This window comes from Haliotis rufescens, unplaced genomic scaffold (genome assembly GCF_023055435.1).
Source record: "Haliotis rufescens isolate VD_foot unplaced genomic scaffold, xgHalRufe1.0.p SCAF_21, whole genome shotgun sequence".
In the NCBI taxonomy this organism is placed as follows: Eukaryota; Metazoa; Mollusca; class Gastropoda; order Lepetellida; family Haliotidae; genus Haliotis; species Haliotis rufescens.
Genome location: NW_025963902.1, coordinates 1,689,192 through 1,817,760, shown reverse-complemented (window position 1 = coordinate 1,817,760; position 128,569 = coordinate 1,689,192). Strand labels below are relative to the sequence as shown.

At 41.5% G+C, this 128,569-nt stretch overlaps 10 protein-coding genes across 17 annotated transcripts; 6 read left to right on the top strand and 4 right to left on the bottom strand.

Annotated features, from left to right (window-relative positions):
• The first annotated feature begins 6,144 nt into the window (after positions 1–6,144).
• Positions 6,145–7,257, top strand: LOC124116449 (embryogenesis-associated protein EMB8-like). Its single transcript, XM_046477787.2, has one exon. It carries the CDS (start codon positions 6,145–6,147, stop codon positions 7,255–7,257), a length of 1,113 nt encoding a protein of 370 aa, XP_046333743.2.
• Positions 7,258–13,112: 5,855 nt separating this feature from the next.
• LOC125382934 (phospholipase ABHD3-like) lies at positions 13,113–14,225 on the top strand. Its single transcript, XM_048401301.1, has one exon. It carries the CDS (start codon positions 13,113–13,115, stop codon positions 14,223–14,225), a length of 1,113 nt encoding a protein of 370 aa, XP_048257258.1.
• Positions 14,226–20,610: 6,385 nt separating this feature from the next.
• LOC125382933 (phospholipase ABHD3-like) lies at positions 20,611–21,874 on the top strand. Its single transcript, XM_048401300.1, has 2 exons — positions 20,611–21,179; positions 21,254–21,874. The coding sequence occupies exons 1-2, from the start codon at positions 20,611–20,613 to the stop codon at positions 21,435–21,437; spliced, it is 753 nt and encodes a 250-aa protein (XP_048257257.1). The 3' UTR covers positions 21,438–21,874.
• A 6,536-nt stretch (positions 21,875–28,410) lies between these two features.
• LOC125382932 (phospholipase ABHD3-like) lies at positions 28,411–29,523 on the top strand. The gene has a single exon (XM_048401299.1). It carries the CDS (start codon positions 28,411–28,413, stop codon positions 29,521–29,523), a length of 1,113 nt encoding a protein of 370 aa, XP_048257256.1.
• Positions 29,524–35,028: 5,505 nt separating this feature from the next.
• LOC124116450 (phospholipase ABHD3-like) lies at positions 35,029–36,141 on the top strand. The gene has a single exon (XM_046477788.2). It carries the CDS (start codon positions 35,029–35,031, stop codon positions 36,139–36,141), a length of 1,113 nt encoding a protein of 370 aa, XP_046333744.2.
• Positions 36,142–38,804: 2,663 nt separating this feature from the next.
• On the bottom strand, positions 38,805–55,383 carry LOC124116431 (sulfotransferase 1C4-like). Of its 4 annotated transcripts, XM_048401085.1 has the most exons (7): positions 55,058–55,198; positions 51,444–51,652; positions 44,543–44,866; positions 43,591–43,694; positions 42,680–42,857; positions 39,356–39,499; positions 38,805–39,035 (listed from the first exon to the last, which is right to left on the bottom strand). In XM_048401085.1, exons 2-6 carry the CDS (start codon positions 51,622–51,624, stop codon positions 39,387–39,389), a joined length of 900 nt encoding a protein of 299 aa, XP_048257042.1. In that variant the 5' UTR covers positions 51,625–51,652; positions 55,058–55,198; the 3' UTR covers positions 38,805–39,035; positions 39,356–39,386. The 4 variants fall into 4 exon arrangements, with proteins under 4 accessions (XP_048257042.1, XP_046333718.2, XP_046333717.2 ...); XM_046477762.2 differs by lacking the exons at positions 38,805–39,035; positions 55,058–55,198 and adding an exon at positions 55,265–55,383 and having other exon boundaries at positions 39,169–39,499; XM_046477761.2 differs by lacking the exon at positions 38,805–39,035 and having other exon boundaries at positions 39,169–39,499.
• Positions 55,384–57,731: 2,348 nt separating this feature from the next.
• LOC124116459 (matrix metalloproteinase-9-like) lies at positions 57,732–80,770 on the top strand. Of its 2 annotated transcripts, none has more exons than XM_048401050.1 (10): positions 57,732–57,817; positions 62,917–63,025; positions 64,435–64,545; positions 69,218–69,324; positions 70,896–71,121; positions 71,238–71,393; positions 77,193–77,336; positions 78,333–78,496; positions 79,039–79,195; positions 80,030–80,770. In XM_048401050.1, the coding sequence occupies exons 1-10, from the start codon at positions 57,809–57,811 to the stop codon at positions 80,302–80,304; spliced, it is 1,458 nt and encodes a 485-aa protein (XP_048257007.1). In that variant the 5' UTR covers positions 57,732–57,808; the 3' UTR covers positions 80,305–80,770. The 2 variants fall into 2 exon arrangements, with proteins under 2 accessions (XP_048257007.1, XP_048257006.1); XM_048401049.1 differs by lacking the exon at positions 57,732–57,817 and adding an exon at positions 61,999–62,113.
• A 2,000-nt stretch (positions 80,771–82,770) lies between these two features.
• On the bottom strand, positions 82,771–86,870 carry LOC124116461 (phospholipase ABHD3-like). Its single transcript, XM_046477801.2, has 2 exons — positions 86,350–86,870; positions 82,771–84,399 (listed from the first exon to the last, which is right to left on the bottom strand). The coding sequence occupies exons 1-2, from the start codon at positions 86,634–86,636 to the stop codon at positions 83,241–83,243; spliced, it is 1,446 nt and encodes a 481-aa protein (XP_046333757.2). The 5' UTR covers positions 86,637–86,870; the 3' UTR covers positions 82,771–83,240.
• Positions 86,871–91,673: 4,803 nt separating this feature from the next.
• LOC124116434 (protein ABHD15-like) lies at positions 91,674–102,405 on the bottom strand. 4 transcript variants are annotated; one of them, XM_048401083.1, is made up of 3 exons: positions 102,353–102,393; positions 97,516–98,683; positions 91,674–92,362 (listed from the first exon to the last, which is right to left on the bottom strand). In XM_048401083.1, exons 1-3 carry the CDS (start codon positions 102,390–102,392, stop codon positions 92,359–92,361), a joined length of 1,212 nt encoding a protein of 403 aa, XP_048257040.1. In that variant the 5' UTR covers position 102,393; the 3' UTR covers positions 91,674–92,358. The 4 variants fall into 4 exon arrangements, with proteins under 4 accessions (XP_048257040.1, XP_046333722.1, XP_046333721.1 ...); XM_046477766.2 differs by lacking the exon at positions 91,674–92,362 and having other exon boundaries at positions 96,900–98,683; positions 102,340–102,405; XM_046477765.2 differs by lacking the exon at positions 91,674–92,362 and having other exon boundaries at positions 96,900–98,683.
• Positions 102,406–102,792: 387 nt separating this feature from the next.
• On the bottom strand, positions 102,793–109,978 carry LOC124116435 (protein ABHD15-like). Its single transcript, XM_046477768.2, has 2 exons — positions 109,859–109,978; positions 102,793–104,711 (listed from the first exon to the last, which is right to left on the bottom strand). Exon 2 carries the CDS (start codon positions 104,658–104,660, stop codon positions 103,527–103,529), a length of 1,134 nt encoding a protein of 377 aa, XP_046333724.2. The 5' UTR covers positions 104,661–104,711; positions 109,859–109,978; the 3' UTR covers positions 102,793–103,526.
• Positions 109,979–128,569: the final 18,591 nt, after the last annotated feature.

Sequence of the window (128,569 nt, the reverse complement as noted above, 5' to 3'; positions counted from 1 at the left end):
ACTCTGACGTTGGCGTTTTGTATTTGGGGCAAATTCTTGATATTACTGAGAAATATCAAATGTAGATTTTAGAAATGTCACCATAATGACATGTTGATTGATTGATATACGTATGGCTGACTGAGAAGGTTATCAGGGGTCCCATCCCTTTGATCTGCTGTGTCGTGGGTTTGAATCCTAGATTCACGGAATTTGGGGCTCTATTTAGAGCGTATTCGCGTCTCACTACTGTTTGTTACCAATGACGCAAACAATAGCTTATTTCTTACGCAGTTTTAACATTTTAAAGAAATAATGGTATATATAAACGCGACAAAACCCTTTCTATATCCATAAGAAATCTCTGCAGAATCGATTTAGGATTCCGCCTAAATCATGATATCATGAATCACTATCAAATAGTGATTATACCAGGTGATCGCGAGAAGGGGAGGTTATACTGCCCAAACGATGGCACCAGTCACAAAAACATGTAAAGGCAAGTCAAAAATATTTCCCTAAAAAAACACGGGAACATATGGTACAAGTAAAGATAGGGAATAACATTCCTCGAGATAATTTTTGTCATCTGTGCGTCGAATGTCCTCCACTTGTCTATCTCAAAACTTTTCAAAAGTTTTACAGAGGGCTTTTATGATGTAACTTTGATCAAACAACTTCCTTGAAATCCTAGTAGAAAGATCATACTCGATTGTACCTCAAAAGTGAAATGTAAAGACTGGGGCTGCAGGAATATTGCTTGACATAATGGGAAAAGGTGAAATCATCCCTCTTGCCATACAGTCTTGTGGATAGTGTTTTCTCACTCTGAACGTTTATGCATAGATCTAAATAGGAAACATATGAGGCGGTATCCTTTATTTCTAGTTCAGGTGGGTAAATCAGTGGAAGGGACGTGGCTATTTGAAGGAAATTGAATGATATCAGATCATCGATATACCTGAAGCTGAAGATACACTTCTTGTTTTGTAACAAAAGCCCCATGGATCAAAGAATGGATTATTTCCTAAAGTTTGCCGTGTGAGATAATGGTGTACAAAGTTGAAAAATCAAATGTTTTGACAGAACTGAAGTTGGTTCTTTTCTGAGAAAGTCATGCTAATAATTTGAGGTTTTGGTACTAATTCCACTTGTCTCAAATACTTTATTTGAAAATACAGGAAGCCCTTCCTTGATGGTATTAAGGATTATGGTTAATCTTTGAGACCAGGATTTGTCGGTACATTTGCTGGACCCAGTAATATATCTTTTTGTATGGATCCTGTTTTTGTATGGAGCATTCGAATCCAGTCTAAAGGTTTAAGAGTCATGCGAAAAGTTGAACCAACTTAAGAAGATGTGTGAAGGAAACATATCTTTGTAGTTCCTACTAGATACTTAAGGCAATAATATGTAAATTATGGCATAATTTATGACATATGGGAAAACAAAGACCATTGAAGACCAACAACACTACACTGACAAGGGCACTGGATGTGTGGACGAACGTTTCGAAAGAAGTCATTCCAAGGAATCCCAAGCTTTACATGCCTTTTCCCACCAATAATGTCATCTGAATTTGTTTCGAATCTAATTTTCAATACGGCCGACGTTGCAGCCATGATGAAGAGAATTGTGGCCAATCCTAGTCTTTTTTTTTTTAAAAATGTAATGACCGGACCTTTGCACTTCGACCATATTTGGCGCCCATAAAGTAAAGTTTTTGGACAGGAAGAACCAGTGTGTATGTTAATAGAGGAAATCTGGATGAAGAACGGGGATAACAAATATATCGAGCAATAATTTACCTTAGATAGCATAACATGCATAGCTTGACTCCCACATACATAATGTTCTTAAGACCGATTCTGATTTCGCATAGGGTTTCACAAACGCCCTTAAAGTGCACATTGAAGAATATTGTGGATATTATTACTGCAGACCCCAAGTTCCCAACACCACCAAGCCAAGAAGATCGCACATCACATGTGTATTTCAGGGTTAGTAAGTATTCCTCAACGTTGTGTTCCTCATAATAAAGTAGTTGACATCAATAAATTCTTTTCCTTATTTTTAACCATTTATTCACTTATTTCATTAATTTCTCACGTGTAAGCGCGCAGAATGTCTCGAACACATTTGTCATTATTCACTTCCATACTTTATATACTTCAAAGCCACCACACACATTGCCCTGATTGAGGCGTCAGTATTGGGATGTGGGTATTTAGGGGCTTGTGTACGGAGCACGTACATTTTCCAATGAAGTAGGAAGCGGAAAATTGATACAAGAACAATTTTCTGTTTTCTTTTTCGACTCAAATACAAATTCTCCTATTTCTAACCAAACATCCACTTAATTCGCAAATTTCCCCCGTGTAAGTACGCAGAATGTCTCAATACTCAGCGAAAACATATTTGACATTACCCACCTCCACATTTTATATAGTTTCATGTAGATCACCTACGTGTACCAACCTCTAGTGGTAGAGCGTCAGCCCGGGTGAAGGGAAGGTCCGGGATCGATCCCCGGCCGCGTCATACAAAAAAAAGTTAAAAGATGGTGCTTGTTGTTACCCTGTCTGGCGCTCGGCATTAAGGGGCTAAAACAAGGACTGGTCGGCTCGGAGTCAGTACACTCTGTCTGAGTTGGGTATTCATGTTAAACTGCTGCATGGTATCTCAGTAAGCTAGCACTATAAATCGGCATCAGTCCGGACTAGAACAATCAGACACACACACACACACACGCGCGCGCGCGCGCGCACGCACACACACACACACACACACACACACGTGCATGCATGTCGCTCTATAAGTGTAATAATCTTGGACGCGACGTTAAACCCCATTTCATCTCACCCACCTATATTATGTCCAATGATACATATACCTACCAGTGTTACATAATGTTAAAAATACATCTGATAGAAGCCGTCCGAATTGGGCCACTCATGTTAAAAATCTTCTTTCCAAATAGGTTTGTGTTTATATTTAGTTGTGGCAAGAAGTAGGAAGTTGTAATATGTTTGTTGTGTTATTTCGGCAACATATTGTAGACTTGCTGAACAAGATGCCGCGATGTGTGACCGAAAATCTCTTGAATCTACTCTTTCTGTATATCTATATCTGAATGTGAACTGTATTTAACAGATATTAGCGTTGTGTGTTATAAGAAAAGGCTTTGTTAAAATTCAAATCATGTATGAATCCCCTTGGAATATATGATCTTGAAGTTGTTTTTGTAAAACCTGTTTCTTAATAGAAGATGAAAGTCATGTTTTATTTTATTGCACATGTTATGCAGTAGAACGTAATTTGGAATTTGCAAGACATTGCAGCTAATTCTAATTTCATATTGGCTGCAGCAAACCTATGTACATATTTAAATTCACAAAATTTCTTTAATTGTCAAAATTTTGGTACAAGGTTCTTTGTATCAAAAGAGATATTAAGATACATCTATACATGTTAGATATATGAATGTACTGTTGGTCGGATGGCCTTGAATTCTGAATAAACTGAATGTGAATCTAAATACTTTCGTGTCACCACGTTGCCTTCCTTGGGGCAATTGTATTGGGCTGTGGGTATTTAGATACACGTGTGCGTAGCACGTATATACCAATAAAGTATTGATTAACTAACATGTTGTGTGGGTCTGGGAAGCGGAAACTTTAAACAAGACCAGTCACTTCCATGTTGTTTCCAGTACGGTGTACATTATGGTTTTTGAAAAAGTAGACAAAATATTTATGGATAACAACTTCTTTATTATATTGCAACAGCGACATTCGTTAAAAATCCTTATACCATTCTCAAGTAAGACTGTACTCGTTTTACTACGGTGTAAGGATCTATACCGAAACGTTGTTGTGACAGTATGATAAAGAAAAAAATCGCTACTTTATCATTCGTCAACTTCAAAGTTCCTGACCTATTCATGCAAATGTAGATAAGATCTGACATCTATGCGTGATTCGGTTACACACACCTTTATGTACATTGCTGTCATTCCACTGTTTACTTTGTTTGTAATTCTTTTGATATTGAAATGATTGCGTCTAATCAGGTTGTAGCTATGAATTAGATCTAACGGTAACCCAGTAGTTACTGTATCTTGTATTAATCCCTGGAACAACTGTATGTTACAGTGCATGTGTAAAATCAGTCAAAGTTTAAGATAACTGAAATTTTCACTTCACAAAATGCCAAATTATTTTGGTCATTCTACAATTATTGTTCCGTCAGAAAGACAAAAAGTTCTTGAGGACTTCAAAATGGCCTAAAAACATCACAATGGACTCATTACGTACGCCTGGATTGAGTGAGTGAGTATGGTATTACGCTGCTTTAAGTAATATTCGGGGGGGGGGGGGGGGGGGGGGGCACACCAGAAATGGGCTTCACACTTTGTACTCATGTCGCGAATCGAATGCAGGGGCAGTCGATTCACGGAGCTCGGGACACACGGTCAAATTCTATGGTCCATGTCTTCCAGCGTCTGCTCAATAAAGGTCCTATCTTCAATAAGACTTATGCATTGACCACTATGGTCAGTTCATGATCTTGGTACGCTAACCAAAGCAAAGTAGCGTTATTTGTCTTTTGCTTGTTGTTAAAGGTCCCACTAAGCAATATCAAACTCTTTGACCGCGGCCTCTGAATAATCGAGCCTGGACCAGACAATCTTGCGATCAATATTATTAGTAACGATCTACACAATGGCGTATGGTGACGTGCACTAACCAGGTGTGGTGGCTACCTAATCCATTATATCACGTCTTTCGATCAGCATAGCTACCTATATGTTTCTGGGGATCTATTCTAGCCAGGTTTCCCAACGGGGCGAATTATGTTTCCAGACAGAGCAGCAAGCGGTCTCAAAAACCACAACTCGCAGTTTGGTTTTTCAGACCCAGATCCATGCGCAGCGATTGGTAAACGACTGGGACCCATCTCCGTTGTATAATTTCTCATGAAGCCAACAAGTCATGATGTTGCCAAAATACGATTTTAAATAACACACTCACTCACCCACTCACCCATATACAGATCATTATTAATAGAAATAAATCAAATCTATATTTGTGCAGAGCATCAAACTCAAGCCGCATCTAATCAGTGTCCAAAACTTTAATATTTGGACCACATTGCTAAAACCGAAATAGTTCCTTCATTTTTGATGACAGGTGTGGCGAAATGTTACGTAAAACAAACCTGTTCAAGCATCTGGTTAGCATTCATTTCCTTCTCGAAACCGGTTAAGTTTGAGAGTTGATACGGAAGGTCATTACTATACTCGAAATAAATACTTTTCCATCATTCATCAGATGTGTAATTGGCAATGTTCAATATCATTTGCTTTAAGTGGAATCTATCGATTGACATGTACATGGTCGTAAGTCTGTGTTAAAAGTTATGATCACGTTAGAGCTACGATTGTTGTGTTGAACGGACCCCAGGACTCTTACAACAAGCATACAATCGAGGTTCAAATTACATTTTTTCTTTTACTGTCATAATTTACAGTTAATTACAAAGTTACTGGCAAATTGTTACTGAAATTGGATCCGCACAATACAATGACTTTGCGCAGGCGTGCAACAATTGCTCAAGTTAACATTGTCTTCACAGGTACATATCAATTAACACCAAGCCCACCTTTCTCCATCTGTTTTTCATAGTGGAGACTTATCAATTACCATTTAATTAGTATTGACACCGACGCCGCTGAAGCGTTACTATATAAGCAATGGGAAGTGTCATCAATTACCATTTAATTAGTATTGACACCGACGCCGCTGAAGCGTTACTATATAAGCAATGGGAAGTGTCATCAATTACCATTTAATTAGTATTGACACCGACGCCGCTGAAGCGTTACTATATAAGCAATGGGAAGTGTCATCAATTACCATTAAATTAGTATTGACACCGACGCCGCTGAAGCGTTACTATATAAGCAATGGGAAGCGTCATCAATTACCATTAAATTAGTATTGACACCGACGCCACTGAAGCGTTACTATATAAGCAATGGGAAGCGTCATCAATTACTATTAAATTAGTATTGACGCCGACGCCGCTGAAGCGTTACTATATATATTCAACAGTCGGCAATATATATTCCACATCGGGTCTGTTTCTCTCGCAAGGGTCGAGATGATATTTGTAGTTATTTGCGTCAGTTCTATTGCCATCTTCATCCATCACAGTTGGTTCCGACGAAGGAAGTCTACACCGAAGCTGTTCTATGGTGATTCCAAACTCCACGAGTACATTATAAATAAAGTACCACGGCTGAAAGAACCTTACACCCCGCCGTTGGGACTCGGCAATAGACATGTACATACAATTATCTGTTGCCTGGACTTCTCGCCTCTGAACTACAAGCGAGAAAACGTACATTTACCGGACGGTGGTCTCGCTTCTCTAGACTGGTTGGACAACGAGGCGTGTCTGACGGACACAAGTCCCGTGTTGGTTGTAATTCCGGGGGTGGGGGGAGGGAAGGTGGGTATTAACAAAGTGTGCAAGCTGGCGGCCGGGAGATTCAGAGTTGTAGTGTTTAACAGACGTGGTCATTGTGGTTCCTTACTCACAACACCGCGTCTCCAGTGCTTTGGGGAAACAAGTGACTTTCGATACTGTGTGGAGCATATTCACCGGAAGTTCCCTAAGGCCGCAATGGCTGGCGTTGCTTACTCCGCAGGAACGGCTATACTGAGTAGGTATTTGGGTGAGTACGCTGGGAGGTCGTACATCGGCCCCTCTGTATTCATAGGATCGGGATTCGATCTATCTGAAATCGAGGGCATGAGTACCATATATGAGAAATTGATACTACATATGCTGAAAACGTCTTTGGTTAAACCGAACGAACTTATTCTGAAGCCAGTTGTGGACATCCAAGCTGTTTACAATTCAAAGTCTATAGAGGAATTTGAGGGTCACCTTTACTTCAAGATGCATGGGTTCAAGGACGTTGATGACATGTGGCTGCACAACGACCCAATGGCTAACGTGGATTCAGTTGTCTCCCCTGTGTTGTGTATCAACAGTCTGGACGATCCGATCTGTGTTGCTGGCAACATACCCTATGATCATTTCCAGCGGCCTAACTGGATGTTGGTGACGACAGAGAAAGGTGGTCACTGTGGATTCATAGAGAACTACAAGCTTGAATCCTGGGCAGGGAAACTGGCTGTGGACTACATCGATGCAGTGTTGGAGTACCAAGACGCAAGAGAGGAGGACATTACACTTAAATGTTGAGATATCGTGTGACAAAACTTTCTGATATAATCACAAATACATTTTAGTGATTCTCAATGTTGAATCGTCATTTGATGAAGCCACAGTGCTTAATTATTAAAACATACACCTTGACGTCATCCATTGTTCATGTCGTAACAAATTGATAATATTACGTCATCTGAGCAATTTGCTTGCTTCAGTTAAGATTTTCTCAGTAACCTTGACATTTGATACGATTTACCTTCATTTTCTTTTTTAAACTGATACTGAGTTATTCGGAATTACAGATTACCTGTCCATGCTGTAACTCGCCATGAGCGCCAAGGATAGATGATGTGTAATTCTTCATTGTTGATTCTCAAATTATGTTACACCCATCACCCATCGTTGACGTATGTTTTAATTGAACTGCGGAAATATTAAATCCCTGAGTTTCATAATAATATTTAATTTTGTGTTTCTTTCTTTGTAAGCAGAAGGATCTTTGCACTTGTACATTTATTACTTTTAGTTTCAATAACATCAGTAAACGCACTATCGTGTCGCTGAATTGTCTAGTCTACTATCTCTGGACTGACTGGTCCAGACTCGATTGTTTACAAGCCACCTTAGTATAGCGGGCGTACTTCTATACATGTAAAAGAAATAATGGTATCTATAAACGCGATAAAACCCTTTCCATATCTATAAGAAATCTCTGCAGAATCAATTTAGGATTCCGACCATATCATGATATCATGAATCACTATCAAATAGTGATTGTACCAGGTGATCACAAGAAGGTGAGGTTATACTGCCCAAACGGTGGCACCAGTCATAAAAACATGCAAAGGCAAGTCAATTGTGTCCCTGAAAAAAACCCGGTAACATATGGTACAAGTGAAGATAGGGAATAACATTTAAGATCATTTTTGTTGTCTATGCGTCGAATGTCCTCAACTTGTCTACCTCAAAACTTTTCAAAAGTTGTACTGAGGTCTTTTATGATGTAACTTTGATCAAACAACTTCTGAGCAAGCGTCGTATGCCGCTCCTTGAAATCCTAGTAGACGGAGCATGCCCGATTGTACCTCAAAAGTTGTGAAATGTAAACACCAAACACTGGAGCTGCAGGAATTTTGCTTGACATAATGGGAAAAATTGAAGTCATCCCTCTTGTCATCCTGTGGATAGTGTATTGTCACTCTGAACATTTATGCATAGATCTAAAAATGAAACATATGAGCTGTATCCTTTGCTTCAGGTGGGTAAATCAGTGGAAGGGAAGCTATTTGAAGGAAATTGAATGATATCAGATCATCGGTACACCTGAAGCTGAAGATACACTTCTTGTTTTGTAACCAAAAAAACATGGATCAAGGAAAGAATTATTTCCTAAAGTTTGCCATGTGAGATAATGGTGTACAAAGTTGAAAAATCAAATGTTTTGACAGAACTGAAGTTGGTTCTTTTTTTAGAAAGTCAAGCTTTTCTTTGGAGGTTTTGGTACTAATTCCACTTGTCTCAAATACTTTATTTGAAAATGCAGGAAGCCTTTCCTTGATTGTATTAAGGATTATGGTTTATCTTTGAGACCAGGATTTGGTGGTACATTTGCTGGACCCAGTAACATATCTTTTTGTATGGAATTATTTTTTTGTATGGAGCATTCAAATCCAGTCTAAAGCTTTAGGAGTCATTTTAAAAGTTGAACCAACTTAAGAAGATGTGTGAAGGAAACATATCTTTAAAGTTCCCACAAGATACGTAAGGCAGTAATATCTAAAATATGGCATAATTTATAACATATGGGAAGACGAAGACCATTGAAGACCAACAACACTAACACTGACAAGGGCACCGGATGTGTGGACGAATGTTTAGAAACAAGTCATTCCAAGTAATCCCAAGCTTTACATGCCTTTTCCCACCAATCATGTCATCTGAATTTATTTCGAATCTAATTTTCAATATGGCCGACATTGCAGCCATGATGAAAAAAATTGTGGCCAATCCGAGTCCTTTTTGTTAAAAATGTGATGACCGGACCTTTGCACTTCGACCATATTTGGCGCCCATAAAGTAAGGTTTTTGGACAGGAAGAACCAGTGTGAATGTTAATAGAGGAAATCTGGATGAAGAACGGGGATAACAATATATCGTGCAATAGTTTAACTTAGATAGCATAATATGCATAGTTTGACTCCCACAATGATGATAGATTAATGTTTCATTGCCTCGTTAAAGTGAATTTTAGTAAAAAATATTACTTTGAAATGGTAATTATAATTAATACCGATAAAGTCAAGTTTGCATCATCTCTTTAGGTTTTACACTCAAATATATAGTCTATTTCTACCCAAGCCTTTGAAAGGCATTTAAAAGTGATACCCATGAGGAAGAGAATTTATAAATGTCAACTTCTGTATTGTGAGGAAAACCTGACGAAGGAGTAAGTATATACTCCTCAACGTTGTGTTCCTCATAATAAAGTAGTTGACATCAATATATTCTTTTCCTTATTTTTAACCATTTAATCACTTATTTCATTAATTTCTCACGTGTAAGCACGCAGAATGTCTCAATCACACTTGTCAATATTCACTTCCATACTGTATATATTTTCATGCCGTCACACACATTGCCCTGATAGTATTAGGATGTGTGTATTTAGGTACTTGTGTACGGACCACGTATATTTTCCAATGAAGTGGGAAGCGTAAAATTGATACAAGAACAATTATCTACTTTCATTTTCGACTCAAATACAAATTCTCCTATTTCTAACCACACACCCACTCATTTCGCAAATTTCCCCCGTGGAAGCACGCAGAATGTCTCAATATTCAGCGAAAGCATATTTGACATTACTCACCTCAACATTTTATATAGTTTAATGTAGACCACCTACGTGTACCTACCTCTAGGGGTAGAGCGGAAGTTCCGGGATCGATCCTCCGCCGCGTCATGCCAAAAGACGTTTAATATGGTACTTGTTGTTACCCTGTTTGGCGCTCGGCATTAAGGGGCTAAAACAAGGACTGGTCGGCTCGGAGTCGGTATACTTAGTCTGAGTGGGGTGGTCAGGCTCGCTGACTTGAATTGATGCACGTCATCGTATCCCAATTGATTGGATCCATGCTCATGATGTCAATCACCGGATTGTCTGTTTCAGACTCGATTATTTACGGACTGCAGTCTTATAGCTAGATATTGCTGAGTGCGGCGTAAAACAACAAACAAAACATCATCCGAAGATGGCACGGGACATTGCTCATAATATCAATCACGCTTTCGTCTTTGCTGGAAACTGTGTCAAACTAAACTGAAACTATTTTTGTTCGAGTGTACAATGCGTATATACAGCTCCTCTCCTGGTGCCGTGTGTATGAATACTTGTATTGTTAATTATTTTAGGTTTATGATATTTACTTTGTATGTTTCTTTGCATGTTGGCTTATGAATATCACAATGGACTCATTACGTACGCCTAGACTGAGTGAGTTAGTATGGTCTTACACCGCTTTTAGTAATTTTCCAGCAATATCACGGCGGGGGACACCAGAAATGGGCTTCACACTTTGTACCCATGTCGGGAACCGAACCCGGGTCTTCGGTGTGACGAGCGAACGCTTTAACCACAAAGCTACCCGACCGCCCAACGCTCAGATTGAAGTAAAAAATTCAAAAATATACATTACTTTCGTTTAATTTCTTTTAATCCTATCATTTTCAGCGACAGGGTGATGAATTAGAGAATAAGAACGTTTTTTGTTCGTTACCATAGTATAAGAAATAGAACAATAATTGTAAAAAGACACTTAAGTGCAAATTTCAGTCATTTTACACATTGACTGTTACATGTTCTTGTATTTGTATAGCTGACGCGGTGGGAGTCGCAGGGGGCAGTCGATTCACGGAGTTCGGGACACACGGTCCAACTCTATGGTCCATGTCTTCCAGTGTCCGCTCAATAAAGGTCCTATCTTCAATAAGACTTATGCATTGTCCACTACGGTCAGTTCATGACCTTGGTACGTTAATCAAAGCAAAGTGACGTCGTTTGTCTTTTGCTTGTTGTTTAGGCCCCACTAAGCAATACTAAACTCTATGGCCGCGGCCTCTGAATAATCGAGCCTGGACCAGACAATCTTGCGATCAATATTATTAAGTAACGATCGACACTGTCGGCGTATGATGACGTGCACAAACCAGGTGTGACTACCTAATCCATTATGTCGCGTCTTTCGATCAGCATAGCTACCTATATGTTTCTGGGGATCTATTCTAGCCAGGTTTTCCAATGGGGCAAATAAGTTTCCCAGACAGAGCAGCAAGCGGTCTCAAAAACCACAACTCTGCCCCAGATCCATGCGCTGCGACTGGTAAACGACTGGGACCCATCTCCGTTGTATGATTTCTCATGAAGCCAACAAGTCATGATGTTGCCAAAATACGATTGTAAATAACACACTCACTCACCCACTCACCCATATACAGATCATTATTAATAGAAATAAATCAAATCTATATTTGTGCAGAGCATCAAACTCCAGCCGCATCTAATCAGTATCAAAAACTTTAATATTTGGGCCACATTGCTAAAACCGAAATAGTTCCTTCATTTTGGAAGACAGATGTGGCAAAATGTTACATAAAACTAACCCGCTGAAACATCTGGTTAGCATTCATTTCTCGAAACCGGTTCAGTTTGAGAGTTGATACGGAATGTCATTACTATACTCGAAATAAATACTTTTCCATCATTCATCAGATGTGTAATTGGCAATGTTCAACATCATTTGCTTTAAGTGGAATCTATCGATTGTCATGTACATGGTCGTAAGTCTTTGTTAAAAATGGAAGTTATGGTCACGTTAGAGCTACGATTGTTGTGTTGAACGGACCCCAGAACTTTTCCAACCAGCATAAAATTGAGGTTCAAATTACATTTTTCTTTTACTGTCATAATTTACAGTTAATTAAAAAGTAACTGGCAAATTGTTACTGAAATTGGATCCGCACAATACAATGACTTTGCGCAGGCGTGCAACAATTGCTCAAGTTAACATTGTCTTCACAGGTACATATCAATTAACACCAAGCCCACCTTTCTCCATCTGTTTTGATAGTGGAGACTTATCAATTACCATTTAATTAGTATTGACACCGACGCCACTGAAGCGTTACTATATAAGCAATGGGAAGCGTCATCAATTACCATTAAATTAGTATTGACACCGACGCCACTGAAGCGTTATTATATAAGCAATGGGAAGCGTCATCAATTACCATTTAATTAGTATTGACACCGACGCCGCTGAAGCGTTACTATATAAGCAATGGGAAGCGTCATCAATTACCATTAAATTAGTATTGACACCGACGCCACTGAAGCGTTATTATATAAGCAATGGGAAGCGTCATCAATTACCATTAAATTAGTATTGACACCGACGCCACTGAAGCGTTATTATATAAGCAATGGGAAGCGCCATCAATTACCATTAAATTAGTATTGACGCCGACGCCGCTGAAGCGTTACTATATAAGCAATGGGAAGCGTCATCAATTACCATTAAATTAGTATTGACACCGACGCCGCTGAAGCGTTACTATATAAGCAATGGGAAGCGTCATCAATTACCATTTAATTAGTATTGACACCGACGCCGCTGAAGCGTTACTATATAAGCATTGGGAAGCGTCATCAATTACTATTAAATTTGTATTGACGCCGACGCCGCTGAAGCGTTACTATATAAGCATTGGGAAGCGTCATCAATTACTATTAAATTAGTATTGACGCCGACGCCGCTGAAGCGTTACTATATATATTCAACAGTCGGCAATATATATTCCACATCGGGTCTGTTTCTCTCGCAAGGGTCGAGATGATATTTGTGGTTATTTGCGTCAGTTGTATTGCCATCTTCATCCATCACAGTTGGTTCCGACGAAGGAAGTCTACACCGAAGCTGTTCTATGGTGATTCAAAATTCCACGAGTACATTATAAATAAAGTACCACGGCTGAAAGAACCTTACACCCCGCCGTTGGGATTAGGCAATAGACATGTACATACAATTATCTGTTGCCTGGAGTTCTCGCCTCTGAACTACAAGCGAGAAAACGTACATTTACCGGACGGTGGTCTCGCTTCTCTAGACTGGTTGGACAACGAGGCGTGTCTGACGGACACAAGTCCCGTGTTGGTCGTAATTCCGGGGGTGGGGGGAGGGAAGGAGGGTATCAACAAAGTGTGCAAGATGGCGGCCGGGAGATTCAGAGTTGTAGTGTTCAACAGACGCGGTCATTGTGGTTCCTTACTCACAACACCGCGTCTCCAGTGCTTTGGGGAAACAAGTGACTTTCGATACTGTGTGGAGCATATTCACCGGAAGTTCCCTAAGGCCGCAATGGCTGGCGTTGCTTACTCCGCAGGAACGGCTATACTGAGTAGGTATATGGGTGAGTACGCTGGGAGGTCGTACATCGGCCCCTCTGTATTCATTGGGTCGGGATTCGATCTATCAGAAATCGAGGGCATGAGTACCATATATGAGAAATTTATACTACATATGCTGAAAACGTCTTTGGTTAAACCGAACGAACTTATTCTGAAGCCAGTTGTGGACATCCAAGCTGTTTACAATTCAAAGTCTATAGAGGAATTTGAGGGTCACCTTTACTTCAAGATGCATGGGTTCAAGGACGTTGATGACATGTGGCTGCACAACGACCCAATGGCTAACGTGGATTCAGTTGTCTCCCCTGTGTTGTGTATCAACAGTCTGGACGATCCGATCTGTGTTGCTGGCAACATACCCTATGATCATTTCCAGCGGCCTAACTGGATGTTGGTGACGACAGAGAAAGGTGGTCACTGTGGATTCATAGAGAACTACAAGCTTGAATCCTGGGCAGGGAAACTGGCTGTGGACTACATCGATGCAGTGTTGGAGTACCAAGACGCAAGAGAGGAGGACATTACACTTAAATGTTGAGATATCGTGTGACAAAACTTTCTGATATAATCACAAATACATTTTAGTGATTCTCAATGTTGAATCGTCAGTTGATGAAGCCACAGTGCTTAATTATTAAAACATACACCTTGACGTCATCCATTGTTCATGTCGTAACAAATTGATAATATTACGTCATGTGAGCAATTTGCTTGCTTCAGTTAAGATTTTCTCAGTAACCTTGACATTTGATACGATTTACCTTCATTTTCTTTTTTAAACTGATACTGAGTTATTCGGAATTACAGATTACCTGTCCATGCTGTAACTCGCCATGAGCGCCAAGGATAGATGATGTGTAATTCTTCATTGTTGATTCTCAAATTATGTTACACCCATCACCCATCGTTGACGTATGTTTTAATTGAACTGCGGAAATATTAAATCCCTGAGTTTCATAATAATATTTAATTTTGTGTTTCTTTCTTTGTAAGCAGAAGGATCTTTGCACTTGTACATTTATTACTTTTAGTTTCAATAACATCAGTAAACGCACTATCGTGTCGCTGAATTGTCTAGTCTACTATCTCTGGACTGACTGGTCCAGACTCGATTGTTTACAAGCCACCTTAGTATAGCGGGCGTACTTCTATACATGTAAAAGAAATAATGGTATCTATAAACGCGATAAAACCCTTTCCATATCTATAAGCAATCTCTGCAGAATCAATTTAGGATTCCGACCATATCATGATATCATGAATCACTATCAAATAGTGATTGTACCAGGTGATTACAAGAAGGTGAGGTTATACTGCCCAAACGGTGGCACCAGTCATAAAAACATGCAAAGGCAAGTCAATTGTGTCCTTGAAAAAAACCCCGGTAACATATGGTACAAGTGAAGATAGGGAATAACATTTGAGATCATTTTTGTTGTCTATGCGTCGAATGTCCTCAACTTGTCTACCTCAAAACTTTTCAAAAGTTGTACTGAGGTCTTTTATGATGTAACTCTGATCAAACAACTTCTGAGCAAGCGTCGTATGCCGCTCCTTGAAATCCTAGTAGACGGAGCATGCCCGATTGTACCTCAAAAGTTGTGAAATGTAAACACCAAACACTGGCGCTGCAGGAATTTTGCTTGACATAATGGGAAAAATTGAAGTCATCCTTCTTGTCATCCTGTGGATAGTGTATTGTCACTCTGAACATTTATGCATAGATCTAAAAATGAAACATATGAGCTGTATCCTTTGCTTCAGGTGGGTAAATCAGTGGAAGGGAAGCTATTTGAAGGAAATTGAATGATATCAGATCATCGGTACACCTGAAGCTGAAGATACACTTCTTGTTTTGTAACCAAAAAAACATGGATCAAGGAAAGAATTATTTCCTAAAGTTTGCCATGTGAGATAATGGTGTACAAAGTTGAAAAATCAAATGTTTTGACAGAACTGAAGTTGGTTCTTTTTTTAGAAAGTCAAGCTTTTCTTTGGAGGTTTTGGTACTAATTCCACTTGTCTCAAATACTTTATTTGAAAATGCAGGAAGCCTTTCCTTGATTGTATTAAGGATTATGGTTTATCTTTGAGACCAGGATTTGGTGGTACATTTGCTGGACCCAGTAACATATCTTTTTGTATGGAATTATTCTTTTGTATGGAGCATTCAAATCCAGTCTAAAGCTTTAGGAGTCATTTTAAAAGTTGAACCAACTTAAGAAGATGTGTGAAGGAAACATATCTTTAAAGTTCCCACAAGATACGTAAGGCAGTAATATCTAAAATATGGCATAATTTATAACATATGGGAAGACGAAGACCATTGAAGACCAACAACACTAACACTGACAAGGGCACCGGATGTGTGGACGAATGTTTAGAAACAAGTCATTCCAAGTAATCCCAAGCTTTACATGCCTTTTCCCACCAATCATGTCATCTGAATTTATTTCGAATCTAATTTTCAATATGGCCGACATTGCAGCCATGATGAAAAAAATTGTGGCCAATCCGAGTCCTTTTTGTTAAAAATATGATGACCGGACCTTTGCTCTTCGACCATATTTGGCGCCCATAAAGTAAGGTTTTTGGACAGGAAGAACCAGTGTGAATGTTAATAAAGGAAATCTGGATGAAGAACGGGGATAACAATATATCGTGCAATAGTTTAACTTAGATAGCATAATATGCATAGTTTGACTCCCACATACATAATGTTCTTCTGATTTCGCATAGGGTTTCATAAACGCCCTTAACGTGCACATTGAAGAATATCGTGGATAATATTACTGCAGACCCCAAGTTCCCAACACCACCAAGCCAAGAAGATCGCACATCTGTATTTCACATAGAAGATTGCACATGTTTTCGCAGCACCTGGTATCATCACTATTTGATAGGGATTCATAAACACATGCTCACCATATAGTCGGAATCGTACTATTGACAGTTTAGACAGAGAAATCCTGTAAATAAAGGGTGTTGTCGCGTTTATTTATACAAAAGTTCGCTGTAGTATGATTACAACCAAAGAGGTTAACTAATGGTATGAGTGAGTGAGTGAGTATGGTTTTACGCCGGTTTTAGCAATATTACAGCAATATCACGGCGGGGGACACCAGAAATGGGCTTCACACATTGTACCCATGTCGGGAATCGAACCCGGGTCTTCGGCGTGACGAGCCAACGCTTTAACCACTAGGCTACCCGACCGCCCCTCTAATGGTATGATGAACATGAGAGATAGTTGTAGGGATATTTCTATGACTGCGACGTTTCGGTGAAGCTACTTACACCATTATCAAGCAAATGATGTACATACATGTGAAGTAGGAAGGTTACTTTCCTGTGGATAATTAATATTTGTACAGGGTTGAATGATGATAGATTAATGTTTCATTGCCTCGTTAAAGTGAATTTTAGTAAAAAATATTACTTTGAAATGGTAATTATAATTAATACCGATAAAGTCAAGTTTGCATCATCTCTTTAGGTTTTACACTCAAATATATAGTCTATTTCTACCCAAGCCTTTGAAAGGCATTTAAAAGTGATACCCATGAGGAAGAGAATTTATAAATGTCAACTTCTGTATTGTGAGGAAAACCTGACGAAGGAGTAAGTATATACTCCTCAACGTTGTGTTCCTCATAATAAAGTAGTTGACATCAATATATTCTTTTCCTTATTTTTAACCATTTAATCACTTATTTCATTAATTTCTCACGTGTAAGCACGCAGAATGTCTCAATCACACTTGTCAATATTCACTTCCATACTGTATATATTTTCATGCCGTCACACACATTGCCCTGATAGTATTAGGATGTGTGTATTTAGGTACTTGTGTACGGACCACGTATATTTTCCAATGAAGTGGGAAGCGTAAAATTGATACAAGAACAATTATCTACTTTCATTTTCGACTCAAATACAAATTCTCCTATTTCTAACCACACACCCACTCATTTCGCAAATTTCCCCCGTGGAAGCACGCAGAATGTCTCAATATTCAGCGAAAGCATATTTGACATTACTCACCTCAACATTTTATATAGTTTAATGTAGACCACCTACGTGTACCTACCTCTAGGGGTAGAGCGGAAGTTCCGGGATCGATCCTCCGCCGCGTCATGCCAAAAGACGTTAAATATGGTACTTGTTGTTACCCTGTTTGGCGCTCGGCATTAAGGGGCTAAAACAAGGACTGGTCGGCTCGGAGTCGGTATACTTAGTCTGAGTGGGGTGGTCAGGCTCGCTGACTTGAATTGATGCACGTCATCGTATCCCAATTGATTGGATCCATGCTCATGATGTCAATCACCGGATTGTCTGTTTCAGACTCGATTATTTACGGACTGCAGTCTTATAGCTAGATATTGCTGAGTGCGGCGTAAAACAACAAACAAAACATCATCCGAAGATGGCACTGGACATTGCTCATAATATCAATCACGCTTTCGTCTTTGCTTGAAACTGTGTCAAACTAAACTGAAACTATTTTTGTTCGAGTGTACAATGCGTATATACAGCTCCTCTCCTGGTGCCGTGTGTATGAATACTTGTATTGTTAATTATTTTAGGTTTATGATATCTACTTTGTATGTTTCTTTGCATGTTGGCTTATGAATATCACAATGGACTCATTACGTACGCCTAGACTGAGTGAGTTAGTATGGTCTTACACCGCTTTTAGTAATTTTCCAGCAATATCACGGCGGGGAACACCAGAAATGGGCTTCACACTTTGTACCCATGTCGGGAACCGAACCCGGGTCTTCGGTGTGACGAGCGAACGCTTTAACCACAAAGCTACCCGACCGCCCAACGCTCAGGTTGAAGTAAAAAATTCAAAAATATACATTACTTTCGTTTAATTTCTTTTAATCCTATCATTTTCAGCGACAGGGTGATGAATTAGAGAATAAGAACGTTTTTTGTTCGTTACCATAGTATAAGAAATAGAACAATAATTGTAAAAAGACACTTAAGTGCAAATTTCAGTCATTTTACACATTGACTGTTACTTGTTCTTGTATTTGTATAGCTGACGCGGTGGGAGTCGCAGGGGGCAGTCAATTCACGGAGTTCGGGACACACGGTCCAACTCTTTGGTCCATGTCTTCCAGTGTCCGCTCAATAAAGGTCCTATCTTCAATAAGACTTATGCATTGTCCACTACGGTCAGTTCATGACCTTGGTACGTTAATCAAAGCAAAGTGACGTCGTTTGTCTTTTGCTTGTTGTTTAGGCCCCACTAAGCAATACTAAACTCTATGGCCGCGGCCTCTGAATACTCGAGCCTGGACCAGACAATCTTGCGATCAATATTATTAAGTAACGATCGACACTGTCGGCGTATGATGACGTGCACAAACCAGGTGTGGCTACCTAATCCATTATGTCGCGTCTTTCGATCAGCATAGCTACCTATATGTTTCTGGGGATCTATTCTAGCCAGGTTTTCCAATGGGGCAAATAAGTTTCCCAGACAGAGCAGCAAGCGGTCTCAAAAACCACAACTCTGCCCCAGATCCATGCGCAGCGACTGGTAAACGACTGGGACCCATCTCCGTTGTATGATTTCTCATGAAGCCAACAAGTCATGATGTTGCCAAAATACGATTGTAAATAACACACTCACTCACCCACTCACCCATATACAGATCATTATTAATAGAAATAAATCAAATCTATATTTGTGCAGAGCATCAAACTCCAGCCGCATCTAATCAGTATCAAAAACTTTAATATTTGGGCCACATTGCTAAAACCGAAATAGTTCCTTCATTTTGGACGACAGATGTGGCGAAATGTTACGTAAAAAAAACCCCGCTGAAACATCTGGTTAGCATTCATTTCTCGAAACAGGTTCAGTTTGAGAGTTGATACGGAATGTCATTACTATACTCGAAATAAATACTTTTCCATCATTCATCAGATGTGTAATTGGCAATGTTTAATATCATTTGCTTTAAGTGGAATCTATCGATTGACATGTACATGGTCGTAATTCTTTGTTAAAAATGGGAGTTATGATCACGTTAGAGCTACGATTGTTGTGTTGAACGGACCCCAGGACTTTTGCAACCAGCATAAAATCGAGGTTCAAATTACATTTTTCTTTAACTGTCATAATTTACAGTTAATTACAAAGTAACTGGCAAATTGTTACTGAAATTGGATCCGCACAATACAATGACTTTGCGCAGGCGTGCAACAATTGCTCAAGTTAACATTGTCTTCACAGGTACATATCAATTAACACCAAGCCCACCTTTCTCCATCTGTTTTTCATAGTGGAGACTTATCAATTACCATTTAATTAGTATTGACACCGACGCCGCTGAAGCGTTACTATATAAGCAATGGGAAGCGTCATCAATTACCATTAAATTAGTATTGAAACCGACGCCACTGAAGCGTTACTATATAAGCAATGGGAAGCGTCATCAATTACCATTAAATTAGTATTGACACCGACGCCACTGAAGCGTTACTATATAAGCAATGGGAAGCGTCATCAATTACCATTAAATTAGTATTGAAACCGACGCCACTGAAGCGTTACTATATAAGCAATGGGAAGCGTCATCAATTACCATTAAATTAGTATTGACACCGACGCCACTGAAGCGTTACTATATAAGCAATGGGAAGCGTCATCATTTACCATTAAATTAGTATTGACACCGACGCCACTGAAGCGTTACTATATAAGCAATGGGAAGCGTCATCAATTACCATTAAATTAGTATTGACACCGACGCCACTGAAGCGTTACTATATCAGCAATGGGAAGCGTCAACAATTACTTTTAAATTAGTATTGACGCCGACGCCGCTGAAGCGTTACTATATATATTCAACAGTCGGCAATATATATTCCACATCGGGTCTGTTTCTCTCGCAAGGGTCGAGATGATATTTGTGGTTATTTGCGTCGGTTGTCTTGCCATCTACATCTATCACAGTTGGTTCCGACGAAGGAAGTCTACACCGAAGCTGTTCTATGGTGATTCCAAACTCCACGAGTACATTATAAATAAAGTACCACGGCTGAAAGAACCTTACACCCCGCCGTTGGGACTCGGCAATAGACATTTACATACAATTATCTGTTGCCTGGAGTTCTCGCCTCTGAACTACAAGCGAGAAAACGTACATTTACCGGACGGTGGTCTCGCCTCTCTAGACTGGTTGGACAACGAGGCGTGTCTGACGGACACAAGTCCCGTGTTGGTCGTAATTCCGGGGGTGGGGGGAGGGAAGGAGGGTATTAACAAAGTGTGCAAGATGGCGGCCGGGAGATTCAGAGTTGTAGTGTTTAACAGACGCGGTCATTGTGGTTCCTTACTCACAACACCGCGTCTCCAGTGCTTTGGGGAAACAAGTGACTTTCGATACTGTGTGGAGCATATTCACCGGAAGTTCCCTAAGGCCGCAATGGCTGGCGTTGCTTACTCCGCAGGAACGGCTGTACTGAGTAGGTATTTGGGTGAGTACGCTGGGAGGTCGTACATCGGCCCCTCTGTATTCATTGGATCGGGATTCGATCTATCAGAAATCGAGGGCATGAGTACCAGCGGCCTAACTGGATGTTGGTGACGACAGAGAAAGGTGGTCACTGTGGATTCATAGAGAACTACAAGCTTGAATCCTGGGCAGGGAAACTGGCTGTGGACTACATCGATGCAGTGTTGGAGTATCAAGACGCAAGAGAGGAGGACATTACACTTAAATGTTGAGATATCGTGTGACAAATCTTTCTGATATAATTACAAATACATTTTAGTGATTCTCAATGTTGATTGGTCAGTTGATGAAGCCACAGTGCTCAATTGTTAAAACATACACTTTGACGTCAGCCATTGTTCATGTCGTAACAAATTGATAATATTACGTCATGTGAGCAATTTGCTGGCTTCAGTTAAGATTTTCTCAGTAACCTTGACATTTGATACGATTTACCTTCATTTTCTTTTTTAAACTGATACTGAGTAATTCGGGATTACAGATTACCTGTCCATGCTGTAACTCGCCATGAGCGTCAAGCAATCATTCACTCAGAATAGATGATGTGTAATTCCTCATTGTTGATTCTCAAATTATGTTACACCCATCGCCCATCGTTGACGTATGTTTTACTTGAACTGCGTAGATATTAAATCCCTGAGTTTCATAATAATATATCTTTTGTGTTTCTTTCTTTGTCAGCAGAAGGATCTCTGCACTTGTACATTTATCATTTTTAGTTTCAATAACATCAGTAAACGCACTATCGTGTCGCTAAATTGTCTGGTCTACAATCTCTGGACTGACTCGATTGTTTACAGGCCACCTTAGTATAGCGGGCGTACTTCTATACAGCGTAAGTTAACAAAAACTTCCTTTTTTACTGGACATTGGTCAAGAATCTGTTTCGGCAGATAATCGACACTGATTATACTCTGACGTTGGCGTTTTGTATTTGGGGCAAATTCTTGATATTACTGAGAAATATCAAATGTACATTTTAGAAATGTCACCATAATGACATGTTGATTGATTGATGTACGTATGGCTGACTGAGAAGGTTATCAGGGGTCCCATCCCTTTGACCTCCTGGGTCGTGGGTTTGAATCCTAGATTCACGGAATTTGGGGTTCTATTTAGAGCGTTTTCGCGTCTCAGTACTGTTTGTTACCAATGACGCAAACAATAGCTTATTTTTTACGCAGTTTTAACATTTTAAAGAAATAATGGTATATATAAACGCGACAAAACCCTTTCCATATCCATAAGAAATCTCTGCAGAATCGATTTAAGATTTCGCCTATATCATGATACCATGAATCACTATCAAATATTGAATATACCACGTGATCACGAGAAGGTGAGGGTAAACTGCCCAAGCGGTGGCATCAGTCACAAAAACATGCAAAGGCAAGTCAATCATTTCCCTGAAAAAAACCTGGAACATATGGTACAAGTAAAAATAGGGAATAACATTTTTCGAGATAATTTTTGTCGTCTATGCGTCGAGTGTCCTCCACTTGTCTACCTCAAAACTTTTCAAAAGTTTTACTGAGGCCTTTTATTATGTAACTTTGATCAAACAATTTTTTAGCAAGCGTTGTATGACGCTCCTTGTAATCCTAGTAGAAAGAGCATACTCGATTGTACCTCAAAAGTGAAATATAAACACTGGGACTGCAGGAATATTGCTTGACATAACGCGAAAAGTTGAAATCATCCTTCTTGTCATACAGTTTTGTGGAGAGTGTTTTGTCACCCTGAACGTTTATGCATAGATCTAAATAGGAAACATATGAGCTGTATCCTTTGCTACAGGTGGGTAAATCAGTGGAAGGGAAGCTATTTGAAGGAAATTGAATGATATCAGATCCTCGATATACCTGAACCTGAAGATACACTTCATGTTTTGTAACAAACGCTCCATGGATCAAAGAATGAATTATTTCCTAAAGTTTGCCGTGTGAGATAACTGTGAACAAAGTTGAAAAATCAAATGTTTTGACCGAACTGAAGTTGGTTCTTTTCTGAGAAAGTCAAGCTAATCTTTTGAGGTTTTGGTACTAATGCCACTTGCCTCAAATACTTTCTGTGAAAATACAGGAAGCCCTTCCTTGATTGTATTAAGGATTATGGTTTATCTTTAAGACCAGGATTTGGTGGTACATTTGCTGGACCCAGTAATAGATCTTTTTGTATGGAATTATTTTTTGTATGGAGCATTCGAATCCAATCTAAAGGTTTAAGAGTCATGCCAAATGTTGAACCAACTTAAGAAGATGCGTGAAGGAAACATGTCTTTGAAGTTCCTACTAGATACTTAAGGCAGTCATATCTAAATTATGGCATAATTTATAACATATGGGAAAACAAAGACCAGGGCAGATCAACAACACTACACTGACAAGGGCACTGGATGTGTGGACGAACGTTTAGATACAAGTCATTCCAAGGAATCCCAAGCTGTACATGCCTTTTCCCACCAATAATGTCATCTGAATTTGTTTCGAACCTAATTTTCAATACGGCTGACATTGCAGCCATTAAAAGGAATTGTTCCAAATCCGAGTCCTTTTTGTTAAAAATGAAATGACCGGACCTTTGCACTTCGACCATATATGCCGCCCATAAAGTAAGGTTTTTGGACAGGAAGAACCAGTGTGAATGTTAATAGAGGAAATCTGGATGAAGAACGGGAATAGCAAATATATCGTGCAATAGTTTACCTTAGATAGCATAACATGCATCGCTTGATTCCCACATACATAATCTTCTGAAGACCGATTCTGATTTCGCATAGGGTTTCACAAACGCCCTTAAAGTGCACATTGAAGAATATTGTGGATATTATTACTGCAGACCCCAAGTTCCCAACACCACCAACCCAAGAAGATCGCACATCACATGTGTATTTCAGGGTTAATAAGTATATATTCCTCAACGTTGTGTTCCTCATAATAAAGTAGTTGACATCAATAAATTCTTTTCTTTATTTTTAACCATTTATTCACTTATTTCATTAATTTCTCACGTGTAAGCGCGCAGAATGTCTCGAACACATTTGTCATTATTCACTTCCATACTTTATATATTTCAAAGCCACCACACACATTGCCCTGATTGAGGCGTCAGTATTGGGATGTGGGTATTTAGGGGCTTGTGTACGGAGCACGTATATTTTCCAATGAAGTGGGAAGCGGAAAATTGATACAAGAACAATTTTCTATTTTCTTTTTCGACTCAAATACAAATTCTCCAATTTCTAACCAAACATCCACTTAATTCGCAAATTTCCCCCGTGTAAGTACGCAGAATGTCTCAATACTCAGCGAAAACATATTTGACATTACCCACCTCCACATTTTATATAGTTTCATGTAGATCACCTACGTGTACCAACCTCTAGTGGTAGAGCGTCAGCCCGGGTGAAGGGAAGGTCCGGGATCGATCCCCGGCCGCGTCATACAAAAAAAAGTTAAAAGATGGTGCTTGTTGTTACCCTGTCTGGCGCTCGGCATTAAGGGGCTAAAACAAGGACTGGTCGGCTCGGAGTCAGTACACTCTGTCTGAGTTGGGTATTCATGTTAAACTGCTGCATGGTATCTCATTGGGCTAGCACTATAAATCGGCATCTGTCCGGACTAGAACAATCAGACACACACACACACACACACACACACACACACACACACACACACACACACACACACACACACACATGCATGCATGCATGTCGCTATATAAGTGTAATAATCTTGGACGCGACGTTAAACCCCATTTCATCTCACCCACCTATGTTATGTCCAATGATACATATACCTACCAGTGTTACATAATGTTAAAAATACATCTGATAGAAGCCGTCCGAATTGGGCCACTCATGTTAAAAATCTTCTTTCCAAATAGGTTTGTGTTTATATTTAGTTGTGGCAAGAAGTAGGAAGTTGTAATATGTTTGTTGTGTTATTTCGGCAACATATTGTAGACTTGCTGAACAAGATGCCGCGATGTGTGACCGAAAATCTCTTGAATCTACTCTTTCTGTATATCTATATCTGAATGTGAACTGTATTTAACAGATATTAGCGTTGTGTGTTATAAGAAAAGGCTTTGTTAAAATTCAAATCATGTATGAATCCCCTTGGAATATATGATCTTGAAGTTGTTTTTGTAAAACCTGTTTCTTAATAGAAGATGAAAGTCATGTTTTATTTTATTGCACATGTTATGCAGTAGAACGTAATTTGGAATTTGCAAGACATTGCAGCTAATTCTAATTTCATATTGGCTGCAGCAAACCTATGTACATATTTAAATTCACAAAATTTCTTTAATTGTCAAAATTTTGGTACAAGGTTCTTTGTATCAAAAGAGATATTAAGATACATCTATACATGTTAGATATATGAATGTACTGTTGGTCGGATGGCCTTGAATTCTGAATAAACTGAATGTGAATCTAAATACTTTCGTGTCACCACGTTGCCTTCCTTGGGGCAATTGTATTGGGCTGTGGGTATTTAGATACACGTGTGCGTAGCACGTATATACCAATAAAGTATTGATTAACTAACATGTTGTGTGGGTCTGGGAAGCGGAAACTTTAAACAAGACCAGTCACTTCCATGTTGTTTCCAGTACGGTGTACATTATGGTTTTTGAAAAAGTAGACAAAATATTTATGGATAACAACTTCTTTATTATATTGCAACAGCGACATTCGTTAAAAATCCTTATACCATTCTCAAGTAAGACTGTACTCGTTTTACTACGGTGTAAGGATCTATACCGAAACGTTGTTGTGACAGTATGATAAAGAAAAAATTCGCTACTTTATCATTCGTCAACTTCAAAGTTCCTGACCTATTCATGCAAATGTAGATAAGATCTGACATCTATGCGTGATTCGGTTACACACACCTTTATGTACATTGCTGTCATTCCACTGTTAACTTTGTTTGTAATTCTTTTGATATTGAAATGATTGCGTCTGATCAGGTTGCAGCTATGTATTAGATCTAACGGTAACCCAGTAGTTACTGTATCTTGTATTAATCCCTGGAACAACTGTATGTTACAGTGCATGTGTAAAATCAGTCAAAGTTTAAGATAACTGAAATTTTCACTTCACAAAATGCCAAATTATTTTGGTCATTCTACAATTATTGTTCCGTCAGAAAGACAAAAAGTTCTTGAGGACTTCAAAATGGCCTAAAAACATCACATGAGTGAGTGAGTATGGTATTACGCTGCTTTTAGTAATATTCGGGGGGGGGGGGGGGGGGGGGGACACCAGAAATGGGCTTCACACTTTGTACTCATGTCGCGAATCGAATGCAGGGGCAGTCGATTCACGGAGCTCGGGACACACGGTCCAATTCTATGGTCCATGTCTTCCAGCGTCTGCTCAATAAAGGTCCTATCTTCGATAAGACTTATGCATTGACCACTATGGTCAGTTCATGATCTTGGTACGCTAACCAAAGCAAAGTAGCGTTATTTGTCTTTTGCTTGTTGTTAAAGGTCCCACTAAGCAATATCAAACTCTTTGACCGCGGCCTCTGAATAATCGAGCCTGGACCAGACAATCTTGCGATCAATATTATTAGTAACGATCTACACAATGGCGTATGGTGACGTGCACTAACCAGGTGTGGTGGCTACCTAATCCATTATATCACGTCTTTCGATCAGCATAGCTACCTATATGTTTCTGGGGATCTATTCTAGCCGGGTTTCCCAACGGGGCGAATTATGTTTCCAGACAGAGCAGCAAGCGGTCTCAAAAACCACAACTCGCAGTTTGGTTTTTCAGACCCAGATCCATGCGCAGCGATTGGTAAACGACTGGGACCCATCTCCGTTGTATAATTTCTCATGAAGCCAACAAGTCATGATGTTGCCAAAATACGATTTTAAATAACACACTCACTCACCCACTCACCCATATACAGATCATTATTAATAGAAATAAATCAAATCTATATTTGTGCAGAGCATCAAACTCAAGCCGCATCTAATCAGTGTCCAAAACTTTAATATTTGGACCACATTGCTAAAACCGAAATAGTTCCTTCATTTTTGATGACAGGTGTGGCGAAATGTTACGTAAAAAAAACCTGTTCAAGCATCTGGTTAGCATTCATTTCCTTCTCGAAACCGGTTAAGTTTGAGAGTTGATACGGAAGGTCATTACTATACTCGAAATAAATACTTTTCCATCATTCATCAGATGTGTAATTGGCAATGTTCAATATCATTTGCTTTAAGTGGAATCTATCGATTGACATGTACATGGTCGTAAGTCTGTGTTAAAAGTTATGATCACGTTAGAGCTACGATTGTTGTGTTGAACGGACCCCAGGACTCTTACAACAAGCATACAATCGAGGTTCAAATTACATTTTTTCTTTTACTGTCATAATTTACAGTTAATTACAAAGTTACTGGCAAATTGTTACTGAAATTGGATCCGCACAATACAATGACTTTGCGCAGGCGGGCAACAATTGCTCAAGTTAACATTGTCTTCACAGGTACATATCAATTAACACCAAGCCCACCTTTCTCCATCTGTTTTTCATAGTGGAGACTTATCAATTACCATTTAATTAGTATTGACACCGACGCCGCTGAAGCGTTACTATATAAGCAATGGGAAGCGTCATCAATTACCATTAAATTAGTATTGACACCGACGCCACTGAAGCGTTATTATATAAGCAATGGGAAGCGTCATCAATTACCATTTAATTAGTATTGACACCGACGCCGCTGAAGCGTTACTATATAAGCAATGGGAAGCGTCATCAATTACCATTAAATTAGTATTGACACCGACGCCACTGAAGCGTTATTATATAAGCAATGGGAAGCGCCATCAATTACTATTAAATTAGTATTGACGCCGACGCCGCTGAAGCGTTACTATATAAGCAATGGGAAGCGTCATCAATTACCATTAAATTAGTATTGACACCGACGCCGCTGAAGCGTTACTATATAAGCAATGGGAAGCGTCATCAATTACCATTAAATTAGTATTGACACCGACGCCACTGAAGCGTTACTATATAAGCAATGGGAAGCGTCATCAATTACCATTAAATTAGTATTGACGCCGACGCCGCTGAAGCGTTACTATATATATTCAACAGTCGGCAATATATATTCCACATCGGGTCTGTTTCTCTCGCAAGGGTCGAGATGATATTTGTAGTTATTTGCGTCAGTTCTATTGCCATCTTCATTCATCACAGTTGGTTCCGACGAAGGAAGTCTACACCGAAGCTGTTCTATGGTGATTCCAAACTCCACGAGTACATTATAAATAAAGTACCACGGCTGAAAGAACCATACACCCCGCCGTTGGGACTCGGCAATAGACATGTACATACAATTATCTGTTGCCTGGACTTCTCGCCTCTGAACTACAAGCGAGAAAACGTACATTTACCGGACGGTGGTCTCGCTTCTCTAGACTGGTTGGACAACGAGGCGTGTCTGACGGACACAAGTCCCGTGTTGGTCGTAATTCCGGGGGTGGGGGGAGGGAAGGTGGGTATTAACAAAGTGTGCAAGCTGGCGGCCGGGAGATTCAGAGTTGTAGTGTTTAACAGACGCGGTCATTGTGGTTCCTTACTCACAACACCGCGTCTCCAGTGCTTTGGGGAAACAAGTGACTTTCGATACTGTGTGGAGCATATTCACCGGAAGTTCCCTAAGGCCGCAATGGCTGGCGTTGCTTACTCCGCAGGAACGGCTATACTGAGTAGGTATATGGGTGAGTACGCTGGGAGGTCGTACATCGGCCCCTCTGTATTCATTGGGTCGGGATTCGATCTATCAGAAATCGAGGGCATGAGTACCATATATGAGAAATTTATACTACATATGCTGAAAACGTCTTTGGTTAAACCGAACGAACTTATTCTGAAGCCAGTTGTGGACATCCAAGCTGTTTACAATTCAAAGTCTATAGAGGAATTTGAGGGTCACCTTTACTTCAAGATGCATGGGTTCAAGGACGTTGATGACATGTGGCTGCACAACGACCCAATGGCTAACGTTGATTCAGTTGTCTCCCCTGTGTTGTGTATCAACAGTCTGGACGATCCGATCTGTGTTGCTGGCAACATACCCTATGATCATTTCCAGCGGCCTAACTGGATGTTGGTGACGACAGAGAAAGGTGGTCACTGTGGATTCATAGAGAACTACAAGCTTGAATCCTGGGCAGGGAAACTGGCTGTGGACTACATCGATGCAGTGTTGGAGTATCAAGACGCAAGAGAGGAGGACATTACACTTAAATGTTGAGATATCGTGTGACAAAACTTTCTGATATAATCACAAATACATTTTAGTGATTCTCAATGTTGATTGGTCAGTTGATGAAGCCACAGTGCTCAATTGTTAAAACATACACTTTGACGTCATCCATTGTTCATGTCGTAACAAATTGATAATATTACGTCATCTGAGCAATTTGCTGGCTTCAGTTAAGATTTTCTCAGTAACCTTGACATTTGATACGATTTACTTTCATTTTCTTTTTTAAACTGATACTGAGTAATTCGGGATTACAGATTACCTGTCCATGCTGTAACTCGCCATGAGCGTCTAGCAATCATTCACTCAGGATAGATGATGTATAAAATGTATAAATTCTTCATTGCTGATTCTCAAATTATGTTACACCCATCACCCATCGTTGACGTATGTTTTACTTGGGCTGTGAAGATATTAAATCCCTGAGTTTCATAATAACATTAAATTTTGTGTTTTTGTCTTTGTAAGCAGAAGGATCTCTGCACTTGTACATTTATTACTTTTAGTTTCAATAACATCTGTAAACGCACTATCGTGTCTGGTCTACTATCTCTGGACTGACCTGTCCAGACTCGATTGTTTACAGGCCACCTTAGTATAGCGGGCGTTCTTCTATACATTTAAAAGAAATAATGGTATCTATAAACGCGATAAAACCCTTTCCATATCTATAAGAAATCTCTGCAGAATCAATTTAGGATTCCGACCATATCATGATATCATGAATCACTATCAAATAGTGATTGTACCAGGTGATCACAAGAAGGTGAGGTTATACTGCCCAAACGGTGGCACCAGTCATAAAAACATGCAAAGGCAAGTCAATTGTGTCCCTGAAAAAAACCCGGTAACATATGGTACAAGTGAAGATAGGGAATAACATTTAAGATCATTTTTGTTGTCTATGCGTCGAATGTCCTCAACTTGTCTACCTCAAAACTTTTCAAAAGTTGTACTGAGGTCTTTTATGATGTAACTTTGATCAAACAACTTCTGAGCAAGCGTCGTATGCCGCTCCTTGAAATCCTAGTAGACAGAGCATGCCCGATTGTACCTCAAAAGTTGTGAAATGTAAACACCAAACACTGGAGCTGCAGGAATTTTGCTTGACATAATGGGAAAAATTGAAGTCATCCCTCTTGTCATCCTGTGGATAGTGTATTGTCACTCTGAACTTTTATGCATAGATCTAAAAATGAAACATATGAGCTGTATCCTTTGCTTCAGGTGGGTAAATCAGTGGAAGGGAAGCTATTTGAAGGAAATTGAATGATATCAGATCATCGGTACACCTGAAGCTAAAGATACCTTCTTGTTTTGTAACCAAAAAAACATGGATCAAGGAAATAATTATTTCCTAAAGTTTGGCATGTGAGATAATGGTGTACAATGTTGAAAAATCAAATGTTGTGACAGAACTGAAGTTGGTTCTTTTTTTAGAAAGTCAAGCTAATCTTTTGAGGTTTTGGTACTAATTCCACTTGTCTCAAATACTTTATTTGAAAATGCAGGAAGCCTTTCCTTGATTGTATTAAGGATTATGGTTTATCTTTGAGACCAGGATTTGGTGGTACATTTGCTGGACCCAGTAACATATCTTTTTGTATGGAATTATTTTTTTGTATGGAGCATTCAAATCCAGTCTAAAGCTTTAGGAGTCATGTCAAAAGTTGAACCAACTTAAGAAGATGTGTGAAGGAAACATATCTTTAAAGTTCCCACAAGATACGTAAGGCAGTAATATCTAAAATATGGCATAATTTATAACATATGGGAAGACGAAGACCATTGAAGACCAACAACACTAACACTGACAAGGGCACTGGATGTGTGGACGAATGTTTAGAAACAAGTCATTCCAAGTAATCCCAAGCTTTACATGCCTTTTCCCACCAATCATGTCATCTGAATTTTTTCGAATCTAATTTTCAATATGGCCGTCATTGCAGCCATGATGAAAAAAATTGTGGCCAATCCGAGTCCTTTTTGTTAAAAGTGTGATGACCGGACCTTTGCACTTCGACCATATTTGGCGCCCATAAAGTAAGGTTTTTGGACAGGAAGAACCAGTGTGAATGTTAATAAAGGAAATCTGGATGAAGAACGGGGATAACAAATATATCGTGCAATAGTTTAACTTAGATAGCATAATATGCATAGTTTGACTCCCACATACATAATGTTCTTCTGATTTCGCATAGGGTTTCACAAACGCCTTAAAGTGCACATTGAAGAATATCGTGGCTTATATTACTGCAGACCCCAAGTTCCCAACACTACCAAGCAAAGAAGATCGCACATGTGTATTTCACATAGAAGATTGCACATGTTTTCGCAGCACCTGGTATCATCACTATTTGATAGGGATTCATAAACACATGCTTACCATATAGTCGGAACCGTACTATCGACAGTTTAGACAGAGAATTCCTGTGAATAATGAAAGGCTGTTGTCGCGTTTATTTATACAAAAGTTCACTGTAGTATGATTACAACCAAAGAGGTTAACTAATGGTATGATGAACATGAGAGATAGTTGTAGGGATATTTCTATGACTGCGACGTTTCGGTGTAGATACTTACACCATGATCAAGCAAATGATGTACATACATGTGAAGTAGGAAGGTTACTTTCATGTGGATAATTAATATTTGTACAGGGTTGAATGATGATAGATTAATGTTTCATTGCCTCGTTAAAGTGAATTTTATAAGAAATATTACTTTTAAATGGTAATTATAATTAATACCGATAAAGTCAAGTTGGCATCATCTCTTTAGGTTTTACACTCAAATATATATTCAATTCCACCCAAGCCTTTGAAAGGCATTTAAAAGTGATACTCATAAGGAAGAGAATTTATGAATGTCAACTTCTGTATTATGAGGAACACCTGATGAAGGAGTAAGTTTATACTCCTCAACGTTGTGTTCCTCGTAATAAAGTGGTTGACATCAATAAATACTTTTCCTTATTTTTAACCATCTTTTCACTTATTTCATTAATTTCTCACGTGTAAGCACGCAGAATGTCTCAAACATTTGACATTATTCACTGCCATACTGTATATATTTTCATGCCGTCACACACATTGCCCTGTTTGAGGCGTAAGTATTGGGATGTGGGTATTTAGGTACTTGTGTACGGAGCACGTATATTTTCCAATGAAGCGGGAAGCAGAAAATTGAAACAAGAACATTTATCTATTTTCTTCCTCGACTCAAATACAAATTCTCCTATTTAAAACCACACATCCACTTACTTCGCAAATTTCCCCCGTGTAAGCACGCAGAATGTCTCAATATCCGGCGAAAGCATATTTGACATTACTCACCTCCACATTTTATATTTTTTCATGTAGACCACCTACGTGTACCAACCTCTAGTGGTAGATCGTCCGCCCGCGTCATACCAAAATACGTTAAAAGATCGTACTTGTTGTTACCCTGTCTGGCACTCGGCATTAAGGGGCTAAAACAAGGACTGGTCGGCTCGGAGTCAGTATACTTAGTCTGAGTTGGGTGGTCAGGCTCGCTCGCTGAGTGCGGCGCAAAACAACAAACAAAACATCATCCGAAAATGGCATGGGACATAGCTCATAATATCCATCACGCTTTCGTCTTTGCTGGAAACTGTGTCAAACTAAACTGAAACTTTTTTGTTCGAGTGTACAATGCGTCTATACAGCTCCTCTCCTGATACCGTGTGTATGAACACTTGTATTGTTAACTATCTTAGTTTATGATATTTACTTTGTATGTTTCTTTTTAAATGCTAATGTAGATAAGATCTGACATCTTTGCGTGATTCGGTAACACACACACATACACACACCTTTATGCACATTGCTGTCAACTGTCCACTGTTCCCATGTGTTTGTAATTCTTTCGATATTGAACTGATTGCGTCCAAACAGGTTGCAGCACTATTACGGTTACCCAGTAGTTATTGTATCTTGTATTAAACCCTGGAACAACTGTATGTTAGAGTGCATGTGTAAAATCAGTCAATGTTTAAAATACCTGAAAAATTCACTTCACAAAATGCCAAAATATTTTGGTCATTTTACAATTATTGATCCGTCAGATAGACTAAAAGTTCTTGAGAACTTCAAAATGGCATCACAATGGTCTAATTACGTACGCCTAGACTGAGTAAGTGAGTATGGTCTTACGCCGCTTTTAGTAATTTTCCAGCAATATCACGGCGGGGGATACCAGAAATGGGCTTCACACATTGTACCCATGTCGGGAATCGAACCCGGGTCTTCGACGTGACGAGCGAACGCTTTAACCACTAGGCTACCCGACCGCCCCACGCTTAGATTGAAGTAAAAAAATACAAAAAATATACTGACTTTCGTTTACTTTTAATCCTATCATTGTCAGCCACTGGGTGGTGAATTAGAGCATAACAACCTTTTTTGTTCGTTATCATAATATAAGAAATAGAACAATAATTGTAAAAAGACTGAAATATTTTGGCATTTTGTACACGTACATGTATTTGTATAGCTGACGCGGTGGGAGTCGCAGGGGGCAGTCGATTCACGGAGTTCGGGAGTTCGGAGTTTCAGACCCAGATCCATGCGCAGCGATTGGTAAACGACTGGGACCCATCCCCGTTGTATGATTTCTCATGAAGCCAACAAGTCATGATGTTGGCAAAATACGATTGTAAATAACGCACTCACTCACCCATATACAGATCATTATTAATAGAAATAAATCAAATCGGTATTTGTGCAGAGCATCAAACTCAAGCCGCATCTTATCAGTGTCAAAAACTTATATTTGGACCACATTGCTAAAACCGAAATAGTTCCTTCATTTTGGACGACAGATGTGGCGAAATGTTACGTAAAAAAAACCCCGCTGAAACATCTGGTTAGCATTCATTTCTCGAAACCGGTTCAGTTTGAGAGTTGATACGGAATGTCATTACTATACTCGAAATAAATACTTTTCCATCATTCATCAGATGTGTAATTGGCAATGTTCAACATCATTTGCTTTAAGTGGAATCTATCGATTGACATGTACATGGTCGTTAGTCTTTGTTAAAAATGGAAGTTATGGTCACGTTAGAGCTACGATTGTTGTGTTGAACGGACCCCAGAACTTTTCCAACCAGCATAAAATTGAGGTTCAAATTACATTTTTCTTTTACTGTCATAATTTAAAGTTAATTACAAAGTTATTGGCAAATTGTTACTGACATTATATCCGCACAATACAATGACTTTGCGCAGGCGTGCAACCATTGCTAACGTAAACATTGTTCTTCGCAGGTACATATCAATTATCACCAGCCCACATTTCTCCATGTGTGGCCACGTCTGTTATTCATAGTGGAGACTGATCAATTACCATTAAATTAGTGTTGACGCCGACGCCACCGAAGCGTTACTTTATAAGCATTGGGAAGCGCCGCAAAGTTAGACAGTCGGCAATATATTCCACATCGGGTCTGTTTCTCTCGCAAGGGTCGAGATGATATTTGTGGTTATTTGCGTCAGTTGTCTTGCCATCTACATCTATCACAGTTGGTTCCGACGAAGGAAGTCTACACCGAAGCTGTTCTATGGTGATTCCAAACTCCACGAGTACATTATAAATAAAGTACCACGGCTGAAAGAACCTTACATCCCGCCGTTGGGACTCGGCAATAGACATGTACATACAATTATCTGTTGCCTTGAGCTCTCACCTCTGAACTACAAGAGAGAAAACGTACATTTACCGGACGGTGGTCTCGCTTCTCTAGACTGGTTGGACAACGAGGCGTGTCTGACGGACACAAGTCCCGTGTTGGTCGTAATTCCGGGGGTGGGGGGAGGGAAGGAGGGTATCAACAAAGTGTGCAAGATGGCGGCCGGGAGATTCAGAGTTGCAGTGTTCAACAGGCGCGGCCATAGTGGTTCCTTACTCACAACACCGCGTCTCCAGTGCTTTGGGGAAACAATTGACTTTCGCTACTGTGTGGAGCATATTCACCGAAAGTTCCCTAATGCTGCCATGGCTGGTGTTGCTTACTCCGCAGGAACGGCTATACTGAGTAGGTATATGGGTGAGTACGCTGGGAGGTCGTACATCGGCCCCTCTGTATTCATTGGGTCGGGATTCGATCTATCAGAAATCGAGGGCATGAGTACCATATATGAGAAATTGATACTTCATTTGGTGAAAACGTCTTTGGTTAAACCGAACGAACATATTCTGAAGCCAGTTGTGGACATCCAAGCTGTTTACAATTCAAAGTCTATAGAGGAAATGGAGGGTCACCTTTACTTCAAGATGCATGGGTTCAAGGACGTTGATGACATGTGGCTGCACAACGACCCAATGGCTAACGTTGATTCAGTTGTCTCCCCTGTGTTGTGTATCAACAGTCTGGACGATCCGATCTGTGTTGCTGGCAACATACCCTATGATCATTTCCAGCGGCCTAACTGGATGTTGTTGACGACAGAGAAGGGTGGTCACTGTGGATTCATTGAGAACTACAAGCTTGAATCCTGGGCAGGGAAACTGGCTGTGGACTACATCGACGCAGTGTTGGAGTATCAAGACGCAAGAGAGGAGGACATTACACTTAAATGTTGAGATATCGTGTGACAAAACTTTCTGATATAATCACAAATACATTTTAGTGATTCTCAATGTTGATTGGTGAGTTGATGAAGCCACACTGCTTAATTGTTAAAACATACACTTTGACGTCGATGCAGTGTTGGAGTATCAAGACGCCATGGGAGAGGAGGACATTACACCTAAATGTTGAGATATAATCACAAATGCATTTTAGTGATTCTCAATGTTGATGTGTAAGTTGATGAAGCGATATGACGCCACGGTGCTTAATTGTTGAGAACAATACGCTTGAGAGAGCACTATGATATGGTCATAATTGTTGAACATGATATTTAAACCAAATTTGAAAATAAATTATTGTAAATGTGATAACTTCGTTTTTTTTAGATAATTTAACGATGAACACACTTTTCAGGGCAGAATAGACCCATCTTACAAAATAATTGGAATGCAACGGATGGGTCTTTCAACAAGGCTTCTTTGTTCAAGGGTCGACGTTACATTGTTTGTTTGTTTGTTTGTTTGTTTGTGGTTTAACGCCGCACGCAGCAATACAGACGGGGGTCTGTATTCAATCGAGCCTGGACCAGACAATCCAGTGGTTAATATCATGAGCATCGATCTTAGCAATGGGGATACGATGACATGCATCACCCGATCCTGTTAGTCGATTCGTAAGACAAGCAGAAGTTGCTGAAGACCTATTCTAACAGGGATCATCGATATCCAGGATCCGATGATACATAGCTATAATAATATTGCTGTTTCCTGTCGCAAATCGGCACTCACTGACTCACGTGCATCTTTTCGGACATCTAGATTGGTTCTTCCAAATCTTTAGTTCGTTACAATTACAAGTAGCTTACAAACACAGCGCGTCTCACACAAGGGGTACATGACAATATATATGCAGGTACCGCTGCAGGGTAGAGCAGTCCCAACATCCAAGAGCGACTGAAGAGGGTAGTCAAATTCGGTGTCCTGGCTGATTACATCTCAACGTGCCCTTTTGACAGGACTATAGATCCCCAGCAACCTATGTTTGTCGTACGAGGCGACGAAATGGATCGGGTTGTCAGGCTTGGTGTCTTTGTTGATTGCACGTAATCGTATCCCAATTGCGTAGATCGATGCTCATGATATCAATCGGTAGATTGTCTTGTCTGTTTACAGATCGACGTCATACAGCTGAAATATTGCTGAGTGCGGCATAAACAACAACAAAATCAACAAAGCCGCCGTGATGTAGGAGAAATATTGCTGATTGTGACTTTAGGCAACTTTCACTCACTCACTCACTCACTCACTCACTCACTCACTCACTCACTCACTCACTCATTCACTCACTCACTCACTCACTCACTCACTCACTCACTCACTCACTCACCTGGAGTGTCTGAACAGTAGTGTTTGTGAGCGGTATGAGTCGAAACTTTGTAAGGACATCTCGTCAGATATATTCAGCGATTTTGCATTTCAGAGCATTTGTTCGCCGGCATATTTTGACATTTCACCGTCAGTTTGCAATGCTTCAACACCCTGTTAAAAAGGTAGACTTTCACCTTGGTAAGCTGCAGAGATAAACAGTCTTCAATGGGACAATAAACCACTTAGACATACAGCCATTAAGACAAGGCATATTAATGATCACACAACCGTTAGCGCTTGAATCAAAATAGCAGCGTTACAACACCGCGTTTACATGAAGGATTAACATCAACACATACATAACTCAAAAGATACGAGACGTCTTGTTCCAATACATGTATGCTACAGCGATCCAACACCGTCGAATTGATTTCCCTAATCCTCTACACTATATTATATATCTATGATGTCATTTACAAATATCAAAATTAAAATACTTCACGTCTAAACATTCATACAAATTCAAGTCTAACAAGATAAGGTACACATTTGTTAAATGCGTACTTACAACAGGTAGATTTAATTAGGATAATACAACGTTTTATCCAGTATGTCGTAATTTTCGATAAAGATAAGGTACGAATACTTTTTATAAGACTATAAACAGTAATCTAGACCACGTGAATCCGATTAAAAGTTCTGATTAAAAAAAATAAAGACTTTTACAATGCTCCAACACTCTGTCATTTGACTTTCACTTCGATGAATCGCAAAATACATTTATTCAGTGCGAATTTAAATATGTTTTTGAGATAATCGTATAGTGGCAACTTCTGCTTGTCTTACGAATCGCATGTTTTCGCGGAATCGTAATATTTCAGGATATTTGGACTTTTATCCACGGGTCTTGATATATTTGATCTGAGAAGACACGGGGGTGAGAATCTATTTATCATCCAAATCATTCTTCCCACTTTTCAGTTTGTAAAGAGTAATAACCAGTTTCTTGGGTGTAAAACGTACAGCTGAACAGGTTCAGTGGAAGAGGGATTAGTGATGACATTTGATAATGACGTCATGGTAACCGATGATGTCACAATGGTCTGCAAAGCAGTGTGATGAAATTTCATTGTAGCGATATCTCTTAGGAGACAGCATGTGTTCTCAACCACGCCACGTCTCCCGTGAAAACCATTTTGTTTTATGATAAATTGATAAATGGAGTTAACAGCCCGAGAACTTGGGATATAATGTTTTTACTCTGATTATGATTCTTTTTCTTTTTCTTTTTCTTTTTTTTTTGGGGGGGGGGGGGGGGGGGCACAAATATAACCGTGCTCGTGGATTCCCCATTGTGGAAAACGTAGTGATATTACTGAGAAACTGTTCCGATTACATGTCTTGACTAGACAACTCTAACAAGGCAAAAGCGTCCCTTGACTACAAGCATCTGACCACGACTCAATACACCTTGTACAGTCATCAACCCGCAATTCACAACTGTTAGGGATGGGGGACCGGTCATTGATGCTGACTCCCTGGGGAAATAAGAAAATAAAAAAGCTACGATGAATTACCCTGACCCGAGTGAAAGAATTGTGAGAGACCGACGGATAGATAATCCGTCATCCCTTTCGAGTAAGTCATCAAGATATAAAAAAATCAATTCTATTGAGACACATGATGGAAGTCGGTCCATTGATTTATTCAGAATAGTTATCAATTTATGACATCATGAACAACGGATGACGTGTTAAGTTCATATCGCTTCAACGGTCAGTAAGTACTGGGAATCGCAAAAATGTGCAAATATCGGAAAGTTATGAGTCTCACACCATTATTAATTGTAACCACTGACCCGTTCTTCATACACAGCTGATAGAGAGGGGTCACATGGTGAAGCTATACGTCCACCTACTGGCTCCCATCCTATCCGTGAATTCCTGGTCTAGCCTCTCACTCTGGGACACCGTGAACCAGTTCTTCCAGTCCCCGACCTCGCCTGTGGAACATAACGATATCCTACACGTGTCTAATAATATATCCATTACCTTTCCTCATTACCATCCACACTGTTTCAAAACTGCAGTGTGTTTAATACCATTAACTGGTTAGTTCAGTTCTCAAAAACATCACAAGGGTGGTGTGACACTGAGCTGTGGCGTCCGTTTGTTCAATATGACTGTATGTTCTGATCTGTTAATCTAACACACCAAACTATGGTTCGATAACACAGAAAATGTGGGTATATGAAAGAGTGAGTGAGTTGTGTTTAACGCCGCTTTTAACAGTATTCCAGTTATATCACGGCGTGTCAGCCTAATGTGGGAGGAAAGCCTGAAGTGATGCAGGTCTTACACGTTTACCACTTCGGTGAAACCCACGAGCACGGGAATGGAGCTGACAAACCTTGAAACATAATCGGGGCCAACCGGGATTCGAACCCACAATCATAGGTTTGAGGTGTGCCCAGGGGACGCAACTTTGCACAGCGTATTGCGGCGACTTAGACGACTGGGCCACCCGTGCACCGTACATAAAAGAAGCGATGGGATTGAGAGTATAACGTTACGACCGACAGATATATTCAAAGAGGCGTTGACGTCGAGAGTATAACGTTACGACCGACAGGTATATACAATGGAGCGGTGAATGTCGAGAGCATAACGCTACGACCGACAGGTGTATTCAACAAGGATGTTGACGTCGAGAGTATAACGTTACGACCGAGAGGTATATAGATACGATGGAGCGTTGACGTCGAGAGTATATCGTTATGACCGACAGGTATATACAGGTACACACACTCCGGCGCAATGGTGACTTCATATAGCACCACTGCCACAGGCTAATATGCATATCACGTGACCGGACTTTCTCCGTTTTTTTCGTAAATAAACGCGCTTATTCCGATATCAGAACAGATTGGCCTAATACAAGCTTTTTGGGGAGCTTTACATATTGTTTTGCATAATTATATAGATATGCTACTGCAAGTGCGACAGTGAGGTGCGTGACAATATATATTTAAACACCAAAGTGACCGGAACGCTAGCTCTCTCTTGGACTTCCATGACAGCACGTGGAGCCGTACAGCCAATGTCAACAAAGGATAACAACGCAAATTCAAATAGTTTTTCACGTTTTAGGATATTTGCTCAGTGAAAGTTAACCATTCAATGTAGGTGTGTAGACGTCTCGAAAATGAAACAGGTCCTGGGCCCACTTGCACAGAACAATCTTAGTTACAATCGATCTTAGGCGGCTACAATCAACTTTACAATCACCATACAATTGTCCTATTCCACTTGCACAAACCGATCTTAGCGCGATTGTAAGACGGCTTGGAGTTAAGATCGCGATCTTAGCTAAGATTGAAATCTTCAACTGTGGAGGTACGAATATTTTAAACTCGACTCCTGTCTATAGTTGTCTGCAAACGGGCATAGTTTGCTGCGCATACAATAAGTGGAACCGGTAACGACACGCAACACGTACCTCCCTCCATCGCACTTTTCCCAATTATTTGAAGGAAACGATTACTAGAATGAAGGCATATATTCTTGTCGGCATTAATACTGTCGTGATTTAGGAATTGTTTTCTAATTCAACAATAGAAATACCTACTCATGTTTTGATTTAAAGTATTGAAATGCGAATAAATACATTATTTAGTAACACAATTATTATGAAAATTAAAATAAATAATAATAATATTTCCTAAAACCCAACGTGTAAATGCATGATCGTCATCTATTTGGGGGAGTTTTTCGTAAAATCCTAAATATATCCTTCATGTTTTCGTTTCGTTGCTACAACAAAGGATGTTATGACTACCATTTCAAAACACAGAAAGACGGGAACTTTCAAAAACGCATAGACGGGAAATAAGAATAATGAGTAATGTTTCGAGAAAGCAATTGTTAATATATATTCCCTAGGTATCAATTTAAAAAAAAAAATATTTTAAAATGTGAATTTTATTTTTGCTATTTATGGGATATTTTGCAAAAAAAATCAAATGTTTCATCATGTATATTTGCTTGTTTGATGAATACTTGTATTTTTTTCTTTTAATCTCTGATTAACCGCTCGTCCCCGTCCCATTTGATTTTAGATTTAAACATGTATGATTTGCTCTTCAGCTTGTACTTATTTGTAGATTAATTTCATGATAAACTAAAGACAAAATAACTGACACGAATATGACCCAAAAAATATATAGGGGAAGCTCAGCGATTCAACAACATTGATACACTGGGTAAGGTAGATTGTACTCTACGGGCTTATACAAAGGGAAACCACTCCCATCTAGAGTATAAACTAAGATTAGCTGCCCTTGATTTATCGAAAAGGTCACGGACGTTGCAAATCGCTTGCGGGACGACTTAGGTTTTTATCCTTCCCTTGTTTAGCGAAAAGGTATGTTGTTTCACATTTCTTTCAGTATTGAGTCGGATGGGAATATTCCTTTTAGCTATCGACTCGATAGTTACGTATTTAACTATAGTAATTAACGATATTGCTGACGTTAAATCTGTGGTGCGTTCTTCATGTTGTTAAAGTGTCGATTCGAATGATAAAGTTTAGAAAAAAAGAGAGGCAATGTTTGAACGTAAAGCAGATTATTTATGTGAAACAGACTAAGCCTTGCACGCCATTTTGTCAAGTTTATTCAGGGACTACAACGATCTTAGCTACTTAAGATTGGTCCGGACCAATTGTAAGTTTCGATTGTAGCTTACAATGATCTTAGCCTACAATCGCTTTGTGCAAGTGGATGACGATTGTAGCCGAAGCCTGAGATCGCGATCTTAAGGATTTACAATAATTGTAGCGCTAAGATTGCTTTGTGCAAGTGGACCCTGATCCGGAGGAAGAACCGGACGGACGGAGAGACAGCCATGCTGATGGTTTTAAAACCCTACTTTATATGCCGGTGCGATGAGATTTGAGAGCATTCCTTCTATAACCAGACATACCATAATGGTTAACCGTAGATATAGACACATAAATAACAAAAACGTATTACTGTGAAAAACGAGTCGAGGTTTAGAGGGTTAGATTTAAATAGGTATCGAATGCCCTAAATGAGTTCGCATGTTGAAATCCCCGTAGAAACTCCCCTTGCTTCACACATTGTTTCAATGGAAGCGTGTTAGCAGTTGAGACTGTGTGTCACCTTTTCTGAAAATCCCCGTGCCGTCCTTCCAGGCCCCCTTCAACTTATCGCCCTTGAAGTCGCTGTACGCTTGGCGGAGCTTCTGGAACCCACAAGCTTCTGCGATGTCCGCGCATGTCTCGTCACTGACGTCACGACCCAGGAACGAGGCTATGCCTTTAACACACTCGACGGGGTCCTGAAACGTTTACAAATGCACTGATAACTGATAGCACCATCTCCACCCGGCAGCAGGAAATAACACCACTAAGAAGTAATGGCTTCGGATATGTTGTTTTATGTTTCACGGATATATTCAAGCTTTTCCACACAAAGTCGGTCGAAATTTATTTATTTATTTATTTATTGATTGATTGATTGATTGATTGATTGATTGATTGATTCATTCATTCATTGATTCATTCATTCATTCATTCATTCATTCATTCATTCATTTATTTGAAAGTCATTCTGCCGTGGAGTTAAAACTGCAGCTGGCTTCTCGAATCACTGATAGTGATGTAGACATGGAATTTATATATAACATTTTCCACTGTATAAGATGGTCTATATTAGGAGCGTGAGACATATTAAAAATAAATATTTTTATGTTTAGTTTATTTTTTGGACCGGCTGTTTTTCAGTGGGGGTGGCTGGCCCTTGAAACGAACAGTGAAAGATGTGTAGCCTTACCTGTTCCTTACTTGTCCGGATTAACGAGGTGTCACTGCATACACTTTCTCACTAGTTAGGGTTGGCTGAACAACCGTTAATATTCTGACCTGAGGTTTTGGCTTTTATCTTATCAAACTTGCTAATGAAGCAGTGAGGAATATTCACTCAAGAATTGTTTGATATTTCGACAATCGATGTAATGTGATTCCTGTCACTGTGCATATTGAGTTGATCTATAATGCTACAATGTACTGTACCTTCTTCATTTTTTCATAATGCACGTGATGCACGTTCATCTCTGGGTGTTCTCCCAACTCCTTCTGCCACTCCAGCTCAAAGTCGAACCATGAGTTGTAGGGCACTAGAACGTTTACAGTCTGGAGTGAGTGAGTGACTGAGTGTTTGTTTGTTTGTTTGTTGTTTAACGCCGCACGTAGCAGTATTCCAGCTATATGACAGCGGTCTGTAAATAATCGAGCCTGGACCAGACAATCCAGTGATTGACATCATGAACATCGATCCACGCAATTGGGATGTGATTACATACATCAACCAAGTCAGCGAGCCTGACCACCCGACCCCGTTAGTCGCCGCTTACGACAAGCAAAGTCGCTTTTTACGGCAAGCATGGCTTGCTGAAGACCTATCTATATTTTATTATATGACTGCATGTCAGCCTTAATAGGGAGAAACAGCCATCGTGATCCAGATTTTAGAAGCTCACCACTTTGGTGAAACCTATAAGCATAGGCAGGTTGCTGACTAACCAAACCTCATCAGAACGAATATGGGATTCGAACCCACGACCATAATAATCTGTCAAATCTGAACAGCGAAATGCCACGCATTATGCCTTAGTCACCCATGCCCAACAAGCGCACCGACATTGTTCAATATGTCTCGGCCACTGCTTCCAAACATACAATGGCGATGGGGTAGCCTTGTGGTTAAAGCGTTCGCTCGTCACACCATTCCCAACATGGATACAATGGGTGAAGCCCCTTTCCAGTGTAACCCTCAGTGATATTGCTGGAATATTGCTAAAAGGGGTGAAAACCCCGACTCACTCAAATAATACAATCTGGTTAAACCGAACAATGTTCAGTATTCCCAACATCTTATGTTAGTATTTTCTAATAAAAAATAATTAAAACAAATCCATTTACATCCATAAAACATTTACATCAAGATATTTCGCTCCTACATTACCGTCCCCGCTCAACCACATGTCGAAGTAGTCGTCCCACTTGCCGTCGTACATGGCCATGCTCTTTGTCCCCGTGTACATCCCATAAGTTGACACGGCGACGTCCTTAGGATTCCTGTGAACCATGACAACTTTGTTTCCCTTCTTGAGCACCTGTTGTGGGAAGTACCGGAAGCGGAAGTGAGTCGCGAACACCCTGGGAGACGTCATAGCGTCCAGGTCCGCCTTGGACGTTATATCCAGAACAAAAACTGGCATTCTTTCTTTGCGGTACTCGGATGTTTCAGCTACAAGCATCTGTGTCACCTCCCACGTCCAGTGAGTCCCTAGAACCACGGAGAGAAATGTGAGTGACACGGGTTTAACGCCGCTTTGAACAGTATATCAGTTGTATCACGGTGTGTCAGCATAATGTGGAAGGAGTGAGTGACACGGGTTTAACGCCGCTTTGAACAGTATATCAGTTGTATCACGGTGTGTCAGCATAATGTGGAGTGAGTGAGTGAGTGAGTGAGTGACACGGGTTAAACGCCGCTTTGAACAGTATATCAGTTGTATCACGGTGTGTCAGCATAATGTGGAGTGAGTGAGTGAGTGACACGGGTTTAACGCCGCTTTGAACAGTATATCAGTTGTATCACGGTGTGTCAGCATAATGTGGAGTGAGTGAGTGAGTGAGTGAGTGACACGGGTTAAACGCCGCTTTGAACAGTATATCAGTTGTATCACGGCGTGTCAGCATAATGTGGAAGGAGTGAGTGACACGGGTTTAACGCCGCTTTGAACAGTATATCAGTTGTATCACGGCGTGTCAGCATAATGTGGAAGGAGTGAGTGACACGGGTTTAACGCCGCTTTGAACAGTATATCAGTTGTATCACGGTGTGTCAGCATAATGTGGAGTGAGTGAGTGAGTGACACGGGTTAAACGCCGCTTTGAACAGTATATCAGTTGTATCACGGCGTGTCAGCATAATGTGGAAGGAGTGAGTGACACGGGTTTAACGCCGCTTTGAACAGTATATCGGTTGTATCACGGTGTGTCAGCATAATCTGGAGTGAGTGAGTGAGTGACACGGGTTTAACGCCGCTTTGAACAGTATATCAGTTGTATCACGGTGTGTCAGCATAATGTGGAAGGAGTGAGTGAGTGAGTGAGTGACACGGGTTTAACGCCGCTTTGAACAGTATATCAGTTGTATCACGGTGTGTCAGCATAATGTGGAGTGAATGAGTGAGTGAGTGAGTGACTTGGGTTAAACGCCGCTTTGAACAGTATATCAGTTGTATCACGGTGTGTCAGCATAATGTGGAGTGAATGAGTGAGTGAGTGAGTAACTTGGGTTTAACGCCGCTTTGAACAGTATATCAGTTGTATCACGGTGTGTCAGCATAATGTGGAGTGAGTGAGTGAGTGAGTGAGTGACTTGGGTTTAACGCCGCTTTGAACAGTATATCAGTTGTATCACGGCGTGTCAGCATAATGTGGAGTGAATGAGTGAGTGAGTGAGTAACTTGGGTTTAACGCCGCTTTGAACAGTATATCAGTTGTATCACGGTGTGTCAGCATAATGTGGAGTGAGTGAGTGAGTGAGTGAGTGACTTGGGTTTAACGCCGCTTTGAACAGTATATCAGTTGTATCACGGCGTGTCAGCATAATGTGGAGTGAATGAGTGAGTGAGTGAGTGACTTGGGTTAAACGCCGCTTTGAACAGTATATCAGTTGTATCACGGTGTGTCAGCATAATGTGGAGTGAATGAGTGAGTGAGTGAGTAACTTGGGTTTAACGCCGCTTTGAACAGTATATCAGTTGTATCACGGTGTGTCAGCATAATGTGGAGTGAGTGAGTGAGTGAGTGAGTGACTTGGGTTTAACGCCGCTTTGAACAGTATATCAGTTGTATCACGGTGTGTCAGCATAATGTGGAGTGAGTGAGTGAGTGAGTGAGTGACTTGGGTTTAACGCCGCTTTGAACAGTATATCAGTTGTATCACGGTGTGTCAGCACAATGTGGAAGGAGTGAGTGAGTGAGTGAGTAACTTGGGTTTAACGCCGCTTTGAACAGTATATCAGTTGTATCACGGTGTGTCAGCATAATGTGGAGTGAGTGAGTGAGTGAGTGAGTGACTTGGGTTTAACGCCGCTTTGAACAGTATATCAGTTGTATCACGGTGTGTCAGCATAATGTGGAAGGAGTGAGTGAGTGAGTGAGTAACTTGGGTTTAACGCCGCTTTGAACAGTATATCAGTTGTATCACGGTGTGTCAGCATAATGTGGAAGGAGTGAGTGAGTAACTTGGGTTTAACGCCGCTTTGAACAGTATATCAGTTGTATCACGGCGTGTCAGCATAATGTGGAAGGAGTGAGTGAGTAACTTGGGTTTAACGCCGCTTTGAACAGTATATCAGTTGTATCACGGTGTGTCAGCATAATGTGGAAGGAGTGAGTGAGTGAGTGAGTGAGTGAGTGACTCTTGTTTAACATAGGTTTCTGGCGCGACCAAGGGACGCAACTCTGACCAGCGAATCGCGGCGCCTTAGACGACAGGGCCACCCGTGCCCCCTAATGTGGGAGGAGGTCTTAGCTGTATACCACTTTAATGAAATCCACGAGACTGGCATGGTGCTGAAAACTAGAAACATAATCAGGGCGATTCCGGGTTGGCATCAATGATTCTGGCAGGCCTAAGGAACGCAACTCCGTACGGGAACTACCCTAGGAAAAGTGACTTGGATTTATACGCCATTCACTTGTATCACGGCATGTCAATGTGGGAGGAAAGCTCGAAGTGATTCAGGTCTTACGCCATGATGCTAAAAAACCAAAGATCATAATCGGGGCGAGCAAGGGACGCAACTGTGAACTCCTGGTCTTAGACCAGTGGGCCAACCAGTCTCTCAGGTCACTGAGGTTACTTAGGTTTCCGTGGTTTAGGGTAAGTCATGACAAGTATTTGAAACAATTTTCTAGTTTGAATAATCAGGCATAGTGCTAATGGGAATCTTGGAATGGAACGCAAGACATGCTGATCCTTAAAGGGGCGCAACTCTGCACAGGTAAGTGCTGCGTAACTGAACCAGGATAACTATCATCTGTCCTTACAATAAGATAAACCAACTGTGTTTTGACATGTGAGATACTGAAGATTAGATATTCTTATTTCAATTTGTAACCGAGCGCTTAAGCCCATAAATAAGAGGTATCAAACACTCTCGATTCTATAATGACCACAAGAGCGCTTTGACAACGGAGCGCGAACATTCACATTGGCAACTAACTCGGTTATCTAAGAACCTGCCGAAAGGGGGACATAAGCAGTGACAAGCATAAATATTACCTGAGTTCACGATTAAGTAAACGAGACTTCTTGGACATCCATTGCCAACGGAAAGTCTCTTATGTCTGAAGACCGCCGTTTTTAGCTGAAGACGAGGCGGGTATGTACGACAGGAGACTGGTCATCTCTGAGAGATTGCTCATTTTTGTTGCCGATGAATGTGGCCCTTACACAGTGGTCAGCGTGTGTTACACTTAATTGTGCGTGTTCTTTAATAGATTTCATCACGACTGATAAGGGTTTAAAAAACAGGCATTGTGGACTAACGGATGTTTTCCTATCATGGTATTTTTTTAAGAAAGGGGATGTTGATTTTGAAGTGTCAAAAGGAGTTAGATATCTGATTTTAGTCTTATTTTCACCAATCAGAATCAAGCATTTTTCAGTGTCAAGGTGGAATGGTGTGACTAGAATGTATGTATATTATGTTACTGATGCATATTTGACAAATGTACGGCTTATCATACAGACAATCATGCAAACACCTGTTACCGACTAATGACGAATCCAAAGGTTGTGTTTGGTGCTTACATCACTGGGGTGTATCATGGTCATTGAGTTTTTCTCACTACCCTGTATGATCCTTAGGACGTGTTATATTTACGAGAGGGGAGTAAGCCTTGGTTATTAGATAGAAAGTGTACTGTTTGTAAAAGCCAAGACATTGCGGATGAATATCATTATATTTTTAAATGTGAATATTTTAAAGAAGTAAGACATATACATACCAAAGACTCTTATTGTACATCCATCTATGTTTAAACTTCAACAGATGTTTCATTGTAAAAATAATATCTTCTTGAAAAAATTATCAAAATATTGTAAAATAGTAATGGCTACATTTAAATAACTATTAAAGCTGCCATCACTATTATACGTCACATCTCCTGTTAAACCTCAACATGCTACTTTTTGTAGCCTTGGGCGTAATAAAGTTCTGTTCTGTTCTATTCTAAACTCATCATCAAAATTATTGCACATGTTCATATCACTTACAACTTGCTGATATTCAAATATTGAAAACCTTTTCATCCTTTTTTGACACATTTACATTTACAGCCACAGTTGTTGAAACAAACAAAGTCAAATATTCAATCGTAGGATCATATCTGATAACTTACGAAGATTCTTAATAATTGACTTTCACTTTGTGTGAGTTCATTTAGGAGATAAACCTACTGTGTTTTGAAATTTGATGTAGTCCAGTCAGAATCAAGCATTCTTCATTGTCATGGTAGAATTGAGTATGAACCTTCATAGAATGAGTTCCAAATTGTATGAAAGTCGGACCTTGCTTGTTTGGCCCTCATTCTATGAAGGTTTATACTCCAATAAGCTCACACAAAGTGAAAGTCATTTCTTATAATTTTTATATCACTATTTATTACCTCAGAGGATGTAGACCAAGATCTATACACAATTATATTTAGGCCTAGCATGAGTGACTTCATGTTTACACTGACAGCCACACAACAACCAGCTGTATCGCAGAATAAAATAGTTCCTCAAAACGAGAGGCATCAGAGTATATATGCACAATATGCTCTACAGGGACTTTTGTAGTTTCTGAACAATAAATGTATTCAAAAAATATCCTCATAAGATGAGAAAGGTCTGTTAAGAACTACTTCAGTAAGTTAATCACAATGACACATTTATATCAAGCACAAGACTCCAAATGGTCAACACAAAAAACGTGACGGGGCAGATATCCGAAGTTGTATTGATTGCTGTAAACTGTCACTGTAGTCCAGATACTACGATGAATTGGATTTCTTCGTTTTCGTCTCAAGGATGGGTTGTAGTGTGAATATCTTTGAAGGGGCATGCAATCAAATTCTCTGACATATCCCAATGTATACTAAAACGCTAAGTTCAAGATCAAAGGGTCTAAATGATGAGAAACGATGCTGTATTTATTTGTGCGAGGGAATTCCCCTGGGTTTCTCCAGAAATGTTTCAGTTTCTCGTCCAAAGGAAAAGCCGTATTACCTTCACTTTAAAACAAATACATAACGATAGCTACATATTTATCTCAGTTCTCATACTATGCCTACAGTGCCTCATTATACCGTGTCCTATGGTGATCAAGTTTGTGTTGGGGCTCCTCCCCTGCAGGGAAACTTGACTAACATTGACGGTACATACACCCCATTTTCGTCGCGTCCAAGATTATAGCACTTATATAGCGACGCGCGCGTGAGTGCGTGGCTACTTGTGCTTGTCCGGACTAATGCCACCGATTTTACATTTCTAGTCCACTGAGATACCATGCCGCAGTTTTACATGAATACCTCACTCAGACACAATATACTGATACGAGCCGAATAGTCCTTATTTCAAGCCCTTTATGTAAAGCGCCTGGTTGGTATGACGCATCTTCCCGAGGCAAGAGAGTTAACTGACTTTAAAAGTCCAGTTTCCACCCTTGCCGAACTAGGCTGAAATTCCTGGGCTCGATCGTAGCGCATCCAGTGGCTATTACGAGTTATGTCCTTTCTATGCCTCTCCTACTGACCAATCAGATTCAACCTCTCGTATCACTTGCATTTGCTTCAAACAAAACGGTGGCGCCCAGTCAAGACGATCTGATCGATAATCAAGATCTATATTGTGATAAAACGATTCTTACATCGCCAAGTGCATCAAATCACGTGAGCACCTTGATTAAAAACATGAAAAGATTTAGAAAATATCTGTTGACAACGAGTTAGCGGCGCACATGCTTTGCAAGTCCTGCAGTCGACCGAAATCTGCATGACACTTTACGAACCGGATTCCGATTTCGGTGCGCGATTTTGATTGGACTATGCATAGACTCGTTAGCCCAGCCAAAATGTAACTCCATAATACCAGCCTAGTTCGGCAAGGGTGGAAACTGGACTTTTATAGTCAGTTAACTCACTTGCCTCGGGAAGATGGGTATGACGCGGCTGTTGATCGAACCACCGACGTCTGGCAGACGCTTTACCACTAGACCAAGCAGGCATTTCCATGTCATTAGAGTTTATCTTACGACACACCAAATTATATTGCAGGTAAGTCTTGTGCATACTTTGTTCAGAATCGGTAAGAATAGCATAGTTAAGCATTCATCAACTTCCTTCGTTTTCTAATCGATCGAAAAACTGCAGTCGACAGAAAACAAACTTAGGAGTTATTCCCCTCTAGATACATTTCATTTGGAAAATATCGTAAGTATCCGGAAAATGACGTCTTACATGATTAATTCGAGATGTACAATTGCGGTTGGTATGTTGCAAATGTAATACAGTAAAGTACGGTTATAACGAACTCAAAGGGACTACTAATTTTAGTTCGTTATAACCGTAGTTCGTTATATGCATATATACAGCATAACTACAGCAAATAGTCAGGACCAAAAAAGTAAGTTCGTTATATCCGTAAGTTCGTTATAAGCGTGTTCGTTATAACCGTAGTTTACTGTACTTGCATTTCGCCATATCGAGTACACCTTCCATGTTAGCGCGCAATTATAATTATAGAATGGGTCTCGGAATCCGATATTCGCGTGTAAGGTAAGATAAAGCTAATTAATAACCTGATTTGGGGTAGGACAGTACGAAGACATCGTCCTCTCTGACCTCCAAGTCCCGGATATCGTGACACTGTTTCTCGGACGTGACGTCGATGGGTTTTGGCGGGAACAGAAGGCCATCAAAACACTCAACCTTGATCTTCTCGCCGCCGTTGTCCGTGCAGTCGCGCCACGTGCAGGACATTGTCCGCCTTGCTACAAAGGAGACAACTCTGAAAGAAGAAAAGGTAAATGAATGCTGCTTTCCCCGCACTCAGCAATACTACAGCTGTAACACGTCGGCGTGTTACCAACTAAAGCTCACTGCCCTGGTTGTCAATTAGGTGTATCTATGCAGTCGATAACGTACATCTGTGTGTTATAATGCCCGTAGCATACATAAGTATAAAATATTATTGTAATTATAATAAAACATAAAGCACATTTATAACGCGCCCTATCCATGTCCATATTTATTTATTTTTGTTTTATTTTTTTTGACATCATTTATTCATGTTGATTGTCCACGATTTTACATGTCCATCTGATCAAACCACTCACTCGCTCAAAGCACTACAATGGGAGTCAAACACAACGAACGAACCAAGCCTCAACCTGACAAGGGCCTGGAAAAGTGAATGGGCATTGTCGATAGTGATAAGATATCTGATGAAAATAGTATCTAACTCAAATTGTGTAAATAGATACGCTTCATGATAGTATGAATTATTTACTGATGAAAAAAATAAAAGGGAACATACAATAAATGACTTCAATCATTTTTTGTTGCGTTTAATGACGTATAAACGTAAAGAGACGCTTTTCAACTCCATAAACCGTAAAATATAAACTTCAACAAAAAAAATTTCACAGACTGCTTATTTAATCATAAAGACTACAAAAATCTGAAGCCACAAACACATCATTAAACGCAATACTGCAACTCAATCCCCGCCCATTCTATTATCGATCAATCGAAAAACAGTAGACCATTAGTGGGCGTGGCATATAGGTCTGTTTGGGTTTGTGGAAGCCTTAACGAAAAAAACACATTTGCTTGCATAGCCAATCAAATGCAAAGGAATGACTAGCAAATTAGATACTATGTAATATTTCAGAGGGAGGCTTAAGTCTGTATATGACTTATACTCGACAAAAGGAACAGGTCTGTGTGCCGTAATCTGATTAAAACTTGTTGTCAATTCACTTTGCTACCCAGTACCGTGCCACAGGGCAGCGACCTGACCATTCTTTAAATCTTACAGTCAGTTCAGCACTTTTATATGTTTATTATTCATTTCATGTTTGGAAAGGGTGCACAATTATTGAAACATATGTCTTGAAATGGTTAATTTTCATTGACAAAGTATCATTAAACATTAAGCGGTTCCACGTGCAGACACCGGAAACATTTCGATGGCAAGGGGTACTTTGATGTGTTTGTTTGTTTGTTGTTTTACGCCGCACTCAGCAATATTCCAGCTATATGACGGCGGTCTGTAAATAATCGAGTCTTGACCAGACAATCCTGTGATTGATATCATTAGCATCGATTGGGACGGATGACATGCATCAACCAAGTCAGCGAGCCAGACCATCCGATCCCGTTAGTCGCCTTTTACGACAAGCGTGGGTTGCTGAAGACCTATTCCACCCCGGATCCTCACGGGTCTTGATGTGTAAGGATATTTAGAGGCTATCATATGGAAATCTTATTATTATGCCTCAAAGTGAGATTGACCAATCAGAGAGCAGAAGTACTGACCCCACATGAGCCCGTCTACCGTCAGTAAAAATCCAAGATGGTTCATACTGACCTAATATGAGATCGCATACCGTCAGTAAAAACCATCTTGGGTTTTTCAACACCCACCACACATATTACACATTAAATTTCTGGAACAGAAATTCGTTATTCGACACTGTTTTGTGTTTTAATATCATTAATTTCGATGTGCAAGGGCGTTCATGTTTTTTTAATCACGTTCGTGACTTTAATAACTTTATATAAAGTTAAAATTATCAACAAGGTTTGGCCGAGGAGGTTTGAATGGTAGTCTCCCTTTGACCCTTAACGTCTTAGGTTGTAAGTGTTAAGTTCTGAGTTTTAAGTTTCACATGACATGTACCTGTACGACAAAGATACAATGTGTGAAGCCTATTTCTGGTGTCCCCCTTCGTGATATTGCTGGAATATTGGTAAAAGCGGCGTCAAACCATACTCACTCACTCACTCACTCACTCACTCACTCATGTATATTTATTCAGGATACCTTTAGTATTTATAAGATGCTTTTTAATGTTCTCTAATGTTTTTCACGAGAAAATTGGACGAGCAGACGGGCAGACGACGCACTGAGGGACGTAACTCTAATTTCTTACCACCCGGGCGAATATCGATCGCCCTTTCAAAATGATTTACAAGCCATATCTGCACGGCAAGGGGTGTAATACGGATCTGGTTATTACACCGCCTGTGATATGACCGTCTGGCTCTATCACAAATGCAAAATGCCTCATCTCATTCATAATTATATGATAAGTGGTCCTACTCCACACTATCGCGATTGTAGTTGAATATTTTCATTTCTGTACACGTGATCTGAATATCGCACTGAAAGACGGATTTCTCATCTCATTTCAGTATTGGCGCGTTTCTTTACAAAGAAAAGACAGACACGTGATTAAATTACCTTGCGGTAGTGGTGTAATGTTAAGTCAGTACTGCATCATAAGCGAAATGAATTTGGGATTGAACTCACCACCAGCGTATCCTGGCGTGAGTAGGGGGCGCAACTCTACACAATCAATGGCGGAGACTTCAGTGAGAAACGTGTAGTTAGTTGGGTAATCTGAATGTGCGCCTCGTGCTACAAAACACAGAGACCCGTAGATTCTTAAGTGGAACATTTTGATTTTTTATATTATACATATTTAAAAGGTTTGATATAAACGACTTTGGAACAATTTTCACACGTAGTTAAAAATGCATTAATAACGACCATGATGTCAATCACTGGATTTTTGGTCGAGACTCGATTATTTACAGACCGACGTCATACAGCTGGAATATTGCTGAGTACGGCGTTAACAACAAACAAACATTAATGACGAAAATATCCTCATCAAGACATCGTCGCCGTAAAGCCAATCCCTTCAGGTCAGTTTAACACAGATTGCTGATTGCCCTTTTTATCTTATAAATTAAGGGGCGGTGGGGTAGCCTGGTGGTTAAAGCGTTCGCTCATCACACCGAAGACCCGTGTTCGATTCCCGACATGGGTATAATGTGTGAAGCCCATTTCTGGTGCCCCCGCCGTCATATTGCTGGAACATTGCTAAAAGCGGCGTAAAACCATACTCACTCACGCACTCGTTAAATTAAGGGGCGGTGGGGTAGCCTGGTGGTTAAAGCGTTCGCTCGTCACGCAGAAGACCCGAACCCCACATAGGTACGTTGCGTGAAGCCGTGAAATTGCAGGAATTTTGCAAAAAGTGGCGTAAAACCGTACACGCTCCCTCACTGACTCACTACAAACTTAACAGTAAGAGTTATCTGTGCGTATTCAGACTTCGCGAGAAAAGACCACGGTCAGTACAAAATGCATGTATGTCAACAAATACCGCCATAACATCACCTTTGACCTTAACTCTCCATGTCTTGCTTGTAGTCCCCGCTAGTCGTGTTTTGCGTTACATGCTGGCACTGATTTTCCCCCAGTGAGCCTGATGTAGGTCAACAACATGAAAGGCGAATGCAACTATTTCGAGAGTGCTCTCGTATCTGACAACTACAGGCAGAAGACGCACAGTCATTGCGCTAAACACCCCACGCTATAACCTACCTTCGTGTTTATGTAAATCGGGATCCGAAGCTCAAGGAGCTCGATCACCTAGATATCATAGGGTGATTCAAAAGGTCTGAGAGATAAAAAGATACGAAACAAGATTCCTTCCACGGCTGTTGATCGGCCGGGTTGCAATCAATAATATAGTGATTACCTCCCTTTCTTCTCGTCTAGACGACGAAGTCATTCTTTTCAAGACGTATCTTACATTTGTATGAACTGGATATTTCAGGAATTTGTAGGAGTATGGAAAGGGTTTTGATGCATTTATTTACATTTATCATTCATTCACTCAAAGGGATAGATGTGAAACAGTGGTCTAAGTGGATCCGTAAGCCATGGGTCTGGATCCTTGATTCACCCCGATTGTCTCCCTTGGTCTGCCAGCACCTTGTTCTGTGGGTGCCCATTGTGTTAAAATGTTTTCGTCACACCAGGCTCTCCTGACGCCGTAATAACGAAAACGTGTTTACATCGGCGTGAGACCCAACACGTTCACATATGGAAAGTTTGTTTGTATGGTACCAGGTAAACCAGTGATTGATAGCAGGAACAACATTCGCGACACATTCCTGAATTCTGCAACTACTCGAGTCGGTACCAGGTAAACCAGTGATTGATAGCGGGAACAAAATTCGCGACACATCCCTGCGTTCTGCAACTTCTCGAGTCCGTACCAGGTAAACCAGTGATTGATGGCAGGAACAACAATCACCTCATAAGGGTACGATGACACATATCAGCCAATTGAGATCGTTTAATTTCAGACAGGCACTTTAGCCCCTGGAACCCCTATGGGGGCTTGGGTAGATAAAAAGCATGCAGCCCCAACGGCTAGCGACTTAAGTGAGCAACTCTCTCTCACAGCAATTGTCACTGTTTGTGAAAGGGACGTGTAAGATTTAAACCATTATGATGGCGTCACGCTATTGTTGTTGCAGCTGATTTTGAGCAAGGAATTCACTTGCCATTCTGGGCAGGCATTTTAACAACTAAAACTGTCTATATCAACCATTACATGGTTCATGACGGAGAAATCACGCGAATCTGTTAGTTCCTGAAGTCGACTTAACTCGCCCATTTGGGGCTCGTTGATTCTACTTCCAGATTCTACTTCCGGGTTCTACTTCCAGATTCTACTTCCAGGTTCTACTTCCGGAATCAGACCTGTGAAGATCCGGGGTAGAACAGGTCTTCAGCAACCCATGCTTGCAGTAAACGGCGACTATGCCTGTCGTAAGAGGCGACCAACGGGATCGGGTGGTCAGGCTCGCTGACTTGACTGATGCATGTCATCGATCCCAATTGCGTGGATCGATGCTCATGATGTCAATCATTGGATTGTCTGGTCCAGACTCGATTATTTACAGACCGCCGTCACATAGCTGAAATATTGCTGAGTGCGGCGTTAAACAACAAACAAACAAACAAACCCCCGGAATCAACATATTCTAGTCACTACAATCCCCGACCATCGAAACAGTTGCGAATTATGTACAACATTGATACCGACATATTTAGTATTAGGTATTTATTCTTCGTAATTTGGTGCTATTTCTCATTGTATGACGTCACAATTTCCATGACGTCGCATCTACAACGTCTTCGTAGATGCATCTCAACACACAATGAGTCACAGTTAAGAGTTATACACACTGACAACTGAAGACAGCCTTCGGGGTGTAGTGGATAGAAAGGGCGTCTAGTCGGAGAGCGGAAGGTCGGTGGTTCGATTCCCGGCCGTGTCACACCAAAAGACGTTAAAAGATGACAATTGTGGAAACGCTGCCTGCCGCTCCGCACGAATGGGATGAAACAAGCGCGGAGTCAATATATATACTAGGGATTATCTATGATAAAATGCGTTAGATATCTGAAAGCACACACACATACACACACGTCGCCTAAAGGGTCGGTCGGGTAGCCTAGTGGTTAAAGTGTTCGCTCGTCACACCAAAGACCCGGGTTCAAATCCCGACATGGGTACAATGTGTGAAACCCATTTCTGGTGTCCTCGCCATGATATTGCTTGTGTATTGCTAAAAGCGGCGTAAAAAACAAATATACTCACTCACTCACACGTCGTCTTATAAATGGAATAATCCTGAACGCGGCGTAAAGCCCCATTTCACCCCACCTCATTAAAGACAAACGTTATGGAAACATGACAAAGACGTTAAACCGCCAGTGTAGCTTACCACTTATTTAAGCTTCTGTTGGCTACAGCATTGTTGTAGCCGCATGTCAGAGACGGTTAAATGTCACTCTTTTGAAGTAAAGTAGGATTTGTTCATTTTGGTGTGTACAGGGTGATGTTTAGCTTTGATGTCAAGTGTGTCCGTCTGCCCTTAAAGGTTAGCACAGACACAATAACAAAACACCGAGTTGACCGAGGTTATCAGTCGATGGAGACAATGCATGGCTACTGGGATTATGACACCTACTGTACTCGCGTTTCTATTATTAGGCTATCATCATTTCCTACATGACCAAATAGAAGATGGCCATGCACATCGATTTGCACATTTGGGTCTACCGGACATGCCTGAGGTGAGTTTGTACACTAAGTTGTCATAGAGAGACGCACAATGCATCAGGCTTAGGCATATTGACCTTTCTTGACGAGGCATCATTAGCGCCACTTGATAAGGGTTGAACGTTAAAGACGATCTGATAAATTATTATAAGTTTACACGATATACGGCTTTTCCATTGGACGAGAGGTCGGTCACATGACCGCGAAACTGAAGTTCATAAGTGTATGAACGACACAATTTGACGTTCATACGTTTTTCACGAGACCGTGTTCTTGAAATGACGTAAACACTGACGGACTACTTCCACATTCCTGGGGAAACCCCTGGGAATTCCCTAGCACGAAAACATACATATGCGTTCTTTCTGATCATTTAGAACCTTTATTCTTGGTCTCAGCGTTTCAGTATACATTGAGAAATGTCAGAGAGCGTGACTGCATGATTGTTCACGAATATCATTGCCACGGCCCGTCCTAATGAACAAACGATGAAATGCACATCTAAACTATCGTAGTATCGACTCGATCCGTGCCTAGGCTGACATTGACCGTCTCCAGCAATCTATGAATTTACCTTAGTGTCTGTTTGACGCTTCTTTATTCACCTTTCAATGATCGGCCAGTTGATCAATGATGACTAACACATGTAACCGCCACAGGTTCATTAACAACTTCGGAAATCTCTCCCGTCACGTTTATCGTGTCGGCCATTTAGACGTTTTGTACTTGCTGTAAATGTATTACGACGCGCTGTCATTGTGACTGACTTACTGAGGTAGTTCTTTACAGACCTTCCTCATCTAATGAGGATATGATTTGAACACATGTGCTGCGTAAGATGTTTCTGAAATTCAAGTTGTGCATCCATACGCCCATGTCACCTCTCTTTTTGAGGAACTATTTTACTCCGCGATCTGGCTTGTTGTTGTATGGCTGTCAGTGTAAACATGAAGTCACGCGTACTAAATAAAAATGTGTTTAGATCTTGGCCTACATCCTTTGAGGTAAGAAATTGTGATAATTTTTTTTATAAGAATTGACTTTTACTTTGTGTGAACTCACACAAAGTGAAGGTCAATTCTTAAATGATTGGGGTCGAATTATTACAGGCATTATCGCGTAATATATCGTCATCCCCGTCGTTTCGAATGACTGATAACGCGATATCCACTTTGTTAATTATTAACCAATTGGGTGAGATAATGCGTACTAGGAGATATCGCTGCAATAAAATTGCACCATAATGCTTTGCAAACCATTGTGATGCCATCGCTTTCCATGACGTCACAATCTACTGAATGTGGTCATCAGTACATTTTACACTGAAGACAGCTTATAACTAATTACAACTGAAAGGGTTAGGACAATGCTTTTACATGATAAATAGAAAGAAATGGAGGACATTTCATGTGTCACGATAATATCATGTTTCTCTCCTCGAGTGACGGGGGAAAGGAGATATTTTCACGAGTGGAGAAGCCACGAGTGAAAATATCTCCTTTTTCCCTGTCACGAGATGAGAGAAACATGATATTTCACGAGACACACGGACTATCCTATATATAAGATACTTTTTGTGTCGTTCTACAGAAACATTAAATTATTTCATTACAATTGTAAAACCTTGAAACGTAAATTCTCCCTACCTTAGGGTTCACCACCTCTTGTATTTGCGACTTAAAAGTAGTTTCGTGTTTGCACAATCTTAAAAACATAAACAAAAGTATCACAAAATATAAAGGGTCATGAAAATTCTTTAACATACAGTTCGGTATGATTTTATACAAAATCAACTTTAACAAAAAATATTCTTGAAAACTAGAAGACCGTTGTTGGAAGCGAAAGAATACACGCTGGTTAAGTAACCAACATGGCGCTTTGCGAAACGAATAGTCTCGATTGAAGAGTTCAATCAGAAATTTACAGTTTTATAACGTTCATAACATTTTCGAGAGAATAACAAACGTCAAGAAGTGATATTAACTCGATAAATGATCGTCTGCCATTATTTGACTTGTCAATGCGGAACTAACGTTAAAAGAACTTCAATAGATTGTGTACGGGCGTGACACTTACGATAAAGGGAGACAATTTAAGGGGAGGCAACTCTTGTACTCAGTCTTTCACACTGAAGTATATAAGTAAAGCCTCGGAGTCTTGAACATTTATGGACTTGTTTAGATATATATGTTATGAATAGACACTATATATCTTGACAAAATTGTTTCAAATATATGAAATGTGTTTTTTGTTATATTTAAGAAATAATCGACGTGTGGGAGTTGTTTATCGAACACTTCAGGGAGAATAATCTAGACCAAATGTATCGTACTGCGCCCCTCGTGATTTATTCTCCCTGCGGTGTTTCATTGTTCTATTGTATCATAAACAACTCCCACTCGTTTATTTCTTAAATATACCAAAAAAACACATTTCATCAGCAAACGACAACAACAAGAGGTAAGCCTTTGAATACCACGATATCGTAATGAGTATAAACAGATCGACTTAATTATACCTCTCACAGTGGGGCAGGGGTGGCCCAATCGTCTCGAGTCGCTGTGCCGAGTTGCGTCCCTTGGGCACGCCAGAAACCTATGAATGTGGGTTCGAATCCCGGTTCGCCGCGATTATGTTTCTAGGTTTGTTAGCACCATACCCGTGCTCGTGGGTTTCACCGAAGTGGTAAACGTCTGAGACCTGCATCACTTCGGGCTTTCCTCCCACATTAAGCTGACACGTCTCGATATAACTGGAATACTGTTAAAATCCGCGTTAAACCCTACTCACTCACTCACTATACCTCTCACTGTAACACCCACGAAATCAACAGTATGAGACACATTCAAATGAGATAGGTCAGGTCAACCGTTGAAGATTTAAAACATTCCAATGCTATCACATGAACATGGTCAGTAGAATGTAAATAAGCATTGTTACGTTTATATTAACCATACCCACGTTATGTGTTGAAAGTAACTCGACATTGTCTAACTGAAAAGCGAATCCATTATCCGTTCGACCTTTTTAGATAAACCTCAACAATGGATAAAGCAAGGCCACGTGTGTAAAGTTCAAACTAACTTTAGGAATACCGACACCTTTACTAAGTGTTCAGTAAATTGTGGAGATTGTTGTGTCACCTTTCAACTCAAGCCTAGGTGATATTTAAAAATGCTTACTCATCTTAGTCAGGGAGTACCCAGTTTGGCTATCTGTGACAGAAAACGGAGAGGCACAAAGGAAAATCTCATAATTTTGACACCGGGTGTTTGTGTAGTAGTAATAATAATTAGTGGTATTATACGACCAGCTCCACCTTGTGTCAGTATTGTTAGTTATTATTATTATTGTTGTTGTTATTATTATTTTTATTTTTATTATTATTATTGTTGTTGTTGTTGTTGTTGCTGCTCTTCTTCTTATTGTTGCTGTTGTTGTTGCTCTTATTATTATTATTGTTGTTCTTCTTCTTATTATTATTATTGTTGTTGTTGTTGTTGTTGTTGCTCTTATTATTATTATTGTTTTTGTTATTATCATTATTATTATTTATGTAATTAAATAATAAGAAGAAGAATGATAATAATAATTATAGCAGCAATAACAACTACTACTACTTGTAGTACTATGAATACTAGTATCATTGTTATGAGATAATAAATGCATATCACGTCATAAAAATAAGCCAACCAAGTAAAATAATTCGAATCGTTGGTTTCAAAAGGTTGCAGGGGTTTTTAATGCATTCATTTATCACACCAGTAACGAGGAAAATGATTATGGCTGATCAGCAGAATCCGTGACGTATAGTACCCAGGTGGACGTAAGGTGCTGGAAGAGAAGGGAATACAGTTCTCACAACCATTTACAATGTGTCCGGACAAAACTCGGGCTTGCTCTGAGTATCAACACAGTTGAACGAAACCAGCTTTAAAGCGATAGATTGTCATTCCTTGTGGGTAAAGTCACCGCGTAACGGTTTAATTGGCCCCTTGTATTTGATTATAGATGTACGGTACTTCCGTTGAGAGCTAATGATGAACAGAACACACATACCAGTGAATAAGTGGGTTTACTTTGTACGAAGTAATTGTCAATTTGAGTTAAAGAAAAGAAACGCTCATCCTTTAGTTTGGCCGAAGTAAACATTTACCATCTCTCGCATAACGGTTCATTTTCAGGAGAAAAACACGACGGCAAAGATGTCGCATAACAGTTTGCTCCTTTTGGGGATATTTATGTGTTTTTCGATATATGACATAAACACAGAAATTAGCATAACCGCAGCGGATTATTTTCGAGTAGTGGTGAGTTATTTCCTTATAGCAATCTGTCGGTAAATACTTCACATGGATCAATTTACTGAGCGTGAATAATGTTTAATTTCTGTTTGTGAAATGTTCGTAAATGCTTCCCTGATATTGCCAGTATTGTCAGACAGTAATGACTGTTTAGTTTTTAACGATTTAATGCACAGTATGCTACTTCCCCGATAATTGCATGTCACTGCAAAAACTGCAGCTGTTACTTGTATTTTTGTTCGAGTATTGTTCATGTTCCCGTGGCAAGGGTGTTTAACTTTAAAAGTCCAGTTTCCACCCTTGCCGAACTAGGCTGGAATTATAGAGTTATATTTTGGCTGGACTAACGAGTTGCGCAACGAAATCGACATCCGTTTTACAAAGAATGTGTACCGACAACTCGGCGTCAGCAGCTATTTTCCAAATCGTTTCATGTTTTTAATCATTGTGCTCACGTGCTTTGATGTACGTAGCATTTTATCTCAATATAGATTTTGATTATCGATCAGATCGTATTGACTGGGCGCCGCCATTTTGTTTGAAGCAAATGCAGGTTATATGAGGGTAGTATCTGATTGGTCAACGGGAGGGACATAACTCGTAATAGCCACTGGTGGCGCTACGATCGAGCCTAGAAATTCCAGCCTGGTTCGGCAAGGATGGAAACTGGACTTTCACTTTAAGTCAGTTACATGTAACTCCCTTGCCTTGCCAGTCTTAAAGTGTCCATGATATTCCGTGTCTGTAAAAACTCATATTTGTATTTGTTGAATAAAGGTGAACAATTTTCCCTTTTCTATTTCGCCAAGAACTACCTCTATCACTATGGTTACCTGATGACACAGTTTCCATGGCTTCCTGGTTCATTCCATGATGCCATAGCAGAGTTTCAGCGACGCGCGCATCTTCAGCTTACAGGTAAGTAATGTATATATAACTGATACACATAAGGGTACAATAACTCTCTGATAGTTGCACTTTACTAATTCTCAAAGCTGGTTGGATAGGCGATCTAATCTGACGTCACATTGTTCATGACGTCATAAATTCGTAACGTTACGTCATTGGAACAATAAATTCAATGACGAGTTTTTAATAGTCTAGCTCTAAAACTTACATGGGTAAGATATGGAAAACCTACATGACAGACAGACAGACAAATTTATTCGGTACTCCAGGACACCGGCCCATGGATAATACAATGGAAATATACTGTACATGTATATATATCTGCATGCTGAGTAGATTTAATAATGATTTACCGTTTAACGCTGTGTTTCCGTTCGATGTTCATGACTTGGGAGAGAAGTTTACCTAAGCCTTTTATAATTTGTTCGTTTTCTGCTGACATAAGTCTTATAAAATTCTCAATAGAGGTAGGGGTAACGAGACATGTAGGAACATGTAGGAAAACATACATGAATCTTAGAATGACCGCATTTCTTGAATATCTCGAATTATCATCGGTAAGGCTGACTAAATAAAGAGACAAAACCATTTAAATATTTCTTAAGAAATCTCTGCCGAAAGAAGAGTCAAGTGTGCGATTCCGACTTTGTCATGGCTATGTGTTTATGAATCACTATCAAACAGTGATGATACCAGGTGTTCGCGAAAAGGTGAACGTATCCAGCCACCCGTGGCACATGCGAAGGCATGTCAATTGTTCCCCTAGAAATGTCCTCCACATGTCTACCATAAAACTTTTGGAAAGCTTTACTGAGGCATTGTGTCCTTAATCAAACAACTTCTGATCGAGAGTCGTATGACGCTCTTTGAAATCGTGGTATGCATGCTCGGTTGTACCTTAAAAGGTGTGACATGTAGATACCAAGGTCTGGAGCTGCAGGAATATTGCTCGACAGAAAGGGAAAGCTGATAATTGGAAAGTTGAAGTTATCCCTCTTGTCATGAAGTAGGGAGAGTTTTGTAACTTTGAATATTCATGCAAAGATCTAACTATGAAACAGATTTGGAGGGCTCACTGGTTTCTTTTATATCTGGTTCATTTGGGTAAATCAAGGGAAGGGAATTCGTAATGTCCCCTAGTTATGTGCGTGTATTATATATTCAAAGCAGGATAAAGAATATTCATATATCGTTTAATCCTTTGCAATGATAATATTGCATGGAATATACGACCCACCCCACCCCCATTCCCGACCCCACCCCATCCCATCCCCACCCCTAGCCCCCTTGGTCCTACGGGCCTGCAGTGGAAGCTAGGAACCAAGACATTAGTTATTATGACTATGTGACTATCTGTCTGACTGTCACGCTTTTGTTGGGTCCGGGTCGACTGACGAGGTTTCAATGCCTTGTTGCAGGTCGTCTCAATCCGGAAACCCTCAACATGATAAACCGGAAGCGGTGTGGCGTGCCCGACATAATCCGGTTCGTTGTGACATCATCGAGAATAAAGCGCTATGTCCTAGATGGTACGTATAGAATTTTCTTTTCTTCATATTAATATAACGCAATCTCGTATATATGTGACGTACAAATGACCTCTTGGATATCGTCTCTCAACAAACATGGGGCACGGGTGGGACAGTCGTCTCGGTGCTGCAATTCGCTGTACCGAGTTGCGCCTTTAGCCACCACACAAAACTATGATTGTGGGCCCGAATCCCTGTTCGCTCTGATTATGTTTCTAGGTTTGTCAGCACCCTGCCCGTGCTTGTTGGTTTCACCAAAGCTGTAAACATCTAAGACCATCAATTTCCTCCCACATTAAGTTGACACGCGATTATATAACTGGAATACTCTTAAAAAAGTAAAAGTTGTATTAAACACAACCCACTCACTCACTTAAAAATTAGTGATGGATGGTATAGATGTTTTACTATCATGGATGGTATAGATGTTGACTATCAAGAATGGTATATATGGTTGACTGTCATGGATGGTACAGATGGTTGACTGTCATGGATGGTATAGATTGTTGACTATCATGGATATTATAGATAGTGGACCAGCAGAGATGGTATAGATATGGTTGACCATCAATGGTCGGTATACATGGTTGACTATCATGGATGGTATAGATGGTTGACTATCATGGATGGTACAGATGGTTGACTATCATGGATGGTATAGATGGTTGACTATCGTGGGTGGTGTAGATGGTTGACTAATATGGATGGTATAGATGGTTGACTATCATGGATGGTGTAGATGGTTGACTATCATGGATGGTATAGATGGTTGACCATCGTGGATGGTGTAGATGGTTGACTATCATGGATGGTATAGATGGTTGACTTTCATGGATGATATAGATGGTTGACCATCGTGGATGGTATAGATGGTTGACTATCGTGGATGGTATAGATGGTTGACCATCGTGGATGGTATAGATGGTTGACTATCATGGATGGTATAGATGGTTGACTATCATGGATGGTGTAGATGGTTGACTATCATGGATGGTATAGATGGTTGACTATCATGGATGGTATAGATGGTTGACTATCATGGATGGTATAGATGTTTGACTATCATGGATGGTGTAGATGGTTGACTATCGTGGATGGTATAGATGGTTGACCATCGTGGATGGTGTAGATGGTTGACCATAATGGATGGTATAGATGGTTGACTATCATGGATGGTATAGATGGTTGACCATCGTGGATGGTATAGATGGTTGACTATCATGGATGGTGTAGATGGTTGACCTTAATGGATGGTATAGATGGTTGACTATCATGGATGGTATAGATAGTGGACCAGCAGAGATGGTATAGATATGGTTGACCATCAATGGGTGGTATACATGGTTGACTACCATGGATGGTATAGATGGTTGACCATCGTGGATGGTGTAGATGGTTGACCATAATGGATGGTATAGATGGTTGACTATCATGGATGGTGTAGATGGTTGACTATCATAGATGGTGTAGATGGTTGACTATCATGGATGGTGTAGATGGTTGACTATCATGGATGGTATAGATGGTTGACTATCATGGATGGTGTAGATGGTTGACTATCGTGGATGGTATAGATGGTTGACCATCGTGGATGGTGTAGATGGTTGACCATAATGGATGGTATAGATGGTTGACTGTCATGGATGGTATAGATGTTTGACTATCATGGATGGTGTAGATGGTTGACCATCGTGGATGGTGTAGATGGTTGACCATAATGGATGGTATAGATGGTTGACTGTCATGGATGGTATAGATGTTTGACTATCATGGATGGTGTAGATGGTTGACCATCGTGGATGGTGTAGATGGTTGACCATAATGGATGGTATAGATGGTTGACTATCATGGATGGTGTAGATGGTTGACTATCATGGATGGTGTAGATGGTTGACCATCGTGGATTGTGTAGATGGTTGACTGTCATGGATGGTATAGATGGTTGACCATCGTGGATGGTGTAGATGGTTGACTATCATGGATGGTATAGATGGTTGACTATCATGGATATTATAGATAGTGGACCAGCAGAGATGGTATAGATATGGTTGACCATCAATGGTCGGTATACATGGTTGACTATCATGGATGGTATAGATGGTTGACTATCATGGATGGTATAGATGGTTGACTATCATGGATGGTGTAGATGGTTGACTATCATAGATGGTATAGATGGTTGACTGTCATGGATGGTGTAGATGGTTGACTATCATAGATGGTATAGATGGTTGACTATCATAGATGGTGTAGATGGTTGACTGTCATGGATGGTGTAGATGGTTGACTATCATAGATGGTGTAGATGGTTGACTTTCATAGATGGTATAGATGGTTGACTATCATAGATGGTGTAGATGGTTGACTGTCATGGATGGTGTAGATGGTTGACTGTCATAGATGGTGTAGATGGTTGACTGTCATAGATGGTATAGATGGTTGACTATCATGGATGGTGTAGATGGTTGACTGTCATGGATGGTGTAGATGGTTGACTGTCATGGATGGTGTAGATGGTTGACTATCATGGATGGTGTAGATGGTTGACTTTCATAGATGGTATAGATGGTTGACTATCATAGATGGTGTAGATGGTTGACTGTCATAGATGGTGTAGATGGTTGACTGTCACAGATGGTGTAGATGGTTGACCATCACGGTCCACTCTGAGCAGTAACCTGGCTGACTGTGCATCATCGTACCCTGAAATCACGGGTCAGTGCCGTAGACAGTCATCCGTACTGACCACAAGATATTCTACTACTTGATACAATCTTGACGCAGGGTAATAAAGCAATGTGTCCTCTCGGCCCCCCTTCAAGGGCAACATCGCGTCCTCGGTTTGTGCGACCTCGACCTTTCGTAAACACACAAATATGTTGAAAGTGCGGAAATGCCATGACCCATCAAATGTCGCGTTCTTGTATCCTCGTGTTTTCACACTTTCTTCATCCTCTCAGTCACATGACAAAGTACATAACAGTACTCCATAGATACGTATACACATCTTTAAGTCAAACTCGTCATTAGAGTGAGTGAGTGAGTATGGTTTTACGCCGCTTTTAGCAATATTCCAGCAATATCACGGCGGGGGACACCAGAAATGGGCTTCACACATTGTACCCATGTCGGGAATCGAACCCGGGTCTTCGGCGTGACGAGCGAACGCTTTAACCACTAGGCTACCCAACCGCCCCACTCGTCATTAGAAATGGCGGTATAATGTAATAATGTACCTAACTTGTTGACCTTAATTGTCGAGTAGAAGGAGTGGTCGTATAAATCGTCGGCCTATTACTGTCATTAGTGAGTGCATGAGTGAATGTTGTCTAATGCCGTAGTCAACTATAACACATCTGGAAATAATCGAATCTGGACCAGACAAACCAGAACGGAAAGTATAACAAGTTACATAGGCAGTATTGCAACCATACAGAGATCTAGTGAACAGCGGGAGAACAGCAGATTCCCGTGAAGATCCGGGTTAGAATTGGTCTTTAGCAAGCCATGTTGGTCGCATGGGGCGTCTCACGGGATCGGGTGGTCAGGCTCGCTGACTTGGTTGATGCATGTCATCATATCCCAATTGCGTAGATCGATACTCATAATGTCAATCACTGGATTGTCTGATCCAGACTCTTGTTTATAGATCGCCACCATATGTGCAGCGTTAAACAACATTGAGTGAGTGAGTTGGGTTTAACGCCGATTTTAACAGTATTCCAGTTATATCATGGCGTGTGAGCCAGAAGTGATGCAAGTCTTCGACGTTTACCACTTCGGTAAAACCCACGAGCACGGGTATGGTGCTGACAAACCTAGAAACATAATCGGGGTGAACCGGAATTCGAACCCGCAATCATAGGTTTCTGGCGTGCTCAAGGGACGCAACTCTGCACAGCGAATTGCGGCGCCTTAGACGACTGGGCCACCCGTGCCCCCGTTAAACAACAAACAAACAAACAAACAAATAGAGTGAGCATGGTTTTACGCCGCTTTTAGAAGTATTCCAGAAATATCACGGCGGGAGACACCAGAAATTGGCTTCACACATTGTACCCATGTCGGGAATCGTACCCGGGTCTTCGGCGTGACGAGCGAAGGTTATAACCACTAGGCAATCCCACCGCCCCTAGCACGATGGAGAGACAGTATTTGAGGTAGATGAGGTTGCAGTTATAGTAGTTGGAGACGTGATAGCACAGACAGTAGCAGATTGATTGAGTGAGTGAGTGTGATTGTACTCCGCTTTTAGCAATATTCATCAGCAATATATCGAACGGGGACACCAAAACATGGATGTTGGGAATTGAGCCAGAATCTTCGGCGTGACGAGCCAACGCCTTAACTACACGCCCCAGGAAAGTAGTACACATAAAGACATGAAAAAACTGCTCGATAACCAGCAATTATTGAATTATTTTATGTCACATTGCCTTTTAAGCTTTTTCTTTTTTTTCGTATGTTTTTTTTTTTTACATATTGTTAATTCCAGAATACGTCTATGACCGCAAATCACCTCATCACCGCAAATCTCTATACTTCATGATTCACTTATATCGGAGCTGCATTGTGAAGTACGTCACAATAAACATATGTTTATGTTAAAGCAATCAGTGTGTGATGTAGATGATGTAATACCTATTAATAACGTCCGTAAACATTGCCATAGATACTCGATGGAAGCATACAAACCTGACGTACTGCGTGAGAACATACCCGCTCGCACCCGACACAACACATTCCGGAGTTGACCGGGTGCTGGCCAAAGCGTTTAAGGTAATACGTCTTGTATGTTTAAGGTAATACGTCTTGCATGTTTAAGGTCAAGCGTATTGCATGTTTAAGGTAAAGCGTATTACATGTTTAAGGTAAAGCGTATGGCAAGTTTAAGGTAAAGCGTATTGCACGTTTAAGGTAAAGCATATTGTATGTTTAAGGTCAAGCGTATTGCATGTTTAAGTTAAAAGGTATTGCATGGTTAAGCTAAAGCGTATTGCGTGTTTAAGGGAAAGCGTATTGCATGTTTAAGGTAAAGCGTATTGCATGTTGAAGGTAAAGCATATTGCATATTTAAGGTAAAGCATATTGCATGTTTAAGGTATAACGTCTTGCATGTTTAAGTTCCAGCGTATTGCATATTTAAGGTAAAGCCTATTGCATATTAAAGGTAAAGTGGTTTGCATGTTTAAGGTAAAATGTCTTGCATGTTTAAGTTCAAGCGTATTGCATGGTTAAGGTAAAGCGTATTGCAAGTTTAAGGTAAAGCGTATTGCAAGTTAAAGGTTGTACATCTTGCATGCCTATGTGGTGTCTACGTAAATTATCGAGTGCGTGAGTTTGGTTTCGGTGTGTGAATGTCGTTTAACGCCGTAGTAAAGCCAATATGCTTGAATATGGGCGAGTAAAAGCAGTGGCTAAAGCATGAGCATCGATCCATGTAATTGAGTCTGACGATCGCGATAAGTCGCAATAAACCCAGCAAATGGGTTTGACCACCCGATCTAGCTTCGTCGACGCATGTTTCAAACACAGGTCATGGGAAGCGATTCTACACTGGGGCAAGGTTACTGTAGTTCAGTTATATCGAAGCTCGAACTGATACAGGTCGTAGACGTCTTCCACAGTGGAGAAACCCACGAGCATGGGCATGGTTCTGACAAACCTGGAAACATTTTTAGGCCGAACCTGGAATGAAACCCACGACCAAGGTTTTCTTGCTCTGCTGAAGCTTAAAACGACTTGGCCACCATGCCGCCCAATAGCTGACATTTGTCATTTGGACTGTCTTTATTATTTTAAGTTTTCCATCCAGATTTAAAAGCAGAAAGAGAGGGAGCAGTTTTCAGGGTCAGTGGGAGGGAATTCAGAGATGCAGCTGATGAAGTGAAAGCGTTTTAGTTGACATTTGATAGACATGAACATCAAGGAGAAGTTGATCGGTTGAACGACGTTGGTTCGCAGGACCATATTTTGAAGTCAGGTCTTGAAGATTTGCAGGACCAATACGCTTTACTGACTCATATGTTGGAGACAGAAGTTTGAAGTCTATCAATGACAACGCTTATCATGAAAAGCTCTACAAAGCGTTCGCAGCGTTACAACAGTCTTCAAACTAAACTGCATCTAGAAATTTGATATCATTAGTAACACCATGATAGGCAAGGCAGGGAAGATCAGAACGAACAAGATTCGTTTTGTTGTGGTCCAGTGTTATATTTATCTCACCCAGAGCATTTATTTATTTCTCTCACATCATTATCATCTATGCATAATCATTGTTTCTGTCAAAATGCTACTTACGCGTTCACTGTCTAATGAGTGGGTGTATATCTACCTGTCTACTATAGATATGGTCCGACGTCAGTTCTCTGACCTTCACCCAACTGCCCCACTGTAACGTCGACATCGTCATCCAGTTCAACAGCGGTTACCATGGAGACAGGGCACCATTTGACGGAAAAGGAAACACTTTGGCGCATGCGTACTTCCCAGGTGACAGCAGACGTGGTCTCAACGGCGATGTCCACTTTGACGATGACGAGCCGTGGACGACCGAGGGAAACATACCAAACAGTAGGTGGAATATCAGACGAATGCTCACTGTGTCAACATATACCGGATCGAGCAGTTTTTTCGCCGAAAGAATCCATTACTTATCCATGAAATGTTTGTACAATTTCTATCTTCAGGAGAGGACATATTCTGTGTTGGCGTCCATGAGATTGGGCACAGTCTCGGTCTACAACATTCCAGGGAGAAGGGCGCCATCATGTGGCCATGGGTGCGACAGTGTACAGACAGTCCGCTCACACAGGACGACATCAGGGGTATCCAAGCTCTCTACGGTGAGTATCCAGCTACCAGGGGCATTCACACTCTCTACGGTGACTGTCTAGCTATCAGGGGTATACAAGCTCTCTATGGTGACTGTGCAGCTACCAGGGGCATCCAAGCTCTCTACGGTGAATATCCAGCTACCAGGGGTATCCAAGCTCTCTACAGTGAGTATCCAGCTATCACGGGTATCCAAGCTCTCTATGGTGAGAGTACAGCTAGCAGGAGTATCCAAGCTCTCTACGGCGAGTGTCCAGCTATCAGGGGCATTCAGGCTCTCTACGGTGAGAGTATACAGACATCAGGGGTATCCAAGCTCTCTACGGTGAGTGTACAGCTACCAGGGGCATTCAGGCTCTCTATGGTGAGAGTATACAGACATCAGGGGTATCCAAGCTCTCTACGGTGAGTGTACAGCTACCAGGGGCATTCAGGCTCTCTACGGTGAGAGTATACAGACATCAGGGGTATCCAAGCTCTCTACGATGAGTGTACAGCTACCAGGGTTATTCAGACTCTCTACGGTGAGTGTCCAGCTATCAGGGGTATCCAAGCTCTCTACGGTGAGTGTACAGCTATCAGGGGTATCCAAGCTCTCTACGGTGAGTGTACAGGTACCAGGGGCATTCAGGCTCTCTACGGTGAGTGTACAGCTACCAGGGGCATTCAGGCTCTCCACGGTGAGTGTACAGCTACCAGGGACATTCAGGCTCTCTATGGTGAGTGTACAGCTACCAGGGGCATTCAGGCTCTCTATGGTGATTGTACAGCTACCAGGGGCATTCAGTCTCTCTACGGTGAGTGTACAGCTACCAGGGGCATTCAGACTCTCTACGGTGAGTGTACAGCTACCAGGGGTATCCAAGCTCTCTACGGTGAGTGTACAGCTAGCAGGGGTATCCAAGCTCTCTACGGCGAGTGTCCAGCTATCAGGGGCATTCAGGCTCTCTATGGTGAGAGTATACAGACATCAGGGGTATTCAGCTCTCTACGGTGAGTGTACAGCTACCAGGGGCATTCGGGCTCTCTACGGTGAGTGTACAGCTACCAGGGGCATTCAGGCTCTCTATGGTGATTGTACAGCTATCAGGGGTATCCAAGCTCTCTATGGAGAGTGTACAGCTATCAGGGGTATCCAAGCTCTCTATGGTGAGTGTACAGCTACCAGGGGCATTCAGACTCTCTACGGTGAGTGTACAGCTACCAGGGGCATTCAGTCTCTCTACGGTGGGTGTACAGCTACCAGGGGCATTCAGACTCTCTACGGTGAGTGTACAGCTACAAGGGGCATGCAGTCTCTCTATGGTGAGAGTACAGCTAGCAGGGGTATCCAAGCTCTCTACGGCGAGTGTCCAGCTATCAGGGGCATTCAGGCTCTCTATGGTGAGAGTATACAGACATCAGGGGTATCCAAGCTCTCTACGGTGAGTGTACAGCTACCAGGGGCATTCAGGCTCTCTACGGTGAGTGTACAGCTATCAGGGATATCCAAGCTCTCTACGGTGAGTGTACAGGAACCAGGGGCATTCAGGCTCTCTACGGTGAGTGTACAGCTACCAGGGGCATTCAGGCTCTCTACGGTGAGTGTACAGCTACCAGGGGCATTCAGGCTCTCGACGGTGAGTGTACAGCTACCAGGGGCATTCAGGCTCTCGACGGTGAGTGTACAGCTATCAGGGGTATCCAAGCTCTCTATGGTGAGTGTCCAGCTATCAGGGGTATCCAAGCTCTCTACGGTGAGTGTACAGCTACCAGGGGCATTCAGGCTCTCTATGGTGAGTGTACAGCTATCAGGGGCATTCAGGCTCTCTACGGTGAGTGTACACCTATCAGGGGTATCCAAGCTCTCTACGGTGAGTGTACAGCTATCAGGGGTATTCAGGCTCTCTATGGTGAGTGTCCAGCTATCAGGGGTATCCAAGCTCTCTACGGTAAGAGTGTACAGACGCCAGGGGCATTCAGACACTCTACGGTGAGTGTACAGCTACCAGGGGCATTCAGACTCTCTACGGTGAGTGTACAGCTACCAGGGGTATCCAAACTCTCTACGGTGAGTGTACAGCTACCAGGGGTATCCAAACTCTCTACGGTGAGTGTACAGCTACCAGGGGCATTCAGGCTCTCTATGGTGAGTGTACAGCTATCAGGGGCATTCAGGCTCTCTACGGTGAGAGTACAGCTATCAGGGGTATCCAAGCTCTCTATGGTGTGTGTACAGCTACCAGGGGCATTCAGGCTCTCTACGGTGAGTGTACAGCTACCAGGGGCATTCAGGCCCTCTATGGTGAGTGTACAGCTATCAGGGGCATTCAGGCTCTCTACGGTGAGTGTACAGCTACCAGGGGTATCCAAGCTCTCTACGGTGAGTGTACAGCTACCAGGGGCATTCAGACTCTCGACGGTGAGTGTACAGCTATCAGGGGCATTCAGGCTCTCTACGGTGAGTGTACAGCTACCAGGGGCATTCAGACTCTCGACGGTGAGTGTACAGCTATCAGGGGCATTCAGGCTCTCTACGATGAGTGTACAGCTATCAGGGGCATTCAGACTCTCTACGGTGTGTGTACAGCTATCAGGGGCATTCAGGCTCTCTACGGTGAGTGTACAGCTATCAGGGGTATCCAAGCTCTCTATGGTGAGTGTACAGCTACCAGGGGCATTCAGGCTCTCTACGGTGAGTGTACAGCTACCAGGGGCATTCAGGCCCTCTATGGTGAGTGTACAAACACCAGGGGCATTCAGGCTCTCTACGGTGAGTGTACAGCTATCAGGGGCATTCAGGCTCTCTACGGTGAGTGTACAGCTACCAGGGGTATCCAAGCCTTCTACGGTGAGTGTACAGCTACCAGGGGCATTCAGACTCTCGACGGTGAGTGTACAGCTATCAGGGGCATTCAGGCTCTCTACGGTGAGTGTACAGCTACCAGGGGTATCCAAGCTCTCTACGGTGAGTGTACACACACCAGGGGCATTCAGACTCTCGACGGTGAGTGTACAGCTACCAGGGACTTTCAGACTCTCTACGTTGAGTGTACAGCTACCAGGGGCATTCAGACTCTCTACGGTGAGTGTACAGCTACCAGGGGCATTCAGACTCTCTACGGTGTGTGTACAGCTACCAGGGGCATTCAGTCTCTCTACGGTGAGTGTACAGCTACCAGGGGCATTCAGACTCTCTACGGTGAGTGTACAGCTACCAGGGGTATCCAAACTCTCTACGGTGAGTGTACAGCTACCAGGGTAATCCAAACTCTCTACGGTGAGTGTACAGCTACCAGGGGCATTCAGACTCTCTACGGTGAGTGTACAGCTACCAGGGGTATGCAAACTCTCTACGGTGAGTGTACAGCTACCAGGGTAATCAAAACTCTCTACGGTGAGTGTACAGCTACCAGGTGCATTCAGACTCTCTACGGTGAGCGTACAGCTACCAGGGGTGTCCAAACTCTCTACGGTGAGTGTACAGGTACCAGGGGTATCCAAACTCTCTACGGTGAGTGTACAGCTACCAGGGTAATCCAAACTCTCTACGGTGAGTGTACAGCTACCAGGGGCATTCAGACTCTCTACGGTGAGTGTACAGCTACCAGGGGTATCCAAACTCTCTACGGTGAGTGTACAGCTACCAGGGTAATCCAAACTCTCTACGGTGAGTGTACAGCTACCAGGGGCATTCAGACTCTCTACGGTGAGTGTACAGCTACCAGGGGTATCCAAACTCTCTACGGTGAGTGTACAGCTACCAGGGGTATCCAAACTCTCTACGGTGAGTGTACAGCTACCAGGGTAATCCAAACTCTCTACGGTGAGTGTACAGCTACCAGGGGCATTCAGACTCTCTACGGTGAGTGTACACCTACCAGGGGTATCCTAACTCTCTACGGTGAGTGTACAGCTACCAGGGGCATTCAGACTCTCTACGGTGAGTGTACAGCTACCAGGGGTATCCAAACTCTCTACGGTGAGTGTACAGCTACCGGGTAATCCAAACTCTCGACGGTGAGTGTACAGCTACCAGGGGCTTTCAGACTCTCTACGGTGAGTGTACAGCTACCAGGGGTATTCAGTCTCTCTGCGGTGAGTGTACAGCTACCAGGGGTATCCAAACTCTCTACGGTGAGTGTACAGCTACCAGGGGTATTCAGACTCTCTACGGTGAGTGTACTGCTACCAGGGGTATTCAGGCTCTCTACGGTAAGTGTACAGCTCCCAGGGGCATTCAGGCTCTCTACGGTGAGTGTACAGCTACCAGGGGCATTCAGACTCTCTACGGTGAGTGTACAGCTACAAGGGGCATGCAGTCTCTCTACGGTGAGTGTACAGCTACCCTGGGTATTCAGACTCTCTACGGTAAGTGTACTGCTATCAGGGGTATTCAGGCTCTCTATGGTGAGTGTACAGCTACCAGGGGCATTTAGGCTCTCTACGGTGAGTGTACAGCTACCAGGGGCATTCAGGCTCTCTATGGTGAGTGTACAGCTATCAGGGGCATCCAGGCTCTCTATGGTGAGTGTCAAGCTACCAGGGGCATTCAGGCTGTCTACGGTGAGTGTACAGCTATCACGGGCATTCAGGCTCTCTATTGTGAGTGTCCAGCTACCAGGGGCATTCAGGCTCTCTACGGTGAGTGTACAGCTACCAGGGGCATTCAGGCTCTCTATTGTGAGTGTACAGCTACCAGGGGCATTCGGGCTCTCTATTGTGAGTGTACAGCTACCAGGGGCATTCAGACTCTCTACGGTGAGTGTACTGCTACCAGGGGTATTCAGGCTCTCTACGGTAAGTGTACAGCTCCCAGGGGCATTCAGGCTCTCTACGGTGAGTGTACAGCTACCAGGGGCATTCATGCTCTCTACGGTGAGTGTACAGCTACCAGGGGCATTCAGACTCTCTACGGTGAGTGTACAGCTACAAGGGGCATGCAGTCTCTCTACGGTGAGTGTACAGCTACCAGGGGTATTCAGACTCTCTACGGTAAGTGTACTGCTATCAGGCGTATTTAGGCTCTCTATGGTGAGTGTACAGCTACCAGGGGCATTCAGGCTCTCTACGGTGAGTGTACAGCTACCAGGGGCATTCAGGCTCTCTATGGTGAGTGTACAGCTATCAGGGGCATCCAGGCTCTCTATGGTGAGTGTACAGCTACCAGGGGCATTCAGGCTCTCTACGGTGAGTGTACAGCTATCAGGGGCATTCAGGCTCTCTATGGTGAGTGTCCAGCTACCAGGGGCATTCAGGCTCTCTACGGTGAGTGTACAGCTACCAGGGGCATTCAGGCTCTCTATTGTGAGTGTACAGCTACCAGGGGCATTCGGGCTCTCTATTGTGAGTGTACAGCTACCAGGGGCATTCGGGCTCTCTATTGTGAGTGTACAGCTATCAGGGGCATTCGGGCTCTCTATTGTGAGTGTACAGCTACCAGGGTCATTCAGGCTCTCTATGGTGAGTGTACAGCTACCAGGGACATTCAGGCTCTCTATGGTGTGTGTACAGCTACCAGGGGCATTCAGACTCTCTATAGTGAGTGTACAGCTATCAGGGGTATCCAAGCTCTCTACGGTGAGTGTACAGCTACCAGGAGTATCCAAGCTCTCAATGGTAAGAGTGTACAGACGCCAGGGGCATCCAGACTCTATATTGCGTGTGTGCCATGATTTTACAAAGGTAATTTCAGCACGAGGAGCTAATACTGCTACCTGATCTTGATTCCGTAGAATTAGTCTGAGGAACGTCTGCCTTTATCGCGTTGGATCCTTCTGACAAATTTTGGACATTGGCATTTTTAATTTACATATAACGAATGTCCGCAGGTCCCCCTCGCAGTATTGTCACGACAACCCCGTCTCCACCAGCACGTACAACTACGCCTACTGCATCCCTTGACCCTGACATCTGTAGCGGAAGGATCGACTCCGTCACTCTTGGAGCTGATGGGAAGATGTATGGTTTTAGAGGTAAATGCACTCATAGACATATACGGAGAACGATTTCGATAGCTAGAGTCATGGGGATCTATTGCACGTATAACGTGAACGGACGAAAATAGCAGACTTTGATTAATTCTCATTAACATCACACTGTTTCTGTACGGTTTGCGAGTAAATGCACCATTGTCAGAAACACAAATTATTATCATAGTGATCTCCATTCTTTTCAGTCCCTTAAATTAATAGATAACACCATAGTTACCGGTATATAGTATTTTGAAGATCCAGAGGGGTGTTGACACGCTGAAGGCATCAATTAAATAGCAGCGTCAAAAATAATGTCAATATAGCTTTGAACTGAGCTCGCTGACTTGGTTGATGTATATCATCGATCTCAATTGCGTGGATCGATGGTCATGATATTAATCATTGGATTGTCCGGTCCAGACTCGATTATTTACAGACCGCCGTCATATAGCTGGAATTTTGCTGTGCGGTGTTAAACAACAAACAAACAAATTGAATTGAGATCTTCTGTGGGACACAGAGGACTATTAAAGGGATCGGCCGATCAGGCTTTGTTCCCTGCTTGGCATCTTGCTCCGATGGTGTAATTAGTTGCTGTTTCTTTGAGCACTGGTTTGTCTGGTCCAACCGAGACCATTTAGAGAACACAGTGTTAACACTGGAATACTGCTGACTGCAGCCCTATACAACGATAACCCATTCACTGAGTTGAACTCTCGTACGTTTATCCTCAGGTTAGGATTATTTCCTTGGGATATCAAAGGGAATTTCTTCCCAGTTGTCACACAGTCGGACCGTGGGGTAGCCTAGTGGTAACAAACGTTCGCTCGTCATGCCAAAGACCCGAGTTCGATTCCCGGTACCACGTGTGAATCCCATTTATGGTGACCCCGCCGTCATATTGCTGAAATATTGTTATATGCTGCGTAAAACCATACTTACACACTCGCTCACATAGTGTCATCATTTTTTCAAATACATGTCCTGCTATTTCAGGTAACTATGTGTACCTGTTTGGGCGTCGCGGGGTTATCCCTGGTTACCCACGTGTCATCAGCTCTGTGTTCCCAGACGCCCCCTCATCAGTAGACACTACCATAACCCTAACCCTGGCGACAGGAGGGCGTGGCCCCAAGACAACATTCACCTATCTTTTTACGGTATGGACTTGACCAATGAATGTTAGGTTATGTAGTAGCTGGAATATTGCTGATTGTACCGAAATACAACATTCTCTCATCCACTCGTGGATAGCCTAGTGGTTAAAGCGTACACTTGTCACACCGAAGACACGGGTTCGATCCCCGACATGGGTACAATGTGTGAAGCGCATTTCTAGTGTCCCCCGCCGTGATATTGCTGGAATATTGGTAAAAGTGGCGCAAAACCATACTCACTCACTCACTCATCCACGCGTAGACTGATGTATATTTATTCAGGATACCTTTAGTATTTATAACATGCTTTTTAATGTTCTCTAATGTTTTCCAGTCCTTTACAAAATGTAAACCATGACGCCATCTATAACATTGGTTTTATTTCCGTTATATGTCTATAAAATTATCAATGCTAGAAATTAGGATACATGTTTGTAAATGCCTACGCATAAACATTAAATCTGTATTTTGGGCTAAAGGCCTTATAGCGAATACCTCTGTCTGTCTGTATGTCTGTCTGATGGAATCGTGCCTGTTGTCTCCAGGGTAACGTGAGCTACATCTACACATACGACGTTAGCCTGACCAGGTTCAGATTCTACAAGGGTCCTGTGTTATTCTCAGAGGTACTGCAGCTACCGACCAGGCGACTAGATGCCGCCTTCTACCTTGACAACGACAACACCTGCTACTTCACTCGAGGTATATTAATTCATTCATGTAAACTGCCGGGCAGAGGAAAGTATACACCCATGTTTGATGTGGCTAAAAATGAAACGATTACTTGATGGTGATGTATTTGATACAGGTGTCATAGTTGTGTTAGTCGACCTCAGGTTTGCCGCGTTGCGGCGACTGTTTTCAGACAAGTACGTTTTGACAGCGTTTTTATAATTTTTGGTCTAAATCGATTTTTCAAACGTATTCTTTTTTTGCCCGGTGGTCTAGTTTGGTCCTTGGTTTTATTATTTCAACATTTGCATTTAATGTTTGATCATTTGGTTCACGGGACCCCAAATCCTAAAAATCAAGAAAATGGAACATATGATTCCTGTTTAAATCTTCTCTGCCGAGCTAAAATACATGTACGTTCCTTCCATGCTTGATCCAGACAACAAAAGTGGAAAAAATACTTTCCATAATCACAAGAGAGCTCTGCTAAAAACAGAGACCCTTCTACGATTCTGAGTATTAGCGATACATGCATGCTCAATGAGCCGTACATGTACACGCAAAACTTGGGATTGTAGCCACGATGAGTACTGTTGGTAGCTTTGTTAGAGCTCCAAGTGTGTGGCTTTGTTTCCATGTAAATACTAATCACTCAGTGCGTGCGTGCCTGCGTGCGTGCGTGCCTGCGTGCGTGCGTCCATGCGTGTGTGTGTCTTGCTTTTTGTGCTAGTCCGGACTAATGCCGTTTTCATAGTGCTAGCCCACTGAGATAATGTGCCGTAGTTTAACATGAATACCCCCCTCAGACACAGTTTTCTGAATATATGTAATATGCATCTAATCTTTCAATTGATCCCTTCACAGGGAAAGTGTATTGGAAGATGACTATAGACAAGCAAGGCGGCAAAAGAATCAGTTCGGCCAGGAAACTGTCCAACCTCACCCAACTCCAAGGAATACCACCTTTCCGCACTGCTGTGCGCATGCGTAGTGATTTGAAGTATTTTTTCTACAACTCCACCTACTTCCGCCTTGAAGGTGAAGGTCGGAGGCGCCGCCTGGTGGGGCCTCTAGACACAGCTTACCGCTGGTTCCGGTGTAGGCGACCCAGCCTCTACCAGCTTCCTCTATTTCCTTAACGGGATCTAACTCCATGCTAAGTCTCGAATAGTTTAGTAGTGGGTTTTAAAAACGCGGAGCAAGACCTGATGCAGTGGTCTCCGTGCTCGGAATAAAGGTACGGCCAAACATTTAGTCCAGTGGAACCTTCTCATTCCTCGGAATTATGTTTTAACATCTATATAAATACTTATGGACATTAATATATATGTATAGCATTGATTCGTTAATTGGGACGATTCCATCGGGGATGGTATCGGTCGGATTAATGGAGTTGCATTGTACTCAAATGATGTATACATTAGGTTTGTTTTTACATTAAATGGCGTGTCTGTTTATAAGACAATACAGATGAATATCAAACACTATCATGGTCATGGAAAGCATGTTTAGTCTAATGACAGATAACCTGAGAATTGGGAATATGAAATGTACATGTTTTTTTAGGTTAGTTTGATATGATACATAGTCAATAAAACACATGAAACTTGAACGTATTTTAAACCTAATCAATAAACAGTATACAAAACATTTGTTTTAATACTCATACTCTCAGCCAACCGCCGCGTACGCCCCTTCTATTCGGTTTTCTGAGCAGTATTAGCGACAGACGTTTATGAAGGGAGGCGGCGGGGTAGCCCAGTGGGTAATGTGCGCCGGAGACCTGGTTCGATTCCCCTCTGTGCGCAACTTTCTTGGTTCCCCCAGCGTGGTATTGCTGTAATACTGCTTAAGAGTGGCGTAAAACAACGCACATCATTCACTTTGCTCAATATAGCCAGTAAAGCATATTTTGAAAACGTTTCCGTCTGGAGCCTTCCCAAACATGCTTCAACCAGAAGGTCATGGGGTCGAGCGACATATGTGTCACACCCTGGCCCTTCAGTCTATGAAAGTCTCAGGGTAGCCTTGGATGTGCTGGGATGACTACTACGGTAAACTACGGTTATAACGAACTCAAAGGGACCACTAACTTTAGTTTGTTATAACCGTAGTTCGTTATAAGCATATATACAGCATAACTATAGCAAATAGTCGGGACAAAAAATCGGTTCGTTATATCCGTCAGTTCGCTATAAGCGTGTTCGTTATAAACGTACTTTACTGTACTTATATGCACCCGGAACAATGTTCAGCACCGCTTGTAAACATGCATGTCCCATTAAATATAAGTTTAATAACACAGAGCCTATGAACACACAATGCCATTTAGAAAGTAGTCAGTTGTAACAACTGTTATATTTTGGATAACACGTTCAGATTCTCGTACTTTTTTCGGGACGGGACTCAAAACTTGGATAACTCAAAAGTTATCCCAAATATAACATTTATAACACAGAGCCTGTATCAATTTCCTTATGAGAGTCAAATCCTTCATATTTTGAAATAGTGAAACCAAAATCGATTATCTCATGGGATACTCTGTAAGGGATCTGTGACAATAGTTCTTTGACTACCCTTCCAACTGCTTCATCTGCTTGAATGACATTGGATCACCTGAGAATATACAGGATTCTTGAACCAAGTCAGCAGGTATTGGTGGCTTTGCAGACATTACTAAAAATCGTAAACTGATATCTATGTCTGACGTAGACACAAAATGGCGGTGTTTTACTTTTTCCAAGGTGTATATAATGGAGTGTTACTGCACGGCTCTGGGTAGAAGTAACGTGTAGTTAAATGCGTAACAAGGGGGTATTGCTGTCATTGGAACAGCTACCGAGGTCATTGGTCGTGATACCATTACCTCAAGCTCGGATGGTAAGTTTAGTCTAACATGAAAAAAAAACAGTGGTTGATAATGTGGGTACAAATGTCAGAACCGGGAATTAAACTTTGATGACATAGTTCAGTTATGCCCTGGATACTTGTGGTTATAGATTGCCCGTTGCATGACGGAGAGGCGTGGTGTGTCCTCAGAATACTATTGTAATCATTGACACACGCCGACCGCTGGTTCTTGACATAGGCGTGATTATACATGGCCGGTGCAATTCCCCGTTTTGACACGTGCCATATGTTCCCATGTATTTTCATGTGAACAATTCACTTGCCTTTGCATGTGTTTGTGACGGATGAGACCGGAGGGTCAGGATACGCTCACCTTTTCGCGAACACCTGGTATCTTCACTATTATAGTTCTTCATTATCACATGTGACCCGTGAAGATCCGGGTTAGAATAGGTCTTCAGCAACCCATGCTTGCCGTAAAGGCGACTATGCTTGTCGTAAAAGGCGACTAACGGGATCGGGTGGTCAGGCTCGCTGACTTGGTTGATGCATGTCATCGATCCCAATTGCGTGGATCGATGTTCATGATGTAAATCACTGGATTGTCTGGTCCAGACTCGATTATTTACAGATCGCCGTCATTTAGCTGGAATATTGCTGAATGCGGCGTAAAACAACAAACCAAACCAAACCCAAAAAAATCATTATCACATGTCAATGATATTATCGGAAACGTACAATGGACTTAAAACAGACATTTATTTTGATTATGGAAATGGTTTTATCGCTCTAATCATACAAATCCTACAAATCATGACGACAAAACGGGGCTTTTCAGTTTTATTGTTAAGTATACATGGTATACTGAAACTGCGAATGTCCACAGTAACTTATACACGTGAATTGATGCAACTGGTTTATGCAGAGTTAGTGTGGCATTTCCCTATCACACTTAATCATGTACCAGTACTAGTTTTAAAGGGGCCTAACAATCAAACAAGTTTAATGTATTTACTCATCACACTTTTAACTCAGTTTGTAGGATGTATTTCAATCTAAGAGTCTCTGGTTACCCACAAAACAAAAGTGTCAATGTCCCAGCTTAACAATGCACTCACTACAACATCTAGGCAAGGGTACAACTGGTCACCAGACCACAGAGCACATACCCCTCTAAATAGTTGGCAATCTGTTGTCAAAGATTAAACGAAACTTGGACATTAATCTATTTCGGAGCTCCTTGGAATTCTAGCACAGCATCGACGTAATCAAGAGCTAATCTATCAGACCACGGTTTCAGTGTCGATTCTTCAATGAAACCACAGTGACCTCCCTTGTTTGTTGTCACTAGCAACCAATCGGAAGTCTCTCGAAACATGTTGAATGGTATATATTTGGCCATAAATATTGGATCATCCAAGCTGGTTATACACATGACGGGAACCGATATATTTAAAATATTTCTCATTGGATTCTGACACTTCCAGTACTCAAGGCTGTCCTCATACCCGTAGAATTTGCAGTAGACTTGCTTATCAAAGTCTCTAAAATTTGTCGCTCTGGTCGCCGCTCTCATGTCAATTAATTGCGACAGCATCTTGGCATGTTTCTTCAGAATTTTCTTTAAGGACGAAAGTAGAATAAACTCATAAACATTATTCATTGGCTTTGTAAACACGTCCAAAGCGTCATATCCAGGGCAAATACATACCCCTGTTGCTAGGAGACAATCCGCTCCGTATTCACTCAAATAGGACATCAAAAGGCACGATCCTGCACTGGAGCCTGCAGCGACAATTTTTGCTTCGGGATACTTGTCACGTAAATACTCCACACAGCGTCTCATATCCTTTGCATCGCCAAACCCTTGCAGTTTAGGTGTCGCCAATACGGAATCCCCGTGCCCACGTTTGTTGAATACCACAACTCGGTAACCTCGCTTTGACGCAGTGTTGCAGAGTTCGGCCATATCGTCCGCGCACGCTGATAGACTAGGCAACACAATGAGAATGGGACTTGTGTCTGTAAGGGAGTCCAACTGGTCTTGTGCCCAGTCCAAGGCAACAGCACCATCATCATCCAGATTAATGTACTCCCTCTTGAAGTACATTTTCACTTTAGGAATCAAAGCCGCAATGAACGTATGCACATGGTTGTTCTGCAGCCAAAATGGCGGCCGGTAAGGGGAGGTAAATCCAGGTTTGGTTTCGATGATATGTCGATGGAGGTCCGAGTCAAGGTAATACAACTCTGGATGGTTGTGCTTGTTGCGGCGGTAGTACCAAGCGACGATTACGAAAACGACGATTACGCCGACGGTAACGACGTACATTGTCTGCGGCGTCAACTGCATTGTTGGGCATCCAATCGTCAAGGGTTTAGAGCTGCCAACCAGACCAAAGAGAAGAATTAAGAGTGGTTAGTGTGTAGGACGCTTTTCTAAATATAGTTATCAACCACAAAACTCAATACTAGCAAAATCACATTAAAACACATACCCATAACTGATGCTAAATATGCCTTGATTCCTGAATATGAAACAGTATCTTGAGGAGGTATCCTCAGCGACATGAAACAGCGTAACTTTTTGACAATGGGGTCTCAATGGACCACAGCTAGCATTCAGGTCAATATGCTGACAACGATGAGCAGTGTACCTATGTCACTTATACTGTGAACTTGTGGACAAATGCCACGTACACTTTTAAAGGTTACTGCCAAAGACATTTTACATGCCTCAATCCCTACTCGGCAAACACATTGTCCGTCTTATTAATATTTTACGTCAAGCATTTATCTGCAAGATCTAATGCACCGAAGACCTACGGCAACAGAACTTTCCAGTATAAAGACCTATTTCATAAAATGTCAACGAGGTATGTGAAAAAGTGCAGACAAGAGTATATTAACTTCAGTGAACAATATAACCTGTCGATCACTGTTTTAAAAGGCTTCACAACAATATTAGGTTTTTTTTAGAAAACGCGTCACTTCTTCGGCCATCTTCATTAATTAAAACGCGGATGAATACGTATTTTCAAATTTGAGTGAGGAATAATTCTAGTTTATGTGCAGTGAGTTGAAAAGATTGCAACCCTGCAGAGTTCTTTGCTTGGATGAAGTCGGCTGGCCAGAAAAGTGAAACAGAAGGCTTCCTGTTTGCTGCTCAGGACCAGTCACATACCACTCGAAACAGTGTGATTTTGCATCAAAATGTACGAGGAAATGTAGATGATGCAATGAATGTAATGAGACTGTCCAACACATTGTTAGTGGATGCCCAGATTTGGCACATATACAGTATCTTAAGCGACATGGCGGAGTGGCTTGATCATTTTATATCCGTCCTTGCCATGCTTATGGTTTAAGCACAGATCTCCATCCATGGTACGACCCGGAATAAGTGGGGGGCGTCATGGAAAATGATAAATACAATTTTTGGGGGGAGTTGGCCCGTATACAGCCTCAGACCTATCCAGGCCAACAAACCTGATCTTGTCCTTTTTGATAAATCCAATGAAATCATATGTATTGTTGAGTTTTCTGTCCTTTTTGACACCAATGTGATTGACAAGATTCAGGAAAAACATGGCAAATATGCGGACCTCGCTTTCGAAATGTCACGCTGGCATCCCAAGTACCAAGTTGTCCAACTGCCCATTGTTCTTGATGCCTTAGGTTTAGTACCAGGAACACAGCCCTTCTGACAATCTGGGAGCTACAATCTGTGCTACATGTGTTTCAATGTGGGGCAGAATAGCCCAAGAAGCTCCTCGGAGCTGCCAAAAGAGTCCAACGTGACCGCGCCCAACGTGACTGATTTGTGACACATGACCACGTGCCATCACAGGTGAAACAAGTGGATAGATGAATGAGTGAGTTTGAGTAAATGTTGCTTTAAGCCGCATCAGTTGGGGCCTAGATATACTTGAATTGCTGGCGTGTTGGATCAATGACACGATTGGCCTATTGTTCCAGGTGCTGCAACTTATTCATACAGAGTTCATACATTTTCCCACCAAGACAACATGCTTGGAATCCTGTCTATGGCTATAATCTAAAAGCGCTCGGCAATATTCTAGCTATAATAGATTATTTAATTTCTAAACTGCTTGGCAAAAGAATGTATACACTTTAAAATTGAACTTAAACAAAAAATTACCAAAAGGTTACTTCGCGTAAAAGGTGAAAAATTGTCACCAAAAATATTTCACCATCGAATAACCATTTCTTTTTTTGTATCATTTTAGCCACCATGAAACATGGGTGTATATTTCTTTTGCCCGGTAGTTTACTTCGATGAGAATACGTGGACAACAAGTAATGATACCAACCTGTATCTGGAAAAGACTGGTTGGGGTTCGCTGTCACACCAACTGTTTATATCACTCAATATCTGGTGGTGTGACTCTCTTGACTTTGGCATCTCATTGACCAATGGACAGGCAGGAGTGACGACAGCATCAGATAGCATTTGGACTGTTGCTTGTGTGAGATAACACGAAACTGGGCAACGATTGAATGTGTTGTACCTTCCCACCAGGTTGTAGCTAGCCATCAGTAACTTAGTGTAGGGATCCGCGCATCGTATGACGTTCAACCTTTCCCCCCTCATGATCATGACATATGCGGGGGACACCAGAAATGTGTTTGACACATTGTACCCATGTGGGGAATATCACCAAGGTCAAAAGCGTGACAGGCGAATACTTTAACCACTTGGCCACCAACGCCTCACTGTATTTGGAGATTACAAAGCTGAAATAAATTGTTTTGAGCTTTAATACTTTGAAAACAAGAGATTCAAGGCTGGAATCGGAGTTCACCCTGTTCAACTCAGTCACCCCGTTCATGCATATAACCTATACGCGAGGTGAGATGAAATGGGAATTAAAGTCGCGTTCAAGATTATTGCTCATAGGGAGTATAGCGACGCGCGCGAGTAAGTGTGTGTGTGTGTGTGTGTGTGTGTGTGTGTGTGTGTGTGTGTGTGTGTGTGTGTGTGTGTGTGAGTGTGTTGTTGGTCTGCTTGTACTAGTCCATGTGTATTGTGCTAGACCACAGACATACAATGTGTCCAATGATACCCCACCCATACCACACTATATTGACTCCAAGCCGGCCAGTCCTTGTTTTATCCCTTTTATGCCAAACGTCAGGCAGCGTCACAACAAATCCCTTCTTTTAACCTCTTTTGGCATGGCGGCTGGGGATTGAACCCCGATCTTCCGAGTCTCCACTAGATCACGGAGGGGGTCATCTACACATGAAACAGCCTTCCTCGTGAACAGCGGAAAAATTACAAAATAAATGTTTTCAGTTCAAATTTGAGTAATTTCCTTTCATAAATGTGGCAATATTACAGTTAGCTTTGAAGCTAAAACGACAATTTTGTTTAGTGGGACTCTAACGAACCGGGGTTGGGTGTATTGTAGTCCTACACCATCGCTTGGAGGAAAGATCAGGTAATTGATAGTGTTGAGAACTGGAGGAGAAGCACATTTACTGGATGAGAAGCACATAGACTGGATGAGAAGCACATAGACTGTATGAGAAGCACATTGACTGGATGAGAAGCACGTTGCCTGAATAAGAAGCACATAGACTGGATGAGAAGCACATTGACTGGATGAGAAGCACATTTACTGGATGAGAAGCACATTGACTTGGATGAGAAGCACATTGACTTGGATGAGAAGCACATTGACTTGGATGAGAAGCACATTGACTAGATGAGAAGCACATTGACTTGGATGAGAAGCACATAGACTGGATGAGAAGCACATTGACTGGATGAGAAGCACGTTGCCTGGATGAGAAGCACATTTACTGGATGAGAAGCACATTTACTGGATGAGAAGCACATAGACTGGATGAGAAGCACATTGACTTGGATGAGAAGCACATAGACAAGATGAGAAGCACATTGACTGGATGAGAAGCACATTGACTGGATGAGAAGCACGTTGCCTGGATGAGAAGCACATTGGCTTGGATCAGAAGCACATTGTCTGGATGAGAAGCACATTGACTAGATGAGAAGCACATAGACTGGATGAGAAGCACGTTGCCTGAATGAGAAGCACATGGACTGGACGAGCAGCACATTGACCGGATGAGAAGCACATTGACTTGGGTGAGAAGCACATTGACTTTGATGAGAAGCACATTGACTTGGATGAGAAGCACATTGTCTGGATGAGAAGCAGATTGCCTGGATGAGAAGCACATAGACTGGATGAGAAGCACATTGACCGGATGAGAAGCACATTGCCAGGATGAAAAGCACATTGACTTGGATGGGAAGCACATTGACTTGGAAGAGAAGCAGATTGCCTGGATGAGAAGCACATAGACTGGGTGAGAAGCACATTAACCGGATGAGAAGCACATTGCCAGGACGAAAAGCACATTGACTGGATGAGAAGCCCATTGCCTGGATGAGAAGCCCATTGCCTGGATGAGAAGCACATAGACTGGGTGAGAAGCACATTGACTGGGTGAGAAGCACATAGACTGGGTGAGAAGCACATTAACCGGATGAGAAGCACATTGCCAGGACGAAAAGCACATAGACTGGGTGAGAAGCACATTGACTGGGTGAGAAGCACATAGACTGGGTGAGAAGCACATTGACTTGGATGAGAAGCACACTGACTTGGATGAGAAGCACATAGACTGTATGAGAAGCACATTGACTGGGTGAGAAGCACATTGACTGGATTAGAAGCCCATTGCCTGGATGAGAAGCACATAGACTGGGTGAGAAGCACATTGACTGGGTGAGAAGCACATTGACTTGGTGAGAAGCACATAGACAGGGTGAGAAGCACATAGACTGGGTGAGAAGCACATTGACTGGATGAGAAGCCCATTGCCTGGATGAGAAGCACATAGACTGGGTGAGAAGCACATTGCCTGGATGAGAAGCACATTGCCAAGATGAAAAGCACATTGACTTGGGTGAGAAGCACATTGACTTGGATGAGAAGCCCTTTGCCTTGATGAGAAGCACATAGACTTGGATAAGAAGCACATAGACTTGGATGATGGTAAGAAAAAAATGTGGATTGTGGTATACTACATGTCTCGCCTTGAGTCTTCACAATGAAGAGCACCATACAGTAGTTCTACAACAGTTTACTGTTCATGTTTCATCTGCCAACCTGTCACCGTGTCCAGGCGTCCAATCAGGCAGCTCCATGAGTAGTAAGGAACCGTTATGATACCCCCTCTCTGAGTTTTCCTTCCGACGTGAAATGATAAAAAAGGTACGTATCTCAATTTTACCCGCCGATGCGGCCAATTATGCCCCGTGATTAAAAATATACGACTACAATTGCACATTCATAAAAAAAACTAAGGTCAGCTTGATCTATCTTCAGCTTTATTAAAAGTTCGTTTCCTAAGCAAAGTGTCTCGATCTACGTCATAAAGTAATTTAAAGACTGGTGCCCAGTGTTTCACACTCTTTAACGTGTCATAAAATAAGTTCCGAAATCGGTGAAAAACATTTTATTTATTTATTTATTTATATTTTATTTCGGTCGCCCGCTCTGTTGCTGGTTGAGCTTGGAGATGAGAAACACATAAAAAAAATTGGGATGGCCTAAGTGGCAACATCATCAGATAGCATTTGGACTGTTGCCCCGTCAAAACACGCGATACCTGTGAGGTGGGGTTGGTTGACGTTGACGAGTTCGGTCGATCGATAAGTAACACAGAACAAAGAAATATTTTTTATAATATACACGAGGAAAAGTAAGTATCAAAATGAAAAAGTCAGTTATTATTCACCGACGATAAATGGGCTGATAAGTACTTATTGATCGATTGGAATTAGGTATATGCAATTTTCAACAGGGGCATATATTTCATATGTTTGTCAGTCCACTGTGGTTGAATGAACTCTGAGAGGTGTCACTGCACGTGCCGATGGTTTAGGTAAATATGTTCTTTAGCATCGACCACATGCCTTAAACGGGTTTTGACATTCATCTCACAGGATTAACTACACCAGCGTTCTGTTGCCGTTAGGTAAGTGTTTCTGTTAGGTAACTGACACGTCTCTGACAACCTGCTAAATATCGATCTTGTTCTAGCGACTAAAACAAGTAAAAAGTGATACTGATTTTCTTTAAATAGATAGCTAAATTACAAATTACACTGATCAAGCATTCATCACACACACAAACAAACAAACAAACAAACACACACACACACACACACACACACACACACACACACACACACACACACACACACACACACACACACACACACACACACAAACACACACACACACCACCCTTCTATCTCCCTATCGTCTGTCGACTGTCCATTGTGTTCTCTTTACCTTCCTTATATTTCAGTTTTTACAGTAAAATCCAAAACTAAACGGGGTCCCCCGTTTCTGTATTACAATGTCGCATGAATAAAAAACAAATAAACAAACAAAAAATGTTATCGGAATTCCGAGTTAGAATTACTCATCAACAGCTGATACTTGTCATGAGAGGCAACTGAATGGATCGGGTGGTCAGGCTCGGTGACTTGGTTGATGCATGTTATCGTATCCCAATTGCGTTGATCAATGTTCATGATGTCAATCACTGGATTGTCTGTAGGAACACAGAGTAAGCGATGCTTACCCTTCTTCTATGAGTATACATACAGATAGATAGTCATGATGTCTAATTATCTAACTGGCTGACGTTTCATCGAGATGTGTAAATCCTTCTCGAATGATGGAGAGAGTGAAAGGCATATTTAGCACAGAATGTCTCTCGCCCATGCGTACCATTTGATTGGATGGCTATTTATAGCGTCGCGTCTTTATCCTAATAGAATGAAGATATAAAATGTTTGAGAATCGAGGATGTGAATGTCCAGCAACATCCTCTATCACCGAGGGCACAGGTGGCCCAGTCGTCTAAAGCGCCGCGATTCGCTGTACAGAGTTGCGTCCCTTGGGCACGTCAGAAACCTATGATTGTGGGTTCGAATCCCGGTTCGCCCCGATAATCTTTCTAGTTTTGTGAGCACCATACCCGTGCTCGTGGGTTTCACCGAAGTCGTAAACATCTGAGACCTGCATCACTTCGGGCTTTCCTCCCACTTCAAGCTGACCCACCGTGATATAACTCGAATACTGGTAAAAGAGGCGTTAAACCCAACTCACTCACTCATTTCTTTATGACTGCCTCTTGTGTATAATGGAGCCTAGACATGGCCAACCTGTGTTTGGGGCATGATGACACACAATCAGCAGGTCACACATAGTAAACGCTAAAATAGAAGCGATAAACACCTTTCCATGGTCATAAGAAATCTCTGCTGGAAACAATTTACAATTCCGACTCTATCTTGAACATGTGTTTATGAATCACTATCAGACAGTGGTATTTTAAGTTTACACGATCTAGGGCTCTTCCATTGGACAAGAGGTCGGTCACATGACCGCGAAATTGACGTTCTTGACTGTATAAACGATATAATTTGACGTTCATACGTTTTTGACGAGACCGTGTTCTTGAAATGACGTAAACACTGACACACTACATCCACATTCTTGGGGAAAACCCTGGGAATTCCCAAGCACGAATACATACAGAAGCGTTCTATCTGATCATTTAGACCCTTTAATCTTGAACTCGTTTTAGTATACATTGAGAAACGTCAGAGAGTTTGACTGCATGATCGTTCACGAATATTCTAGCTACGATCGTTCCTAGAGAAGAAAATGACGAAATGCATATCCAAACTATCGTAGTATCGATTAGATCAATGTCTAGGCTGACAGTGGCCGTCTCCAGCAATCTATGAATTTCCCTTAGTGTCTATTTGACACATCTTTAATCACCTTCAATGATCGGCCAATTCATTAATCATGACTAAAACATGTAACCTCCACAAATAAATTGAACCTTCTGTGCTCAAGTCCAGAAATAACAATGAGAGAAGGAAAAGGGAAATAAAAAATAACAATTATTATATTAGATTTGACTCCAATATCTTTTGCGCTTATGGAGGAGTAAACATAAAAAAGGTATGCACACTGTAAATTTGCGTATAATAGCAATCTCAGAAAACAACACAAAATCAGTGACATCGTTCGTAATTATGCAACACAAGCCCCGTCCATTCCATTATCAGTCCATCAGCTTGTCCGTTACTGGACGTGATCTTTCTTTTACTTTGGCTTGTGAATGTGGTCCAACGGAATCACTTTAAATTGGTATTTGAAAATTTCTTTAAACGTTCGTACATCTATCATGAAGCAGAGGACAACATTAAAAAGAAGTCAAAGGTGTTCTTTTTAAAGTTCAGAAAGTTGACCTATTTCACCTCATCTCAGCTCCTTGGAACTGCAGCACAGCGTCAATGTAATCGAGAGCTATTCGGTCAGACCAAGGCGTCAGTGTGGATTCTTCCAGGAAACCGCAGTGACCTCCCTTGTTTGTTGTCACAAGCAACAAACCTGACTTCTCTTGAAACAAGCTGAATGGTATGTTCCTGGCCAAAGCAATGGGATCGTCCATGCTATTTATGCACATAACGGGAACCGATATATTCTGAACATTTCTCATTGGATCGTTATGCTTCCAGTACTCAAAAACATCTTTATACCCGTAGAATTTGCAATAGACATTGGTATCGAAATCCGTGAAACATCTTGATCTGTATGCCGCATCAAGATCCAGCAATGGCGATAAGACCTTGGCATGTTTCTTCACGATTTCCTTCACGGACGATAGAAGAAGAAATTCGTAGATAAAATTCAACGGCCTTGTAAAGAGGTCCAGAGCGTCAAATGCTGGGCATATTGCGACACCGGTTGCCAGGATACAGTCAGCTCCATATTCACCGAGATAGGAGGCAAGAAGGCCCGACCCGGCACTGGAGCCTATAGCCACAATTTTTGCTGCGGGATTCTTCTCGCGTAAATACTCCACACAGCGTCTCATATCCTTCGCATCACCAAACCCTTGCAGTTTAGGTGTCGCCAATACGGAATCCCCGTGCCCACGTTTGTTGAATACAACAACTCGGTAACCTCGCTTTGACGCCAAGTTGCACAGCTCGCCCATATCGTCCGCGCTCGCCGTCAAACCAGGCAACACAATGAGAATAGTACTTTTGTCTGAAAGACCTTCTGAACTGTCCTGTGCCCAGTCCAAAGCAACTACACCCCCGTCTTCGAGATCCATGTACTCTCGCTTGAAAGTAACTTTGGTCTTTGGCACGAAGGTTGCTATAATCGTATGTAGATGGTTGTTCTGTAGCCAAAATGGCGGTCGGTAAGGGGAGGTAAATCCAGGTTTGTTTTTCAGGATGTGTCGATGAAGATCGGAGTCGGCATAATGTAGTTTGGGAAGGGTGTACTTGTTGCGGCGATAGTACCATACAAGGACGCTGACGATGGCAACGACACAGCCGGAAACGACGTACGTGACCTCTGACAGCTGCATTTTGTACAGTCGAGAGGTTTCAATCGCTATGATCTTTCAAGGCACGTGATTGCCTGCAAACAAAAGGTAAGACGTTCACATTATAAATATTTTCCTTTAAAACGGTTTTATGGTGCTAGCCCACTGAGATATTAGGCCGCAGTTTCACATGAATACCCAACCCCGACACAGTATACTGAATCCCAGCCGACCAGTCCCTGTTTTAGCTCATTGGCTTAATGGCGAGTGCTAGGCAGGGTAATTACAAATACCGTCTTTTAACGTCTTTTGGAAGGACTTGGCCAAGGCCAAGTTCAGCCAACGTGGTCGGCGGCCGATGGCTCTGACGCACTCTCCCAGATCATTGGCAATGGATGTTGTCGGGCCACCGGTGGCCCAGCCGTCTAATGCGCCGCGATTCGCTGTGTAGAGTTGCATTCCTTGGGCACGCCTGAAACCTATGATTGTAGGTTCAAATGTTTCAAGGTCTGTGAGCACCATACCCGTGCTCGTGGTAAACGTCTGAGACCTGCATCACTTCGGGATTTCCTCCCGCAGTAAGCTGACACGCCGTGACATAACTGAAATACTGTTTAAAGCGGCGTTAAACCCAACTCACTCACTCACTATGGATGTTGTGCTGATGGAGGCGAGCATTGACGATTCGTGGACGGTAAGCACGGGCGTTGTCTTTCTGAAAGACAAAACGTCGACCCACACGACTTGAAAACGGGATCGACAGCAAAGGGTGTCAGTATGTTGTACCGATAGTACTATCTAGTCACCTTTCCTTGCACAATATAGAGTGGGCTTCGCTCCGTCATGGTGATGCCACCCCATACCATAACCGATCCACCGCCAAATCTGTCATGAGGTCTCAGGTTGACATTGGCTTGACGTACATTTCGACGTCACCAGACACGACCAAGCTTATCAAGGAAGTACAAAGTGAATCGGGACTCGTCTGAAAACATGACACGTGACAGACGATTACCCCGGTTTCGAGGTTGTGTACATGGTTGGCGTCTGTGTGTAATGGGCGGCACAACACGTGGACGTCGAGCATGGAGATGAGCTGCTATAGACGATTTCTAATCGTCTGACCCGTCACTCGTACTCTAGAAGCCTGATGATAGCTTTCAGCAATTTGATTCGCCTTTTGAGCTCGTTTTCGTAAGCCTCGGATCAATCGAAACTGTACTCTTGTCGTTGACCTAAACGGGGTCGATCGTCAACATTTTGGGTTTGTTGGTACCTGCTCCATTGCCTGCCAATCACAGACAGTGGAACATTGAACGTATTGACCACTGCACGCTGGCTTCAGTTCCCAGCATGACAATAGTCCGTAGACGCCCCGCGCGCTGCAGCTAAAGACGCCACATCACCAGTTCATACACACACATTGAATAAAATCAAGTAAATCACAACTGTATGAATAGCACTATCTATACGAATGACAGACATTTTGATCCACAGAGAAAAATCGACCTTCCTCGAAAATGTCAAAATCAGGAATGACACCCTACATGTACGTACGTGTGCGGCTCTACTGCTTGCGGCACGTGCAAGCTATTGCATGTGTTTTGGTGTTAAGTTTTACGGACATAAAAGATATTTTTGTCATCAGGAACAGGTCATTAAAATCCATCTAAAAGAGTACTTTACCTCAGTAATAAAAATACAGCACACCCAGAGGGATATGCTGGGTGTGCTGTCAAAATGTGAAACTAGAAACACCATTGTTTGACTCCTTTGAGAGAAGGGGAAGCGTGTTGAAGCAGTGACCCAAACTATATTCTTTCTCAAACAGAGTAATCATAACAATATAACATTAGGTGAAATGTCATGTGGAATGATTTAATATGCAGTAACTACGTTTATAACGAACACGCTTATAACGAACTGACGGATATAACGAACTGTTGTTTTTGTCCCGTCCATTTGCTGTATATATGTTGTACATATGGTTATAACGAACCACGGTTATAACGAACTATAATTAGTGGCCCCTTTGAGTTCGTTATAACCGTAGTTTACTGTATACCTCGATTGGTTTTCGCTATGCACTGCAGAAAGTGCCCCGTAAAGAACCGTGTTACAATTTGTCTTTAGCAACCCATGCTTGTCCAGACTCGATTATTTACAGAACGCCGTCTTATCGCTGAGTGCGGCGTTACACAACAAACAAGAAGAGTAGAATGTGCGATACGTGAGTGATACGCACCTGTATCTGTGACAGTAGCGCCGTGTTTCAGCCCACACCCTCACATCAACGTTTATATCAGGCAATATCTGGTGGTGTGACACTGTTCACTTTGGCAGCTCATTGACCCATGGACATGGACAAGTGACAGCCACATCAGATAGCACATGGACTGTTGCCTATCCATAACAAGCGACACGTGTGAGGCGGAGTGTGTTTACATTGACAAGCTCGGCGTTGCGACTTATTTTAACAAATAACTAACAAAGTTAATATGACAAATACTTTCTATGATAAACACGAGGAATAGTAAGCATCACAATGAAAACGTCAGTTGTGAAATCACCATATATGCACCGACGATAGATTGGTACTTGTCAGTTATCAATCAACAGTAATTAGCTGTGTGCAATTTCTAACACATAAACTCCATTGTTCTGCAAGTCGACTTTGGTTGGATGAAATAGAAAAAATCATTGCATGTACCGAGGTCTGAGGTAAGCACTTGCCTGCAACTGGTATGCAGTTTTGGACTCAATCTCAATCGAACATCGATGACCACATCGTCACTCTCTTCTCATTTCTTCCATCTCACAAGTTTAACTACATCGTCACTATATTCGTGTCACATCCTTCTCACAAGTTAAACTACATCGTCACTATATTCGTGTCACATCCATCTCACAAGTTTAACCACATCGTCACTATATTCGTGTCACATCCATCTCACAAGTTTAACTACATCGTCACTATATTCGTGTCACATCCTTCTCACAAGTTTAACTACATCGTCACTATATTCGTGTCACATCCTTCTCACAAGTTTAACTACATCGTCACTATATTCGTGTCACATCCTTCTCACAAGTTAAACTACATCGTCACTATATTCGTGTTACATCCATCTCACAAGTTTAACTACATCGTCAATATATTCGTGTTACATCCTTCTCACAAGTTAAACTACATCGTCACGTGCACTATATTCATGTTACATCCATCTCACAAGTTTAACTACATCGTCACTATATTCGTGTCACATCCATCTCACAAGTTAAACTACATCGTCACTATATTCGTGTTACATCCATCTCACAAGTTTAACTACATCGTCAATATATTCGTGTTACATCCATCTCACAAGTTAAACTGCATCGTCAATCTCTTCTCATTACGTCGATCTTACAAGTTTAACTTCTCACTACTCAGTAAATAGTAACAAGCACGAAAACAAGTGACAACTGACTTTATTGAAATGATATTGAATGTGACATCAAAATTTCACAAAAGAAGTGTTTTCGTGAGAAATAATTGACATCCATTGCTTCCGTCAACGAGTAGGAGGGATGCTTTATTAAATATTCCAGCATTACGAGGACAGGTGTACACCAAGAAGGAACATCATGCATTGGACCAACAAAGATTGAACCTTGTGTGTTGAAGTACAGATATAACAAAGAAAGAAGGAAAGAGTAAATAAAAAATAACTGGTTTTCAAAATTTGAATTCAATATCTTTTGCATTTATCGAGATGTACACATGATGCACGGTATGCACACTGTGTATAATCGCGTACAGAAACACTATTAATAGAAAATCAACAAAAAATAACTTCAGACAAAAGCATATAATGAGTGACAACGTTCAGTGTAATAATGCCCAACAAGCCCCACCCATTCTATGATCAGCCAATCAGCAAATATATCAAATCTAATTGAATTACTTTAAACTTGTATTTTTGAATTTCTTTAAACGTTTCTAAATCTAGTGTCTATGAAAAAGAACATACCAATCGACACATCAAAAAGGAGTCAAAGGTGTTCTTTTTTAAAGTTCAAAAATTTCACCTCATCTCAGCTCCTTGGAACTCCAGCACAGCGTCAATGTAATCAAGAGCTATTCGGTCAGACCAAGGCGTCAGTGTGGATTCTTCCAGGAAACCGCAGTGACCTCCCTTGTTTGTCGTCGCCAGCAACCAATCAGACTTCTCTTGAAACATGTCGAATGGTATGTTCCTGGCTACAGAAATGGGATCGTCCATGCTGCTTATGGTCATTATGGGAACCGATATATTCTGAACATTTCGCAATGGATCGTTATGCTTCCAGTACTCAAAAACATCTTTATACCCGTAGAATTTGCAATAGACATTGGTATCGAAATCCGTGAAACATCTTGATCTGTATGCCGCATCAAGATCCAGCAATGGCGATAAGACCTTGGCATGTTTCTTCACGATTTTCTTTACGGACGATAGAAGAAGAAATTGGTAGATTAAATTCAAGGGCTTTGTAAAGAATTCCACGGTGTCAAATGCTGGGCATATGGCGACACCGGTTGCCAGGATACAGTCAGCTCCATATTCACCTAGATAGGAGGCAAGAAGGCCCGACCCTGCACTGGAGCCTATAGCCACAATTTTTGCTGCGGGATTCTTGTCGCGTATATACTCCACACAGCGTCTAATATCCTTCGCATCACCAAACCCTTGCAGTTTAGGTGTCGCCAATACGGAACCCCCGTGCCCACGTTTGTTGAATACCACAACTCGGTAACCTCGCTTTGACGCCATGCTGCACAGTCCGCCCATATCGTCTGCGCTCGCCGTCAAACCGGGCACCACAATGAGAATAGTACTTATGTCTGAAAGACGATCCAAACCGTCCTGTGCCCAGTCCAAAGCAACTACACCCCCGTCATCTAGATCCATGTACTCTCGCTTGAAAGTAACTTTGGTCTTTGGCACCAAGGTTGCTATAATCGTATGAAGATGGTTGTTCTGAAGCCAAAATGGCGGCCGGTAAGGGGAGGTAAATCCCGGTTTGCTTTTCAGGATGTGTCGATGAAGATTGGAGTCTACGTAGTGTAGTTTTGGAAGAGTGTGCTTGTTACGGCGGTAGTACCATACAACGACGCTGACGATGGCAACGACACTTCCGGAAACGACGTACACGACATCCGATGGGAACAGCATTTTACACAGTTGAGATCTTAATCGGCATGAACTTCCGGGGCCTACAAACAAAAAGCAGGATTTGAAATCGTACACACATAAAGCATTTTTTTTAAATTGTTTTGTTATGACCCTATTCCGATTAACAAAAATTGATTGTTCCCGATAATACTTGAAAGAATAATGATGCTTTGAGCTGTTGAAAAAAATAATTAAATAGACTGCAGCAGTCTGTACCTAATGAATCTGCTGGGACATTGTCTTTAAAGTGGAAAGGTTTCATGAGTTTAGAATTTACTAATTCGGGGTCAGAATTTGTCCAGAGTACGTCATGTCTGTATGAAATGGGACCGGGTGAGGCTGTGTGTCCTGGCTGGTTGTCATGGTACCCCCAGGGCCAGAGGCCATGCTATCAGCCACTAGTCCGCCTAGCAAGTCATTGAAACACCTCGACATGACTAGCTTTTGAGTCTACATTTTGAGGTGTAGTTCCTGAATATTACACCATGCCTTGACGTAACAATGACCTAGATCACAGCTATCTCAGGTCAGTTGTTGATACCGAGGAGCATTGTTAGACTGGTACAAATGTCAAGTCCTTAGGATTTCTATTTTAGGCTGCGTGGCCACGGAATCGCTTTTAATACGTAACAGTGCACTTAGTTTTTACGACATGTATTTCCTCCAATTCTACACACCATCCTACACCGACCTCGCTGTTGTAGACAGAAACTACAGTCTGAAGACATATTTCATAATCTGTCCACGCGGTATGTGAAAGTAGGGAGACATAAATATATAAACTTATATTAATTGTGGATCATTGTTTTTTGGCTTCAGGAAAAATCTTCAAAACGTTTTAACCAGCCGGCCATCTTAATTAATTTCAAATGTGGGTGGACATGTGTTCATATTGACACATTTGAGTGAGTGAGTGAATGAGCGAGAATAAAGATTGCTTTAATGAGTGAGTGAGTGAGTATTGTTTTACGCCGCTTTTAGCAATATTCCAGCAATATCTCGGCGGGGGACACCAAGAATGGGCTTCACACATTGTACCCATGTCGGGAATCGAACTCGGGTCTTCGGCGTGACGAGGGAACGCTTTAACCACTACCCGACGCTACCCGACCGCCCCTAAAGATTGCTTCAGGCCGCATCAGTGCTGTTGCAGCTAGTTGCATTGTTCGCGTGTACGTGTATAACCAATGACATGCATGGACCTTAGCTGTTGGTTCTGCAACTTATTCACACAGAGTTCTTACTTTCGCTTCACGACTCATTGTCTTGAATACAGGAAATGTTTACTGTTTGACAATTGTTTGAGCAATATTCCCGCCATACCAAGGCGGCCTGTAGATAATCCAGCCAAGATTAGTGGTTGATGGCATAAACAAAAATCCAACGTTTTGCATTGTTTTGCGTCTGTTTATGTTTTGTTATATCTTATACAATCAGTCCGTGAAATTTTATGTTCTCAGTTGACGTGGTCTTATATATGAGTCAGGATTATACTACTCAATGTTTGCTAAAGATCAAGTTCAAATGTTATATTTAAAAAATCCAACAAATAAAGATTAAAATATCCCGGTACACAATGTTTATAGTACATCTATAGGACCTCAGTTGATGAACGGGCAGAGGCATGCAGTCATGCCCATGATGTGCTTGAAAACCTGTGTTTAAATCATTGCACGTAATTATCAGAGAGCACAACATATGTTACTGAGAATCCGACAACTGAATGCACTGTATGCCCCATCATCGTCAAAGACGACGTTTGACGACCCAAGAATTAGGCAGATGCATTGGTATGCTTGAAACTAGGTCAACACAACGTCACGTTGCAAACGTCTTTGGTGTTAGCCACAGTGTGATCAGCAGGGCATGGAATCGATACCAGACGTTTGGATCAGGTACCAAACGCATGCACGTGGTCGACAGCGTTCCACCACACAACGGGAAGTCAGTTTTCTCCTGATTGCAGCAAGATGTTCTCACTCTGTGACCGCCACCATACTCAGAAATGACCTGCGGAACGCCAGTGGCACTAACATTTCTACTCAGACAGTACGTAATCGTCTCCATGAGGCTGGTTTTCGGTCACGCAGGGAATGCATTCGCATCCTACTGACCCGACATCATAGGCAAACACGTGTGGAATGGAATGAAGATCACGCCAATTGGACAGATCAGGACCCAGATCCAGTACTTTTCACTGATGACTCGAGATACTGTCTAGACTTCACACATCGTCGTGCTATAGTATAGCGAAGACAAGGAAAAAGATTTCAGGATTCCAACGAAGCCGAACATGGCCGCAGTGGTGGGGGATCAATCATGATTTTGCGAGGGATCAGTAGAGCTGGAAGTTCCGATCTCCATGGCCTATAGCGGGGCACGATGACAGGGGTGCGCTAATGGGATGACATTCTGGTTGTGAGTGAGTATGATTTTACGCCGCTTTTAGCAATATTCAAGCAATATCACGGGAGGGGACGCCAGAAATCGGCTTCATGTGTACCCATGTCGGGAAATGAAACCGGGTCTTCGGCGTGACGAGCGACCGCTTTAACCACTTGGCTACCCGGTCGCCCTCATTCTAGTTATGTACGTGAGACCTATGCTTGTGCCATCGGACTGAACTACATCCTCACGGGGGAGTAGGCACGACCTTATCGTGCCTGGGTCGTTGATGCCTACTTAGAACAGGAGACCTTTGTCCGCATGGAGTGGCCAGTCCGATCACCAGACCTCAACCCTATTGAACACATGTGGAACGAGCTGCAGTTCCCCCTCTCCTCCGGTAACTCTACAAGTGAAACAATCTTCCCTTGCAAACAATCTCTACACTTATAAGTGGCATGAGACGACGGTGCCAGGCTGTGATCGCATTATGTTGATCACATGTTTCTACCAATACAAGTGTTTTGTTTTGTTTTGTTTTGTGGGTTTGGGGGTATTTTTTTTGGTTTTCGTTTTTGTTTTGTTGTTTTGTTTTTGTTTGTTTTTTTGTTTTTTGGGTGTGTTGTTTTTGGTTGTTGTTGTTTGGTTGTTGTTGTTTTGTTTTTGTTTTTTGTTTGTTGTTGTTTTGTTGTTGTTGTTTTTTTGGGGGGGGCAATGAATTTGTTTTCGTGATTTTTTTATTGAATTTTTGGTCCGAAACACTCATTTTGACGGATGATGTGACTAATTATTGGTCACATGTTGTTTGTTGGCATTGTCAACAGACTTTTGTTCACTAAACATGTCTTCACGTAATATTGTCTTTAGCTATTCCAACAGATGCACACAATACTGGAATACTGTTAAAAGCGGCGTTAAACACAATTAACTACTTTCAACAGTGACCGAAGCTATACTCTTTCTCTAACAGATATTATGACAATACTTCAATTGTTTAAATTTCATTTTCATTGAATAAATTTATACCTCGATCGGTTTTCGTTATCATTAGTAGAAGTGTCCCGTGACGAACCGGGTTACTGTTGGTCTCAAGCAATCGATGATTGTCTTAAGAGGCGATCAACGGGATCGGGTCGCCGGGTTCGCCAATTGATGATGAGTGTCATCGAATCCCAGTTGCGGAGATCGATGCTCACGATGTCAATCACCGGATCGTCTGATCCAGGCTCGATTATATACAGACCACCGTCATATTGCTGAGGGCGTCGTCAAGCAAAAAACAAACAAAAAATGAAAAGAAAGTGCAACACACGAGGGATACCAACCTGTATCTGGGACGGCGTTGTTGAAGTTCACCCACAGCATCATATCACATGCTTAGATCACGCAATATATGATGGTGTGACACTTGACTTTGGCATCTCATTGACCCATGGACACACGTAAGTGACAACAGCAAAAGATACGATATGGACTTTTGCCCCGTCACAAGCGACTCGTTTGTCCGCGTGTGTGTGTGTGCGTGTGTGCGTGCGTGTGTGTGCGTGTGTGCGTGCGTGCGTGAACTGAAAAGCTAAGTCGAGCGAGTTATTTCAACAAATAAATAACAGTTAATTTAACAAACATTTTGTGTCATATACACGGGGAATAATAACTATTAAAATGTGAACTCTTACGCTATGAACCTAAGGACACAGGACAGCTGTGATGCTATCTCGTGTTCAACACCGACAGGCCAGTCCAATAAATAGAAACAAGCACGAAAACAAGTGACAGTTGACTTTATTGAAATGAAATTGAATGTGACATCAATATGCTGTGTTTCGGTGTGATATAGTTGATATCCATTGCTTCCGTGAGCTCGTAAGAGTGGTGCTTTATGAAAATTCCAATATTATGAGGACGGGCGTAGATCAAGAATGGATAGCACATATTGCGGCCCAATAGGTTGAACCTTTTGTTCTGCAGTACAGTAAAAATAAAGTTTGTGTGCATGTTGCTTGACGCCAAATTTGGCAATATTCATGCTATATGAAGACGACCTTTCCATAATCGAGTCAATCCAAAGATTGATGATATGAGCCACGATCCATGCTGTCGGGGTACGATGACACGCAATCAACCAAGGCACAGAGTCTGGCCCATTTGGACGACCACCATAGATTGATGGGGACTTGTTCTGACACGGAATGGCCACGGGGCAGTAACAAAGACAGAAGGAAAGAGTAGATACATAAATAACGACAATGATATTATGACGTTAAAGAACACATGAACAGGTAATAGATGTGTAAGCTTAAGAACATTTGAAAGACTACTTACATCATACATATGCAAATCTATGTTGAACTTAGAGGTAGTGGTCATCAAGAAAAGAATTCTGTAAATTTGTTTTTGTAAATCCCTTTCAACGTTTGTAAATCTTGTATATATCATGAAGAAGAGAAGAGAAATTAAAATTTAAAAAAGGTCAAATGTGTAATTGTTCAAATAGTTGACCTATTGTTCAATCTCAGCTCCTTGGAACTCCAGCACAGCGTCAATGTAATCGAGAGCTATTCGGTCAGACCAAGGCGTCAGTGTGGATTCTTCCAGGAAACCGCAGTGGCCTCCCTTGTTTGTTGTCACCAGCAACCAATCAGACTTCTCTTGAAACATGTCAAATGGTATATTCCTGGCTACACAAATGGGATCGTCCATGCTATTTATGCACATAACGGGAGCTGATGAATTGAGGACATTTCTCATTGGGTTGTTATATTTCCAGTACTCAATAATATCTTCATACCCGTAGAATTTGCAATAGACATGGGTATCGAAATCCATGAAACGTGTTGATCTGTACGCCGCATCAAGATCCAGCAATGGCGATAAAACCTTGGCATGTTTCTTCAAGATTTTCTTCAACGACTTAAGAAGAAGAAATTCGTAGATAAAATTCATGCGCTTTGTAAAGAGTTCCAGGGCGTCGTATCCGGGGCATATACATACACCGGTTGCCAGGATACAGTCAGCTCCATATTCACCTAGATAGGAGGCAAGAAGGCCCGACCCTGCACTGGAGCCTATAGCCACAATTTTTGCTGCGGGATTCTTCTCGCGTACATACTCCACACAGCGTCTCATATCCTTCGCATCACCAAACCCTTGCAGTTTAGGTGTGGCCAATACGGAATTCCCGTGCCCACGTTTGTTGAATACCACAACTCGGTAACCTCGCTTTGACGCCATGTTGCAGAGTTCGCCCACATCATCCGCGCTCGCCGTCAAACCAGGCAACACAATGAGAATAGTACTTTTGTCTGAAAGACGTTCTGAACCGTCCTGTGCCCAGTCCAAAGCAACTACACCCCCGTCATCTAGATCCATGTACTCCCGCTTGAAAATAACTTTGGTCTTTGGCACGAAGGTTGCTATAATCGTATGTAGATGGTTGTTCTGAAGCCAAAATGGCGGCCGGTAAGGGGAGGTAAATCCAGGTTTGCTTTTTAAGATGTGTCGATGGAGATCTGAGTCGACATAATGTAGTTTGGGAAGGGTGTGCTTGTTACGGCGGTAGTACCATACAAGGACGCTGACGATGGCAACGACACTTCCGGAAACGAAGTACGAGACCTCCGATGGGAACAGCATTTTTCACAGTGGAGACCCGTATTGCTTTGATCCTCCAAGCGACGCGATTGCCTGCAAACAAACGCAATTGCCTACAAAATCACAATAACATAACTCATTTTTGATTAAAAATTGCACTTGCTTATATACAATGCAACCCTCTTAACACAAACCAGATGCGTTGTCTGTAGATGAAGCTAAGTTTCGATATTAGACCATAGTATCGAAAGAATCTGCTGGGACATTTTACCTAACCAGCTTTCACGAGTTTAAGAACTTGAATCATTTCGGGTCAGAGTTTGCCACCAGGATGTAATGTCTGTCGCGAAAGCCGACTGAAAAGGGGATCGGATGGTCAGGCTCGGTGAAGAAGTTGATTGTTTGTTATCGGCGTGAGGTCACGTGATCGCCTTACCCAGATACGAATATTTTACAGACCACCGTGATAATGCTGGGTTTTTCCTGACTGCGGCGTAAAAAAAAAGGAAAGCAAATTATATCAACTGACTTCCATTTACAGAAAGTCCAGGACTTGCGTCACTTTGACCGCTATTCACTGGGTCTTCGACCACTATTCACTGGGGTCAAATAGGCAACCCATGCTTGCCATAAGAGGCGACTAACGGGATCGGGTTATCAGGGTCGCTGGTTTGGTTGATACATGTCATCGTATCCCAAATGCGTGGATCGATGCTCATAAGGTCAATCATGGAATTGTCTGGTACAGACTCGATTATTTAAAGACTGCCAACATGAGCTGGAATATTGCTGAGTGCGGAGTTTAACAACAAACAAACAAACAACACATTGAGCTATCTTCACATTATGAGCAGGTACGCGCAGACCGTGATATAAACTGTTCAAAATAGCCCAAACTCAGATTTCCCGCTTGTTTACCTATCACGTGGGACCCGTGAAGATTCCGGGGTAAAATAGGTCTTCAGCAACCCATGCTTGCCGTAAAAGGCGACTATGCTTGTCGTAAGAGGCGACTAACGGGATCGGGTGGTCAAGCTCGCTGACTTGGTTGATACATGTTATCGATCCCAATTGCGTTGATCGATGCTCATGATGTCAATCACAGGATTGTCTGGTCAAGAGTCGATTATTTTACAGACAGCTGCCATATAGCTGGAATATTGCTACGTGCGGCGTTAAACAACAAACAAACAAACAAACAAACCTATCACGTGGTCTGTGTCAAGTAAATTTCGAAATATAGCCAAAGCATGTTTTTTGTGACGTTGAACGTGACAACCGTGCAAGGCAGGTTTTTTGCAAGCTAGTAATCAGTGTTCTTTCCGGTTGTCTATTTACATAATGTACTTTTTGTTTTGAGACATACATAATTTATAAGCATGTTTCATTTGCCAAACGATGTACTTCTCTCAAGTTACGACACACAATATCCCGTGCACCAGGATGAACTTGATTGAGTGAGTGAGTGAGTTGTGTTTAACGCCGCTTTTAACAGTATTCCAGTTATATCGCGGCGTATCAGCTTAATGTGGGAGGAAAGCCCAAAGTGATGCAGGTCTCAGACGTTTACCACTTTGGTGAAACCCACGAGCACGGGTATGGTGCTGACAAACCTAGAAACATAATCGGGGCGAAACGGGATTCGAACTCCACAATCATAGGTTTCTGGCGTGCCCAAGGGACTGGATGAACTTGAAACAGGGCTTAACATGGCTTCACTGTTGTATTGGCAATTGTAGTGGCTGTCGTTATGTCGCTGAGTGAATGTTATTTTACGACACAGCAATATGCTAACATGGGGGCTTGTAAATAAACAAGAGATAACAAGAGAAACTAGTGGTTGATAGCATGAACACTACGATAAGGAGCACCGACAACACACACTCAAATGGGGGACACATGGTAACCAACCATTCGACGGTCTGCGCTGTATGGGGGATCATTACTGCACGGATCCCTACCCCCAGCCCCACGCCAACAAATGCTGTGTTTCGTGATTTAACTAACAAAACAAGCTAATGAAAAATGTATTCTCGTTTTTTGTAAAAAATTATGTACTGACAAAACGTGTGTAGAAAACAGCAATATATTATTAACCTGAAACATATACAATTACATTCCTGATTAGTGATTAAAAACGTAAGAAAACTCCCCCAAAATCCCAGCGTTCTACCTGCCCTCTGGATACATAACACACGACTGCGGCTTGCGGGCTCTTACCAATTTTCATTTTCCTTTTTTTCTACATAATATCCACTGGGTTTTTTTTCAAAATAGACTTTTTCCCACAAGATCACAGGCCCATGGGCAACATAGTGAGGTGAAATTGGGTTTAACGTCGCTGCCAAGATCATTGCACTTATATAGCGACGTACATGCACGTATGTGTGTGGCTGCTTGTACTTTTGTTTAGTCCGGACTGATGACGATTTATAGTGCTAGCTCACTGGGATACCATGCCGCAGTTTAACATGAATACCCCACTCAGACACAGTACACAGTTGACTCCGAGCCGATCAGTCCTTGTTTTAGCCCTTAATGCCGGGCGCCAGGCAGGGTAACACCAAGTACCATCTTTTAACGTCTTTTGGTATGACGCGACCGGGGATCAAAACCCGGACCTTCCGCTCTCCCACTAGACCACGGAGGGTCTGGGCAACATAGAAGCACACACAGTTTGGTATTGCTGTTAAAAGGCAAATGTTTTCTTTGATATTACATACATTGGAGCTTCATTTGACAGGCAAGTAGATAAGGTGACAGGTAGCTTCCACTCAAAAGCGTTTGTATTATTGTTTTTGTTTGCAATAAAATTCTCAATATAGTAAGTATCTTTAATCATCTTAAGAAAAGTGTTAAATGAGAGGGTATTACCCTTCATGCTAGAAATATTAATTTATCCATTATGCTAATAAAACATTCTGTGAATATTACATTATACTGTGATGTATAACAAATATAACAGTTCTGACGGCACAGTTGATAATATTGATAAGGAAGATATTCTTAGTCTCAGCAAATACACAAATAACAGTTTGGCTTCAGGAAAATGTGGCAGATAACTTTTGCAGTACATTTACTTGTGTAGAGGAATAAAAATTGGTGCAGGGTTGTTCATTTAGATACAGAAGGACTTCCACATTTGTCATATGTCATGTTAAAATCTTTGAATGATTGTGGAAGATTAACATGTATTTGAGTACGGTTTGGTATTGTTTGCATAACACACAACATTGGTGCTCAAATATTTTCATTTTTAAATTCAAACATAGATTAAGAGACTGTCTTACTCAAAACTGGCATTCCACTATCACCAAAATGTAAACATTACAAAGATTATAAATCCTTATTAACCCTGAACTCTATCTTTATTATGACATACCGATCAACTTAAGAAAACTATTTACAAATTTCAGATGCAATAATTTTAAAAATACAGTTGAAACAGGTTGACATCTCAATATTCCTCTGTATCTTCTGCAATTCTCTTGATAAATCCTTCATTGAAGATGAATATCATGTTCTCATTATAGCCCAAGATATCAAACTGTCAGAAAGCAATACCTTGCACAATATTTAACACTCAAATTATTTAACATTCTTATCATTGATGTCATCAATAGATAGAAATATTATAATAATCTATTGGAAAGTTTGTGCTGAAAGTTAGAAGTATAAGAGAAGAACCTTTGGTTGTTTAAGCATAAGTATTTGACTTTATTTATTTATAAACATGACTTGTGTCATAATCATGGCTACATACATAGCATACCTACATGCATGCAGGATATATAACATGTATATATATCATTGTATTATGGGCTGGAGGCCTAGTTACTGAATAAATCTTGTCTGTCTTGACTAAAGCAGATATAAAGAAAGGTTTCAAGACATCACAGTGGAGATAGCCTTGAGAGCGACTTTCGCTGTCAACTTTACAGAAAGAACCCATTTCATTATTCACCAATTTCATCAATTTCAATTCTTTTCTAGTGTGTATTAAGAAGTGGAAATTTCTTAATTTATATTCTAATAAACTTACATCTTTCGTACAATATCTTTATTTCAAAAATATTTTTAAGATGTACAATTCCTTTAACTTGCCATATGTCACATACTGCTGGGAGCGTGTTTATCTGTTATCGGTTGTAATATAATTATACAATGGTCGCGAACATTTACTGAGTTTTAAGTGAATGGAGTTCTTCATTACTACTTCCCATGATGAATATCATTCAGTTTCTATCTAACTTAATAGTCTCCTTCAAACAAAGGGGTATGTAAATATCGAGTGCAGCATTTGCTGATAATAACCTTAAAATTATAATACCCTCTCAAAGCTTCAAATTTTAAAATACCATCACAAATAAATAGTACATTATCATCATGATCATAACTCATTTGTTTTAAAATTGGTGATTAAAACCAATTTGGTGACCAAAACACAGAAATATGTTGAAAAAATGTTCTGTATTATATCGCGCCACAAAACAATAAAAATTGTGTCAATTTATGCATGCTTACCTCCCAGGGTATGGAAGAGTGTCATTGACACAAACATGTACGCAGAGCAGTTTCTTCAATTATGTCATTTACGATTGTAATAACAGAAACACTGTTAGCAGATAGATCAAATAAAAAATTAAATTTGTTTTCTCATCAAAGTTCATAATGCAATTATGTGTCCATTATTTCATAGACTTTATAGTTTCATACACTGAAAAGTACATGAAAAGTCTTTGTCCCGAAAAATCCTGGCCAATATCTCTCTGTATATTGCTCTTGGCTTGGAATTTCTGATACTGTAATGTGAAGCGATTTTATATAACAAAGCAATTTACTATTTTTATTTTTTTACCCAAATAATTTCGTCCAGGTTTGAACCCATAGAAACGAGATCGCAGTTTTCTGACAAATAACCGCCTATCAGTACTCCAGACAGAGTTACCCCCCTTTCATTGATTGTGTTTACATCGCGGATTTTTGCCGATATAATTATTACTTTCCTTTGTGCATGAATGGGTGAAATTCTATAAAGGGTTTATACAAATAATTCTGACCACAACAGTTTACTATTTATCAAGACATTGATGTAATGTCCACTGGCGTGGTATTTAAACCCAAACCGACGCAATCTGCAGATGGCTTCCGCAGGCTTCGATCGACAAAGAAATTAATTTATATTTTGTGGAGATTCGGTGAATCCGAATTAGAAATGAGAGTGAATTAGTAAGACTCACCTGTGTTGAGAGGGTCGGGTGTAGATGCACCGGTTATCTTCCAAAGTCGCGGTCATAAACAGCTGACATTTGACGCCCTTTGGACCCGTTACGAAAGCTTCCTGGGCTACCGGCTAAAGGTCAGAGGTCAGAGGTTAAGTGGGTGGGATAAAAAGTATGGCGAATTAGAAAATGAAAAATGGTTTCGATTATGACATAGTTAAGATAGCGATATTTTCATCTGTAATCACTGTATATAGATGTTTTGAACGGAAAATAATTCTTACATATTTCTGCCTTTTTGCTCATCTCAAGCTCGTAAAACATATCGTATATTTTATGTGCGCTTCATATAGTCAGTCTTAAATGTACATGTCCCTTGGGGACAACCTAGCGGCCTGATTTGTGGGAATCCTGAAAAAATGACACTGCGAAAGAGTGTTGGGGGGTGGGTGGGGGTGTCGCCAAATATTTTCATAGCTATCTTTTTTCTACGACTACCGTCTATGTTAAAGTGTGGGAGTTGCATCGTCGGAGCACTCAGATCAGTTTGTGCATGCTTTCATTGAGGAAATATCATCAAACCTTAAAGACTATATGTATTACGTATTGATTCATTGTTTACACCGTTGTCCGTTCAGGTATTGGACCCATTTGGATAATTAGCCGTACCCTCACTTTGATGTGTACTACACTGTCATGGCTCTCACTATCGTGGTCGTAGTAGCATATATTTATAATAATGCATAACAATCTGCAATATTTCGATCTGTTGGGACTACACTGAATTCAGTATTAGCGCGTTTGTTTATGAACACGAGGAAATTCCGGTCACATGATATGCAAATTAGCTTGGGGCAGTGGTATAATCACCGCACCGAAGCCTGGAGAGTCCCAGACATTAAACTCTCTCTCTTTCTCTCTCTCTTTCTCTCTCTCTCTCTCTCTCTCTCTCTCTCTCTCTCTCTCTCTCTCTCTCTCTCTCTCTCTCCATATCGCCCTCTGTCACTCTACGCAGAGAGCAGAGCAATGCTTTATTCACCAAGGATCTGTTAACAAATTGAAAGTTATTGAAAAAAAAACACTTTTAAGATTTGGTCGGAACACTTGTTCTTTGTTGATTTTTTTTTTCAGTGTTCATTTTGCTGTATGTTGTGAACCTGCTGGTGTGACTATTTTATTTCTTGGGTTTAAGCTGGGTTGATCATTTTGTTAAGTAATATCACGGTATATCAGTTTATTACGAGAAAGAAGCCAATAGTAAGATCGCCCTCAGACGGTTACGACTTTGGTGAAACCCATGAATATGTAATTATGAGATCGCGCAAACGTTCAGCGCATCCGGGCAACTGTGAACTGCGAACTACTGCGAACATGAATACAGCTGGGACATCCGTGGCCCCTTCCTCGTGAACCTAACCCAACTTGGACATCCCCGTCTCCCATTGATGGGTCTGGATTCTTGGAAGAGGTGAGGTGAGGTGAAATTAGGTTTAACGTCGCGTCCAAGATTATTGCACTTATAAAGCGACGTGCATGCACGTGTGTGTGTTTGTGTGTGTGTGGCTGCTTGTACTAGTCCGGACTGATACCGATTTATAGTGCTAGCCCACTGAGATACCATACCGCAGTTTAACATGAATACCCAACTCAGACACAGTATACTGACTCCGAGCCGACCAGTCCTTGTTTTAGCCCCTTAATGCCGAGCGCTAGACAGGGTAACAACAAGTACCATCTTTTAATGTCTTTTGGTATGACGCGGCCGGGGATCGAACCCCGGACCGTCCGCTCTCCGGGCGGACGCTCTACCACTAGACCACGGAGGCGGTTGATTCTTAGAAGAGACAGGTTGAATTTTTCATTGTCAGAGTGTTATTATCAACTTCACATTTCAAATGTATTTTTATAAATTACACACGTTAATGTAAACGTTGCCAACATGTTAACACAAAGAGTTCACACCAACAGTATATTACAACCACCAGTACTGTAGCATGATACACAAAAAAAACAATCAAACAATTAATTGCTTCCATTGCGGCAGATGGTACGATAATTATTACTATCACATATTTTATTATCGATGTTCTCTTTCTGTTGTCAACAGGACCTATTTTAATCATTTATAACCAAACATATATTTGATCAAATTGAGAGTCAGAAACGTTAATGGAATATAGATGTGGATCCCAACATTGCTGCGTGTGTTAAATTAGTGAAAAGGACAGACGTAGAGAAGTGCGCTCGCAGAGAGAACAGGTACAGTGGATACGCATTGACAAAAAAAAAACACAAACCATAGAAACATATAGAGTATGTATATAAGTATGTACGTTAAAAAGATTTTAATGACAAAACTAACAACCAGTCAAGTGTTACCAAAGTGTCTTTATTTCCACACTTCACATGCTAATCATGCACGAGACAAATGGTGCATCTCCAGTCATGGATGTATGACGTCATATGTGATGCGTTCAAGAGCGTCATTTCACACAACATACCAATATGTTCGTTTGTGCGTCGAACCAATCTAATGTCTCTTGACTATGAGTAATTCTTCATATATTAACCAACATGTATGATATTCGCGTTTCTTTTGTCGGTGAGTATGTTTAGAGGTTATTATATGGCTGTTTTCATATCATACCCCCAATCAACTCGAGGGTCGAAGGCCAGAGGTCTGATATGGGGGTCGAGGGTTGATATGGGGGTCGAAGTTTGATATGAGGGTCGAGGGTTGATATGGGGGTCGAGGGTTGATATGGGGTATGATATGAAAGCTGCCATATAACAACTATTTTTTCATATATCATAACATCAAATTGTAAAATGAATCCATTCATTAACCATCTCTTAATTCCGTGCATGTCCGTAAAAGCATGTTCACTTTCTTTGGAAGACATTGTTCCGGAAAAGCTAGCCGAGAAGACGACATTTTAAGGGACGTAACTCTAATGTCTTACCAGGCTGATATCTACAGTCTATTCAAAATGCATTGACAAGCCATATCAGCCTGGCAGGGGTGTAATACGGGTCTAGTTATAATAGCCCTGTAATATTACCGTCTCTATGTTGTCTCTGTCGTACATGCAAAACGCCACATATCAATGATAGGTAAATGATAATTATTACATATTATGTTATGGTTTATGATAAAATGTTTATTATATGGCATTTTTTATATCACACCCCTTCGGCCCTCGGGCTGATATGCGGGTCTCGGGTTGTTATGACAACTGCCGTATAATGATCTCTAATTATCCTCGAGATATAGGGATTACATTTGAAATACCTAACACTCATCCAACTGGCTTGTTCAGATAACAAACGTGACCTGATCATTTTAGGATTATCCCCGAGAAGCTTCAGCTGAAAGGGGGGGGGGGGGGGGGGGGGGGGAGTCGGGTAGCCTAGTGGTTAAAGCGTTCGCTCGTCACACTGAAGACCCGGGTTCGATTCCCGACATGGATAAAAACGTGTGAAGCCCATTTCTGGTGTCCCCCGCCGTGATATTGCTGGAATATTGCTAAAAGCGGCGTAAAACCATACTCACTCACTCACTCACTCACTCACTTCAGCTGAAACAGTCGTATAATCACTTCAGAAGAATGTACACTGCGAGACAAAAGAAAGTATACACCTCAAAATTGGATTCAACCAAAACAATTACAAAAGTTATTAAAAACGCTACTAGGCTGAAAACGATCACCGAAACGCTGCAAACTCTTAAGGTCCAAAACAAATTTATGATACTCATTTCTTGTTTGTTTTATTTTTAGCCACCATCAAACATGGGTGCATATTTCGTTTATGCCCAGCATGTATAGTACATTCAAAGTGCTTGCGTTTGTTGTTTCTCGACATTCTCTCAATATTCCAGCTATATGACGGTGACTGGTGTTGTGAGAAACGATTCACGCCGTCGGTGAACCAAGTTACCGAGTCGGACCATCCGATCCACTAGGTCGCCTCTTACGTTTGTTTGTTTGTTTGTTTGTTGTTTAATTCCGCACTCAGCACTATTCCAGCTACATGACGGCAGTCTGTAAATAATCGAATCTGGACCAGACAATCCAGTGATTGACATCATGAGCATCGATCCACGCAATCGAGATACGCACAATGGCATGCATCAACCAAGTCAGCAAGCCTGACCACCCGATCCCGTTACTCGCCTCTTACCACAAGTATAGTCGCCTTTTTCGGCAAGCATGGGTTGCTGAAGACCTTTTCTAACCCGGATCTTCACGGGTTCGCCTCTTACGAACAGCATAGGTTGCTAGGGAGCAATTCTAACCCGGGTGTATAGTAAACCCAATGAAACTCAATATTTTTTATCCCCCCGACATATAATGACAGGGGTATATAGCCATCAGTATGTCCGTCTGTCCGTCCGTCTGTCTGTCTGTCCGTCTGTAATCATTGTTTGTCTTGAGCATATTTCCTAAACCGTACAATCTAGCTTCACAAAACTTGGTACGCTTACCAATCAGGCTCAGTAGTAGTGCCTTTTGCTATTTAGAGATTTTTAGAATTTTTTATTTTTGTCGTTTCCATGGAAATATGATGAACTTAGGAAATTTGAGGGTACTGCTCTTGTCCAGACCATATCTCCCGAACCATACAACTTAGCTTCTCAAAAGTTTTTACACCTATCAAGCAGGTTATGTAGTGGTGCCTTTGCTATTAACAGATTTTTTCTTCTTTTTTTTTCAATTTAAATTGAAAATTGATGAACTTAGGGTAATGTCCTCGTCTGGAGCATATCTTCCAAACCATGCGACAGAGATTCACCAAACTTTATGCAAATATCAATCATGTTCTCTAGTAGTGCAGTTTGTAATTTATAGATTTTAATCTTTTTAATTTGTAGCCTCTGACATAGGTTTGTTTTTTTGTCAATCCCTAGTACATTCTCTTTATGCCTTTGGGTCATTAGGCTACTACAGAGCTATTCATATGCGAATCTGCGAAGTTATTGTTATTACAATTTCATGAGATCAACAGAAAGTGAGCTACATGAACCAATATTTAATAAACTTCATTATATTTTGGGTTTTGGCATCAAGGAAAAAGATTTCCTTGCCAATCTAAATACATTTGAAGGTACACACAGTTTACCGACATGCCACGTAGGGGGGATATGTCATCTTCGGATGACTCTTGTTAAGGTTCGTTAACCTTAAGCTTACAGGGTTCTCAGGCTGACATACAGAATATCAGAGTGAACCTTGCCATACAGTTTGACAGAGTTCTAGCACCTAAGAGACCCAGCCCTGGACAGTGAGTTGTGGCGCGTTAGATGACCATTGCATGAAGCAAATATGAACACAGAAACTTTTTCACTATCGTCCGTTTCTAAATTCACGTTAGGTCATTATCAAACTATCCAAAACACTACCTTGTTGTCAGTTTTCACAAAAGTAATCTTAAACTGTAGATATGGCGAATCTACACGGAAAGATCAACATTCATCTGTGACCTGCTGTCGTCCTTTACCCGAGGGAGAATATGACCTTCACCTTTGACTACCTGTTCACCTGGTCATGTTTACCAACATGTTTACAGCCAGCTGTGTGACACTGTAGATACGGACTCCACTCACTCACTCACTCCATCTCGCGAAGTGTGTTAGTTTGTGTGTTTGTTCAGTGTTAATACGGACTCTAACCAAAACCACTCACTCACCCCGTCTCGCTAAGCATAGTATTTTATGTGGGTTCTTTTAGTGTTAATTCGGACTCAAAATAAATCTACTCACTCACCCTACCTCTCTAAACATAGTATTGTGTGTGTGTGTGTGTGTGTGTGTGTGTGTGTGTGTGTGTGTGTGTGTGTGTGTGTGTGTGTGTGTGTGTGTGTGTGTGTGTGTGTGTGTGTGTGGTGTAGATACGGACTCTAACCAAATCCAGTCACCCCACCTCGGTAAGGATAGTATTTTGTGTAAGTTTTTTTTCAGTGTCAATACGGACTCAAAATAAATCCACTCACTCACCCCACCTCTCTAAACATAGTATGTTGTGTGTGTGTGTGTGTGTGTGTTTTTCAGTGTTAATACGGACTCTAACCAAATCCACTCACTCACCCCACCTCGCTAAGCATAGTATTTTGTGTGTTTTTTTCAGTTTCAGCTCGGACTCTAAATCAATCTACTCACTCACCCCACCTCGCTATGCGTGGTAGTTGGGGGGTTTGTTCAGTGTTAATACGGACAGCTTGTGAGGTAGTTGATGTGTAAGAGTGCTGCCGCTTCCTCCCTACTCCTCCGGGCGGCATCCTCCCACCTTCCTCCGTTTGGCGTCAAGAGTCGACGGAGCCTGAATCACACCAAGGACGGCGTGGCCGGTCTTCAGCTGCGGTGACCTTATCCCTCCATCCGCTCCTCCTTATGTATACACTCTTCAAAAAAAGAAACGCACAGGTAGATTTTTAGTAAATTTATTGTACCTAATAAAGTCGATATATTTAATTTTATTTTATAGATACAAATATGAAAGTTTGATGCTCGATAGTCACATGTTGTCGTTGTGCAAAGGCATTGAAAGCTGTTCATTGTCATGTCACAAAAGGCCACAAGGTTGCGCTGAACTCAGTATCGTGTGTGCAGTCATCACGGCTCTGCATCTCCTCGGCACTGACTGGATAAATGTACGAATTCTGTCCCGCGGAATTCTGCGTGCGCCATTCTGATCTCGCGGTGTAGGATATGCTGACAATTGAATGACAAATCTTTGGCTTATGCTTGTCTTTTTATAGCCACTACCACGAGTTACGAATGCCATAACTTGCACGTGCATTTTGCTTTACTGTTTTCCTCAATGACATTTCTGAATAAGTGTGAAACAATGCCGTTTAAGACATTGCAAATCGACAATGGCTGCGTTTTAACGAACCGTTTGTCGAATATCAGGCCACCAACATTTTCCAATAACATATATATCCAATTAAAATACCGGATTTTTTGTGTAGTCAGGTTCAATGAACTACATACTACCTATGCGTTTCTTTTTTTTAAGAGTGTATACACATACCATACACATATATGGTGTCTACGTATCGTCCTTTTAGAAATATTAAAATTTAGAATTAACCGCGCACTTCAACATCTCCGGTCTTGTTATCGATTTGGAATCCTTATTCTAAATCCACTTTCGATGACATAAACTACGAGCGTTTGGAGTTAAGTGGTCAGTGAGGTCCTCTGTATAATTCAAAACTACTTTATGGTCTGCAGCCATTCGAAACGTAGATTGTACTGTAAGTCCTGCATATAGGCACACAGGACGATCCGTGGTCCCAAGCACTGATGCAGAAACACTGATATTGCACGATGAGTGAGTGTGAGTGAGTGAGATTGGTTTAACGCCGCTTTTAACATTATTCCAGTTATATCACGGCGTGTCAGCTTAATGTGGGAGGAAAGCCCGAAGTGATGCAGGTCTTAGACGTTTACCACTTCGGTGAAACCCACGAGCACGGGTATGGTGCTGACAAACCTAGAAACATAATTGGGGCGAACCGGGATTCGAACCCACAATCATAGGTTTCTGGCGTGTCCAGGGGACGCAACTCTGCACAGCGAATCGCGGCGCCTTAGACGACTGGGCCACCCGTGCCCCCCTTGCACGATGAGGATGAGGGATACGCTTCAGATCTAGAGAAGCTCGCAAAAAATCCTCTCAGTCTTTGCCAAAAAAATTGAAATAATATTTGAAATTTGAACTAAAATGTGACTTTAATTTATTTATACTAACGCATATCATTATGGTATACGAGCCAGAGGTTCTCAAGTACACTATATAGATTTTCGTATGATTCGATATTGCTATAGTTATATGTTGTAGTGAATGATCGAGTGAGTGTGGTTTTGCGCCACTTTTAGCAATATTCCCGCAATATCACGGCGGGGGACACCAGAAAAGGACTTCACAAATCGTTCCCGTTATATGTTGTAAGTAATCACGTGGGTGCATTATCATAAATAATAACGTATCTGTGAATGATCATTGAACGACATGTGACTTCCCTTTGTGTATGTGCATTACTTTATTTGTATATTCTCATGGAGTTTCCAGCTTTTCTCATGTTTCACCATGAGTAGCTTTTCGAGAATACATTTGAGCTGAGGTGCGCTAACCGCAGCTGCGTCAGTCGTCTATCCGGACTGCACTACAGTATCGATGCGGTGTGACAGCGCATCAAACAAAATGTTTAACACGACACGATTCCCGTAAGTTGATTTTGACCTTAATCACACTTACCACTTGTGACACATATCGATGTGGTATGACTGCGCATCACAAAGGAAAGCCAGTTTAACATGGCCCCTGTTACTGCCTGAATCACACCAAAGACGGCGTGGCTGCTGCGAAGCCAAAGTACAAGGGCTGTTCCTACGACAGCGGATCACAAGAGGAAAACCAGTTTACTAGTCACGATTAGTGTAAGGGATATTCTCCACCTGACCACAATGATTTTCGGTTTCTACGTGTCGTGTCTTCCGAAACAGATCATACACGTTCTTGAATCATGTTCTGTTCCCGTACTGTGACGTCACGGGCTAACCACAACAGCGCTGAAGACAACTGGATATTACTTGTGTAACGCTCTGTAGGGGAATACCGGCGTTAATCACCAAGTTAGAGTTGAGATGGGACATGGACTATTTCAGGAGAATAAACTTTCTTTTCCATGCTAAAAGCGAAAATTATTATAGACCCCTGTTTTCATGGGAGTTTCGTGTTTCTAGCGTGTACGTTATATAACTATTTGCTTGAGATTGGAATGTTATGTGCAACCTCGTTAATCCGGACACAATGCAACCTGGTTAATCCGGACACTTTCTGTGTGACGATGACGACAGGATTAATATCATACTACTTAAAAGAAGTGCAAGAACGAGGTCGAAAAACGATTGATATCTGCACATGAGATGCTCAAGCCGATAGTAAATTCCACTGTCTCTAATCCGTGGTTATAAAGACCGCCTCCGTGGTCTAATGGTAGAGCGTCCGCCCGGAGAGCGGAAGGTGCGGGGTTCGATCCCCAGCCGCGTCATACCAAAAGACGTTTAAAGATGGTACTTGTTGTTACCCTGTCTGGCGCTCGGCATTAAGGGGCTAAAACAAGGACTGGTCGGCTCGGAGTCAGTTTACTGTGTCTGAGTTGGGTATTCATGTTAAACTGCGGCATGGTATCTCAGTGAGCCAGCACTATAAATCGGCATCAGTCCGGACTAGTACAAGCAGCCACACACACACATATACACGTGCATGCACGTCGCTATATAAGTGCAATAATCTTGGACGCGACGTTAAACCCCATTTCACCTCACCTCGTGGTTATAAAGTAAAATAAACATGATTAACAGGTTTGTTTGTTGTTTAACGACGCACATTCCAGCTGTGTGACAGCATTCTTTAAATATTTGTGTCCAGGCCAGACAGTCATTGATGCCATGAGCTTCGATCTACGCAATCGGGATACGATAACATACATCAGTTAATCGGCGGGATTGCCCACCCGATCCCGTTAACCACCTCTTACTGCAAACATGGGTTGCTGTAGGCTAATTCTAACCGGGATCTTCACAGGGTGATTTACATGTGGATTCGTGTCTAGTGGCGGAAACGGTATGCGTAACACATTGTGTTAACGTGGTGTCAAGTGTGTCGATAGTAACGTTTGCTGCAACGTGAACGCCTCGGAACAAATGGAAACGTGAGCGTGCTTAGCTATTCCTGCCTCGCTACACCTGGATGTCAGCGTGTTTACGATTGGTAAATAAAGACTATCCTGTTATAGACTAGCAAATATTATTTTCTTCGTTGTTTAACCCCGCACTCAGGAATATTCCAGCTACATGACGACGGGTTGTACATAATCAAGTCGGACCAGACAATCCAGTGATTGATATAATGAGCAACGAACCACGCAGTTCGCCCCGATTATGTGTCCAGGATTCTCATCACCATACACGTGCTCATGGGTTTTACCGAAGTGGATACACGTCTCAGAAAGCATTACTTCGGGCTTTCCTCCCACATCAAGCTGACATGCCGTGATATAACTAGAATATTGTTATAATCGCAGTTCAAGGCAACTCACTCACTCACTGATAGTGATTGACAAACACATGCTCATGGTAAAGCTGAAACCATACAACGGACTCGGCTTTTACCAGAGATTTTTTGTGATTATGGAAATGGTTATGTGATATAAACATTGTAAACAAGAAAAGAAAATTAGCAAGTCGACCCCAGATTTACCTACGACAATATGCTAATGATAACACGCCATAAATAACAAATTACAAAAGACCATCAAGTAGGATATATTCCTATGGTAAAGTACTAAATATTAAGCTCAACGTCTATGGCAGTCATGAAATGTGATGCCCAAAAGGGATTAAATTTACTGATCCTCACAATAACCTAATACTTCCAAATACAATCGTTTCGTAGGACATTCATAAACAATGATGTCGGTTAGGAATACCAAATTGAAATTATTTTGCTATCAAAAATGTTAAACAGTATGTGAACAATAAAAAATGAAATATTTGCTTATGATATTGAGTAATAAATTGCATTTCCGAAATGAAAGATTTATTTCTTTGATTATGTGAAACATTTAGACCATGTCATTCCAAGTCGCATTCTTTAAATGTTACCTCAAATCGAAACCTCGCGGACCGCCTCCGTGGTCTAGTGGTAGGGCGTCTGCCTGGAGAGCAACAGGTTGGGAGACCGATCCCCGGCCGCGTAATGTTAAAAGATGGTATTTGTTTGTACACTACCTGGCGCTTGGCATTTAGGGGCTAAAACAAGTACTTGTCGGCTCCTTGTCAGTATATTGTGTCTACTGTGTCTGAGTGGGACACACGCACACGATTAGGTGTATTTTGAACACCCACGTACGCACACGTGCATGCAGGTCGCTATATAAGTGCAATAATCTTAAACGATACGTTAGACCCCACCTTACCTAATCAAAAACGTTCGTTCGGAACATTCCTGCCAGCGTTTTGTGTTGTGTTTTGGATATTACACAGCAGTTTTAAGACTTCGCCACTCCTTAAACGCTGTAACAGGAAATAGTTGTGTTCAGTTGAAAATAATTGTGCGTCGTGATGTAAACATCGAATACGGATTTGCATAGCGTGCGATTGGCTTTTCATTGTAACATAGTTGCCCGTGTCGGTAAATCTTTCATTTGACCGAGTCACATAAGTGTGTACACACTTCAAAATTGGAGAGCTCCGAAATTCCGGGGGCGGTCGGGTAGCCTAGTGGTTAAAGCGTTCGGTCGTCACGCCGAAGACCCGGGTTCGATTCCCGACATGGGTACAATGTGGGAAGCCCATTTCTGGTGTCCCCCGCCGTGATATTGCTTGAATATTGCTAAAGGCGGCGTAAAACCATTCTCACTCACTCACTCACTCCTAAATTCAGTGGAACCTGGAACGGGACAAGGTAGCCATGCTAGATATAGATTCATCTGCCCACAGTTTTTTATTGTTTAAAACGTTAATATGAAACAAAATAAATACTTAGTCAGTAACGCGCAATTACGAAATGACATTTGACATTAAACATATGTATGACATGCATGAACTAGGACGCTCTCGTTTCTCTCATTAGACGATGTCCTGATAACCGGGGTTCCGCTGTATAGATAATCCACATCTGTTGGGGATTTCTTTTTTCATGGTTCGTGGTATGTATACATGTCTTAATGTCTGTACATGTGAATCATGAATTATTCATGTTAGCTATAGCATGTAATACGTTGAGTGAGTATGGTTTTTACGCCGCTTTTAACAATATTCCAGCAATATCAAATCGAGGGACACCAGAATTGAGCTTCACACATTGTACCCATGTGGGGAATCAAACCCGGGTCTTCGGCGTGACGAGCGAACATTTTTAACCACTAGGCTACCCGACCGCCCTGTAACACGTCGACAGCATTATATCGTCATCTTCCCGAGGGAAGAGAGTTAACTGACTTTAAAAGTCCTGTTTCCACCCTTGCCGAACTTGGCTGGAATTCTTAACTGAGCTCGATCGTAGCGCCACCAGTGGCTATTACCAATTGTGTCCCTTCTAAGCCTCTGTTAAGGACCAATCAGATTCCACCTCTCGTATCACTTGCGTTTGCTTCACACAAAATGGTAGCGCCCGGTCAGGACGATCTGATCTATAATCAATATCTATATTGTGATAAAACGAGTCTTGTATCGCGAAATGCATCAAATCACTTGAGCACCTTGATTAAAAACATGAGAAGATTTGGAAAATATCTGCTGACAACGAGTTGGTGGTGCACATGCTTTGCAAATCCTGCAATCGACCGAAATCTGCACGACAGTTTACGAACCGGATTTCAATTTCGGTGCGCGATTTTGATTGGACTATGCATAGACTCGTTAGTCCAGCCAAAATGTAACTCCATAATACCAGCCTAGTTCGGCATGGGTGGAAACTGGACTTTTATAGTCAGTTAACTCTCTTGCCTCGGGAAGATGTATAACGTCAGCATTATAACATTGTGTAACGAACACGATCGACATCCATGTACATCAATGAATGTGAAATTCTAGCACAGGTTACGTCCACTTTAAACGATGCGTGACAATGTCAGAGTCTTTAAATTGAGTGAGTGAATGAGTGGGTGAGTGATTGAGTTCAAATTCAAAGTCACATCGGCCGTATTTCATCCATATCGTGACTGTAAAATGTTATGTATAATAAATACATGTAGACTTTATGACTGTCACCGTTTTAATGAATATGCCCTCAATATCCCGGCAGGAGACACCAGAAAAGGGGATTCACATACACTGTACCGCTTTTGGACAAGTGGACATGTAGTCTAAGAAAACACGCATTGCAGCGCCTCGTCTCTGAGCTACCAGGCATAGTGATCGTGGGTTCGAATCCTAGAATCTTCCCGATTATGATCGTCGGTGGTCGACACAATACCCGTGCTTTTTGTCCTCACGAAACTGGTGACGTAAATGACCTTAGTCCGGACACCTCGCTCAATGGACTATTATTGTTATGTACATGTAAGTAAAATGGAGTGAGTGAGTTGGGGTTAACGCCGCTTTTAACAGTATTCCAATTATATCACGGCTCGTCAGCTTAATGTGGGAGGAAAGCCCAAAGTGTGATGCAGGTCTCAGGCGTTTACCACTTCGGTGAAACCCATGAGCACGGGTATGGTGCTGACAAACCTAGAAACATAATTGGAGCGAACCGGGATTCGAACCCACAATCATAGGTTTCTGGCGTGCCCAAGGGACGCAACTCTGCACAGCGAATCGCGACGCCTTAGACGAATGGGCCACCCGTGCCCCCAAGTAAAATGGACATTACTACGTACCAGTGATTCGTTAATATGTGTTTGTTTGTTTGTTGGTTGGTTAACGCTACACTCGGCAATATTCCACCTATATGACGGTGGTCTGTAAATAATTGAGTCTGGACCAGACAATCAAGTGATTGACATCATGAGCATCGATCCTCGCAATTGGGATACGATGACATGCATCAACAAAGTCAGCGTGCCTGACCTCCCGATCCCGTTACTCGCCTCTTACGACAAGCACAGTCACCTTTTACGGCAAGCATGGATTGCTGAAGACCTATTCTAACTCGTATCTTCACGGGATGGATCGTTGATAAGGACACTGGTTTATCCGGACGATTTCAGCGGGAACGTTACGGTTGTACCAAAGTCACTTGCTCATTTACCAAGTGAAGTATGTTTGATGCCAACCGGACATCGACAACAGCTATCCGTGCACGTATCATCATCTAGTCAAATGTAGAGTTCCTTCTGGATTTCCCCAAAATGTCCGTGAGTTTGGACACTGCTCTCGAAATTACCTCACACATGACGTTTGTTGGACATGACCTAATCCTCAGTCACGTGGCCAGGGTCTCATCGGAATACCCATATACAGAACACAGGGACACTCGCTTGTCAGCCATTGGTGATAGCAGGATGCCAATCAGATAATGTACTTCGTGTGCCTAGTGACCACCGACGAAATGGCGTCTGTAATGCAGCAGCCGTCACAACGACATCTCTACCAACACAACTGCCATAACGACATCTCTAATAAAACAACAGCTTCAATGACATTTCTAACCAAAAAAACCCAGCTATAACACCATCTTTTACAAAACAAATGCCAAACGACATCTCTAATAAAACAACAGCTACAAAAACATTTCTAACCAAACAAAACAGCAATAACACATCTTTTACAAAACAAAAGCCAAATGACATCTCCAACAAAATAACAGCTTTAACGAAATTACAGATATAACGACATAACCATTACAAAAGAAAACTATAGCGACATCATCGCTTTTACAAATGACAACACACCAGTTCAAAGACACAATAGTTTCAAGACACAACAGTTCAAGACAACAGCAAAAACGAATTCTAATCCCAAGAAGATGCAAGAAATGTCATTGTTCATGTGTATAACCTACTTTATTTCAGATGTGTGTGTGTGTTTGTGCGCGCACGCGTGCGTTTGTTGTTTAACGCCGCACTTAGAAGCACGCCAGCTATATGAAGGCAGCCCGTCAGTAAGCGAGTCTGGTTCAGTGATTGATATTATGAGCAGCGATCTTCGCCGAAAGGGTACCATGACACCCCATCAACCAAGTCAACGTGTCTGACCACACGATATTTTAAGTCGCCTTTTACGACAATCATAGGCAGCTGGGGACCAATTCTAACCCGGATACCTGACAGGGAATACAGGAAGTGCGCCACGCACGCTCCATTGACTCACGCGGAACTTGCTCCTTCTAGTTCGCTTCAACATCCTCGCATCCGTCTAGTTGACCGACATTCATGACCAATATTTCATTCACGAAAGCCCCAACGTAATTTTATGAATCAGTTCGACGAGGATGTACTGTTTAACCTATATGATGAAATGTTGTCTCTATTACTTTATTTATTAGTTATAAATTTGTAAACGTAAAGACAACCTGCTGATGATAAAGATTGTAACGTATTCTGTAGTTAGTGTTGTCATATTTGAACCATTTGAGGAAACTTGAGCTGTCCACTTGTATCATTTAGCCTTGAGCATCGAATTAGAAATAGTTTTGCGTTTCTTGAAAGATTAGTTGTGCCTTTTTTTAGCAATATTAAGACAGCACAAATTACGATGAAGACTATACGCTGTGTCGTCGAGAGAGCATGACGTCAGCAACTTTTTCTGATGGATGGGTCTACAAACAGCAAGACCATAGCACGCGCGCGCACGCACACACACACACACACACACACACGCACGCACGCACGCACGCACGCACGCACGCACACACACACACACACACACAAACACACACACACACACACACACACACACAAACACACACACAAACACACACACACACACACACACACAGGCACAGACACACACACACACACACACACACTTCACTTGCCTTTGTTACGGGTGTCATCGTTAGAGCAGAATAAGTTTTCGTGAAGAAAGGATGTCGTCACTAATAACTAGTAATACATAGGCACGTGCTTCTTTGTGGTCGGAATCGTTCAACGGACTGTGCCTTTAACAGAGATTTCTTATGATTAAGAAAATGGGTTTTTCGTTTATTTTCTTCCAGTGAAACCTACGTTGAGGTACTGTCCTTGAGACAATAGGGACTGTGTCCGGTTATCTGTACATGTAGTTTCATCACAGACGTCATTGCGGAGAGTTATCTAAGGATGTAACAATAGATAGAACTATCGATACATCAAGATTGTAAGTGCTACGTTGGCAATACATCGATAGCAAGTCCAAAACACATTCGATAGTATCGATGCCGGTATCAACTATTAATAGTATCGTGTTAATACCCCGTATTGTCTTGAATAGAGTGCGGGTTTTTTTTTTAAAAACAGTTGTGTAAACCAGTTGTGGGTGCGCATAGTTCACGCCACAATGAATTTTGATGTTTTTTTCCTCGACGCACACACATTAACACTTCACGCAACACTGGAAATACCACGTCAACACCTTCGCACTGAAATACGCAATTTAATCATGTTATTACACTGTCTGGTTGTATAAAGTGTTTATTGTATAGCCGGCCGACAATTGCAACCAGCTGTACCAAAGTGCTAGGATTATGGTTATGTAGATTTTAAATATATATAGTAACCGCTGAACTAAAATTACTCCATATTGGAATACTTTATTCATGATAAAATAATAGTTTCATATACAATCCCCCGATCATTGCAACCAATTCTTTGAAGTTCTATTATTGTGTATTTTGTAACCGAATCACCGGTTGATTCGGGAACACGCGTGCACATGTAATTGCTGTTTCCGGCTTTATTTACGAGTAAATAAGCACGGTAATCATTATTCCTGTATATAAAAAAAAGTGCCAAGCAGACCAGGCAAAACAATTTATATGGTAAAACATTACGTCGAGTGATGTTTTATCGCAAAGTTCACATTAATATTGAAAATGTTTGTTATCACCTGTTCGCTCGCCTCAACTCGCTGAAGGGATACGATGTAGTTTTTTACTGCGCATACTGCTCGAAATTATTTTTTGTTTCAAAGTACTGCTTCACCGAAAGGGGTGCACGCACTATACTCAAGAAATACGTAGTGACAATTGGGTGTAGACAAAATTCAAACGATTAACTTGCTTCAGAAGTCGACATCGGCAATTATCTTTCGTAAAATGATATGAATGCATCAACGGTTTTAGGGAATTCTATAAAGCACTCTTTACACTCTTTACACATTACAAATTCTCATCAGACAATAATTCTGATAAATGCTTCCAGTCGTAAACATTCTGTCCAATCATGTTAAACATATTTGTAATTGAATTACAGAAATGTTAACCTATACTGTAAACTACGGTCATAACGAACTCAAATGGACCACTAATTTTAGTTCGTTATAGCCGTAGTTCGTTACAAGCATATATGCAGCATATGTACAACAAATGGCAGGGACCAAAAAATAGTTATATTTGTCAGTTCGTTATAAGCGTGTTCGTTATAAACGTAGTTTACTGTAACATGATTTGCCGATATTACACACATTTTTTTGTTCATTGTTAGATCCAAGTAGCTAATACGAGTGGTCATCAATCAAACTGACATTCAGACATGTTATTTTAGAAAAAAAATGCACGTCAAGTAGAAGGTGGGTGTAGTGACTCACACGTGCACACACCTGGCGTCTTCAGACAATACAACTATTTCCTGTTTTGATGTCACAGGCCACGTACACCCGTAGTTACACAGACACCAGTATCGCGAATGTGTGTCGCTATTTCTGGGAATGTTTGGTAAATTTGTTTTATGTTTCCACAGTTTAGAAACACGTGATGCTGCTAGAACACTGGACGTTGACTCTGCCTGTATGTATGTTGGTGACGCATGTGTGTTCACTTTTGTGTGCCCTGTTAACTCAAGTTTGTAATTGTTGTCATTTTTAATCACACGTGTAATAATCTGCATGTTTGCGAGGCATGTTGAGTGCTTTGATGTTTTGTAATCACACGTGTAATTATAGGTTACACACAACCAAATGTTTTCCCATAGACTTCTATAGTAACGTTATATTTTTTTTTAAATAACTAAGCATTCGACAGCTATTACCTGTACGTGTGTGCACAGTTTGGCCTTAGAGCAGCAATAAAAACATAAAAAATGACTAGCTTAGCCAACTCCTTTTCCGAGTACAGGAAGTTCAACAAACCACCCCCAGTTTCGCACCAAATGTCACCTACTTGAAAATAGCTGTGGTCACATTCAGCATAAGTCATCATGTTGAAAAAGACAGTACTAAATATAGAAAAACATGGTCAGTTTTAATAACTGGATGGATGTACATTTAAAAGACATAAAAATCTTACAGAATATCCTCCAATCACAGCCTGCAGATATCTCTCGATCTGCACTGAAGTAATGACACGTAATGACACGTGTAATTATATATATGCATGTTTGTGAGGCATGGTGAGTGTTTGGATGTTTTGTAATGACAGTGTAATTATATATATGCATGTTTGTGAGGCATGGTGAGTGTTTGGATGTTTTGTAATGACACGTGTAATTATATATATGCATGTTTGTGAGGCATGGTGAGTGTTTTGTAATGACATGTGTAATTGTATGCATGCATGTTGAGTGTTTGTATGTTTGTCAACGACATGTGTATTGGGATAAGTTTTAAGCAACAAGAGCGAATGTCCAGGGTTTTGTGAGAAAGGGGTTTGTGTTTTATGCTACATAGTAGTGAATATGATCATGTGTAGGTATGGGCGATCGTGTCTATTCATGATACACGTGAGTGCATACATGCTACACATTGCAGACAGACAGACAAACGTATTCGGTACTTCAGGCCACCGGCCCATAATACAATGGAAATACTGTATATATATTTGCATGCTGAGTAGATTTAATAATGATTTACCGTTCCATACTGTGTTTCCATTCAAATGTTCATGACTTGGAAGAGAAATTTACCTAAGTTTGTTTTTATAATTTGTTCGTTTTCAGCTGACATAAGTCTTATAAAATTCTCAATAGAGGGAGGGGTAACGAGACGCTTGGGAAAAGAGTTTCTTCTTGCTCTAGAATACTGGTCACAAATCATAAGAACATGGAATTCATCCTCAACATGGTTATGCCCCTTCGAAAAACAGA

What these genes read in the sequence shown, in the direction of transcription:
- LOC124116449 (XM_046477787.2), top strand. Translation starts at nt 6,145, where the DNA reads ATGATATTTGTAGTTATTTGCGTCAGTTCTATTGCCATCTTCATCCAT.
- LOC125382934 (XM_048401301.1), top strand. Translation starts at nt 13,113, where the DNA reads ATGATATTTGTGGTTATTTGCGTCAGTTGTATTGCCATCTTCATCCAT.
- LOC125382933 (XM_048401300.1), top strand. Translation starts at nt 20,611, where the DNA reads ATGATATTTGTGGTTATTTGCGTCGGTTGTCTTGCCATCTACATCTAT. An exon ending in GGAACGGCTGTACTGAGTAG is followed by an intron (nt 21,180 to 21,253) that starts GTATTTGGGTGA and finishes TCGATCTATCAG; the next exon opens with AAATCGAGGGCATGAGTACC.
- LOC125382932 (XM_048401299.1), top strand. Translation starts at nt 28,411, where the DNA reads ATGATATTTGTAGTTATTTGCGTCAGTTCTATTGCCATCTTCATTCAT.
- LOC124116450 (XM_046477788.2), top strand. Translation starts at nt 35,029, where the DNA reads ATGATATTTGTGGTTATTTGCGTCAGTTGTCTTGCCATCTACATCTAT.
- LOC124116431 (XM_046477762.2), bottom strand. Translation starts at nt 51,624, where the DNA reads ATGTCCTGCACGTGGCGCGACTGCACGGACAACGGCGGCGAGAAGATC. An exon ending in CATGTGGTTGAGCGGGGACG is followed by an intron (nt 43,695 to 44,542) that starts GTAATGTAGGAG and finishes TAAACGTTCTAG; the next exon opens with TGCCCTACAACTCATGGTTC. An exon ending in ATTATGAAAAAATGAAGAAG is followed by an intron (nt 42,858 to 43,590) that starts GTACAGTACATT and finishes TAAACGTTTCAG; the next exon opens with GACCCCGTCGAGTGTGTTAA.
- LOC124116459 (XM_048401049.1), top strand. Translation starts at nt 62,009, where the DNA reads ATGTCGCATAACAGTTTGCTCCTTTTGGGGATATTTATGTGTTTTTCG. An exon ending in AAAGCGCTATGTCCTAGATG is followed by an intron (nt 64,546 to 69,217) that starts GTACGTATAGAA and finishes ACATTGCCATAG; the next exon opens with ATACTCGATGGAAGCATACA. An exon ending in CATTCACCTATCTTTTTACG is followed by an intron (nt 78,497 to 79,038) that starts GTATGGACTTGA and finishes TGTTGTCTCCAG; the next exon opens with GGTAACGTGAGCTACATCTA.
- LOC124116461 (XM_046477801.2), bottom strand. Translation starts at nt 86,636, where the DNA reads ATGATCATGAGGGGGGAAAGGTTGAACGTCATACGATGCGCGGATCCC. An exon ending in CCAGTCTTTTCCAGATACAG is followed by an intron (nt 84,400 to 86,349) that starts GTTGGTATCATT and finishes TCTGGTTGGCAG; the next exon opens with CTCTAAACCCTTGACGATTG.
- LOC124116434 (XM_048401083.1), bottom strand. Translation starts at nt 102,392, where the DNA reads ATGCTGTGGGTGAACTTCAACAACGCCGTCCCAGATACAG. An exon ending in CAACGCCGTCCCAGATACAG is followed by an intron (nt 98,684 to 102,352) that starts GTTGGTATCCCT and finishes TTTTGTTTGTAG; the next exon opens with GCCCCGGAAGTTCATGCCGA.
- LOC124116435 (XM_046477768.2), bottom strand. Translation starts at nt 104,660, where the DNA reads ATGCTGTTCCCATCGGAGGTCTCGTACTTCGTTTCCGGAAGTGTCGTT.